Source organism: Odocoileus virginianus, chromosome 34, assembly GCF_023699985.2.
Source record: "Odocoileus virginianus isolate 20LAN1187 ecotype Illinois chromosome 34, Ovbor_1.2, whole genome shotgun sequence".
NCBI classification, from domain to species: Eukaryota; Metazoa; Chordata; class Mammalia; order Artiodactyla; family Cervidae; genus Odocoileus; species Odocoileus virginianus.
Window position 1 is genome coordinate 25199744 of NC_069707.1, and position 144179 is coordinate 25343922.

At 40.1% G+C, this 144179-nt stretch overlaps 1 protein-coding gene, 1 long non-coding RNA gene and 1 pseudogene across 2 annotated transcripts; 2 read left to right on the forward strand and 1 right to left on the reverse strand.

Annotated features, from left to right (window-relative positions):
- The first annotated feature begins 4007 nt into the window (after positions 1-4007).
- Positions 4008-4254, forward strand: LOC110150882 (cytochrome c oxidase subunit NDUFA4 pseudogene; annotated as a pseudogene).
- Positions 4255-22820: 18566 nt separating this feature from the next.
- LOC110150883 (uncharacterized) lies at positions 22821-102977 on the reverse strand. Its single transcript, XR_011485610.1, has 3 exons — positions 102885-102977; positions 45269-45387; positions 22821-22918 (listed from the first exon to the last, which is right to left on the reverse strand). It is a non-coding gene; the product is annotated as an uncharacterized lncRNA (long non-coding RNA).
- On the forward strand, positions 87593-89934 carry CITED2 (Cbp/p300 interacting transactivator with Glu/Asp rich carboxy-terminal domain 2). Its single transcript, XM_020913946.2, has 2 exons — positions 87593-87774; positions 88239-89934. Exon 2 carries the CDS (start codon positions 88247-88249, stop codon positions 89066-89068), a length of 822 nt encoding a protein of 273 aa, XP_020769605.1. The 5' UTR covers positions 87593-87774; positions 88239-88246; the 3' UTR covers positions 89069-89934.
- Positions 102978-144179: the final 41202 nt, after the last annotated feature.

Sequence of the window (144179 nt, forward strand, 5' to 3'; positions counted from 1 at the left end):
CTGTTTTGAGCTCTTGAATCATTCATTTAGAAGAATGGAATTTTCATGCTGCGGCCTAAATAAGACCTATACATCTATTCTTACAAAATATTAGGATCAATTAAGAACAGCTCTTATCACTGAAATCTTTTGAACAAGTAAGAAAGACAAGTTGCTTCTTCTTATTTCGCACTGAACACAATCCATTGGGGTTTATAAATACACTTTATCAAATCCCTCTGTGCAAGTAGTCCTGAGTATTTCCCCCACCAACCCTGCACCATGAGAGAATGAATAAATGAATATCTAAGAGGGCCCACACAATACCCACGAGATAATCGGCACGCTGCAAGTGGCTGAAGATATCGAGTATGATGGACACCAAGGAGTGACCCTGGGCGTTTTACTCCTGAATTACTGGTTGGCAGAAATGGCTGAGCAATACAAACAGATCCAAGGAGGATACAACAGCTAAACTCAGAAAACAGGTGGGCATGATTAGCAGATGTCAGAAATGTATTTCTGTCCCCTGCCACCCCCACAGATTTACGCAGGACACAGTTTCTGATTTCCTTTGTTTTTCAACCTCAGTGTATTCTAGCTCCAGTGACTGACTACAAATGGCCACACTGTTTACAGAAGGCTGGGGTGTCAGTTGAAGGAAGATGGAATCGAGCTAGTCCACCTCCCACTCCAGAAGCCTGGTTCCCAGCTCGGCGGAGGCTCTTGGGGTTCCAGCCTCCTAGGGAGTTAGTGAAGACCACCGGAGGTGATCTCTAAATCCAATCTCTGAGAGTCCAGCTTGCAGCAGCCCTGCAAGCGGAAGGAGACAGAGGGAGCTGTCCCCACAACAGCCACACTGAAAACAATTATTCTGATCCACGAACACCAACTAAACTATGAGAATGGTCTTGTAAGCAAGGCCTGCTTTAATAGAAACATAAGTATTATGCATTGCAGTCCATTATAAATTGGTTGTAATTTTCTCCTGACACTTTCTGAATTAGTTAGTATACAAAAATAATAATAATAATAATAACAAATGCCACAAAGCAAAAAAAAAGCAAACTCAATGTCTGAAGGTTAATGATTGCTCATGAAAGCCACAGAAATAAATTATCTGCCTAGGGACACTGTCACATGATCAGCACAAAAGCAGCAAGAGCCAAAAATGTTTATGTAGAGGAAAAAACACTGTCAGCGTCACAGAACCCTTCCCCCCACAGCTAAATTCGAGTCCTGAGCCAGCCAGCTGCTCCTGACTGCTTACATTAAACTAATTTGTGCTGCTACATTGCAGCTGCTTAATTTTTAGGCTGAACTTTATCACCAATAAGTGTTACAATAACAAGCGATATGATGGTATCTCTGAAGAAATATCCATCAACCTCCAAACAATGACAGCTTCAGGAGAGGAGACTGCAGAAAAACAAATTAAAAAAAAAAAAAAAGACAGAAAAGAAAATCACCCCCACACTGCCTCTTTAAAGGGGGGGAGGGGCGAACTTTTAGTGGGAAAGGCTTTAAAACGCTGCTTTGTTCCGAAGGCCATTCTGAAATGAAGAAGGGGGATGATTGAAAAGGTTAGCGAGCAGGGGAGGAGTTAACAAGTAAGATGTGCTTTTGCTAAGAGAGGGTGATTTGCAAGGTGAGAGCCTGAGACGGGAGAAGGCAATTTTGCTACAACAATGCATCCCAGCCCCTCTCTTTCTCTTGCTCACTGCCCCCCCACCCCCTACCCCAAACCTTATGCCAACGCAACCTGGAGCTTAAGCCGTGATTCCAGACTTGCTCTCAACATTCTCCTCTGGCCAGCCGGGCACTGAAGCTGACAGTATTACTTGTTGTTCCCCAGGTCTTCCTATGTTGTTTTCCTAGCCCGGTGTAAATGCAGAAACTCTTCTTTGGACAGAAACAGACACTGACCTGAACTGGTTTCAATTCCTGCCAAATATGCAGGCACTGTTTTTGCTACATTTTGGAATTCGGCTTACACCCTATGTCAGGCATTTATTTGTACTCACAACTAGAATAGAGACCTAACTACTTAAAACATAAAAGATTTTTTTTTAAAGCATTAGGAATGCACTGAAACTTTTCCACTATAAATTCATCTGAATATGATGAATGTTTTTGAGTTGAGCTATCTCACTACCCTCTCCTGTTTACTATGTGTGTTGGGGGGGAGGTGGGGGTGGAAGGGTAAAGGTTGTGGGGGACAATTCAGCTTCACCCTGCTCAGTAATTACAAAAACAATTCCTTTGAAAGCCGGGGAAGAACACTCATGTCAGCTATTTACAGCATTTTTTAAATTCTGTGGTTTTCAGAATTAAGGTTCAAAGTGAGTGTCACTAATGTTGAGTAATAAAGTAGTTTTCCTTGCACAAAGATACTCTAAAGAGAGATGTTTACGCTGGAATAATTTTCTCTGGCAGGAAAGGGGGGCCGGGGGAGGGGGGGAGATTTAGACCCGCCCCTGTTTTTTTCAACTCCAGGACACCTTTATACCTCATGGTCCCAGCCCAGTCCTAGCAGTATTTTCTTTTTTTAGGCGGCTGATAAATCACACTATGGAGCTGACTCAGAATGCCACAGGGCAGGGCCTTGTTTCCATGGGTTTCTGTTGATGTCCCCCGACTGTGGCTGGGTGAGTGTGTTTGTGAGAGTTCTCTAAGGGACCATCCCAGAGGACGTGGATAGGGAAGCAGTCCCTAGGGCCCGTCAGGATGGCTCAGCCCTGTGCCAAGTGGGTCACTGTTGTGCAACTCCAGGCTTTCTCTCCACCCAGGGCTCAGCGGGATGTCTCTGTCTGCTCTTGGCAAGGCTTTAAGACTGCTGGGAACTCAGACACAAGCATCCTGGGGCCTGGAGGTGTGGCAGGGTGTAACTTGAATGAGGGTAACTTTCTAAAAGGCGCCTAACCATAGGCAGGCTGGGAAGGCATCAAGATGGGAGGATAATGGAAGGGAGGATCTTGGAACAGCCACTCGATTTTCTTAATGCTGGAGTCATCTGCTTCCTTTGGTTGCCCTTGAACAGAGTACAAGGGCTTCTTACAGTTGGAGGCCAGCTATTGTTCAGTTGCTAAGCCTTGTCTGACCCGATGGACTGCAGTACACTAGGCTTCCTTGTTCTTCACTATGTCCCAGAGTTTGCTTAAACTCATGTCCATTGAGTCAATGATGCCATCCAACCATCTCATCCTCTGTCGTCCCCTTCTCCTCCTGCCCTCAATCTTTCCCAGCATCAGGGTCTTTTCCAATGAGTCAACTCTTCTCATGAGGTGGCCAAAGTATTGGAGTTTCAGTTTCAGCATCAGTCCTTCCAGTGAATGTTCAGGGTTGATTTCCTTAGCATTGAATGGTTTGGTTTCCTTGTTGTCCAAAGGATTCTCAAGATGGACATCCTGTCAAAACTTCAAGTGTGAAATGAGGAATTAATTTGATGGAATGTAAGGAGATCCAACCAGTCCATCCTAAAGGAGATCAGTCCTGGGTATTCATTGGAAGGACTGATGCTGAAACTGAAACTCCAATACTTTGGCCACCTCATGCAAAGAGTTGACTCATTGGAAAAGACCCTGATGCTGGGAGGGATTGAGGGCAGGAGGAGAAGGGGACGACAGAGGATGAGATGGTTGGATGGCATTACCGACTCGATGGACATGAGTTTGAGTAAACTCCGGGAGTTGGTGATGGACAGGGAGGCCTGGCGTGCTGCGATTCATGGGGTCGCAAAGAGTCAGACATGACTGAGCGACTGAACTGAACTGAACTGATCCATCTATCTTACCTGTTGCTCCAGAGCTGGACTGAACTGGTCTGACGAGGACACTGGAAGGCTTGTGAATAAGTTCATACATTTGGTGTGGAAGGCAGATCTAAAGATGTGGGTGCTGGTGTATATATGTGAATGTGCACATACACGTATGTGTGGGGAGCACATATGAACTCACAAACAGTATCTGAGTCTGTTTAATCCTGGACCTTGCAGATTAGTTTTTCTCTCTATTTGGACTTGAGGCCGCATGCCCCAGCAGATCATCGGTCAGGTCAAGAAGCATCGTAGCTTGATCCCCCTTCATATTTACTGGAGCACGGGGTACTGGAACAACACTGCATCTCTCGCCTCTGGCCTTGTTCAATCACAATGTCACGTGGGCCAGAAAGAATAACCCAGAACCCTGGAATCAGCTGGGTCCTAATGATCAGTACAAGTTCTACTCAGTGAATGTAGATTACAGAAAACTGAATAAAGAAGGTCCAGACTTCTAAATGAAGTATTTCACTATAAAGCTGCTTAGAATGAAGGTCTTCCAGAAGCTGTCCGCACAATTTTCCACTTAATCAGGAAATATTTCACCTCTAAATACATGAAATCATGTTGGTGTATTCTGTTGGGGTTTACACTGATTAATAAATAGTCTGAAATTTGAAAAAAAAAAAAGGAAACAGTCGGTATGAAGACATTCTTCTTCATTCTCAAGCCAACCCCATGATAACAGAAAGAACTTGCTACCAGCCAGAAATGATGTCACAGCATTGAGCAGTTTGAATTGGCTACTTTCCTGAAAATCTCTAGAAACAAATCTTTTTCCATGTAGCCTTTTCCAGAACAGTGACAAATTAGCATAGACTCTGCAGATCCTGAATTAGGATCATAACGCAGGAACGTGGCTACATTTACTCCTGTGAGCTCCATAAGCATTGAGGCCCTATAGCTGCAGATTGCCTCAGCCTGTCTCTGAACTTCCCTCAATCTAACTTTGCTTTTAAGCTAGAAATTATGCCTTTCTGGCTTCTAATTGTCAGAGAAGTGAAAACAGTTAATGAGGTAGGTTGTAATTTCCAATTCACAGCATTAATGCTTATCATCATCAGCTTGTGATGTATCATTTTTCACAAAGGGTGGGAAGCAATATATATGACTAAGGAGTACAAATGTTTTTCTGCATTTTTGCTTTCCTGTGAGCACAGAGGCCAAATTATAAAGTGACCAAAGTCAGATATCTAAGTATTCTTTCTTAGGATTATAAGTGATAAATAACTTATCTAAAAGGAAAACCGCTGTCACTATTAAAATTTTTTTAATGTTTATTCATTTATTTTTGCCTGCACTGGGTCTTCATTGCTATGCACAGGCTTTCCCAAGTTGTGGCAAGCGGGCACCACTCTCTCATGGTGCACAGGCTTCTCGTTGCGGTGACTTCTTTTGTTGCTGACATGGGCTCCAGGCACCTGGGCTTCAGTAATGTCAGCACTTAGGCTCAGCAGCTGTGACTCGCGGGCCCCAGAGCGCCGGTCCACAGGCTCAGCTGCCCTGTGGTATGTGGGATCTTCCTGGACCAGGGATTGAACTGGTGTCCCCTGCATTGCAAGGCAGATTCTTAACCACTGGACCACCAGGGAAGCCCAACATTTTTATATAAGTTCATGATAAAAATATTTTTGTCCTAAAATCATAAATTTCTTTACAGGTCATCAAAAGAGATGACGAACGTGAAAATGTCTTGCAAACAGTGGATGCTAATTAAACATAAAAGATACCCCCATCTGTTGTCAAATTTTAACCATAATCTCTTATTTGCAACAAAACTAAAGAAGGGTAAATTGATCAGGCAAAACATTCCAGGAAACAGGACTCAAAGACAAGTCTTGTCACAGTTCTTCACTCAACCAGTATTTGCTGTGTGTTTGCTGTGTGTACAGTGAGGGTATTGTGTGTTTATTGTGTATACTGATGTCATGGGACTTGAGAGGCACTTTGAATAACATTCTCCTGCTTGAAATACGTATCCTGGCCAATGGGAAACATCCCCTCATTCAAACACAAAGAGGTGAGAAAACAGAGCAAGAAGCCAGTATCTCTGAAATCCCTCAGTTGGCATGTACTTGGCTGTACTAAGTGGGTGAATGATGGGGAAGATTCGGATAGAGAGGCCTGATGTCTCAGACTGTAAAGAATCTGCCGGTAGTGAAGGAGACCCGGATCCAATCCCTGGATCAGGAAGATTCCCTGGAGAAGGGAATGGCTACCCACTCCAGTATTCTTGCCTGGAGAATATAACAGAGGAGGCTGGCAGGCTACAGTCCATGGGGTCACAAAGAGTCAGACATGACTGAGCATGCACACACACCTATAGTGAGAGCCCACCTGTCCCATAGGCACACTTGGCCCTATGCCCAGAGCCCAGGATGCTTTTAGGTACCTATGAAAATGTTCCAATTTCTTTTAAAATCAGGAGAGAAAGGAAACTGTTAAGACAAAGAATGTTTCGATTTCTAATATTAATACATTCATCTTTGTATTAACATAGTCATAAAATAATTTTTAACATTTCTTTTAAGGGAGGAAAAAGTCCATGAAGGCAAAATAGATTATACTAGTTTCCTGCTGCTGTTATAACAAATTAGGACAAACTTGATATCATTATCTTACTGTTCTAGTGGTCAGAAGAACAAAATGGGTTTCACAAGACTTGGACACATGAGGGCTTGTCTCCCATAGAGAGGAAAAATTGAGGGCCCTATATCAACTGAGAGCCTGGCAAAAGCCCCACTGAAGTGAGAGGCCAATCTTATTGTGAGCCTCTGGGACCACACCGTCTGATACAAGGGTATGGAGGATCCGTACCACCTTCTACTTGTGAATACATACTGATCCCACCAGCTCATTCCCTTTAGAATAAAGTTTCTAAAGCCAATGCTCATAGCCAGAGGCAAGCAGAACAAGATGGTTAAAATACCTCCACTCAATTCAATGGATGTTTTCTAGAGACAGACTTTCTTATCCAAACCTCGTTCTCTAAGTTCCCAGCAGTGTAATCTTAAGATGACCTTTAAGAATCTAAGGGACACATTTTCAGGACTGGAATTATAATTACAAGAAGAATGTGCAAGGCAGCTATTTCTGGTACCATGATGGATAGGATAGTGATGTTTATGAAAACAAACTCGAGTTGAGCAATGTTCCAGCAGACTTCATCGTGCCAGGGAAGACCATTGGGCCAACAGGACCCACGGTTTCCTTTACTAAGAGGGATTTTTCTCCCTATAATATTATGTAATTGACTCACATCTCTTCATTTTTCCTTTAACAAACCCAGACACAGCTCCAGAGATGCCAAGTCCCCACATATTTCATTTTTTTAAATCAGATATTTAACACAAGGAGACACATTTGCAGTCTACAGTTTAAACAATAGTCTAGGAAACTTTTGTGATTGTAGGATCTAATTTCAGCTTTCCTGTAATCCATTCCTCTATATTACCATCCATAAAATGGATATAGCAATAATAAACCAAGTCATGAAATTATTTATAGGAATAACCACTGATGGGGATTGTATAGCACTTTACACATATAAAATCCTAAATAGTCCAAGCAATAAAAAGTAACATTTCCCAGTGACATCTCTATGAAAGCTAGTTTCTTCTGAACAAGTACAAATTTTTCACAAAGATGCCTAAACTACAGTACTGCACACATAGATGTGAAATGTAAACCTGATAGAAAAACAGCTATGTAACTAAGTATGAATTTGAATGTTGGAATTTTATCACAATACCTCTAGCAATCTTTTTTTTTCCTTTTTGTTATTGCATATTGCATTTTTATTTTCTTCCCATCATGAGGGGAAAATAAAAATCACAGAAACTATTTTACAGACAGGCCTACAAAATACTTTCTGAGTCTCTTAGTGAAAGACCAGGTCTTCAGAAAACTTCTCCAAGGGAAAATTCTTTGAAGTGTTTTACAGCCATTTGATCATTGGAGATTTTGATTATATGCATTATTCTAAAATATCTTCATTCTCTAAAGCCTGGTAATAGTCAGTATTGTAGGAGACACTTTGATAAATAAGAGAAAACTAATAAGTAATAGTTAAAAAAAGAAAAAGACATATGGCATTCCTCATGAAGAGAACTGACATGGGGAAGGGATGGTTAAAATAAAAAATTGACAATAAAAATTTGGTGCTGCTTTATTTTTAAGAAAAGAAAATAATTCCCCACCACTGATACACAATTTTTATAAAAACAAGGGTTAAAAACAGTAAAAGAGCAAAATCATGAAGGTTGGAGCATTAAGTGGGATTTCTGCAGAGAAATTACCTAACAACACTTTGGAAGAAGATTTAGGTGAAACTAGAATAATGACATCCTGTATACTGTTTGGCCACAGACAGTAGAAATTTCTCCCTTTGTAGTGCCTTTCCCCTCATCTCTGCAGGAACAGAGTAAACTCTGAACAGCAGAAAACTATATCCAACTTGCAACAGGAAAAAAAGAAACCATGAGTGTTGTATCATTCCAAAATATTCTTGGACATTCCCTAGATTTTTTTTTTTTTTTTCCATTTTGCTGCTATACTTGCCCAACCATGCTGGGGTGTTATGCTATTTTAGACAAGAGTTAACAGGTCTTTTATATACACACATTTCCACATTCCAATGAGACCTATTATATCCTTTTCCTCCCCACCCCACCCCCCACCCCACCACCCACCACACACACACACACACACACACACACACACACACGCACACGCACACACTCACCACTCTCTCTACTCCTCCACTCACACACTACCCTCTCCATCCACTCATTTTTCCTTGTTGTTTAACACTTCCCAATGACTGAATGTTTCCAAAGCCACGCAAACCCACAGGACTGAAAAAGGTTTCCATCACATGACGTGGTTGATTCTGCAAAATGAAATGGCTGCAGTCAGACAGCAGATAAAACAGAGCAAATGGCAGGGAAAGAAAGGGCTTAGACTGGGCTGATAATTAAGTGAGGGGGTGGGAACAGGCCTCCAGGAATACTGTAGCACCTTTCTACTCACCCTGTTTCATGTAGACCAACAGCAGAATCTGGGATCTTGTCAGAAATGCAGAAACTTAGGGCTCACTTGGATTCAAATCTATTTAATCAGAATCTGCATTTTAACAAGACCCCCAGATGAGTCAGAGACAGTAAGGATAGAGAAACACTTCCTTGGGTCAGTCTCTTGCCACCAGAAAACTAAAGAGAGTAGTCAATAATTTAAACATTTATATCCAATAAGGGAAAAAATTATAATTTCCCTTGATATTTCAAGAACTATTAGGCTTTGCCGTCAAGATGCAGTTAAACTCCTTCTCCTGCTCTCATCTGCTACCCTTCTCATTATTCAGGATTTTCTGTGCTTGACATGCAGATTCCCTCAGTCAGTCCAGTGACTTCATGGCAATGCAAGGAAACTACAGTCTAAAATGTGGGCTTTGGAACAGAGACCTAAGGCCCCACACCATCTGCCCAGATAATTAATACTGTGAATGGGTACTCCAACCTCCACTTGCAGTGAAATCTGCTCCCCAAGGGGGGAATGTAGTGTTACCCCTCCCAGAGTCATTTTCATTCAACTCAAAAGAAATTACTGAATATAGAGTATTTGGTAAAGGAGATGCAAACATTTTTTCTTTTTAGGCTGAGAGGCACTGGAGAATGTTCAGGAACCCCTACACCACATCTGATTGTCATCAGCCCTCTTTATAAAACCAGTCCTGCTCTCACTACAGAGGAGAAGGTTGAGGGGAGAGGTTTAGAATTACTTGGGGTTCTATAGAAAAGTGCCTTCTAGACCTTTGAAGTTATGGGAAAAAAACAAGTGAAGAACAAGGGCTGAGTTATGCAGTCACCTAAATAAAAGAGAGAATTGCTCTAGGAAAGATGAGTCTGTCTGAAAAGGGGTTCATTGCATGGAAGCCTAGTAAAGGAAGAGTCCCAGAGAGCAGGTGGCAGAGTCCATCCAAGCAATCTGGGACAGGTATTGTCCATATATATATATCAATCTTAAAACCTGGGTTAACATGAGTCTTCCCGTAAGAAATGGACACCTTCCAACACCACGGCACACCACTAACAGGCATTCTTGGGAAACATGAATCATGTGTTTATGCACCTTCCCTGGTGGCTCAGCTAGTAAAGACTCTGTCTGCAATGCGGGAGACCCGGCTTCGATCCCTGGGTTGGGAAGATCCTCTGGAGAAGGGAATGGCAACCCACTCTAGTATTCCTGCCTAGAGAATTCCATGGACAGAAGAGCCTGGTGGGCTACAGTCCATGGGGCTGCAAAGAGTTGGACAGGACTAAGTGACAAATACACACTCTTACTACAGTGCTAAATAGAGAGCCAACAGCCACCCAACCCCCACCCCCAAGAAAAGACTTGTTAAAACCAGAGATGAAGAGACTTGATGTCTGGGGCTGTCTTTAAAATAATCCAATGCCATTCAAGTTGAGAGGAAAGGGAATATATAGACCAAGACTGGTCATGAGATAACAATTGTCAGAGCTGGCTGAATTGTACTTGGAGTTATTGCTCTGTTTCTAATTTCCACAAATAAAAAAGGGAATTTTTTCCAAATACCAGTAATGACAATTGAAGACTGAATATAATTTCTTGCTCTGAACCTGTATATTTGACCTAACTTCTTGCTCTGGACAAGTCAGATTTCTAAGGATGGGGCAGGACACAAAGTAAATACAGTTTTATCTTTGAATTTGCCAACAGTCTCAAACTACCATTCTTTGCTTAAGGCGTTTTTTGTCATTCCAATTAATCCAACATCATTCAACACATTCATTAACATTATATTTACTACATCTTCCAAATCATAATTAATAGAAATAAGACCACATATTTTATGATGGTATAAATCACTGGAAGAATCTTCTCAATTAAATAGTTGATGAAAAGCAATAAATGATAATAATTCTGCAAATTCACCTCAAGATGATCCTCAAAAGATCCATAAGGTGCATTCACTTAATTTAAATGCCTACATAGCACATTGAAATGTCTCCAATATTTCAAAAGCCAAAGTTAAAAAAAGAAAATATAATGGTAGTTATGTCTAATTTGGCTTTTAATTTATTGGTAGGGAAAAGGTTTTCATGAGAAATGCTTTTAAATATATCCTCCAAGTCTCTCTCTTAGTTTGCCATTTAGAAACAAATCAGAAAAAAAAATGCTTTTTTAAACATTGAAAAATTTAGTATAATGATAAAAATTCCTAATATCAAGTAAGAAATAATTAATCCTATTCTTCAATCCACACTGATATTCTTACCCAAATATACCTGAATAAATATCATATAAAGGAATTCACATGACTAAATGTCTAAAAATATTTCATATAAAACAACTATTGTATGAATACAATATATTTTTTTCCTTTATTATACCCTTTATTCAGGTTATTTGCCTGTTTGTCCTCAGAACCATTCCTGATTTTTCCTAATCGGCACTGTATTTCAAAGGACAAACTCTATAAACTACATTTCCCAGGACTCTCTCAGAAAGACTTCCTGTTAGGTTTGGCAGGGAGGCACTAGTGGGAGGTTGAGGGTTGGGAGAGAGAAGAGCCAGAGTATTTCTTCCCCTCTTTCTCTTTGGGGTAGTGACTATACTCCCTACACAGACCAGAGAGTCTCTTCCCTTTGTGGCCCTAGTCCCTGATGGGTAGTCCCGCCCTTTGCCTCTGAGCAGCCCCAGTTCCTACCCAAGTGGTGCTGGCCTCAGGCCCAGATGATGCTGTTTTCTGCCTTAGTTCCTCCAGCTCTAAAGCTGACAAGATTCCTGCTATTGCTAACCTCTGGTTGCCTTCCTTCCTTGTCTGACTTTTAAGCACTGCTAACACCTTTTGTAATTATTTCCCCATGATAAATGTGTTTACTGAAATAAATGTGGCTTAAATTCTGTTTTCCTGACTGCTTAACTAATATACTCTTCATCTTTAATTTTGCAATTTTATAGTCTTTTAAAAAAAGTTATTATGTGTATTGGCATAATTTTTATCCTTACAAAATGATTCTATTTATTGTTTATGATCAATTGCTTCTTAAGTGGTTGCAAGTATTCTTACCAGAAATCCTATTATTTTGCTAAATACTGAGGGAAGGCAGTTTCCAGACATTTGTAAGAGACTTTTATTTTTAAAATGGGTATTAATGTTGTCCTGTGTTACCCCAGAGGTTTGGTCAATAATTACATAATAATTTTTTACCACATGTGAAATACTAAAAATAAAAAATTTTTAACTATGAGCCCTCCCTGAAAAGGAACTTACCACCTCAGTACACAACATTGGACATACTCATTGAAAAAGGCTATAGAGGACATTAGTAAACATGTTTGCATTATAACATAATATCTACATATGCCTTTACTTGCTTGTGTAATAGATGCATTCCTAAAATGTTAAATGTAAATCAAGTCAAATATAATTTTGTTCAGAAATGCAAAATGTAAACAATATTGAGGTTTATAAAAGACCATCATTCTCCCTCTTTCCTCCTTCAGTTCTCTCCCAGCTTTGCTAACTGTATTCCCCAGAGATGGTTATTGTTAGCAATTTGGTGTCTATTCATCCAGACACATATATTAACTGTTTCATTTATTCAACAAATATTTATAAGCACCTACCATAGACCAGGCACTTTCTAAGCATAAGGAACAGAGGAAGAAAGAGATCAAGCTGCTCCATGAAGTTTCTATTCTGACAGGGAGACAACGACAAACAAATAAAGACATAAATACCTGTATGCAGGAAGTAATAGAAGCTAAGAAGGAAAATAAAGCAGGGTAATGGACAGAGACGATGGGGAAAAGAAGAGAGGTTTTCTGTTTTAGTACTTTCTCCGAAGTATGTTACCCTACAGATTTTAGGGAGTTTCATTTAGACACAAATGATTAAATGGTTGACAACTGCCTCTTTCGATCTGAATAGTAGGAAAATGATCTAGGTAATCTCTTGAGGTTCTTTTCTTCCCCATCACTTCACTATCAACAACTTCACAATTAAATACATAATTAACAACTCTATTTTTAGAATTTCTTTAAATTTTAATATTCATAATACCCTAACAATTTCATGATCCTTAGCCCCTCATTCTCTTTCTATTCTAACAAACAGATTCTTTCTCTGTTCCCCAGCCCACCAGCCTCACAAATTACTGACTTGGGTCACATAGGCATTTAATGTAGAAATAAATCAATAATATTTTTATACTGGGAAAGCTATGCAACTTGTCTGACAGTTTCACTACACCCTTCTCAGATTCTCAGAGTGCCTGATATGCCCAGAACTCCCTGCAGAAAGTTTCTTATATATCAAATGCTAGGTATCATCACAACCTGACCATAAATTAGTAGGCAGAAGTCAGTTCCTGAGTCAAGGGCAACTGGCTCCAGACTGACCATCAGCTCACACGGGACCAACACTGAACATCTGCCCTAACCAGGATCCCATTGGATACACTCTCATGGGGAATGTAAATCTGAGGCTTGCAACTATGTTAGCAAACACAGAGCACTATGGAAATAAACACACAGTAGATGTCATGAAGCAGTGGAAGCAGACTATAGTAAGAAGGTGTGCTATCAAGAATAAATGTGAACAGGAATAAGAAGAATAAACATGGAGAGGGAATTGAACTGTGGAGAAAAATCAGGCAGAGGAGAGTTGTTCCAAGGACAGCCTCCTCTAAGAGATGCTGTTGGGTCACCAGGTGTCCTGCCAGCCTCCCTGAAGGCTCACTGTATCCCAAGTGCCTGGAACTTTCTGGCCTGTGAGTGATAATCAGAGGGTCCTCCTTACTTTGCCAGGGTTTATTCTTATTTAAAAACCTGTTAACTGAAGTCACCTGATAATAGGTCTTGGGATTAAAGCAAAATTAAAACTGCATTGAAGGAAGTTGGCCAACATCATTTATGCACCCAGATGAACTTCTCTGCATGACTGGTGAGGTCAGTTACTAATAACACATTCCAAAGCTTCGTTGTATGCAGAGCATACAACAATGGAAAATATCGATGACATGGCCCACAGGGACATTATGACCCAATGAAAGGAAGAAGTGTAAGTAGTGATACTAATGCTCTGGACAGAGATTTATAGGAAGGTTAGCACAAGCAACTGCATCACTGCAATATATGTAGTCATAATGAAGACTATAGACTGGGTCGACACTGCGAGGGTTCAGTTCCCAGCTCCCCAACTTAGAAGCTGTTTTACCCTGGGTAAGTGACAGCCATTTTTTCTATGCCCAACTGTTTTCATTGGTAAAATGGAGATACCTAGACAGAGTGGTGTGGGGATTAAATGAATTATTATGTGTAAGATGCTTATTGCTACACCAGTATTTATAGCTCATGACAGTGGAAGAAATGGGCTGCACAAGTACAAATCTTGAGAGTAGTAAAAAGAAAAAACATTGTTTCAATTACATATTTATCTTTTACATGTGTTAGTGTTTAAATCTGCACAAAGGCTCCCCCACAAGACTATGAGCTCTGGGAAGGCAGGGACCCTGTTTAAGTTAACATTTCTCTCTCACAACTGTCACAGTTTCTAGCACAAAATGGGTAATTGATAATATTTGTTATATCCCATGGTCAGTACACTCAATTAATAGTATAGTGCTGCCCCATTTTTCCTTTTCATCTTTCTAATATAGGTTTTATCTGTTTAACTTGCTGCTTCATTTATCTGACATGTAAATTTCCTCAGCAATAGTACAATCTTGCTGTGACCATATTGCTACTTGAGAAAGCATTTCTCCCACTTAGAAGTCTTATCTATCTACTTTTTAAGAGCAAACAATTTACAACATCTATTCTCCATTCTAGATCCTGCCAGAGACAGAGTAGGAAAATTCTGGAACACCCAGTACCCATCGTGTACCTGGGTTCCCCACAGATGGCCTCTGTATCTGTTACAATTGATTTACCATGACTTGAGTGCAGAGTAGTGTGGGAATTCTGAGTGGCATCCTTAGATTTCTTTCTGCCACATCCTTTGTGCTGACTTTAAGAGGAAGCCAACCTTCTCTCCTCTGGCCTGTGCCACAGATGTCTTCCACATCAATACCATCTGTGATCCCAACGGAAATGATAGTTAAAATTTGTTGCATCTGTTATTGGACCTATCTTTGCAGTATGAGTAATGAAATTTGGCTTCCAAACTAATTCATTTTTATGCAGATAGCCCAAAATAACCTGTAATTAAAACACTAAAGGTAGACACAACTGGGAGATACATGATGAATGTCAGAAAAAGTTAGTTTTTTTTTTAAATAAAGAAATCTGATAATTTTTTTAAAATATCAACTCTAAGAGATATTTATCTAAGTTAGTACCTAAGGTATTTATTTTCTAAGTTAATAGAAAATAAAATTATGGAAAGATAGATTTTTATTGGTAGACCTGAAACAGTAGAAATGAATAGTGTTGATAACCTGAAATATTGCTCTTTCTAAAGCACTATTTTTATAATGGAATAGGGAGATGACTATTGTTTTACTATTATTTTAATTACTATGAACATATGGGGTAAAGAGAAGGAACATAAAAATGATTGCAGTTAAAGTATACCTATAAGAGCCAATTAAATTTATTTTCTAAGGGATCATAAAAGTGATAATTCTATCACTCAAAATTGAAGATTATTTAATTTCTATATTAAATTGGTAAGATTTTCAAATAATGTATTTCACATTAATTAAATCAGATGTTGAGAGATTGCAAACGGCAAAAGAAAAAGCTTAATGGGCTTGATGTTTTGTTATTCATCAAAAATATATTCTTGTAATTTCTAAGTTGATATTGGCAATAAATATCTATCAATAATAACTTCCAGCCCTAGAAGAAAACTTAATCATATTCTACTTAGTTTTGCATATTCTTTTCATGAATAAAAACCTGGTTTTCCAGTGGCCTCACATATAACCAGCGGCAAGCTGGACCAGAGTCTTATTTCCCCTCCATCCAGGCTCTGGAGAGTCCACCACCCTTCAACTAACAGAGTACAGAAAGTTTAACCAGTTAAAACTCTCTCAGAGTGAACTGTTCAAAAAAACACATGCGTCATCATGTTTTCATCATAATGACTTTCCTAATGATGACTATTTATTCTGCTGTAAGTGATAAAACAATCTTTGCTTTCAACAAAAATAATTTTGCAAAACAAAAATTTAAGAGATAACCAGTTATGCTTGCTAGCTAAAGCTATAAAGATTACTGAATAAAATATCCTTAGGGCCATTTCACATAGAAGAATCAAAAGTTCTATCCTGAGAAGTGAAAACAAAACCAAAAATCAATTGCTATTCCAGAAAAACACACTTCAAGTCCTACCCCATTCTATTGGTTGTACTAGGTTATAAAGTAGGACTGATATTTCATTTATGGAAGCTTACCAGCATGACTTATACAAGAATATGACCATATGTGGAAGGAAACATTGCTCTGGGATTAGGATGTCTGGATTTAATTCCAGGCTCTATCATTTCCTAAGTGTGTACCTAAAGCAACATGCTTAATCTCTCTCAGTCCCTCAGTTTCCTGAAAAAAGGGTATAATATCAACTTTAAAGGGTTGTTTGTATAGATTAAAAAGGTAGCATACAAAGTTCTTGGAGCTTCCTGGGCACATATGAAGTAGTCAATAAATAAATATTGGGTCACTATTATTGTTGTTATGATCAGTACTCTGTTTGTAGGTCACCAACAACAAATATCCATGGAATGTGAACACGTTAGAAGACACTGTGAGATGCTGCAAAGGAATGATGATTCCTTAAGAAGATACAATGCAGTAGATGGGGCAAATGCATATACAGGTGATAAAAACAAAAATATAAGTGGGTGATAAAGTCTAACTGGGCTTCCCCTGTGGCTCAGTGGTAAAGAACCTGCCTGCCAATGCAGGAGACACAGGTTCGATCCCTGATCTGGGAAGATCCCACATGTCACAGAGCAATTAAACCCATGTGCCACAACGATGGAACCTGTGCCCGAGAACGCGTACGCTGCAACAAGGGAAGCCACTGCAATGAGAAGCCCGCATGTAGCAACAAAGAGCAGCCCATCCTCACTGCAACTAGAGAAAAGACGGAGCAGCAGTGAAGACCCAGCATAGCCAAAAACAAATAAATAAAATTATTTTTTAAAAAATAAGACATGAAGTGGAAATAAGAGGTACAGCTATATCATTTGCAAGTAGTGCTGTGGTCTGCTAATAATTTTCAAGAAGTGTACTGAAAATTAATATGACTAATAAAATTTACTAATATAATTAAAAGTACCAAAAATCAGCAGTTTTCTTAAATAATACATTAATAGAAGTAAATGTAAGATAAAAAGTGTCTTTTCACAATTGCTGTTTAAAAAAATAGAAATAACTTAGAAAAGAGTAGAACTTCTACACAACCCCACCCACTGCCTACAGCAGTGGGGGCGGTTGGGGGAGGAACCTACAACATTTTATCAGGAGACAAAAGAGAACTTGAATAAAGGTTATATACCACAGTCTTAGATGAGAGATAGAATTTTATAAAAATAACTACTTTTCATGAATGGATTATAGTTTCCAGCCAATTATAATAAAGATATCAGTGAAATTTCCTCAAAGTTGGCAAGGTGATTATAATATCCTCTGGAAGGATGACTGAAGGATAAGGTCAGACTGCATTTGGATTAAAGAAAATAAGTCTTATACCTCTAAGCTAATGGACTGAGGCCCATGCATATATATATACATGGGAAAAGTATAGAAGGAAATTATCTTAAAAATATTATCTCTAGGTGATGAGACTCTGGATGGATTTAAAGTTTTTGTTGTTTTTCTGTATTTTCTGAAATCTTTATAATAACTACTTACTGATTTCAGAATCAAAGGAAATACACATTTTTAAAACAGGAAACAAAAAAATAAATAGCTTGGGTTCTGGAAGCAAAGATGAACTCCAACAAAAATCATAATTTTGCCAGACTCAATAAAAACTGAATTGATACACTAAGAAACCACTTACAAGGAAGTAAACACATATTTGCTATTAAATTCTATGAGATTAGACAACCACACAGGTATAGTTCTTATTCTGTTAATTTTGAGAAAAAAAAAAATTTAATGCCATATACTTAGACCTGGCACTCAAGAAGAAGAAAAGGGACTACAGATAGGAAAACCTTGCAATTTTCCCATAAAGAAGCTGGCTTTTGAGGAGAAGATTGTATGTGGATAGTTGATGCAGAAGACTACTTGGGCATGGAACTTGGCTGCCAGTGAGGATGAGTCGATTTTGTGGATTCTGGGTCAAGATTACCAAGACTACTTACTCAATTTGGTTCCACTTTACTAGGATTGACAGGTCTCCTGTGAATTCGGCATATTATTAGATGCTGTGATTGTCACAAAAGCAGTGTAAAACATGGCCCTTGATCCCCAAGACCTTTCAATCTGATTGTGGAGGCAAGATAACACATGAACAACTTGAATACAAGACAAAAGAATAAATAGATTAAGTGCACATATGAGAGGTTCCGAGAAGAGCCGTAATAGAAGGCCACTGAAGGATAAAATGCAGGGGCCAGAGGAGAGAGGAGAATGTTCATGCCCCAGAAAACATGTTGTGACTTGTAAATGTATCCTTATAGCCTCCATCCCCTCTTTGATGTTGCGTGAGAATCACAAATCCTATTGGCCAGCCACTCTGACTATAAGTCAGTCCTTAGAAATGTCGCCCATCTCTTAAACAATAGTTTTGTTTCAATCCACTTTTTAAAAACCATATCAAGGTTTAATCATACCACTTTTCTCTGACAAAACCCTTAGGTTTTCTAAATTCGTGAAGCTGACATGTCAAGATGTTTTCCACTAAAGTCAATTTATCCAAGCTGTGATGAGACTTTAAAGAAACCTTGTTTTAAACAGCTTTGAATCAGATACAAAGAACCAGTGTGGGCAAGGATCCAACAGGAGAGCATACTTTTCACATAGACTGCTCTGGAGATCCTTGTCAACATCGGATTGCATCAAAAATTTCAAAGGGATTTGGATTATTCAGTCTTCTTTGATTGGAATTCAGAAGCAACTGGAATTCAGGGTGAGATCTGAACAGATAAGGCCGTTGTTTTTGAAGGAATACTAAGGCCTTAAAAGTGGTCAGAGATCACTCTGATGGAGAGGGGTTCAAATTACAGAAGGAATTTAACCTAACACACACAGCGCTTTGGCTCCACAGATAAACATGACACAGAGCAGTCATAGTAGATGACTGAATAAATTCACAGTACAACTCACCACTGCAAGTTTTTCATTATGCTCTGTGGGAATGAGATATAAAGGAACTGGTGCCTTATTTTACAGGGAATTAATGGAATCATCCAGAATATCTCTAGCACATGATGAAACCTAACCTGGAGTTAGAATTTAAGCATTCCCCAGATGAAGATACTCGGTCTCACATTCTGTCCTTGTGTCAGGCAATAACGCTGAACATAAAACGCACTCAAAGTGCACTTCAGATTCTTTGGTAGAATTTCTTTGACACCTGTTAAATTTTAAAGAGCTCTGTGAAAAAGCATTTTCTTAACTATTCAACTGGCTCTTGATTCATTTATGTGCATAGAAATGCTCTGAAAGCTTAAAATTGAAAGTATTCTACTTACTAACATTTTTCCTCCAGTGGGCATTCTCACTCTTCCCTGATATAGGCCTGCTCATAAGTGGACAGCCTTATTTGAAATGTTTATGGGCCAGAATCATGCAGATTTGATACTGCTGTCCTGAACTTTACTGTCAGTTATTTTGATGAGCGAATATGATTGAACTATTGTGTGCTTTCATGATAAATTTCATCCAAAATCCATGATAATTTAATCCCCCATTCTGAATAGATGAAACCAAATCTTAGCACTATGTCTCATTTATATGACTGAAATTGATTGAAGCCAGATCTCCATCAACTCTGTTATTTCAACCACCTTTGCCACTTGATGTGAATTGCTGAGTGGACAATCATGTAGACATAACATGTTGATAAAATCCAAAGAATCAAATCAACCATGCCTCACAAAGGTTGATGGCCACAGAGAGATACTTACATCCACACCCAACAATATACAGTTCTTCCCAGTGAGCCACATTCTTCACTCCTGAGTGTCATTGTAAAAATTGTCTTTTGCTGAAACTTCCTTCTCTTCCTCACCCAGCCAGTCCCTTCAGACTCCACAGCCTCCGGAATGTCTTCTCTGGCTGGGAGGTGCCGAGATCAAGCTCTCTAATACTCTCCTTGCCACTGGGCACCTTCAGCAAACACTCCCAAGGACTCCGGCAACTTGAATTCAACTCTGGTCTTTGCTAATTTGCACATTTGTTAATTGTGTGACCCTGTGCAAGCTCTCCCAATTTTAGCTTCCTCCTTTGTAAAACTGAGATAGTGACAGTGTTTGCCTCATTGGCCTAATGTGAGAATTAAAGGAAGGATGCTTACAAAATAGTAGAGGGAAGCCTGGCACAGAGCCACATTCGATAAAGATTAGCCCACAGATATTCAGTCAGATATACTTTTTTCCTTTAATATATTTAAGCTATTTATCTAAGCTAGGGCATTCTTGTTGATATTTTGCAATGTTATGTTATATATTATTAATACATTTTTCAGGAATTCATACAATCTAAATATGTCATCTAAATTCACTTGTTAAATTGTTGAAAATGTTTTTATAATGAATGAGGCCAAATTAGCATTCAGGAGAAGCCCATCTTCAATTTTTATAAGAAAATGAGTGAGGTTTTGGGGCACAGAAAGCAAATTTTTCCCCACAGAAATAAATCAATTCTATAATCTAAATTTCTTGGATCTAGCTGTAAATAACTATACCCTTCATGAACAAAAATAATGATAGCATTATTTCTAGATACTTAAGTATATTTCAGTAGGGAAAAAAATTGTGAACATGATAAACTATGATTAATAAACATTAGAAGTTTGTTTTTTTTTAATTATGGACTAAAATGTTATTTCTCCTTCTCTATGTTGTTTTGGTGTTTCTCACAGCCTGTTTGTTTGTTTTAAGATAAAAAGCAAGAAATAACGATAAAGGAAAATTCAGAATTTTCTTGCTAGAAGAACTTTAGTATCCAGGAATCTGAATATTCTCCCTGAAAATGGCAAATAAAGTGCTGAGTCAGAAGACTTTAAAAGACAACAAATAAAAAATACAAACAGATTGTACTGAGATTAAATTCCAAGGACAAAGAAAAAACCCAAAATCTTCCAGGAAGAAAAAAAAAATGGGTTACCTAAAAAACAAAAATCACTTTGCCATCATATTTCATATCAATGATGAAGGACCAAAGGATAATAGAGAAATGCTTTCAAAAAGCTAGGAAAAAATTATCTTGATCTAGAATTTCATAACCTGATAAAATATCAATCCAGTATGAGGGGGAAAAAAAGATATTATTATGCACATAGTGATTTATAAAGTTTACCACCCAGGCATCTCTTTGGGAAAAAATATAAATGACAAAAAAGGAACCTAAAACAAAAGAAGAATTTTCACAAAGTATAACATGTTACAAGGAGATGAGATTAAAAGCCCACTAGCAATTATACTTAAGTCTAAATTATATTTGATAATGTGGCTGTGAGGCTCAGTATATTGATAGCTATCAGGAAATGTCATAAGAAATAGAAGAATAGTATTTTTAAATTTAGCAATTCAAGAAAATTCCAAATGATCTAGTCAAAATAAACAAAGATGGAGAAGGAAGGGAAAAGTAAAAGTATGTTACCAGTCTTGTCATGTTCAGGGGGAGAAAGAAGCTACAGATCCAGATTAATTCTCAATGTTAGTTAAAGTATATAGATCTAGCTATGTTTATTAAAATGGTAATGATAGGTTGTTGCTATTTAGTTGCTAAGTCATGTCCAACTTTCCTGCAACCCCATAGACTGTAGCCAGCCAGGCTCCTCTCTGTCCATGGGATTTCCCAGGCAAGAATACTGGAGCAAGTTGCCATTTCCTTCTCCAAAGGATCTTCCTGACCCAGGGATCAAACCTTCATTGGCTGGTGGATTCTTTACTGCTGAGCCACAAGTGAAGTCAAGGATAGGTAACTTAGATATAATGTGAGTTTTCAGCTAAGGATGTGAACATGGGAGGTTTGATTCAGTGGGGGTCATCACTGGATATCATATACCACAAAGAGACGCTATTAAAATAATAAGACATGCTTCCTGAGCCAGCAACTCTATTTCCAGGAACTTAGCTACAGAATCCCTACACCTGGGCACAAAGATATGTGTATATTTAGAATGTGGAGCCCAATTCACATTTTCTTCTAAGGGGAATTGGTTTATAAAATGTATACTCCTCAGCATGGAATATTACATTACCATTAAGAAGACTGAAGTAGATTTATTAACACAGACATGGAAAGTCATATTACATGAAAAATGTGCTGAAGGTAATAAGTATGATGTTAGCTCAGTTTAGGAAACTTAAAAACTCATTAAGTGTGTATTTTACACATTTAGATTTATAATGCACAGAAAAGGTATTGCAACCAATAGTAAGGGAGATTCATAGCAAAAAAGGATATTTAAATTTTACTACTTGTAAGTTTATATTCTGGATATTTTCTACAGTAACCATGTATTACAAGCATATCTCAGAGATACTGCAGCTTCAGTTCCAGACCACTGCAATAAAGCAAATATCTCAGTTAAGTGAGTCACAAGAATTTTAGGGTTTCCAAACGCATATAAAAGCCATGTTTACACTATACTGTAGTCTATTAAATGTCCAACAGCATAATATCTTAAAAAAAATAAGGTAAGTAACTCAACTAAAAATACTTTATTGCTAGAAAATGCTAACCATCATCTGAGCCTTCAGGAAGTTGTCATAGCAACATCAAAGATCACTGATCACAGATTACTAGAGCAAATATAATAATAATTGAAAAGTTTGAAATATTGCAAGAATTACCAAACTTACCAAACAGGGACACAAGTGAGCAAATGCTGTTGGAAAAGTCGTGCCGATAGACTTGCTCAACACAGGGTTGCCACAAACCTTCACTTTGTAAAAAATGCAATATCTGTGAAGGGCAATAAAGAGAAGTGCAATGAAAGAAGGTGCGGCAGTACTTCTGTAATTTTATAAACAAACAAAACAAGAAGAATGAATATACAGTGTACTTTATGGATGCAAAATATTGTATTTTACATTTCAAAAATTACAAAACCAGCCTGTCTTGGGGAAAGTGGAGAGATGGAATTTTACGTGACATTATCAGCATGCAGTAAAATTCAGCTGTAGGAGGGAAGGGAGAGAGGAAAGAAAGAGGGAACGAAGGGGCAGATAATGGAACTAGCAAGTACCTGAGATGGACAAATACTGCCACACTCAAAACAAAATGGCCTCTTTCAAACCATGACATGACTTAAATTTGTCTTAGGCTTATATTCTGTGAAATGTGGTATTTATCTCTGAATAGAGTAAGGGTCTCTTCAACTAAACCTTACATCTGGACACAACAGCTAAAAACTGCTAAAGGGAGAGGGAGGCAGATACAGACTGTCAGGGCAGCAATTATTTTACCTTTGGGAACTGAAACTATTTTTGCTCAAAAAGAAAGTTTGCAGAGACAGCATTTTCACATTTGGCTTCACAATGCTACACACACAGAAATGGCTGGCTATGGAAAACATAGAACAAAGTGGATGCATATCAATTGTCCTAAAAAAACGACCCAAAGCCAACAATAGCCAATCTGTTTATCAGTCTCTCTCTCCACATTTATTGAATTTCTATTTTGTGACTAGATATAGAGAATAAAAAATTGGAAAGTACATCATCAGAGCCCTCAGAGAGCTGACAGAAGGGTAAAAGACATCTTAAGTATTTAACTATAAAACTATCTGGGAAGTTCTGTAACAGAAGTAAACAAACGTACATTCTGACTTGGCTACTTTGGGGGCTAGGCAGTTTTAAGTGAGTTGCTTAATTTATTTATGCCTCAGTCTCCTCATTCATAAAATATATATAATAATAACTGCACCATGTAACACTTTGTAACAGTCTTCCAGGGACTAAATGAGGATGTGTGTTAAGTGTTTCAGTTGTGTACAACTATTTGCGATCCTATGGACTGTAGCCCACCAGGCTCTTCTGTCCATGGGATTCTCCAAGCAATAGTACTAGAGTGGATTGCCATTTCCTTCTCCAGGGGATCTTCGCAACCCAGAGATCAAACTCAAGTCTCCTGCACTGCAGGCAGATGGCTCTACCACTGAACCACAGGGAAGCTCCTAAATGAGGATAATACATAGAAATCCACACACAAAGTTAGTTGTCGGTAAAAGGTAGCTACTGTTATGGGGGGGTGGGGGGAAGGGACAGGGTAAGTACTCTGGACCCAGGCTGCCTGAGTTTGAAATTTTATTATGTAAACCTACAAGTTATTATGCTGAGTCGGTTGTCTCATGCAAAATCAGTGGATGATAAAAGCACCTGTGTCAGAGGCTTCGGTGCAGATTCAATGAGATCATCCATGAGGACTTAGATCAGAGACTGACATCTAAGAATTCCATTAAAGTTAGTCATTATCACTATCAAAATACTCTAAAAGAAAAAAGGAAATAACAAGAAACCCTTCTTCAGAGTGACAGAGAATGTTCTGAAGAGGAGGTGGCAGCAGGAGGGCTGGTCTTGAATAATCAGCAGGAGTGCTCGGAGCAGGGAAGGTGAAGGAAGGACCCAGAAAACAGCATGAGCAAAGGCAGAGAGAATTTAATCATGACCGTCATGAGAATAATAGTCCTCATCCATCACGTTCAGAGAAAACGGGTGAAAACGTCCTGTAGGCGCTAGGAAATATGAACGGGCGTTCAGCTGAGCAATTATAAGCCCGAGAACTTCATCAGAGGATACGGGGTCATTGAGAACAACACAGCGGAGTAAGGGTGTGCGGTGTGAGCAAACCGGAAACACATCCCCTGGAAAAACAACATCAAAAGGTGGGAGGAACCAGCGAAGGAAGTCCAAGAAGAAAGCTTAGAGAGGCAAGAGCCGAGGAAATAAAAGCGCCTGAGAAGGGAAAGAGTTTCAATCAGGAGTGGCTGGTCAACCGTGTCAAATGTTGCATAAATGTCAAGTAGGGTGACAAGGAAGAGTGGGGCCATTGAACTAGCCAGTGGGAGGATACTGGTGAGAGAGCAGTTTTAATTGCCCGGTGGTAGTGGAAGCCAGCCTGCAATGGGTTGAGGAATTAATGAGATGTGAAGACACTTCACTAAGTATTGACTAAGTACAGACCTCTTTCAAGAAGTGCAGTGCTTTAAAAAGAGAGAAACCAAGTCTCATAGAAACTGGAAGGCATTAATTTTTAAATGTCCAAAGAAGTAAAATTCACTTTTGTTTAAAAAAAAAAAAAGTAAACTTCTCAAGGTAGCCAGAAAACTACAGAGTAAAAATAACAAAGAAAAAAAGAACTCAGTACTATGCTAAATTGGGATTAGGGTATTAGAATAAGAGTGGAGATGAGGCAGAAAGTTGGAAAACCCAGGCAATTTTAAACGACTAGGACATTAAGATTCTAAAGAACAGGAAGGAGAGAAGAGTAAGAACAACCTTGGGGATATGTTGAAAGAGTAAGAGGCAAGCTTAAACTGTCCTTAAATAAAGTGATCAAAACCAAAAAGGACTCCTCTCTAGCCCTAAAAAGTGCTAAATAGCCCTCAGTTCTCAGTCTGGTATGTGTGTGCACGCTTAGCGACTCAGTAATGTCCAACTCTCTGCGACCTCATGGACTGCAGCCCGTCAAGCTCTTCTATCCATGAAATTTTCCAGGCAAGAATACTGGAGTGGGTTGCTATTTCCTACTCCAGGGTATCTTCCCGACCCAGGGATTGAAACCATGTTTCTTGCGTCTTCTGTTTTGGCAGGCGATTCTTTAACTTTTGTGCCACCTGGGCAAATGGCTAAAAATGAAGGCCCATGATGGCGACCACAGAAATTTGTCTCTGACCAGAGTCAGGGTCCCCTTTAACTCCAAGTCCTGTCTCAGAATATTTGACATCTAAGGCAGTTTGCCATAAATTAAACTTTTTTTGTCACAAATAAACATGAGAAATTTGAAAGAAATATAAGAAAGACTTCCGGGCAATGTGAATGATTGGATTTTGGAATAAAAGAGAATTTCGAATTTTTTTTTTCTGGAATATCTAGAAAAATTTGCCTTGAAATATTTCAGTCAGCTCTTGGATCATAGGACAAATGTTTTTAGAAAATGTGATCAGTCGCTTTGCTATGTGGTTCCCAGCCTCCACATCTGTAGAAGAAGGAGGATTAGATTAGCTGTAAGCCCCTCCAACTCTGAACATTATGAAATTTCATGATTCTCTCCTTTGCATTTCCTTCATTTTCACAGGAATACATGTTCCGAGCAAAAGGCTAATGCCCTATCTTCCTAACCATATTGTTAGCCCCAATTTTGTTTTGGTTTCCTTCTTTTGTCTAAAAGGAGTTAGAAAATGTGCTAAAAGATAAGACAGTTTTAGGACACCCTGGGTGAGGCCAGTTCTTATCCAACCACAAGGCTTTTATGTGGAAAACACCCCTTAACTAGGCTGAGCCCGGGTTTGAAATAAACATTTTGAAACATTCTGTAAAGAAGAACTGGTTCTTACATGAAGAAATTTATGCCTACACCCCAGCGCAATAGTGAATTCCTTCCCAAAACATTTTGCTTGGTGTTATGTAAACATAATCTAAGTGGGTCCATCAAAGATAATTGCTAATATGCTCCTAACCTGTGACTTGGAGGAGAAAAAAAGGGGACGGAAACTATTAAAAGGGAACGCAGAGGTAAGGGAGGAAGGACCAGTTTGCACGCAACAACCAAATGTATCTTTTGTAACTCAGAGACTCTTGGAAATTATTTTTATACCTGGTTTCTATTTCTGTTTCTATTCTGGTTACTAAGTGGACAGATGATTTCTCAGAGTCTCTTTGAGTGCCTCTTTCTTTGTGTGTGTGAGTATGTGTGTCAGAATACACTTTGCATCTTGAAGTAAATGTGGACAAAACTCATATCTAAGTCAAGATAACATTTAAATTGTGAATACAGAATTTTCAAAGAAGAGAACATTTTATTTTTAGTACCTTTTATTTTAGCCTATTCTCACCGTACTCTATTTTGCTAATTTATTTCATAGAAGAAGAACTAAAAACTTGGTTTTTAATCAACCTCAAGGCAAAGAAGTAGAAGGTCTTATCTAGGAACCCACGATTTGACAAATTATATCTCCCGGTTTATAGAAAGGCAGATACATAAATAGACCCCACAGGAGAACCAGTCTTCAACCAGAGGAGTGAGATGAATCTTGCAGGCTACAAAGGGTCTGGCAGGGTTTGCCATGATTCCGCTGCCCTTTATGTAATTCCCAGGTGACTCAGTTGTAAAGAACCCGCCTACCAATGCAGGAGACATAAGAGACCTGGGTTCCATCCCTGGGGAGGGAAGATCCTCTGGAGGAGGGCATGGCAACCCACACCAGTATTCTTGCCTGGAGAATCCCATGGACAGAGGAGCCTGGTGGGATACAAGTCCACAGGGACACAAAGAGTCAGAGACAACTGAAGTGACTTAGCACGCACGCATGATGTGAAAGTTGCTCAGTCGTGTCCGACTCTTTGTGACTCCGTGGACCCCATGGGAAAGGCTCCCAGCTATAAGATAGAGCCTTCCTCTGTAGAGCTGGCTCTTTTCAAACCATTTGAGCTACTCTGTCTGTGACTACCCTTTCAGAAAAAGTCCATGTTTAACAAGTACTGAAAATAAACAAACAAAAAACCCACCAGCCTGGAAGCGGATCATGCTGTAACACTAACCTGCAGAATTTTAAACTCTGGCCAAGATTCTGGTGTTTTGCCTCTGACTTGTCAGGAGACCGTAAAACACCAGCAAAACCTCTTGGTGACTTAGTTTACCTCCCTGTGAAACATTTGCCCAGTCCTTAGGGTTGTAAAAGAAAATCTGCTCAGACTGTTATAAACTTCTATATTTGCATAAACTTTTCTCTAGCATTTAAAGTTTGTTGAGCTAATCCAGATGGGGACACGCAGCAAAATCAGAATTCAAATGAACCCAGTGGAAACGAGTTACTATTATTGTGTTATGAATGAGGCTGTACCAAACTGAGTTATCTTAGTGAAGAAGAGCAGGCTGCACACCCCTCTGTGAGACGATACAGTTACTGGTGGGAGTTTTTGTTTGTTATTCCTGTTGAGTGACTCCTTAACAGAACACACATGGGAGACCAACGTGAGACAAGGAAGGTTTGGGCTATAACTTTTCTTATATTCTAATTGGGGGAAATAGTTTGAACCCAAAAGGATGCATTGAGTGCAAACACAAACCTGGAGCAGGGCCCATTGGACGTGCATCTCAGGAGCTATCAATCTACAACCTTCGATTTGTAAATATGTGGGAGACTGAGCCAATAGGAAAAAAAAAATAATTTTAAACATCTGTGGTATTCTTTCTGTTCCAGATTAATTACACTGCTTGTTTGCTGACGCTGACCAGAATTTTCAATCTTCCGATGTTATGCTAGGAACGCCACAAGTATTTTTCTATGTGTTTATCACTCATGTCTCATGAAACTTTATCTCTGCCACAGTCTGTTTTTTATCATATATTTTAGGTCCCAATTTTGTGTTTTGGCTCACCCGCCCTCAGCTTCTTGGTTTTCCTTTAATACTGAGAAATAGGCAACTCTTTTTTCCATGCAGTATTTATTATAACTTTGAAGAGATACCTTGTTAATACACAGTCCCACACACATACACATCATTCAATCAAAATGATGATATAAATGAAAATCTAAATATGCTGCTTAATCATTTGGAGAGGTTGATAATTATTTTCAATCAGCCAGGATTGCTCTGCCAGTTCAAAGAATTATTAATGAGAGCCAAATTCGTTAATAGATTGTACGCAACTCTCTTCTGGTGGGGGGGTGGGGATAAGATATTAGAAAGGTCGTTCTAGAAATTGCTATTCAACCTTCATAGCTGTGAAGCCCATACACTGAGTCAGTCAAGAGTCCAACTGCTAAAATCTCCATCCTACAATCTATGAAGATACATTTCCTGAGCTGAATCCTTGTAGCTTTAAACAGAGAAGAATCACAAAGGTTTATTTTTTTCCCTAAAATAGCCCAATTTCGACATGAAAATGGGCAAGTCCTTTGCAACATTAAACTGCCATAATCCCCATCTCCAAGTCGGGTTTGGCTTGAGAGTCTGTCTCCCTCCCCTTGCCCCTCCCCCACAACCAATTTCCCATGCGTGACTTTTGTGACCCCAAGGTGACCAAAGAGCTTCTGTTTGGGAAACTCAAACTCCCTTCCTCATTCTAGCCCCAAGAGCCTCTCCTCAGACCCAATTTGTCCCCCTGATCTTCTTTCCCTCTGTGCCAAACACTTGAGGTCTTAGCCAGCATTGGGTTTCTTTTTACCCTTGCTGCAATCTACTTAATTTCCTGCAGTTTTCTCTCTTCTGGCTGGGGCACAGTCTATGCAGCAGCTCACTTCCTTCCTCCTCCTAATGATAAGCCCACAAACCATTTTTGTTTTGTGGGTTTTACTGAGAATCACCAAGGAAAAAAGAGAAAATAACCAGAGAACCCACGTGGAAGAGATGTGACTATACAAGAACTCTGAAATAATCACTTGATTCAACAATAACCACTCATTGAGCTCTTCCTACATGTTGAGCCCTGCCCTCTAGAATCTAATAGTTATTGTTTATGGGATGATTTTGGAAGCCCTGTTGCCCACTTGCTTCCCTTGGCGAATAGCTGACGAACCTCTCTCTCAACAAGGAGGGCAAGATAAACAGTGAACAGTGCTCATTCCTTGAGTAATAAGGTTTCTCTACAGTTCTTCAGGTAGATGGTATATGTGTCCCTGACCTCCTACCCTATAGATAATAAGATCATAATATAAATTAAATTAAAATATACACACGATGCTATTCTAATAATATTAAAATTCTTTGGCATTGAGACTATTGTGAAAACTTCAGAATATCCTCTCATACTCATCCTCCTGTTCTCCTCTTACTGTTGTGTTTTGATCAATGAGGGTTTTTTTCCTAGAATCCAATTTTTTAGCATCTATCCAATGATGGGATCATAAACTGGCTTTCTGAAAAGGACAAACAAACAAACAAGATGCCCTGATTCACACAACATGTTTGCTGATTTCCGTGATGTAAATACTTGCACCAGCCAGCAGGCAAGAGCTCTTATAAGCCAGTTGGAGCCAGTTCTGAAATATCATTTATCCTTCCAGTCTTTTCTCTTATCACAACTTGTTCTGTGTCTCATCTCCCAAAGACTGTTTTGGAATTGCCTCTCATTTGGATAAGCAATAAAATAAGTAAATCCCAGCAGAATGTTAATGGCTGAATGAGAAAGGCTGGATTGGTAAACTCTGGAAATGGTGTCTGCCTTGTCAGGGGGTGCTCCTGGAAGCAGACCGCAACTCGATGGATGAAATCCACTCTCAGAAGCGGGAGGGGTCCCCAGGTTGAGGGTGTACTCTTTGTTGGCAGTGAAAGCAGGGACAGGGGAAACCCATTCTGAATGCCAGGAAGTGTACAAAGTAGCTGAGAGCACAAACTGAAGCCCGAATGCCAAGGTTTGTCATACTGGGCAAGTTACCTGACCTCTCTGTGCCCAAAGTTCTTTTTTTGTAAACTGAGGACAGTCATATTGTATTTCAGGAATCGAGGCTAGCCTATATCGTAAAACATACCACTATTTTATGTTCCATTAAGAAATTTTAAAATGCTACCAATTAAACTATGACATGCTATCAAAAGTAAGACACATTAAAATTTCGCAGATGCTAAAATGTGAGAGAAAATATGTTTTAAAATCAATGAATTATGGTTGTACTCTCCTCATAGGGCTGCAAAGATTAAATGAGTTGATGATACATATATAAAGTGCTTAGAACACAGCCTGACATCTTATAGGTGCCATGATTTTGCAGTTATAGGTTTTGCTAATACTGATCACTATTATTACAAAGAGATTAATGAAAATTTTAAAAAGATGCAAAATATCTGATTCAAACATGAAAACCTCAAATTTCCTCATAAGACCAAGTATGAACTAAAGTGGCTCCAAACCAGCAGTTTTCAAGCTATTTTTCTCATAACTATATGGGCCTCAAGGACTGCAATAAGAAGAAGTAATGATGAGGTAAAGCTGAGAAGAAGGCCAAGCAAGAGGAATTCTCAGTCACCTAATCTGAAACTCAAGTAAAGCAGCTCGATTTTTATCAACTGAATGTACTGAGTTCAAGGTAAGTTTTCATTTTAATTGTGTGTCTGTGCTTAAATAGACATACACAAATAGGTTGTACCCAGCTTATGGAACACTTGCCCCCAGTAGACAGGGATACTGGCAGAGGCATAGGAATGGTCTTTCCCACTATTACACTAACTCTCACTCAAATTCACAGATCCCTGCATCCAGAAAGTTTTCTCCCAGGTCAGCAGGCATGAACCCTTGCCTCTCCTCTCCAGCAGCCCTGCGGTGCCTTCTGACTGTGCCCTCTGCTAGACCACGCCCATCACCCCACGTCACTTCTGTCTTGACTCAGTTCATTCAGTCGCTCAGTCGTGTCCGACTCTCTACGACCCCATGAATCGCAGCACACCAGGCCGCCCTGTCCATCACCAACTCCTGGAGTTTACTCAAACTTATGCCCATCAAGTCGGTGATGCCATCCAGCCATCTCATCCTCTGTCTTGATTGGAGCTGCTTAAATGTTCAAGTCCAGTAAGCAAGGACCGTGGCAAGAAATTTAAGTACGATAGCAAAGTTTATACCCTAAACGTCTCTGTCGCGGTTTCCTTAGCAACAGCTCTTACTGTTTAGGACTCACCTTGGCTACACACTGCTTTAGCAATCGTCTGTCAGACTGATATCCAAAACAGCTCATAGACTTCTCAAAACCAAACATTCTAAGCAGGAGATGAAGGAGAAAACATAACACATTTTTGAACCAAGGTTTTAAAATCTCCTTAGAAGTATTCATAGTCTCCCTTGAGATCCAGGTCAATGAAAAAAAAAATATATATATATATATATATACACATATATATATGAAAAATAAGTGGGGGAAAACAAAGACAATACAATAAACAACCGGTGCACTGTGATTCCAACTATATAACAAATGTATATACATATGTAAAGTAATACCTGAAGATGAAAATAGTTGTTTTGAGGTATTGTAAAAGTAGATTAAAAAATATTTTTATATTTTTTGTTTGGTTTTTTGTTTGATTTTTAAATTAAAAATGTCAAAACACACCTTATACATTCATTAGACAACTGTTTATTGTGCAAATAACTTGTATTTACCCTAGTTTGCTCTACCACACCTTCATCTTTTTTTCACTTCTCTCATGTCTTCAGGTGTTTAAGTCCTTTAATATCTGTGCCTTAGGTGTCTATGGGCTTCCCTGGTAGCTCAGACGGTAAAGAATCTGCCTACAATGCAGGAGACCCGGGTTCAGTCCCTGGGTCGGGAAGATCCCCTGGAGAAGCGAATGGCAACCCACTCCAGTCTTCTTGCCTGGAGAATCCAATGGACAGAGGAGCCTGGTGGGCTACAGTCCATGGGGTCGCACAGAGTTGGACATGACAGAGAGACTAACACTTTCACTTTCAGGCATGTATACCTAAGAAATACATGCTTATATTTAGACATATATGCTTGACCTGTATATGATAGTAAACAACTGTCTGTTTGCCCTGTAAACCTTAGCAACTCCCCTCCTATGGACAGTATAATACTTGAGTTACAGAAAACAAGCTCAGCCAACATACCAGGTGAATTACAGAAGACTCTCATGCCTTCCCCCTTTTAGAGTTGGTGTTCCCCAAAACAGTACAAAGAATATTTGAACTCCAGAGCCACTGCTTTTTTCAGAAAAGGTTGGTATTTATTCAGGATAAGAACAGTGTTACCAATCAGGGTTCAATTAGAGAAGCAGAAGTGGTGTTGAATAGGGATTTTTATCAGAACTAAACTTGACACAAGAATGGGATTGGTGGAAAAGGAAGTCTATCGGAGTTGCATCTGTGATTGGCATTGGGCGTGAAGTTGCTGTGGACCCGTGCCAGTGGTCTGGAAGATGAGCTGGACAGAAAGGAGAGGAGAGCAAGGATAAGCAAGAACCTAAGACCCATGAGGACAAATTGGAACTCACAGCTGTCTTTCATCACCCCTTTCTCAATGATGAGGTGATCTCCATGGTAAAGTCAACACAATTTACTATGGGACTGCATATACCTCTGGCTCAGGACTCAGTCCATGGGGTTGCAAGAGTTGACATGACTTAGGGGCTAAACCACCACCACCACTGTTAGCTTTTGTGCTTCCCTCATAGCTCAGCCAGTAAAGAATCTGCCTGCAATGCAGGAGGCCTGGGTTCGATTCCTCGGTGGGGAAGATCCCCCAGGGGAGGGCATGGCAACCCACTCCAGTATTCTTGCCTGGAAAATCACATGGACAGAGGAGCCTGGCAGGCTACAATCCACGGGGTCACAAGAGTCAGATGTGATTTAGTGACTAAACCACCACCAGGATTCAGAGAGGCAGAGGTTGCCAGAGAAGCAGTGGCCTTGGGTGGTCCACAGGGTGGTTAGCAGATCAGCATCAAAAGTCACAACCCACCATAGCACCTGGAGTTCCACACCCAATTTCCAATGATAAACAACAGCTGCTGCTTCACTTTCAACTTCCAAATCTTGTTTAAATATATCTCATGCTTAGTATTAACCTGGACCCATACAGGGAATGAGACCATGGGAAACATTGTTCCAGTTTAGGGGACTGAAGGAAGCCACACAATAGACCTCTCCATTTCCCACCCTAGAAAGAGTCTGTAGAAACAACTGATATAATAATTCTAAATTCAGTTTAATCCTACACTTGGCACCCAATTTCAAGACCCCAGAATTTCTGAAAGATTCTCTTAAAGGGCTCACACTTATGCCCAAATGCAGGGGGCTAGAGAAGTCAACACAAAGAGATATCCTTATAGAAAGGGGATAGAGATGAAAGATTCAAACTGGGAGATATTTGAAATTGTGCTAATGGTCATGTCTTCTATTGCATAAGGAGCAACCACAAGTAATGTATTAAGGAATTTTCCAAATGCATTAATCTTCCCTGTTCCCCATCCATCCCTTGCCAGAACAACAACAACAACAAAAAAAAAAAAAAAACCACAGAAAATCAAGAGGAGAAGAAGCACGTTGCTCTTTGCATAAATAAGCCATTTGAGTATTCATTATAAGAAGCAGCAGCCAAACATTTACAGAGTACCTAACTAGCTCCTTTCATGGCCTAGACACTGTGCTGATACAGCATCCTACATGGGTGTCTTAAGGGAGGATAGGGACAAAGGTCAAATTAGTTCTCAACATGTTTGACTAGAGAAGCTGCTAGGCAACAGCCTTGCACCTAAGCAAAATGCTGGCCATTGGCCCTGAGCCTGGGCTTGGCCAAGGGCAGGTGTGGGCAACTGACACCAAGAGTCCTCTCTCAGAGGTAGACAGCCCCTTCCGGTGGCGCAGAAGCCCCACCACCAGAGTGCACCTGAGATCTTTAGACTGGAAATTATGTGCAGGTATCCACCACAAATTTAGAACACTCAACTACCAGCATCATCATCCACTGTCACCATCATTGCCATGACTACCGCAATAGCAGGACTTTTGTCCTTCTGCAGAGACATGGAGTCCAGCCAAATATCTCTGAGGGCTATGAAAACTGCAGGTCATAGACCTCTGCATGGTTGAGTGACTGGGTGAGGGCCAGAAAATTCTCCCCTGTTGTTGCTCCCAGCTGATAGAATAAGAACACTGGGTTGCATTGGTAAAGACCACTGCTGTGTCTCTTCCCCTTTCAAAAGGTAGGCTGAACGCCATTATTTTGGAAGCACAGTGGCATTTTTTACATTAGTGAGTTGGGTTGGGTTTTGTTTTGTTGGGGTGGAGTCCTGTATAATGATTATTCGCATACACTTGATTAGCCACCTGTCAAGTGAAAACTCAAGGGCCTCTCATCAGGAATTTTGAGGATTTATTTTTCTCCACCACAGAAGCCCCATCAGGAGATCCTGTTAGAACCAGCCGGATCGCTGGAGCTGACTGCATGCTCACCATTGCCTCACAGTCCTTTTCCCCACGCCTAAGAGTCCAGGCAGGCACCTGGGAAGTCTGACTCCACTGCTGGATACCTCGTCAAAGCTGAGAAAATGGCCTCGTCTCTCTCTTATTTGGATACAGTGTCATAATAACATCTATCCTATTAACCTCAATTGGGTTTATTTGACTATCTGCTTTTATTCAAAAACAGCTAGTCAGAAGCTTGACCTGCTGTGGATCCCACAGTGCCCTATAAAAGTTAACTGGTCTTGGCCTTCGTGCTATCTTTTGAGAAGCCTCGAGCCATGAGAGCGAAGTGGAGGAAGAAGTGAAGAAGAAAGATGAGGAAGAAGTCCAAGTAAACTTGTATATACATGGAAGCCACAGAAGCAGAAGCAAGGGAAGCCAGCAACCAGGGACACTGGTACAAATTGTTGGACTGCAGGCCTACTGTTTAGAACTTGTCTCAACAAATCTGGAACATCTATGGCCATTCTAATCACCTTGACCACTTTTGACACCCAGCTTGCTCATATCATAAGCCATCCAAATGTAATGCGTGTCAACATTAAGAAATTTGCTATATGCCAGGAACTGTGCCACACACATTACGTCAGTTATCTCTTTTAATCCTCATACCACTCCAATGTGTAAGTACTGCTGGTATTAGACCTGTTGCATGCATGAAAAATATAAGATGTAGAGGTTAAGCAAATACTTAAGCCTATCCAATGGTAAGTGATACAGATGAGATTTTAACTACAATTCTGATTCTAGAATCTGAGCTCTTTGCAACCCAGCTATGCTAGTGATAAACTAGTGACCCTTAACTTTTAGGGGGCTATGGGTCACTCTGAGAATCTGGTTAAAATTATGGAAACTCTCCTCAGAAAAATCCCCCTCCCCCCCCACACACACTTTCACCACTTACAATTTCAGAGGTTCTTTCACCTCCTTGAAGACCATCTAGAGTTTCCTTGGGGTTCATAAGCCCAAAATTATAGAACTCCAATATAAAATCTCCTTAAGGATCAATGTATGGGAATTTGATGCTGTCTAAGTAAGGAGCTGTGCAGTGCAAAGGAAAATATTACATAAACATGAAGAAAGAGGGACGTGGATCCTTGAATGCCGGGATGAGCTACCAACGCCAGAGGAGTTCAGGAGCCCTGACTTGAGCATGGCTGTGTTAGACTCTTCCAGTTACTCAAAAGAAATGAGGAAGGGGTAACAAAAATAAATGGAAAAAAAAAAAACAGAAATGAGGAAGGGGTTGTTGTAAGGATACACAATGGAGAACGAACCTCTCAGAAGTAAGAATAGGAACTGTGTTTAGGCTAGACCTTTCTGAGCACGAAATTAGACCCGAAGGTTGTGCAGGTCCGAGGCAGCCTTCCAGACCACAGCAGCTTGAGACCCGTGGTCTTTCTCTCCTTGCCCACTCTGCTCTTTTTTCTGACTTGCTTACTCTACTCCAGATCATCTAACATACCTCAAGGACTTCTCCATGTAAGTGGAAGTGTCAGTCACTCAGTTGAGTCCAACTCTTTGCGACCCCATGGACTGTAGCCTACCAGGCTCCTCTGTCCATGGGATTCTCCAGGCAAGAATACTAGAGTGGGTAGCCATTCCCTCCTCCAGCGGTTCTTCCCCACTCAGGGATCAAACCTGAGTCTCCTGCATTACAGGCAGATTCTTTACCATCTGAGCCACCAGGAAATATAACCTCTTAATTTTTGCAAAGTCCATTTTCTGCCTCCTCATCACTTCAGGCTGCCATGACCCCTCATGGTTCTAACCTCACCACATAGATTCTCCCTTTTCTGTTTTCAGTTAGTTTCCACCACTGGATTGAATGGGGTTAGGTGCCCCCTTCTTGCAGTACTTCCCAGTTCAAGAGCCTGATGGCAGCTAACATTTTTTGCTTGAGGTCACTGCAGGTTTTTAACCAGCCTACAGTTTGATTGTACCTGTGACAGATGCCACCCAATCCAAACAGTTGCAGTCGGTGGCACAGAGGGTAAGCGGTGTCTCTATGGGAACGAATATGCCCCCACCCAGGCAGGCTCTCCTAAAATATGTGGTTGGACAATTTTCTGGAGAAAGGTATCTAGTCCAGACCCTTGGGATAGGTTGGTTCTTGGAGACACCTTGAACTTCCCACACTTTGAACTAAGTCCTCCTACTATTGGGTCCTTCATACCTTTAGGTGGCTGTGTGTTCAGATAGGGATTAATGGCAATAGGAGTCCTCAATACCAATGAAAGGCAGGAGCTGGAGGAAGCCTCTGTGTCTGAGATCAGCCAGGCATGCTCCTTAGTTGCATGAGATCCAGGAGAACTGTGCCAAGAGATTTGTGTGCCAAGCTTTAGGACACGCAATGCTTCCCGGTATATCTCACTGGTTGCTCACTGAGCTTTTTAAGGCGGAAGTAACTTAAAGGGCACCGTGACACAGACAGTATAATAGAGTTACAGAGAATGTTAAACATCACCTATTCTACCTGCCTATCTGTGGAAAGGGAAGTTGAGCCTCAGAAGGGCTAAATGCTGAGAGAAAAGCACTTGGTGAGCTGGCAGTGGGGCCCCAATTTCTAGTCCACTTCTCCCTTGATTATTCCTGGATTGTGAGCCACAATCCTCTTCACCCTCTTGCTGCCACTGAGTGCTACCATTCTGCAGCAGACCAAAAAATCAGAAAAGCCGGTAAAACAATATCTCACACTATAAAGGTTCAATCCCAATTTGCCTATATCTACAGGGTGTCTCTAGCTGCAGATGGATGATTTATCGGAAATAATCCTGGACTAGAAGACTCACTGTGTCACTCTTAGACTTGTGAGTTAACCTCTGTTTCTTCTTCTGAGAAATTGCAATGCATTATGCACTCGTCATTTATCTAACAAACATTAACAATGTCTGCTACGTTCCAAACCCTGAGAGTAAATGAGATTGAACAATTGCCTTGTTTCTCAAAGAGCCTTTACCTCTGGTAGAAGGAAATGACAACCCACTCCAGTATTCTTGCCTGGAAAATCCCATGGACAGAGGAGCCTGGTGGGCTACAGTCCATGGGGTCACAAGAGTCAGACATGACTTAGCACCACCAGGGGAGTGGAAGAGAACTTACACCCAAGTGATACAGAAGTGAATGAGGAAGGGGGGGTCAGGAAAAACTTGCAGATGGACACTTGAAATTCAAAGGCGCAGGTGGAAGAGGAGTTAGCCAAGCAAGAACAAGAGCTGGGCAGGCAGATGAGGGAGGGTAGTGCCCATCTGGAAAAGACATGCAGTATGACTGAAGCACAGAATTCAAGGGGAAGACATGGTAGGAACGGCAAGAGATGAGGCTGGCCAGTAAGCAGGGTCCTGGTGTCAACTTCACATACCATCCTCTCGGTTCACCTACAGGCCATAAGTTATATAGCTAGGCTTTTATTTTAGAAAATTATTGTAATGGCTATAGGAGAACCAAAAGCTAAGACAGGAAGCATGCAAATAAGTTAGGAGCCTACTGCAATGGGTTTGGGTGAACTCTGGGAGTTGGTGATGGACAGGGAGGTCTGGCGTGCTGTGGTTCATGGGGTCACAAAGAGTCGGACACAACTGAGCGACTGAACTGAACTACTGCAATAATTTAAGAGTGATAGTAGTCTTCTGACTTATAGCAGTGACTATGGGACAAAAGACATACTCTAGACATTTGGGGGCATACTCTAGACACTTTTAAAAGTTATCATTCAAAGAGCTCGGACCATGACCGTTTAGCCATGTGGAATATGGGATGTGAGCGGAGAGTGAGGAACAGAGGCTGGAGCTGCATTGCTCCTGACTTGGGTGGGAAGCAGGCACCAGTAGGTTGGGTTTGGGACACTTGAGTAAAGTTCCGGTGAAACAGCCAAGCATAAAGTTTCTCTAGAAAACCAGACAGTAGATCCAGAGTTCAACAGAGAGTTTGGCTGGGAATATAACCATCAGCAGATATAGGTAAGTGGTATTCAAAACAGAATATATTTATAGCTTTCCTACATAAAAACTTTATTTCCCATAGAAAAAAATACATTAAGAAACTACTTCCTCCTCTTCCTACCTCCCTTTCTGCGCCTTGTATCTCTCCAGAGCCTGTGTTTGCTGTCTGATTTCCAGCATGTTCATATCCAAATCAATCTGAACTAATTTTGCAAGTAAAATGTTTTGAGAGCTCACCCTAAGTGGTTTCCTGAGCTCTAAACATTTAACATCTGCTTGGCTGGACTCAATGCCTAATCTTGTAAGTCTACTTAAATCCACCAATTTGACTTGTCATAATTTATCATTTCAAAATCTATATTATTTATTGCTCTTGATTACGTTATCACAGGTGTTCTGTACTATTGGTGCTTCCTTCCACTTTTCTTATATTCTCTTGTGAAATCATCATATCTAATTTACCAGGAGGTCATTTCTACTCTTTTTTTTTTTTCCTAGCTTTTGCAAAGTTTTTCCTAAATTCATTCCTAGCGCCAGTGCGCATTTTTAAGGTGATAAACTCAGGAAGTTTATCTTCCAGACTTGCAGATTTTCGGGGCATTTACATTTGGGAGACCTACTTTCTACAAGCAGATATTTTTACTAGGTGTTCCTAACGAATCATCTCTTCTTTATTCTCAGGTGCTAAATCAGCTTTCCATAGGTAGAGATGAGCTTTTCTATCCTTAGAGCTTGTCCCTGCCCCCACTACACTCCTTCTGGACATACTCTTTCCTGCAGTGTACTGTCCTTCCTCTTCCTCCTTTCACTCCCAACAAGGGGCAGTGAAGAGTACAGCCTCACCCTGCAACCTTTGGCCAGAGCCATCTATTGCTTTCAGTATCACCACCCACCCCTTTCAACCTCAGGCCTGGATAACAGCAGATAACAAAGGGGGAGCTTGTGGCTGCCCAGACAGTGTCATAGTAACAAGTTCAGAAGACTACAGCCTCTGGCTCCACCCCACAACCCACAAAGATGGAATGGATTTCTGCCTCTTCCTGCAGATTTTGAATTCAAGGAAGAAGAAAGATCAAAATAGCAGAGCCTTGCCCAGGTGACATATAGGATACCTGTTAGTGTATTCCCAGCCCAGTTAAGGATTTGTAAACACTGGAAGTACAAGCCAGCCACATAGGCAGAGAGACAGCTATCTACCTATTAAAGTCTCTGGAGCAAGTGGTTTAAAACCAACCCTCGGGACTTGCCTGGTTGTCCAGTGGCTGAGACTCCGTGCTCCTCATGCAAGGAATCCAAGGTTTTATCCCTAGTCAGGGAACTAGATCTCACATGCCATGACTAAGAGTTCGAATGCCACAGCGAAAGATCCTGCATGCTGCAGCTAAGACCTGGCGCAGGCAAATAAGCAATAAAATAAATATTTAAAAAATATTAATTATAAAAAATAAAACCAACCCTCTTACATGCTATGTAAGTTTACGCTATGAGTTTATTCAGCACTCATAAGAGAGAACTTGAATCAAGTGTTTCTGAACCAGCCAGCTAATGATCAAGAGAAAAGAGTTAATATAGATATGGACATTGGGAAAATTACTGTCAACCTAATTTGTATCTTTTGTATCCTAAAATATCAGCTTCTTAGAGAAAATATTTGTCACTCACCCTCCCACACCACCCTCCCAAACTGATATGTTTTTCTCCAGCAAACCTCTTAAACATCCTTGTTCTTGGTCAACAGGGGAAATAAAAACTGTCCATCTGCTTCATTTCTTCCAGTCTTTGAGAAAACAAAGAAAAAAGAACAACTTGGAAAAACAAGCAGCTAAAATTTTGATATGCACATAACATATGTAAGCTCCTTAGACCTCATTTTGGCTATTTATAAAGAGGAAGTAATTACACTTACAACCTAAGGGTTGTTGTGAAGACTGAATGGCATATCTAATATAAAGCACAAAGCATCTCACCTGGAAAGAGCTCAAAAACCATGAGCTGTAGTATGTATGTGGGTATATTTATTATCCTTAAGATGTACTGCTTTGCTAGGAAATACACCAACAAGATCAGCCTAACCTCAGCAGATTGACAGGTTTTCAATGAGCCCACATTCCTTCATATTATGAATTAGAACATTACTATGTGTGGTAACCCAAAGTCCCTGGGTGTTGCTTAAGTATCTTATTGGTTGGAACCCTGCTTCCATTCTATCTCTCTGGATTCTTCAGCTTTCTCAAGGTCTCTGAGTCACCCTGGGCACCCCCTCCTCTTCTATGGCTGGTACCTGAAGGTTCATAATGAGTAAACAATTTATTTACGCCTGAATCTTATCAGAAGGCATTCTACCAATCGAAGGGAAACTACCCGTCTGATAGAGACACTCTGACTGTGGAAAATTACTGATCCACTCTGAACTACACAAAAATCCATTCGTAAAAATCCTAAGAAGAGCAAACACTTCCCCTGGCAAGTTCTTCCAGCAGGGTCCGTGGCTGGCAGGGCCAACCACCCTCTCTAGGCGCCAACCAAAGGCTGGACCTGAGCAGTAACAAATCTGGAATCCTCTGGCAGATACTGATCCAGGACCTTCTGCACAAAGGGGGCCCTTCTTACCAGCTCAACACTGGATCTGAACACACTGAGGATTAGTTCTGGCTGTCAGGGAAAAGCCAATGAGGAAAGTAGAATCTGATAGACAGGATTTGAAATGAAAGACCCAATACTGCCCAAGCTTCCAGGGTCTAAATTCTTATGGGGCAAAAGAATAAACACTTTTCGGAAGCTAAAACCAGGACATGATAAGATACTTCAGCAAAAACTCAAGAATGGTCAGGAGTTTGAGCATTAAAAGACTAACTCCAGTTTTCACACTGTGAATCACCAAAATCTAAACAGAGAGGACAAGACGTATCAGCCAGCCTTTACCTTGCCGCACCTGTGCTAGAAAACTCCCCTGGTGCCTGCGGCATTCTCTAACAAAGATGAATAAGACAAGCCCTGGCCCTTGAGGAGTCTGTACTTCGTGGGGGAGGCTGGCGGGTTATGAAAATACAAGCCTTAGCACAGGAAGTGCCCAAAGCTGAATCCAAGCAAAGAGCAGCAGGAGCAGATAGCTCTAATAATCTCTAGGGCTGCCATGAATTTCCTGCCAGAAGAGGGGTCATCCCATGTGGGTCTTGGAAAGACTGCAGGCTTTTGAGAAGAGATGGGCTCTCCAGGCCCAGTGCAAAAAGAGGCAGCTCAGAGAGGGAAGAACAGGGTGTGGCAAGGAGCTGGGCTCAGCTTGGCCATGGCAGCAGCTGAGCCAAGTGAGGTGGGGGACTTAGGATGACTTGGACATCCAGGAAGATTGGCTTTGACTCTCTGGGCCTTTTGAACATGGCAGATGTGCTTTTCAAAGGAAAAGCTATAGAACAGGTTTCAAGAATGAACTAGAGAAAACTTCCCTGGTGGTCCAGTTGCTAAGACTCCTCGCTCCCAATGCTGGAGACCAAGGTTCAATCCCTAGTCGGGGAACTAGATCCCACGTGGTGCAACCAAGAGTTCACATGCCACAATTAAAGATCCTGAGTGCCACCACTAAGACCTGGCACAGCCAGATAAATAATTTTTCCTTTTTAAAGAATGAATTGGAGTCAGAGAGAAAGCTGAAATGGGTACCTTTGCATATGTACTTTTTTCTTTTCTTTTTTGCCACTTGAAGCATGCAATCACACATGCAAATCAACAATTTGTATCCAGGAAGGACTTAAACGTGAGCATATATTGACTCTCCACAGCAGTGCTTCTCCACTGTAGGGGATCCATCCAGCCCCGCTGGACATATTCCATTAGACTTAGAGGCCAAGGGTGAGACCCCTGTGCCCAAGGGCACTGGGATAACCTTATGGAGTTCTCTCACCTCCAGTCCAAACAAGTTTATGCTCTTCGCTCTGCCCAGCTCACTGTATGTGAAGTAGAGTAAGACCTTTGACGTGATGAAAAGAGATGGTGTGATGAAGGCGATGAAAACATACACAGTCTATGGCTTCATAGGGCCCTATTAGACCAGATCAGCTTTTGTCTTAGGGATTTTCTTTCACTTGTTCATGAGCCCTGGAAAGCTGACCTTCAATGTGAAAGGGTCATTATTCCCACTGCAAGTGCATGAGTCTTCACAATTATTTTTGATTTGGTTTCTGTTTGGTTTTTGTTTGGTTTACTGGGTTTCCTCCATGTATTTTTGATGCAAATGGAATTTAAAGAATAATTCTATAGGGATGTTATTAAGTACTTAGCTTTTTCTTCTATATCATAAAAACACAATCCCATGCCTTGTTGCTCAAATGGAAACTATTTTGGTGACAATTTAAACATGAAATATCCAGCAGAGACAAATCATGATTATTTACAAAAGCCTTTATCAAGGAATTATTTACTTCTTTGGGCAATTTCCACTTTGCTTGTGATTTCAGTCCTAAGAGTATATTCATCTAGTTCTTCACACCAAATTAATGGAGCTGTTTCTTATTATTGTTTTTGATAGTGCAGCATGTTGAATCCAACTCCCATCTTACTTTTCCTAATTATTTGTAAGCTCTCCTCACCTCTGTTTTTCTTTCACGGAGGCATTCTAACTTTCATTAAGGAGGCAATGTGTGGAGTACCAGATGCGGTTTTGGAATGTTCTCTAATGCTGGAGCCCTCGTTCTGGAGCAGGTGCTGACCACTCAGATTACAAGAATGAGAAGAGCAATTTGTACTTGTCACCTGGAGAAGCTCTTGTCCAGCAATACCGGCTACTGTCCTTTGCACCTGATTCAGAGCAAAGACATGGTATCTCTGTGTCTTGGTGGGACATTACACTGCCCCAAATTTCCCTTAGTTTTCCAAACTGTGGCTCTGTCTCCTTGTAAGGAAGTGCTCTTACCAGCCACCAGATTAAGAGAGAACCGCTTAACTATCACCGGGGTCATTGACCAGAAACTCACTCTGTGGTGGTGATGGCAAAGAAATTTCTGGCACGGCAGTCCATACAGAAGAACAGCTTTATGAGAGATGAAGCCAGAAGAGAATGCGCTGTTTATCCAGCACACTTGCAGGTTAGGTGAGAGGAGCTGATCACATAAGTCTCAAACCAGTGGGTTTTAAAGGGCAGTCACACCTCAAGACTGAAAGAGATCAGCCTCAAGGAAGGTTCTGTCACTTTCAGCCATCAGTTTAAATGAGTGTGTCTTGTAATCAACACAGCGGTAAAGAGAATACATTTCCCACCACACCGCACAAGGGGAGCCCACACCTGTAAAACGCACCGCAAACCCATTCATGTTGTATGAAGTCCTAATGGACAAATAAAACTGTCACATAAAAAAGTCATTCCCAGGAAAGCTTTATTACTGAACTAAGGGGGTGAGGGTAGAAAGATGGAAACTGACATTTTCCCTGAGTATGTTCTATCTCAATGCCAGGCACTTTGTTGTCCCAACCCTTTTAAAAAATAATAATAAATTGTAAGAGGAACTTTTCCTTCATTTTACAGGAAAAAAAAAATGAATTTAAAGAAACATAAACCAAATAGTTCAAAGCCAAACAACTAATAAAATATCATGTCAGTTTCCAAATCCAAGACTCCCTTTATAAGAAATCCCTCCAAAGACTCATAATCCCTAATGTTAACCTGTTGCATTGAATTAAACATATTGCATTGAATTAAACATATTAGATGCACATTCTAAAAAAGAAAAGAGGGTGGTGAAGACATGAAGGTAGAAATGCCCCAGTTTTTCACGTTACTGGTAAGAGTAGCCTTCCAGATTATTGAGGATATGGTATAAAACAAACGTCATGTGGTGTTAGAACACATCACATAACCGTACTTTTGGGAAAGCAGCAAAAGTAAGTGTACCTTCTTTAATATTTTTAATATGTTCTGGTTGTACTAGTACTGAAATCAGACCATGGAAGCTGAGCATGTAGCAATTCATGAATAGGCACCTAAAGAGCTTTCAATCTGGAAATGAAAACTTTGCAATAAATTCCTATGGAAGGAAGAAAAATGGCCTGGGAAGGAATGGGGGAGTTGATGAGTGGGGAGAGGGGAGCAAAGCAAAAGAATTCATAAATAAAATGTTCACCTTTATAGCCTGTCCAGTTATATCCTTTGAATGCACATGTACACAGGCAGATTTCCTGGGGACTACAGGAAACTGAATGTGTGTGTGTGTGCATGTATCCCACTTGTACTGTGAAGCAGTCTTACCTGGATGACATCCAATCGTGTGACCCATTTCCAGAAGATGCAGCTGATGTTAAATCTCAGAAGACAGGCAACAAGAGACTGGATCAGGGTTTGCTAATATTCTCTGGTATCACTAGAGCCTAGGGAAGAAGAAAAACAGATTTTGCACATCACCAATTTTAGGCTGTGAAAAAAGAAACAAAAAGTTGCCACCTCTCACCAGCTCTGTAAGGAAATCTTGTGACCTCTGGGATAACCCTGGTATCAGGAAGCATGGTGGAGACCGTCAAATGCGCGTGTATTTATCTACCTAAAGTAATCACCATATACCCAATGAATAACCAGGTTTGTTCCAAATATGTGCTTGAAGTCCATTGTTTGACATTTCTAACACTTTTTCCTACAGAGAAAATAACAAAAATATTTCCAACAAAAGTCTACAGAAGATTACCAAGAAAAAGTCAAGATGCCAAGCTCTGTAAAGTCTTTTAACCTCAGTTTCCTTATCTTTATAATGGGAATGAAAATATCCTCTCTGTCTCCCTCACAGAAGTCTTGAAACGAAATCTTAGAAACTGTGTCACTGAACAGGTACAAGGCATTAACATAAACTCAGAGCATTGTCCTGCTATATTATGAAGTTAGTCTCAAGTAATACTCCAGTCATATGTCTGCTTAGTTGCTTAGTCATGCCCAACTCTTTGCAACCCCATGGACTGTAGCCCACCAGGCTCCTCTGTCCATGGGGATTCTCCAGCAAGAATACTGGAGTGGGTTGCCATGCCCTCCTCCAGGGGATCATCCCAACTCAGGGATCGAACCCAGGTCTTCCGCACTGCAGGCAGATTCTTTACCATCTGAGCCAATTAGTCTCAATATTCTAGTAGTGCTGGTCGTGAAAAATACTGCAGAATAGAAAATTGCAGTGAGGAAACATATTGGAGGATATTCTCAATACTCAAGGGAGAGGAAAAGCACAGGAGGAAGATTAAATAAATGACATCTTTTCTTTTAGTTTCCTTTTGTTCCCTGGCTCCATCACCTTCTAACATGCTATTTAACTTCCATGTCTTTCCTGCATGTTGTCTGTCTCCCCCGCTAGACAGTATGTTCCCCGAGAGCGGAGATCTGAGGCAGTTGGTTTACTGATGTACCCCAAGCAGGTCGCTCGGGCTTCCCTGGTAGCTCAGAGGTTAAAGCGTCTGCCTGCAATGCGGGAGACCTGGGTTCGATCCCTGGGTTGGGAAGATCCCCTGGAGAAGGAAATGGCAACCCACTCCAGTATTCTTGCCTGGAGAATTCCATGTGCAGAGGAGCCCGGTGGGCTATTGTCCACAGGGTTGCAAAGAGTCAGACACGACTGAGAGACTTCACTTTCAAGCAGGTAGCTCAGTGCCTGGCATGTAATAATGACTCAGTGAATATTCTTTAATAAGTGAATATATCATGTGCTAATGTTGCAAGGCATCTAGTGTACCATTCAAGAAAGACTGATGGAACAAATTTCTCTTGGACATTTCCTTAACAAACATTCCTAGGAAAACCGAGTAGCTACAAGCCCTTCTGTCAAGGTTTTGTGATCAAGAGGAACTTGGAATCTCTGGGCTTAGGAACTCTGGGCTTAGGCCAATCTTCAGGCACTGGAATGTTGCCCTCTGAACAGGGCCACAACATGTTTCATTTTGAATCTTTATAGGAAGGGCACTTCAGTCACCGCTGGTTCACCCCATCTGCTCCTCCTCCCCCTCGGGTAGGGCAAGCTAACAGTGCGCTGATAACAGCCCCTCTTTGCCCCTTGATTAGAAGAACGTCCAGCACCCCCACGGGTCTTCCTCTTTCTCCCTCTGGGCCTGTTGATTCATTCCTCTCCGCAGGCTCCCACCCATTTTCTTAGAACTGCTACCTTTTATCAACAGGCGCTGTGCTGGGTGGGTGAGTGGAGAGGGGGCAGCAAGCAGGGAGCCGGTTGTTGGGTGCAGCCCTTTGGACACCTCAACAAAGGGAGTGAGCTGCTGCCCACCCTTCTCATGAGGGTGGGAAGAGTTCAGGGTCTGCCACCCTGGGGGAGCCAGTCTCACTGGCATCCTGCCTTCCAGCTCTGCTGAATGGGTTGTGTTCCAAAGCCTTGCTCCTAACCAGTGTTCCTGATAGAACTCTTTTGATTTCAGAGCCCTAAGGAAACTTGGAAATCAAATTCAACTCCCTCATTTCAGAAACCAACAGAAGCCCAGAAAGGAGAATGTGACTTGCCAAAGGTCACACAGCCAGCAAGTGGGAGGCAGGGAGGCCCTTCCCAGCTCAGCCCACCTTTCCCCGCAGTGCCAGGAATGTCTGGGGAAAGTCGGGCACCCTTCCTTCCCAAGAGTGAACACCAGCAGTGTCATCAGAGCAGCACCAAAAGGTTGCCTGCATTTGTAGGCATGAATCAAATTTTCATCATTGTTGAAATGCTGATATCCAGATGAATCCAGTAGTAGTTACTTGATTTATTTTTTAAGTATTCTTTTTTTTTTAAATGGGCTTTCCCAGCAGCTGGTTTTAAATAACCTGTTCTCCCTAATTTATGTGAAAAGTGGTTTTCATTCCCACACTCTGCTGCTATAATCTCAGTCCACAGTGTAGTCTTGTAAAATGTGATTGAACTCAAAACTTCTTGATGCAATCATTATAACAAATGAGTGTCTAAATTCTCAGTATAGGCTAATAAAGTTGGGGGGTGGGGAGTGGGCAGGGTAAGGGTAGAAATGAAATAAAGCAAGTAAACAACTCCAAACAAATATTTTTCAAAAATAGGTTTATAAGTTGGTGTCACTGAGGGGATTGGAGTCACTTCTAAAATCTGAATTGGCAGACTCAAAAAGCCAAGAAAAATTAAGACTGTTCAGATGATAATATTCTAGAGCTGAAAGGCCACGAAGATGTGTTACCTAACCCAACTATTTCAAAGCACGGTTGAGCAATCAACAACCCAGAATTGGGAGGGCTGTTTCACCCAAAGTCAGTGAGGTCTACAGCTTCCTAGTTGGGTTCTCGTTTAATCAGTTTTCATACTGAGTGGAAAAAGAGAGCAGTAATAGGGTAAATAATAGGGCAAGACCAGAGAGGAGCATGGAATTTTCAGGAAACATCATGAGTTCCACCCAACCAATAGGGAAGCTCTCAAAATGTTTTTGTCATCTCTAGCTGGTTTTGGCAAAAGAGTTCAGCAAATGGATCTTTTAGCATCACTGGGCAAAAAGTATAAGCAGAATCTTATACTTAAGAAGGCAGGCCTCATTGGAGGTAAATTTACTTTCAGGGAATAAGACCAGTTTATGTCTAGATAGGGAGAGACTGCCCATGGGAGGGAGAAGGAGGGAGGTTCACCAAAGCTCCTACCAGAGTCCTGAAATGCATTCCCAAGAACCGTGTCTCTAATCAGGAGACTCTGGACAATGTCTGGAGGCATTTTTTTTTTTTTGTCGTCACAGCTGGAAGGGGGCAAGGGTGCTACTAGCATTGAATGCATAGAGGCCAGAGATCCCATGAAACATCCTGCAATACACAACACTGCCCTCCACCTTAAAAATCAAAGTGTCCAGCCCCAAATGTCAATGGTGCCAAGGCTGAGAAACTTGTTCTTCTGCTGACTGTCAATCAGTGTTCTGCTCAGATTCAGTATCACTTCACCAAATGCTCCCTTCTAAACCCAAGAAATCAGAGGACACTTCTAAAGACTCACCTCCCTCTCTCTCTTCAGATCTTTAGATTTTTAAAGCCCCTTCCCATTCCCCACCCCCCAAAAAAAATCCAGATGAAGAGGAGGCAGAACAGGAAGCAACAATTTCAGTAAAAATACTTAGGGCTGAAAATATCTGCGTAGGAGAGACTATTTCCATGTACTTATATTTTTCTTGCTCTTTGTTGTCGTTCCACCATCCTCGGTAAATTTGTTTTCATTTTAAGTGTTACAAGCAGTTATTATGTATTCCAGGCAGGGCTCCCAAGCTGTGACAATTTAAATAAGGGAGACTTTTTTTTGTAGGAAGAAAAAAAATGATAAAAGTATAAATGGTTTGTTGAAACACTGAAGAAAAGCTTACCTCAGAGAGCAAAATGCTTTTTTATGTTGTCTTAATATTAATCCAAAATGAAAATGTCCTTCACTTCAAAAGGGTAAGATTTGGCAGGTATAAGATATAAGAGGGCAAGGATATATACCCTCCACATTTAGAACTGCATGACTCCTGAGAAGACTTTGAAATAAATAGTACATAAGGAAATACAAGTAATTTTTTAAATGGCTTAAATCTTTCATATATTCAACTCAAAAGAACAGAAGGGCTCACAATGGCAGGATAGAATGGGTTTTAGATGAAGGATCTGAAAACTTGGGTTCTGATCCAGGTTTGTGACCTACAACCTTGGGCAAATAATGTACCTCCTACATGTTAATTCCCTGATGCTGGGAAAGACTGAAGACAAGAGAAGATGGCAGCAGAAGATGGGATGGTTGGATGGCATCCCCAACTCATTGGACATGAACTTGGGCAAGCTCCAGGAGATAGTGAGGGAGAGGCAGGCCTTGCGTCACAAAGGGTCAGACAGGACTTTAGAGACAACAACAACAAAAATGTGTTAATTTGCTCTACAGTTTTATAATAATAATACTTGCCTTACAGACTTCAAGTGAGGCTGGAAAGACACGTAAATGTAAATGCCAATGTGTACCTTCCCCCCTACTCCCCCCACCTCACACCCTGAACCTTCTCATCAAGATGAGGAACAACAGCCACTGCTGGCAAACATCATCAGAGTCAGACTTCACTCTATAACAAAGGAGAGCTTTCAATGGATTGCTTATTACACACTTTCCAATTTCCTTTTTTTTAATTCCAAAAAAAAAAATTTGTGTAAGGTGAGGAATTATTGGAGTAGGGTCAGCATAGCCCAAATAAATATCTTTACAGAATAAAGTCCTGACAAGGGGTCATGCCCCTAAAACCAAAATATTGGAACGTTAACTACCAAAGAGAATACTTGCCTTCTTGAAATTTCTGACAAGTTCCGGAATGAGTTAGTAAGTCATGATTCTTACAGTTCTGAAGGGGTCAAGCAGTGGGACATATTTACTTTGTAAAGTAGCCCTAAATCTTATTGGTTGTGTCACAGCATTAATATGAGGTGGGGATGTCTTTGGTTTGCAGGGGTTCTGTAGAGATGATACAAAGAAAAAGTTATCATTAAGAACAAGGGAAAAATCAGCGCTAGAGGACAGGATAAAGGGACATATGCAAAAGGGGGGAAAGAGGCTATTAGAACACCTACAAGTTGTTGCTTTCCTTATGTGCCTTTGGTATGTTTAATGCAAAATTTTATGGAGGCAACAAAATAATGGGTAAAGGAAAACTAGTGATGTCATTTATTTAGGCTCTCAGAGAGCTTTTGATGAGGTCCTACACAAGAGACTATTAAGGAAACTTTCCAACCACGGGGCAAGAGGTAAAGAACTGTCAATCACGGGTTACGAGTGGGTTAAGAAATAGAAGTAGAATAAATGACCAGCTCTCGGCATGGAAAAGAGTTAATAGTGGGCTGTCGGCAATCAGAACAGGAGTAGTGTCCTCCAGGATATTCGTTAACACCCTCGAAGGGGGACTAAATAATGAGGTGCTGAAATTTGCTGACTAAACAAAACTATTTTGGTTCCTAAGTCTATACAGATGGATGTGAGAAACACAGAATCCAAACTCAGTAATTGGGCAAAACAGTGGCAGATGAAACTCAGAGCAAAGTAATACATGTTGGAAGTAGCAATTTAAATTACTCATCCACTCAGCTGAGTTCTGAATTAGTTCTAAACTTACAGGGAAAAGATTTAGGCTCATGGAAGACATCTTAATGAAGATGTATGCATGATGCTAAGTAGAGTTTTAAAAAGAGAGAGAAAGCAAATACACTGTTAAGCTGCTGTAAGAATGAAAGAGAATATATTCCAGCACCATTACAGAAATCAATGGTGCACTCCACTCTTGTTCTACATTTAGTTAAAATCACCTTATTTCCAAAGGAAGGCAGTAAAAATAGAAAGAAACATCCAGTAACATCCAGGAAACTCATTAGAAGCAGTGGGGAAAGACAGGCACAACAGAAGATGGGAAATTTTTAAAGTTAGCAACTAGATAATAAGTTGAATGAAAGAAAGATGAACATAAGTAGCATATATGTAAAAGCCTGTATTAATATTTTTGTAACTTAGATTGTAGGTAGACTAGAAACTGTCTGTAAATGTCATTAAAGGTAAACAGAATTTTCTTCTGATACAAGATGCTATGAGCTGATTGGAACTTCACTTCTGCCTCATGAGACCCAGCCCATTAGTTGCCATTTTTCATTTATTCTAAGATAGGAAAGAAGAAAATGAATGCATTAGAAACTTTTAGAAATATTTCTTTAAATACCATTTACAAGTCATATATCTTCTTTAAAGTTCAGAAAGATGCAAAAATATTCCATATTGATATTATGTGTCAACTCTAATAAAATAAAGGCAAGTGCCAGTTAAGCCAACAGTTAAATCACTGAGTTTAACCTGACCTTGTAAAGTTCCTGGATACACAAATCATTACACACTCTCTCCTTTTTTGTTTTTCCCTAGGAGGCAATTTATCCCTGGACCTGTGTACCAGGAGCAGTAAGACTGCCCACCTTCTGCCCTCTCCCTCTCCCCTAAACGTCTGAGACAGCCAACTGTGGTTACTAGGAGATAATCAGTCCTAAGGCTTCCAGAGATCAAGCATCTCCTGACAGAGGGGTCAGAAAGAAATTCTCTCCTACAAGGTCCAAGTACTTTATAACTGACCCAGTGCTTGTTGAGAAAATGACATCCTCACACTCAAGCTAAGGGTTGCATAACTGGGCAGGTATATGGAAAGCAGAGGATGATGGGGGCGACGGGGGGCGGGGGGTATTGGTTAATTCCCTTCCTGAAGCATTTAGACTTCACCAGAAAACTGGAGACTGAGCTATTGGCGTCTTGGTGTTTCTTAGCCTGTATTTACTGTACTGAGGCAATTGATGTGGTATGGAACTTCAGAAGTACTTTTCCTTGTTTGGTTTTCTTCCTGAAATCTAATCCCTGAGCACTGTGGTAAACAAAAATAAACTAAGAATGACTAGCAATAAAACATGAGCAAGAACAAACCAAATATTAATGTAAAAATAGCATTAATAGAAGCTGAAAGTCATAGCAGAGCATGTTTTTTTAATCTTGCAAGTGGAGTGTAAGTATTCTGTAAGGGATCAGCTTACCCTTAAGAAATGATATATATATTTTTTTTGCTACAGGCATTTGAATGCTTTAATAAAACATTGCAAGTTACGTAGACATTTTTCCTTTCAAATATGTAGATTCTTTATAAAAAGGGCATAAGGTAATACTTTCACAGCAATTCTGAAAGTATGAAAGAACATTTTGCTGGGTGTTGACATATCACAAGAGCATTCTATCAAGTGGAAAGTTACTGGCATGTCTGGGTGTTTACATAAGTATCTTCATCTCTACACTCTGCACCAAAAGATTATACAAGTCTCTTTTTGAAACATTCACACACACACACACACACACACACAGAGTTTTTAAAGAATTCACCATTTTTATCATCATTTGTCTTCATTCTATCATTCTTCTCCATTACTAGCAGATTTCTTCATTGTCATCCCCACTCCTCACTTTATTCTCCCTTCATCTCTACAGAAGCCAGAAACTAAATTAACATTTGTGAACTGCAACATCACTATGGTCATCCAAAAATATTGAACTTAAACATAAACACAAACTGAGAGAGAGAGATTTATTCGGTCCCCTCTTTATTTGTTAACTAAAAGGATAATTAAAATGCTTGTATGGTAAACAACTCATTCAAATGGATGGCATTATTTATCTAAGACAGTAACTCTCCAGAATACAGCCAAAAAGAATAAAGAGTTTCTTAACAGTCAAACAAATGTCAAAAATTCATGTACTTCCCTTTTTGATGAGCCCCTCAGGTGGTCTCTCAAAACCAATTTGCTTTTTCTTTTTAAGTTAATTAATGTATTAAAATATTTTCTTATGTTTAAATCAGGCTTCCAGTCTATGAATTAAACCTTACTTTGTGATAATGTATTTTTTAAAAATGTTAACAGCTTTATTGAGATATAATTCACATGTCACGCAATTCATCTATTTAAAGTATGCAATTCAATGTTTTTAGTACTTTCACAGATATGCATGACCATCACCACAATCCATTTTAGAAAATTTCCTCATTTCAAAAAGAAACTCCATAACATTTAGCATCATTCCCCTATTCCCCTGTCCCTACCCCTATCTTAGCCCTCAGTGAATAGGGCTAATATATTTTCTGCCTCTATAGCTTTCTTTTTCTGTGCTTTTATATCAATGGAGTCATATAAAATACAATCTTCATGACCGGCTTCTATCACTACGCATAATGTCTTCAAGGTTTATTCATATTGTAGCATATATCAGTATTTCATTCCTTTTTATGGCCCAATAATATTCTGTTGAATGGATACACCACATTTTACTTATCTATTGATATTTGTCAGTTGATAAATATATAGGTTATTTCTGCCCTTTGGCTATTATGAATCAATGCTACTCTAAACATTTTTGTACAAGCTTCTGTGTACAAAAGGCTTCTATAACTAGGAGAGGAGCTGCTGGGTCATATGATAGGGATCTATGGGTCTCTCTTTAATTGTATGAAAAACTGCCAGATTGTTTTCCAAAGCAGCTGTACCATTTTACATTCCTACCAAGTGTATGAGGGTTCCTATTTCTCCACATCCTCATCAACAGTTGTTATCACTGGATGGTTTGATTGTAGCCATTCCAATGCATATCAAGTAGTACTCATTTGCTACTCATGGATTTGATTTGCATTTCCCTCATGACTAATGTTGTCAAGTGTTTTTTCATGTGCTTTTTGGCCATTTGTATATCTTCCTCAGAAAAATATAAGTTCATATCTTTTGCCCATTTTTTAATTGGGAGCCAGTTTACTATTATATTACACAGTATTTTAACAGCTGATTTCTTCAATTAAGAAATCATAAGAAATAGCAAATAATAGACGGGAAGGAGCTATTAGATATGCTAACTAACATGCTAACTAACATGATATAATAAAAGAAAAAATATTCTAAAAAGCAAACATAAAACTTAAAAAAGCAGAACATTCAAAAAGCATCCAATCATACAGGGTGGAGATGAGTTTCAATGAGCTCCAACAGAATCTCTGTGTTATAATATGAAAACTGACTTAAGTTTACTGTGATTACCTTAAATTCTCTTTATAGGTTCATTTTTAATTCTATACAGACTGCTTACAAAAGACTGGGAGGTTTATAATATATTTTGGAACTGTGGCAAAGGAGGATTATGAATACTTGCCATCAGCTATGTTCTCTGAAATGTTTAACAACCAACTCTCCAGGGAGAAGCAAAGGTCTGACTTGCACTTCCACCATAATCACTTTCAAGCTACCAACACACACAAGAACTGGCTCAGGAGGCAGAAGTCAACTTGGACACAGCACAGCTTGCGCGTGTGACTGGTATAAACTAGGCACTGTGTTAGTCTTCATACATCCGTTATAACCTCATTTACTGCTTTCAACAACCTTTAAGAGGAAATAAAATGTTCATCTTCAAAGTAAACTGAGGCTTGGAAAGGCTTTATAAGCTTGCCCAGGGAGACACAGACGGGAAATGCCATTCTGGTCTTTCCAACAACTATTCTTCCTATTCAGGCTAAATTGATCCCTCATTTTAAAAAGTTAATCAAAAACAAATTTTAAATTGGGTTAAAAGGCACTTCTGAAGGAGAGTCACCCGTTATTTTGAAATTTTACTCATTAGGAACACCACAGGCCTTGACATTCATCCATAGGCAAGGGAAGTGTAATGCACAGGTCTTTAGATTCAGAAAAGGCTTCACCAGAGAAAAATCAGCGGAGGCCTGTTCAGTGATAAGTCCAAACTCAAGCAGGAATTTGCAAATAAATCTTCTCAACACCCCCAAGCAGTGTAGAAAGTGGCTCTGAGTAATCTAGAGATAGTCCCTTTCAGCTTGTTAAGTAGCAATAGCTCCCGCCAAGACCCACCCCGGCCTGGGCCGGGCATGGGACTCTTACCACACCAGTTCCACACGCCCCCAATTCATGCATTCACAGATGCAAAGTTAGCACGTGGACACACCTCAACAAACAGCCTTACAGCAAAGTGCAGGAAATTCCATTCCGGCACTTATCATATAATCTGTGTCATACCGTCATATAACAACATGCCCCCTGCTTGCACCGAGCATCAACAACCTAGGGAGCACCTAACCACACTCTGGAAGGAGAGTAGGGATATCTTGGGAGTGAACATTACCAGGATTCTATTTAAATCAAACACCAAACTCTCCACCCAGAAGCTAATGATCACTATACTTAAAAATTTCTAATTAGACAAACTGCATGGAAGGAACCACTTACGCAATCAGTGGCAAGTTTCAACTTCTGTTTCCAGCCAGAATCAAAGAGGTGGGTTGATCTTGCCACAGAATAACACATTCCCTTTGCCCTCCCTGGCACCCATTGTGGAATATATTACTCCATTATGGAAGCTGCTATTGTGTGCCTGTTAGGTAAGGAGGATTTATAATTCGGCAACCATGCTTTGGTAATTATTTCTATACCAGCCAAGGCTCAAACCTCACCATATACCAAAGTCCACAAGGCTTCAATATTACAAAAAGCAAACAAAGAGAGCTGTCAGTAAAGGCTTTGGAAGTCTACTTTTACCTTACAGCAACAACACTGAGCTATAATCTCTCAACATCTTCAAGAAACTGAGACTGTTAACGTACAATACTCTATTGTATTTTCAGTTCAGTTCAGTCGCTCAGTCGTGTCCAACTCTTTGCGACCCCATGGACTGCAGCACACCAGGCTTCCCTGTCCACCACCAACTCCCGGAGCTTGCTCAAACTCATGTCCATTGTATTTTGATCTTCCCTATGTTAAACCTGAATGCATTGAATTAAAAAAAAAAAAATACATGCACTTTTTCCCTAACCTTTCACCCAACAAAGAAGACAATCAACAGTAGCCTCATTCAGAGATCTTTGCTAAAAAGCAGAATGCTTTGACATGTAATATTGCCATCATTACAGATTAAGTAGTAGACACATAGGGGAATAAGGAGAGGAAAGACAAGAAGAAAGCAGCAACGGGCAAAGGTGGGATACTCCCAGCCTCCCCTTTCCATAGCCCACACTACCGGCAACCACATCCACCCTCTGTGGATGGTCCATTCATAACTAGAAGTACCTTCCTGGACATGCCAGCGTTCTACCCCACCTCCCTCATGCTGTGCTCTCTTCATCCTCCCTCCACTCCCCTCACGCTCTACTTCGCAAGTCTGCCATCTGGAATCGCATGTCCGTGGGGCCAGACTTTTGGTTGTTAGGAAATACAATAAACTAGCTTTACAAGCTAATGGGATAAGAGTAAAGTAGATGACACCACTCATCCTCCTGCTTCCTACAGGTACATTCAAACGGTTCCCTGGGCTCTCCCAGAGGTAACAGCTACTTTTTACTGACTCATCCCAAGAGCGATCCCAGGAATAAGGATTTCAGTCCAGGCCATAAGAAGAAATGACACCATGGCAGGCTTCATCCTTGGGACTGGGGTGGAGGTGGCTGGAATAAGGAATGGGTGCAGTGAGAACTGGCCTTATCAGAATGCATCTTCCTTAACAGTACGCAGATAGCCTAGCAGAAATCCAGCCAGCCTTCCCTGGGGACTTTTCCATTCTCACATCTGTGCAGATTAACCACAATCAACGTTTGAGTCACAACACCGGACAAAATAGACAGCTTGTAGAAAACAACCTTTAAGAATTCAAGCACCAGAAACACCAGTCTCCAGCAACAGTCCTTATCATAACCAAGATGTTGTGAGTTGTGCAACCAATTTCATATGACTGGAAGGTTCTTTTGTTTGGCAGCCAGGTAAAACAAGGGCTGACTCCTTTAAACAATCTCCCTTCCCCTACATACCCTTCATACACAGAATTCCTTTTGAAGCCACCGAAAATTCCTTTCACAGAACAGAGGGATAAGAGCAATCCATTTGTTTTTATATGAGCCTATGCTCTCTCTCCAACTGTCCAAGCTAGTTCCCTTTCCTTCTGCAGACCTCTTGTCAAAATTCTCACATTCCAGGAAGCTGTTTCCCACAATGGGTCTCCTCTAAATCAAAATGGCTGTGGTCCAAAGGTTGTGCCAAAATAAAATTCAATGCACTGCCAGCAACGTCTTAGCAAAATGAGTGACCTTTCCTTCTTCCATGTTTTTTACTTCTTAATTGCCATGTCTGTCCCAGTGAAGTGACAAACATCTGAGGTAGGAATTGCTTTTATCCTTGTTTTTTTTTTTCTTTTTAAGAGCTTCAGATGATGACTCTACTCAATAAATTGAAAATCATTATTATATACAAATGCATATGCTAATGATGACCTGCAAGCTCAGATGGCGGAATGAATAAACAATTACTGGCAAACACTATGGTATGGCATTTCAATGAAGTCATCACAGAATCACTAGCAATTATCCTCACAAACTTATGGTGAGGTGTCTATGGGCTGAGAGAAATGCATACTTCTGTCTTAAAAAGAGAAATAGGAAAAACTCAAAAAATTAGATTCAAAACCTTAACACTCAGATCCAGAAATAATATTGCAATCTTATAAACACAGAGAGAGAGAGAGAGAGAGAGAGTAGCATGCCAAATAAAATGAAGGCAGTTTTGTTTAAAAAAGAAATCCTGTCACATTAGTCAAATGCTATTCCTTAGAAGCACGACAAGTCTGATAAAACTAAGGCAAAGAGGGGCTTCCTCCGTGGCTCAGCAGTAAAAAATCCGTCTGCAATGCAGAAGATGCAGGTTTGATCCCTGAGTCAGGAAGATCCCCTGGAGAAGGGAATGGCTATGCTCCAGTCCATGAGGTCGCAAAAGAGTTAGATATGATTTAGCAACTGAACACCACCAATAAAGAAGGCAAAGACATGAAATAGTTTTGACTGTTGTACAGTTTTAAGCTTTGTCTTGCTTGACATTGGGCAATAAAAGTACTACATCCTGAAATCACCTTCTCATCAGGCAGATTCATAAATGACTAGAAGGCCTTTCCCAGTAAGTAATTATTAATGGTCCAGTGTCAGCCTAGAGAAGCACACCTTATGGGATTCCAAATAGGTTGGTCTCAACCTGGTGCTATTTTTAGTAGTGACTGAGAGGATGGTAGAGAATATGGTTATTAAGTTCAAGGATGACATCAAACCGGGTGTGGTACATTCCGCTTTGGAAAACTAGATAGAAGTGCAAATGATCTTGATGAGTTAGAGAAGTGGGTGGATGTAAACAGATTGAGGCTCTGTAGTGTAATTCACATGGGAAGAAAAACAAACCACACAATTGCAGGATTCATTCTGTGATGTCATAAAGAAAACAATCCAGAGGTCAAGAGTCAACACAAAATATTGGTGTTTGTGCTTTAAGCTTAAAAAGCATGATTTAGTCAAAGAAAACCAGGAGCCCTTTCCTTGATCCTCAGTACAGATAGAGGCTATTCTAGAATACTCTGCAATGTCTATAGCACCACATTTTAAAGCAGGATATGGATAATATGGGGGCTTTTAAGAGGAAATCAAATTTTCTTATTGATTGCAAGCTAGAGAAACAGCCCTTAGAGAAACAACTGTAATGATAAAGGTATAGACTTAGAAAAGATTGAGGAAAGTACTAAACCACTTTCAAGCCTAGAATGAGGGAAAAAGACAGAAATCAGTTTCAAAGCTATTAGAAAATCTTCCTATCAAAGAAAGCTGTGGGAAACCAGAGAGCACTGCAATGGACTCAGAGTTCCTCTCTGAAAACTTCAAAGAATTGGCCTTTCTCTGAATTTGGGAACATCTTTAAGTACAGACAAAAGAGTACACAGGTGAAAATAAAATCAAAAACTTTGTATTTCCTGTTTATCTGGGTTTTCCCCCCTTTTATTTAGTGGTGGGAGGGAAGAAAGGAGTAGGGCTGGTCACTGTGTTTCAGGACCTTCACCTCTCCGTTTGAGACCGTGTGACACCTCGAGCCCCGTCTCCCGCCTATGCTGCTCCAGGGCCAAACATTGCCTTGTTCAGTTTCTTTGCTCTCTTGTTTCAGGGACGGTTCCTTGCAGGTAATACTGTGTTTTGAAGAAACTACAAAGCCCAAGCTCTTTGCCATCTCTGAGTGGGATGCAGCCTGAATCCCTAAAATCAGGTTTTGCTCATTTCCCACCATTCGGTTTTTGCTCAAACCTTGCGCTCTGTCTAGAATTTGTAATACTTTTTTCATCAACTTCCAAGGAACTTCCTACCTTTTAAGGCCAGGTACTGTCCCACCTCTCATGGAGCTGGTCTAACCTCTTCTTGCACAGTGCTTTCTCCTTCCCAGGAACTCTGAGCATTCATGGCATTTGTTTGATACACAGTCACACACAGCCTTGTGACATCTCAGGGACTGTTGACTCACCACTTAACATTTACTGTGTGTCTACACAACATTCCCAACTAGACTGTAAGCTCTTTGAAGGTGAGGATTATCTGTTAAAAATTGTTTCTTATCTTCCAGCACCCAGTTCAGCCAGTACTGTGTTCATGGTAAGGATGGAGTTAATATTTGCTTAATGAATGAAGGAATGATTAAGAAGAATGTTTAAAGTAAATTTGACTCTTTACCCAGAAAAGTTGTTTCCTAGCTTGGAAAACTATTTCTAAGGAGAGACTATTTCACAAGAAAATAAAAACTGATAAAGGGAAAAAAAAACATTTCATACACTCTTAGTAGGAAAAGCCAGTGTTAATATTATAACCCCCCCCCAAAAAAAAAACACAATACCTTTATATATAGAAAATATTATATCACAGTCTTTAAATGGTGTAGATTATAAAAAGTATGCAACCATTGATGTTTTCATCTGAAAAGAACATTTCTTATCAGTACAAGCAATTATAAAAGCCAAAAAGAAGTCAACCTTGTAATCTTGTGTGTGTTTCATTTAATATGACTTAGTCTAATAAAATTTGGTCACTTTTCTTTTATTATTTTAAGATTAAAATGTTGTGTTCATTCTACTCCAGCTCACTAAGACTGGTCTTTCTGCTATGATAGCCAGTAAGGTGTCAGAGGTGGTGGCCAAATTTAATATGTATATTTCCACACCTTAGATTTCTAGTTAGAACACTGGTTCATTTTATAGAGATAAATATCCTATGATAGCCAGTAATCTAAGTTGCATTTGAACTCATGACCTGGAACTTAAAAGCACCATATCTACAGCACTTTTTCAAAAACCTCAGCATAGGCACTGTCTGAAAATGAGGAGATACAGCAATTGTGAGCACTGTTCAATTGTTTACAATCTCAATACGTAGGTTGGGAGATGTTCAGATACTAAGGAAGCAAGCGTGATGATGTGCACTGGTTGAGGAGGTTGCCTGACATCCAAGTAAAACTTGTTCTTCACTTGAGTTACACTTCAGAGTCATTTCCTGGGAACCTGTTACACATAGTAACATAGGATACCCCCCCAAATTTCTATAATAACTCACAAAGTCCAGAGTGCTTGTAAAAGCAAGTGGAGTAGGTTGGGGATTAAAGAAATGAATTTTGACCAAAACTGCAGGTTTGAGAATTAGTCAAAAATAATAATATCCTGCCAAAATCTACACTACCCTCTTTCCAGCTGAGGCTATCTAATGGAAATCTGTTTCTATACTAATTCTTACGGGATTTCCTTTGAAGACTGGCTACCACCCTCCATAATTCAGTCATGTGTGCTTGTTCAGTTGCCCTGGAGGAAGCTGTTTTTGACTCTTTAGGACAGTGAGCAGGATAGTCGGTACAAGGGAATGCCTGCATCAAGCCAACCACAGCCACACAGCAAAAGGGAGGATGTAAGGATCTAGAATAGAACAGGACCTGGGTGACAGTAATTCCCAAAGCCTTTGGCTGTTGATGCATCACCTACTCAGAAAAAAAGTCTTCACTCTTGAGTCCTCACTTGAGATTTCCAATAAGGGGCAAGGCTTAAGTCCAGGCACAGGCGTGGGGGAGGTTTTAAATACTTTCTGCCAGAGGCTAGAAGATGGGGATGCAAGCTGAGCGGGGTAATGGCTGAGAAACTGGCTTCACAGACTAGCCAACCCCCACTCTGCCCTCAGCACTGTTATTAACTTGCTAGCAACAACGTGAGTCAGTTAGCATCTCTCAACTTCAGTTTCTTCATCTAAAAACAATCCTTACCTCAGGTTGATATGAGAGTTAAATGGAAGAAGGTTTGTATTCTACTTCAGACAACACCTAGGATATACTAGTCTTTCGACTAACTGGGCGTACTGGGATTATCACTGTTACTGGGGATGAAGGAGCTCATAAAATATCCAGGGCAGCCCTGATCACCTGCACTGGAACCACTTACACTGAGGCAAGACCTGTCATGGAAAATGTCACTCACCATGTGACTGGATAAACACAATGCAGGCTTCCAAGCAGCAGAGGGCCGATCTTTTACCTGTTTTCCCAGAGCCTCTGGTGATGCCCTAGGCACAGTGAGCACTTTTCAAGTGTTTCCCAATAAACGGAACAAGAGAACAGGACGGTGCAAGAGGCCAGAGCAGAAGCAACATCTTGAAGAATCTAAGCGACTATATTAAAGCAATTACAAATTAAAAGTTTGGAAACGTAAAGCCAATATTCATTCTTTCTGGATGCATTATCCTGACTCAGTATTTCTTCTCTCTCCTACTCTCCTCACCTTTTTTATGGACTCCAAACACCTCAACCAGATGTAATTCATGACAAAAATTGCCAAGTATGCTTTTGTTCCTTTTTCACTCAGTATTTGTGGGCTGGTGCAGAGTATGACAAACACAGGGCTAGGTGCTCAAAGAGTGACTGATTTCAGTAATTCTTCTTATTCTCATAGGGTGAGAGAAACCACAGGCCTTGAGGATGAAATGGGACAAGTCATCAACCACTCTCTAACACCCATTTTCTGAGCCTGGTAACACATCAGATCTGTTTTCACTGTTTCTCTGTACCAAGGGTTTCACACTTCCTGTGCATGGATTGAAGTAAGAGAAAAGGAGGAAGCAGATGATTTGGGTGTCTTTTCCTAGGGAAAATTAAAAAAGGTGTATGAATGTGATTCATAATTGCTTCATATGAGATACTGGTCGTTTCACTTTTCACCTTACTTCAAGCAGTCTTTATGAAATTCAGTTACTCAAGCACTCAGGATTTAGGAAGACAGGCTGATATTTAGCCAAAAAGAGATACAGAATAATTATGAGGTAAGGATAAATTTCATTTTGTTTTCTAATTCAGTCACATATGAACACAGAATTTCTCCCCAAATTCTCAAGATATTTCATGTGTAATTGATACTCTTTTTTAAAGCAATCAATCTTGGACATACCCTCAAAACTTTTTAAAGCCAGAATGCTAGTCAGAGAATTATAGGTCCAGAAGCTATTTTTTAAATGGTGCAAAAGTACCAAAAATCAGTTATCTTTCAAATAAAATCATAATTCAGTATCAGATGTATATGTTTCAACAAACAATAATGTAACATTTATTAAAATGTAAAAACAATTTCAATCCCAGAAACATTTGCTAAATAAATAGTAAAGGGGAATGTTACAAAAGATTGAATGGATTTGACACCCAAAATCTATGGCAATTCCAAAGTTGTGCTTAATTCTGTTGACATTTATTAAAATAGTACCGATTGACTGGAAAGCGGAGATAAGATGCAATCATTGCCTCGTGAAGTTCCAACCTACCCCAGCTGCACAAAGCAATAAAGACGCAAATTGGTGTAACACAAAGTAGTGAATGCTTACTGCTGGCAAATGTCCCAGAATCAGCTTCTAGTCCAATCTGGGGAGAATCGAGGGACTCTTCTCTGAAGAATAATCCTGAAAGGGGAAGAGGAATTTTCCAGGTGGATGTGGCAGAAGGATAGTGATGGCAGAAACCATCTGAGAACACCAGATAGTTTGGTGGAGTTATGTGAAGCATCTACACTGGGTGGTGACAGCGAAGGAGGCTGGGTAAAGATAAAACCTGAAAGGAGGTGAAGGCAGGGACACTGAAAAGCTGGGAGTGATTGGTAGGGTAACAACATGTCTTGTAATACCCGGGTAAACCTGGTTTATACCTATGGTCCCAACACAGTTATTAACAGCCCTGCACCCTCAAAAGTGTCCCCAGTTGGTTGGTAAAGTTTTCAGGTCTTCTTACTGATTGGTAGTCATTGGCCCAAAGATCCAAACACAAGGAAAACCTGACTCCTGCCCTGAAAGGGGTTCATGAAAATCGAAGAGGCAGACAGGAAAACAGCTAATTACGGTACAAATCAAAAGGTGGTATATGCTGTAACATAAGAATGAGCGTTCATATCCAGAAGTGATGACATTCGAACAGAGTTTTGGAGGATGAGTGGGAATGGAACACTCTAGATACTAAAGGTCACATCATGTTGGAGGGAGGCCAGCATCCAAAGTGGTCGGACAGAAAAGAACCTCAGTGTCACACTTCATTCTGTATGAAAGACTCTGGGTCCACCCACATCTCTACAAATGATCCAATTTCATTCTTTTTCTATGGCTGAGTAATATTCCACTGTAGATATGTACCACATTTCTATAGATATGCACCCCATTTTCTTTATCCACTCATCTGTTGTTGAACATTTAGGTTGTATTTATAGATATATGTGGATTCTAGGAAAATGGTAGTGACAAAGCTACTTCCAGAGAAAGCATAGAAACGTGGACGCGGGGAACAGACATGTGGACACAGAGATATGAGGAAAGGGTGGGAGAACTGAGAGATTAGGACTGATGTATGTACACTGCCATGTGTGAAAGAGCTCGTGGGAGCATGGGGTAAAGCGCATCAGCTCGGTGCTCCGTGATGACCTTCATGGTTGGGACGGCTGGGGGGAGGGAAGACCCCAGACGGAGGGGATCTGTGTACACGTGCGGCTGACTCACTTCTTTGTACAGCAGAGACTAACACAACATTTACACTCTAGTAAAAATTTTAAAAAGAATTTCAGTGTCTCTGGTGGCAAAAGCTGAAAAGTTAGCCTTGAAGACGAATTATCAAGGGCCTAGAATATCACATCAAGGAATCTGGAGCTGAAAATGTCAGCATTGAGGAGTCCTGATGGGTTTCTAATCGGAGGATCCATGGGATCCAGTTTGGCTTTTGAATAGAAAACCCAGCTTCTCTGCGGAGGATGAACTAGAGCAAGGAGACAGATGACAGCTGCACTTCAAATGGAACAGAATTCGGTGCTGCAGGTATCAGAGCCTGACTGCTACCTTATATGAAGCTTGATTACTATAACTTTGGGAGTCCAGAAATAAAAAAGTAGTCTTATCTACAAATGATGTTCAAGAAAAGGAAGAATATTTACAACCCTAGGAAGCTGTGTCAGCCAAACAGTACAAGGGACTGAGGAGATATTACAAAAGGTTTGACGAGTTTATAACTCCAAAGGTTATGACAATGTTTATACACTATAAATTCTATAATAAATCGTAAGACCAAATGAGCCCATGGAAAGGTTTGTGACAGAGCCAGAAGTACTAATGAAGGACCTTTTGCCTTCACTGACAGGAATGAATAATTTATAATAATCATGTATTCCAGACCAAGTCAGTGAAAAACCTAACAAATTAAAGATTTGGATTTTATTTCAATAAAGTAGCCTGCTGGCATCTTTCATAACCAAAATAGGCTGACTAGAAAAAGGCTTTCATAGGAAAGAGAGGAAAACTAATTTCTCTGCTATGCTCTCTTATCCTTTTTTTTTCTTTATTCATTCCTTCTTCCCTCCTCTTTCTCCTTCTCTCTCTCTCCTCTTCTTGCAAAGCAGTAATGATAAAAATTTTGAAAATAACATCACTTCAATTGAATATTAATTCCAATGATCAATGGATCACACAAAGAAACTATATTATTCTAACATTCAATTGTCAACACAGAGGTTAAAAAAATGTTTAAAAAAGCCTTATTTACACAATCAGAGAGATAATTTGCTCAGCTTTCTGAAAGGGAGATTCTAGGCAGATAAGAAGATTGCAGGCTATATGTGTCCATTAATTAAGGCAGATTTCCCACTATTTCTGAAGGATGACAAATGATCACAGAGAATCACCATTAAGAGTCACTTTTATTAGTTTTCCCCCATATGACTTCAATTTTTGAGAAATTCTTTCACTAAACAAGCAGTATTTTAGTCACAGGTAACTTATTTTCTTATTGTTTTATTCATCACACATAAGACTTTCCTGCCAATCAAAGTTTCTGATCATTAGGAAAAAAAAATCTCTGTTATCATACCAAGTTGATATGACTTTAGCCAAAAGCAAAGAAACCTGACATTTTATTTAGCCCACAGGGACTTATCTCAGGTTAGCAAAATGATTTCTGTTAGCATTTTTGAAATATTGAAAATACCTCAAGAAGTTCATTAAAACCGTCAAGGATCCTGAGGGATGTAGAAACCTTTTGACCGGGAACTTGTGGGCCAGAGAATAGACTTTCAAGGGGTGATTGAGAAGATGCAAACCTGATAAGCATCATATTCCCCAATTCCTATAGATCCATTCTGTTTGACAAGAACCTGGTGCACACCAACTAGTCATGCGTCAGGCATCGAAGTAGACATTGACAATACAAAGACAAAATTTCTTGTCCCCCAAAAGCTCACGGTCTAGTCGGGGAAACAGAGATGCAACTGAACCCAGTACCATTTAATGAGGGTTCCACGGCACACACTAACTTGGTGCCATACTTGTAGAGGCATCGTTTCCCAACTCTGCCCTGGGGAGCCTGGGAAGGCTTCCAGAGGAGTCAGCAACTGAGCCCATGGGAACAAAAACAACCAGCAATTCAGCAGGAAAAACAATATGGTACACTGGCTACACAGTGTACGTCTGGTGTACTTTAGACCCTCAAGCTGTGACAACAGACCCCCTGGGACCCGCCTCCACCACTCAGGAGTTGATGACTTTCCCAAGTTACTTAACCTGCGTCTCTATTTTCTCCGTAAAGTAGGAACGTCTAATTTTTGAAGTCATTAAGAGCGTCAAAGTGCACACAAAGCATTTAGCTCCAAGCTTGGTACTTAATAATTACTGCTTATATGTGCTAGTTTTCGATTGCTTTTAGAAAGTATACTGGATTCTTCCTGGTTGGCCCAATGGCTAAGACTCCACGCTTCCAATGCAGGAGGCCCAGGTTTGATCCCCAGTCAGGGAACTAGATCCCACATTCCCCAGCTAAGTGTTGACATGCCGCAGCTAAAAGAAAGAAAGTATGCTGATCGTAGGAGAGTACACTTGGGCCGGATGGCAGGGGCTAGGTACTGAAGAATTTCTCTGCTGAACTAAAAAGGTAGCGTTGCCTTCTGTGGGTCCTTGAAGGATTTTAAGTGGGGAATAAGGAGTAACACAGAGAACCTGCCTGCAATGCAGGAGACTCGGGTTTGATCCCTGGGCCCAGAAGATCCCCTGGAGAAGGGAATGGGTACCCAGTCCAGTATGCCTGCATGGAGAATCACACGGACAGAGGAGCCTGAAGACCTACAGTCCACAGGGACGCGGAGTTGGACACTCCTTTTCCATTTCAAGGAGTAACATGACATGATTTTTGATAGAACAATCACTATAGCTGTAGTTTGTAGAATGTGTTGAAGAAATGGGAGACTTGGAGGCATAGGATTAACTAGGAGACTTATCACAATGGCAACAAATAAGCTTAGTGTCACTAAATGATAAGAGTTGTAACATGCGATTGCCACGATGAATCTGCTAAAGGAAGGAAAATGTTAGTTTCATTCACTCACACCAGATCTACAATATTCTGCGAAAACTTCCTCTTCCTGAAGTCTTTGCTTTTCTCCTTAGAGCAACAAAACATCTTTGAATTAGCACAGCAACCCATGTGGGAACTTCTTGTCAGCTCAACACAGGGAAATGTATAGAAAGTCTTTTCTAAGAGTTCCACACCTGTAAAAAGCCTCTTTGCCTCAACTGTGAGGACTTAACTCATGGGATAAATAAACCCTCTTTGAAATGCAGAAGAAGCATAGAGGGAGCCTCTAGGAAGTCGTATTTGATATGCACAAGCATCTTGAAAAACAGCTTCCCCATCCTGGTCCCCACGTGACAGTTTTGCAAGCCAGGGAAGAGCACAGGGTCTTCACAGCTTGACCTCGACCCCCACCCACACCCCACAGCCCACCGCAGCTGCAAATCCCCTTTTGCCAGAAATCTCCAACTTCAGGCTAACCCCAGATCACCAGGGAAGATGGGCAGCTTGAGAGCTATGAGTCAGTAAAAAGAGAGCACCAAATTGAGGGGATCTTGAAGCAGTGATGCGAAAGGAGTTCTGCCCACCAGGACTACAACTCTATCATCAGCGGTCCCCTTATTCTAAATGGGCGAACCACTGACAAAAATCGTTCTGGATAGATTAAGTAGAAAGGGAAACCCCAACAGTTTTAAACAAAAGTTCGTAGGCAAGGGGGTGGGGAAATGAGAGAGTATCTTGGAGGGAAGAAAAGGAACTTGGAGCTGAAAAAGTGCCATATTTGAAGGTACGATGTTTTACCCAAATGGCTTCTTCACAGCCTGTTAACCAATAGCTGAGGCTCTTTCGTATACCCAAGACCAGCCAGATGTGATAACTTGTGCTAGACTCATCTCAGTGGCATTTATAAAGGCAGCTAGCTGCTTGCACCCCAGGGAGTTAGAAGCAACCCACAGCAATTCCAGTCACGTGCAAGGTCAAGGTACACAACTCTGCAAGCAATACTGCTGGAAAGAGTCCTGTACTTTCTTTCACCCCAACTCCATCTGGAGTCCTTGGAAAAGCCTTCCGAAAAATTCTGTAAGAAAAATTTCTAAAATGTCAACTTTTGGAAAACTGGCAATTTTTGTGCCATTTTTTTAAAAAACATCTTTTTACATTTTCCACAAGAGTTACTTTTCTATAATGGAAAATTACCTTTTGCTATCATTTTACTCCTCTATATGCAATTGAATCAGTTGTTTTCATCACAATCATACATAATTTATTAGAAATCAGCTCTAAATGTATTGTGCTATTAAAATATAATTTCCCCCTTGGTCTGCCTCAAACTGTAGGAAAGCTTAGTCTACATGCGAAAGAAAAAAAAGTTATACACCTGTATAATGCAAGAAGTACACAAAATCTATAGATGCAGAATCAAAGGAAGAACGCATAGAAATGCAACTGAATAACTGCTAACACAGGGAAAAATTCGGAAAGTAAAAATTGTTATGATTCTAATGAACATGAGAAAGAAGAAATGGATTATTCAAGTTCAAAATTATCCATTGTACTCTGTAGAAAGTTTTGACTTCTGGCATGTGCAACAAGAAACAAAACAGAAAGAGCGAAGTACTTGTGAATGGCTCGATCTGGAAGTAAACATAGGAGCTTTTACAAGGGGAAAAACAAACACACCAGTGGGTCAGATGTAATAGATATGGTTTAATGAATAAAATTCAGATGTCTTGCCTGATTGCTAAGTTTCCCAAGTAGATATTGATAAGTAGGATTTTTTTTTAAGTATAAAGCATTATAAAAATCGAGCCCTTGTAGAATGACCCTTTACGTGCCGTATAGCATGTGTGTGTGTCTGTGTGTTTTACACACAGCACAAGGAGCCACCGTGGTCCTTCAAGGATTTTCAGTCCTAAATGTGACAGGAAAAGAATCAAGAGACTGACTCTAAAAAACTGGGAGAACTAGTCTGAGTGATATCATTGAAGGAAGCCATTGAAGATTTTCAAGGGAAAATTTTCTGTGATCAAAGACTGAAGGCAGGAGGAGAAGGGGATGACAGAGGATGAGATGGTCGGATGGCATCACCGACTCAATGGACTTGAGTTTGAGTAAACCCTGGGAGTCGGTGATGAACAGGGAGGCCTGGCGTGCTGCAGTCCATGGGGTCATAAAGAGTCGGACACAACTGAGCGACTGAACTGAGCTGAACTGAATAAACAACTAAGACATAAACGTTCACCTGTAGACATCTGTAGTGAACAAAAGGTTGTTAGTTTTATTTTTTTTAATAAAACTGTCCTCTAGTATTTTCTCTTATGTCATTCAATATCTCTTTTAGAATAACTCATGGGATTTATGATAAATTCCATTCAGGGCTAAGAGTAACAACAAGAAAAAAAATTATCATTCCTAATGAACAAGTAATCCTTTCCTTATTTAACAATGAAACCATCTAACCCAGGATATTTCTCCCTTTCCCTTGACTACCAGGAAGTTCTGAGAAAATTTGCTTCCCCCAGGATTTACCCATCCCATTATCCATCCTTTTCCCTCTTTTGATGTTTATCTGTTGCTGTTTTATTCTTGTGTAAAGGTCCTTGTATCTGATTATGTCTTTTGAAAAGCTTTTATCTCATTCAAAGTTGGGAGGGGAAGAGTAGGAGGAAAAAGAGGGGAAGAGGGGAAGTGCTCCAAGTGGTGAAAAGAGGGATGAATGGCCAATAATTTTGAAGCCATTTTTCTGGATTTGGAGAAACAATAAACACAACTCCTGCTTTGCAAAAGGTAATCCTGGCCCAGAGTCCTGTTATACCCCAGGGTCTTTTAAAGTTAATAGACAATATTAGAAAGCCTTTCACCTGTGAAGTCAGGGAGATTCATTCGAAACCCCAGCTCTGCCTCTTGGCAGCTGAGTGACTTATAGTCAAATCACTCTACTCTCTGGGCCTCAGATAATAATACCTTTTTAGCAGAGCTGATCTCGAAATTAAATGAAATTTATGAAAATTAAATTTAAGTGAAATTAAGTAAGACAATGGATACCAAAGCAAATAGTGTATTATATGGCACACAGCGTGCCCCTCCGGAAATGCAGTCTTCCTCCTTTCTTTCTTTATTTTCCCCAAGGGCACACTCTTTTTCTAAGACATTTGACATAGTGTTGTCTAAGGAGGAAAATTCAGTGAGGCAGTTGATGACAGCCAAAAGCCATCACCAAAGACTTCTTTTATTGTTTTTCTCCCTTAGAAACTGTGGCTCGGCTAGTAAAGAATCCGCCTGCAATGCGGGAGAACTGAGTTTGATTCCCTGGGTTGGGAAAATCCCCTGGCTACTCACTCCAGTATTCTGGCCTGGAGAATTCCATGGACTGTATAGTCCATTGGGTTGCAAAGAGTGGGACAGGACTGAACGACTTTCACTTTCGGCGGGGGGCGGGTAGGAGGGTAGGAGGGATCCCTAGCCAACTGGATCAGTTAATTATTAACTTTCTTATTTTGTTACATATAATAATATATAATTGCCAATTAGCGTTTCTGATCAACTTGAGGTTCTTATTGTTCCTGATATTATTTTAAATAATTCAAGTCAAAAGCAAAACCCACTTAACATTTTAAACAGCCTGAAACAACTTAAAGGCCTGCAGATTTCAGAAATATTGAAAGGCACTTGAATGCTTATTTTACTGCCTGGCTGACTTGTAGGAGTCTGGAAGCTTCCAGTGGGGCATCACTAGTATGGTGGCTGATGGGGCAGCTATTTCTGCTGAAATCTAGCAGGCATGAAATACACACACACCACAGGACATCAGAACCAAAAGACCTGGTCTTCATAGAGAATGAACTGTGTCTCCATGCCCTAGAGGGGGTACAGTCAGCCACTAGGTGACAATACTTGGTTGGAGGGGTCACTATATTGCAGAATGTGATTCTTAGCTTTCAGGTGCAGAAACTCAATTTTTTAAGTGCTTAGCAGACTCAATAGTCTGACATGTCCTAACAAAAATTAAAATAAAATATATACTCATTCCCAGACTTATTATGTTTTAATAGGAAAAGAACATGCTTTCTCGGTGGCTGAAATACTTAGGTCCACCAAGTAGAATATCTTCTTGCATGTATCATCCTATCCTGATTCTTTCCTTTTTAATATCTTATGATCTTATTTCTCAATTATCCTAAATAAAGCTGAAAGAAAAATAAGGCTTTTTGAGAATCATTTATGTAGAGTTACACAGACCTAGCTAGCTTACTTCTTCCAACTGCTCTACAGTATTCTATAGTAAGACTATAGTATATTTTATCCATTCCCTTCTCGTACATGTGTACAAGAGATTCTGTAAGTATACACCTGGAGGTAGAATTGCTGATTTATAGGCTATGGGCCTTCCAATATGATTACACCTGTTCATACTCCAGAAGCCATATTGGTTTGCTTCCCCATGTTCTGAACTACAAATAGTACTAGACTTTCTAATTTTTCCAAACTTACGAAACTAAAATTAAATCCCACTGGTATTTCATTTTTAGCTCCCCAGATTATTGTCAAATATATGAGCATCAACTCATACATTCATTAATCACTCGGTTCCCTATGGTTTGCTGTGAGTTACTTGTTCATTTTTTGGTCCACTTTCCTATCAGGTGGTGGGTTTTTAAAGTTCTTATTTATGTATTTATTTATTGTTGCCACGCACAGGCTTTCTTTAGTTGTGGTGAGCAGGGGCTACTCTCCAGTTGCTGGGTAGGAGATTCTCATTGGAGTGGCTTCTCTTATTGCAGAACACGGGCTCCACAGTTGTGGCACACAGGCTTAACTGCTCTGTGGCATGTGGGATCTTCCTGGAACAGGAATCAAACCCACGTCCCGTGCATTGGCAGAGGATTCTCAAACACTGGACCACCAAGAAATTCCTATTGGATGGTTTTGTCTTTTTTTTTTTTTTTTAATTACCTTGATAGCATTTTTAAACGTATTTTTACATACTTAACATGTTTTAAAACTCAACATTCAAAAAACTAAGATCATGGTATCCAGTCCCATCATGTCATGGCAAATAGATGGGGAAATAATGCAAATAGTGACAGACTTTATTTTCTGGGGCTCCAAAATCACTGCAGATGGTGACTGCAGCCATGAAATTAAAAAGACACTTGGTCCTTGGTAGAAAAGCTATGACCAACCTAGACAGCATATTAAAAAGCAGAGACATTACTTTGCCAACAAAGGTCCGTCTAGTCAAGGCTATGGTATTTCCAGTACTCTTGCATGGATGTGAGAGTTGGACCATAAAGAAAGCTGAGCACTGAAGAATTGATGCTTTTGAACTGTCATGTTGGAGAAGACTCTTGAGAGTCCCTTGGACTGCAAGGAGATCAAACCAGTCCATCCTAAAGGAAATCTGTCCTGAATATTCATTGGAAGGACTGATGCTGAAGCTGAAGCTCCAATACTCTGGCCACCTGATGCGAAGAGCTGACTCACTGGAAAAGACCCTGTTGCTGAGAAAGTTCTAAGGCAGGAGGAGAAGAGGGTGACAGAGGATGAGATGGTTGGATGGCATCACCGACTCGATGGACACGAGTTTGAGCAAGCTCTGGGCGTTGGTAATGGACAGGGAAGCCTGGCGTGCTGCAGTCCACGGGGTCAAAAAAGAGATGGACATGACTGAGCAACTGAATTGAATTGAACTGAACATTTGTTACACTTTTGGGGGTAATAATCCTTTTCCTATCATATATGTTACAAATATATTATTTTAGTCTCCTATTTGTCTTTTAACATTATTATCTCATTTGTCAAAAGAAGCAGTCTTTTTATGAATAATTTATGCTTTTTTGTATATTCTGTAAGAAGTTTTCCCCTACCATATATCTTAACAATATCCCCTATATCTTCCTCTGGTTCTGACAAGTTGAACTGATTTATCAGAAATTTCCTTGGTGGACATGGAATCAGAGTGAGAAAAATGATCATGGTGACAAAGGTCTAAAACCAGTGAGCAAACACTGCCATGTAGAAGAGGACACTTTTCAAGGAACCAAAACTTGTTTTTTTTTTTGTCCAGTGCAGATGAACACAGCCAAATCTCCCTTTTTAGACTCCATTTCATCCAAATGGTGCTGAGCAACTGCCTTCAGTTAACACCGCTTCCTTCAGACCACTCATTAGATTTTGGCTTTCATCAGCTCAGTTCAGTCGCTCAGTCATGGACATGTTTGTTCTTCTCTATTCCTTTGCACTGGTCACTGAGGAAGGCTTTCTTATCTCTCCTGGCTATTCTTTGGAACTCTGCATTCAAATGGGTGTATCTTTCCTTTTCTCCTTTGCCTTTAGCTTCTCTTCTTTACTCAGCTATTTGTAAGGCCTCCTCAGACAACCCATTTTGCCTTTTTACATTTTTTTTTTTCCTGGGGATGGTCTTGATCACTGCCTCCTGTACCATGTCATGAACCTCTGTCCATCGTTCTTCAGGCACTTGTCTATCAGATCTTGGCTTTCATAGATGATACTAATCATTTTTGTTGCTTTGGGGATTTTCCAAAGTGGTTTCATTGCTCTATTGTCATGAGAGTGCCTCTCTTAGATTCACAGGCTGGTCATCTTGCTTAAATAGTTTATCCCTGTTCTCCCCAACCAAACCCACATAGACAATCTCACTGAGTATGGCTAGTCTCACCCATTATGTATGGTCCTTTATAGTTTCCCTTACTTTCAAAGGACAAACTTCATGTCCATTTACATCTCAAAAGTCCAGTCATAACATCTCATCTTTGTGTTCTAAAAATTAAAAGAAACTTGTAATAAACAAGCGTGCTTGGAAAGAAAGGTGATCAAGTGGTCTCGCTGGCACTGATAAAGAGACACAATGAACTTGTCAGTAAAATCCATATTTTCAGATTCTATTTGTCTACTGAGCAGTCTTCAGGCAACTCAGAACTGTACCATGGCCTGCAGATGTTCCAGAATTCTAGATAATGATGCTGATTTCTATCATCTTTGCCCAAAAGGTTCTCGGGAAATAATCTGAAAACAGAACATGAAGATGTTATCAGTGAATTGGTTCTGCACCTTTGTCTGAACAGGGGTCCTTTATCTGCTTCAGAGCAAATGCCTGACCTCCAGCACAACCCACACATACTCCCCAGCAAGAGTTCTGATAGGGGCTTGCCCTTCGAGAGATTCTAGAAGCTAAAAACAACCCTGGCAACCTCATGATGACAGTCTTTGGCCTATACTGTGAGGGGAGCATTCAGCTACCTGTAGCTTCTCTGTAGCACCAGCTCATGCGCAGTTGATCCCCTCAAGTTTGTCAGAAACGCACAGGCAAATGAGCATGAACTCCACAGAATAGTTCATCTCTTTCTGATGTGCTCCTGATTCTCTCTGTGTCCTTGGGCAAGTCATTTCACCTCCTTTAGCCTGAACCTCTCTAATCTCCAAATGCAGTAGGTTGGACTAGATGACCTTAAGAGCCCTCCCAACTGTAACTTGCAATGATTCCATGATTCTTATGAGTTTACTTCAAAAACTCCATTTCATTCAGGGTGTGGTTAGAATCAGGCATATTCTTGCATATGGCTTATGAAACCTTCCCTACTATTTTATAGTCACAGTTTGTATACCAACCGGATTTTCTTTTATTGAGAAATACTTGACATATAACATTACCTTAGTTTCAGGTATACAACATAAGGATTCAATATTGGGAAATGATCACCATAACATCCATTGACACATAGTTACAAATTTTTTTTCTTTGTGATGAGAACTTTAAGATTTACTCTATTAGCAACTTTCCTTCTTTCTTCCTTTCTTCAACAGCTTTAAAATATGTAACACAGTGTTATTAACTAGGACTTCCCAGGTGGTATAGTGGTAAAGAATCTGTCCACTAATGCAGGAGAGGCAAGAGAGGCAGGTTCAATCCCCGGGTCAGGAAGATCCCCTGGAGTAGGAAATGTCAACCCACTCCAGTATTCTTGCCTGGGAAACTCCATGGCGAGAGGAGCCTGATGGGCTCCAGTCCCTGTGGTCCCAAAGAGTCAGACATGACTAAGTGACTCAGCACACACACACATATTATTAACTGGAGTTACCATGCTGCACATAGCATCCCCAGGACTTATTTTATTTTATAATTGGAAGTTTGTACCTTTTGATCACCTTCACCCATTTTCACTAGCACAACCACAATTACCACCACACCCTCACCTCTGCCAACCGCTAATCTGTTCTCTGTATCAATGAATCAGGGTTTGTTTTGTTTAGTGTTTTTAGGTCCACATACAAGTAAGATAATATGGTATTTGTCTTTCTCTGTCTGACTTATTTCACTTAGTGTGATATCCTCAAGGTCCATCCATGATGGCACAAATGGCAACATTTCCTTCTTTTTTATCCATTCATCCATCAATGGACACTCTGGTAAAGATTTTGATGATGTTAGTAATTTGACACATTTAAAGAAAACTGAAACTTTCTAGCTCTAGCTACCCAGGCCCGTTCATTTTTAGGAGCACAGCTCAGTTCAGTTCAGTTCAGTTCAGTCACTCAGTCGTGTCCGACTCTTTGCAACCCCAGCTTCCCTGTCCTTCATCATCTCCCAGAGCTTGCTCAAACTCATGTCCATCAAGTCAGTGACGCCATCCAAGCATCTCATCCTCTGTCATACCCTTCTCCTCCTGCCTTCAATCTTTCCCAGCATCAGGGTCTTTTCCAATGAGTCAGTTCTTCGCATCACGTGGCCAAAGTATTGGAGCTTCAGCTTCAGCGTCAGTCCTTCCAATGAATATTCAGGACTGATTTCCTTTAGGATGGACTGGTTTGATCTCCTTGCAGTCCAAGGGAACTCTCAAGAGTCTTCCCCAACACGACAGTTCAAAAGCATCAATTCTTCAGTGCTCAGCTTTCTTTATGGCCCAACTCTCACATCTACACATGACTACTGGGGCACAGCTACATCAAGCTAAGTAACTACCATCATGACAGTTGTACACTCTTGGTGACAAAGAGGAGCATTCAAAAGAGAACCACAAATATTGATGATCAGAGAGCAAAAGATCAAAACACAGACTCAAACCTCAGTGAATTTCTGTAGTATATGACTCCCCTGGTGGCTCAGATGGTAAAAGCGTCTGCCTACAATGCAGGAGACCCGGATTTGATCCCTGGGTCAGAAAGATCCCCTGGAGAAGGAAATGGCAACCCACTCCAGCACTCTTGCCTGGAAAATCCTACGGACGGGGCCTGGCAGGCTATAGTCCATGGGGTCACAAAGAGCGCCTGAGCAACTTCACTTTCACTTTTCACTTTCTAAGCATACTTACTAACTGTAACTTAGTCACCTCCTCCAAAAAATAAAATTCTTTAAGAGTTTTGTAAAGCCAATTAATCCAGTTTGTTGTTTACCAAATTAATATATATCAGAATATAGCTTCTGTTCTCCATTTAAGTGTATATTTAAATAGATAAAATGTTTCTGATCTATTTTAAAAGTGAAGTCGCTCAGTTGTGTCCGACTCTTTGCGACCCCATGGACTGTAGCCTATCAGGCTCCTCCGTCCATGGGATTTTCCAGGCAAGAGTACTGGAGTGGGTTGCCATTTCCTTCTGCAGGGAATCTTCCTGACTCCGGGATCAAACCCGGGTCTCCTTCTCTGTAGGCAGACTCTTTTACCGTCTGAGCCACCAGGGGAGATCTATTTGGAGCCTGTTTTTATTTCCTGAGAATAACTTTCCTTATCAAAATCTCTTCCCCCTGATTTAATAACTCTCTATCGGCAAAGTAAAATGAAAAGGGATCGGGTTACAGTTCTATACAAACCAAGTTATGAATTCACACTGTACTAGGTATCAGGGAACACAAAAATATAACTTACAGTCCCCAGCTTGGAAGAGCTTGTGGTAGTGGCAATGAGAGAAAGAGGGGTGACATATAGGAAAACCGTGCTGTGTTAGAGCTAACTGAATGAGTTTCACTTTGCAGGTTCCAGTCTTGCACCTTTTATCTAATCACCTAAGATCTCAGACAGCACAGTCCTCTTGCCTCATGAACTCTGGACTTTTTGCTTTATTATCTGCACTAACTCTTCCTGTCTCCTTTTCTCTTGTTGCTACCTGTTAAGCAACAAAGGGCTTCCTTGGTAGCTTAGCTGGTAAAGAATCTGCTTGCAATGCAGGAGACCCCAGTTGGATTCCTGGATCGGGAAGATCTGCTGGAAAAGGGATAGACTACCCACTCCAGTATTCTTGGGCTTCCCTGTTGGTTCAGCTGGTAAAGAATCCGCCTGCAGTGCGAGAGACCTGGGTTTGATCCCTGGGTTGGGAACAAAGCAACAAAGACCATTGAAAGGACTCCATGTGCATGTTATAATGCTCTGGAACTTACATCTAAATTAACATTCCATAAACTCATCCTTATGCACCACTATTACACCAGAAAATATGGGAACACATAAATGCATCGCATACAGGTTCATCTTCTGCTCAATCCACTTCAATAATATCCTCTTAAAGGTAGAAAGAAACAGGGATGAGGAGTCCCTACCTCCAGGCAGAGAACTGATTCTCAGAACCTCTTCTCCCTCATAATACATTATGAAGGATACTCAAAGCCGATTTTAAAAAAGATAGTGACCTAGAGAAGAGCTTAATTGCCAGGGAGCATTTCGAATCTTGACAAGGTGGGAAATGCGAGAAGAACTAAAGAAGTTTTGAAAACATGAACAAAAATTAATTTTATATTAATAAATGCTTTTTCTAAATTATCTAGCATAGATTAGCACTTATGGAGAAAGCTTTTATACAGTGTACAGAGAGGCAAACTAGAATATTGGAAAACTTTTAATTTTTTTAAAAGATTTTAAATTAGACCTCAGTTGCTTAACAGTGAGGGTCAGAGGAATGAGAATTTTTATTATACCTTCATGATCACTGCCTCTGAGCTGGATCCTGTTTTTGCACTGGGAATATGGTGCTGTGACACTGGGATGAGACTGAAGTGTGGTCCCTGCCATCGTGGGGACAGTAATTAAAGCTTCACAAAATAAATGTGTAACTACACATGTCAAGAAGGACTATGAAGGAAAATCACAAGGAATATATGATAGGAATAAGAATGGAGATTCTAACCAGCTGGAGCAAAATCACAGTAAAACTTCATAGGAGGGCAAGGAGGGCAAGGACAGAAATAAGTAGCATTCTGATTTTTCAATACTGCAAATTATTTCAACAGATCACTGTATTAAGATAACAGGAAGGGAGGGACATCAAAGGATCAGTCATTGTACCTATGTCTCCTTTGTTGAAGACACCACAGACCAAGGCCTCATCTTCAGCTTAGTCGATCATCCATCCAAAGATGAACTGGCTCACTCATCAAACCAAAAGAGATTGATGAATAGTAGTTTATTAACTTACAACAGGAGGTATGCCCTTCCGGTGCCTGGAATTCTGGTGGCTACTAACTCTCAAGGGACTCAGGAGGCCTAAGAAGCTTCGCTTTCCTGCTAAGAATGCCGATCTTATCTTGAACACATTTATGCTCCTTTCTTTCACTCCTAGAGGATAACCTTATCTCAAAGTTATTCTGAGGGTGCTTCTCAAATACCCCTACATACCCATTCTAGAAGCTAGGCTGCACATTAAATTAGTTTGGAAATCCCTTGCTCACTACAAATTGATGGTGTAAACAAGATTGTTTAAATTACTTAAAAGAACTAAAGCACTACAAGCACTTCAGAAAATACTAATTAAAATACAAATAATTCACACTCATACAAATTATTCTTATCTAGCTATTGCACAGGCGTTTGAATAAAAGGAAGACAGAACCAATGAATCAATGAGTGGAAGACGACTGAACTCACAGACAATTTTGGTGTCATATATTTATTTAATATTAGAAAGAAGCCTATATTTTAAAAAGAAATTGGTTAACATTCAGACTTTCCAGTAGCTTAACTCAGCTAAGTTAGATAAATATATTATTGGAATTTATTTAACCCGATTTTTAATAACACTAATTAAACAAAAAATATAAAAACAAATTCTTTTCTTCTTATGCAGTAGTCTTCTATTGTATGATTTCTTTTGAATCAATTATTAAGGAAAAGCATAATTTGTTGACAAATTTAAAACAGGCAACTTATTCTTTTTGGATTTTGTACTAAATGTGTATTTAAACTATATTGAAATATAACTACATACAATGATATTAAAATCAAAAATTGACACAAAATACTTTCATTTCTCCATGCTTTTAGTTTTTGTATTTTGTATTTAAAAACCAACTAGTTTTTTAAAAAACAATTTTGTGTTATTTATAACTAATTAGATAAAAGGATGTTGTTATGTTTTTGTATCTTTATAAAAGCCTGAAACTATATTTATAAGCATAACTCCACAATTATTTTATGTGGCAGTTGAATCTTTATTTCTAACAAATTGAAGGTCAACTTGGATGTAGTCATCACTATATTTTTCTCTTTCTAGCACTGGGTTTTGAGCTCTAGAGTTAGGTATTTGTGCTATATAAGAATTTTCATTATATGAAGGTAACCCTTCCTTGGGGTAAGCATCGTCATAAGTCATTTGCAAAATGATTATTAAAATGATTATACAGTGACATTTCTCATTAATTTGTTTCATTCAGGACCATTTGTTTTCTACCTTAAAAAGATTATATGTGCATGAGAATCAAAACAAATTCAAGTAGCAAAATGGTAAAAACCTCCCCTCTGGACAGGCATATCTAGCAAGAGAGAAAGTGAGTTAAGCGCCTGCTGGCTGGATGTTCAGTGTCTATTAGCGGCTTAGGAGGCTCACTCAGCACACTCTTAGAGACTCTCAAACTTCCATCTCGAACTGCAAAAATAGTTTTAAATGATCGTACTTCTTACTTTCTAAGAAGTAAAAATTGACACAGATTCTGTTACTGCCTTTTATAACCCTCCCACCTATAACACAGAAGGCCAGTTGGGAAAACTGATTTAAACCATTCACCACCTCTCTATCCTATTTCACTGAAATCTTCGTAAAGACTTAGTTCCCTCTGATAATCTGATCTGGTGTTTTAAAATCCTGATGTTTAGGAAGTCCTTTATTAACAAGTCACTTAACCTCTTAGGACCTCAGATTTCTCATCTAGAAAATGAGGGAGTTTGGATAAGACTTTTTTTAAAGTCTCACCCCGAATTAGAATTTTGTGATTTTTGTATTGTCCAAAGCACTAGTTTTTGTAACAGTTTAATATCAGAACAATGTTTTAAAACAAATTTGAACAAGAACTCCTTAATATATAATGCACATAAAAGTGAAGCTAAGAACACTCAAGGTCTATAGAACTCAATTTGAAAACCACTGATCTAAAGCTCTCTTTTAAGAAATGCTTTCCTTTTTTCTTTGTCTCAGTGGAAAAGGAAAACATCTGGAAAGGATCCACCATATTCACTTCCCCGTGCGTATACCAGAACATATGGATTAAGTCACCTGTCAGCTTTTTCTTCTTCAGATTAAACAGTCATTGTAAGTCCCACTTCCCATCCTTTAAAATACATTTCCTTTTTTTTTTTAAATGAACCTTCTTTAGTTTCTGTAACTCTTTATTAAAATGCAAAGTTAAAAATAAACCACAATCTCTGAGAAGAGCCAAGTGCAGCAAAAGAATTACTTCCAGTTCTATCATTCGATATTCTCACTCCTAACACACTCCGATTGTTTCCTTTTTAATAACAGAATTCCATTGCTGCCTCCCAACCAATAGCTCAGTTTGACTCACAATTTGTGTGTGTGTGTGTGTGTGTGTGTGTGTGTGTGTGTGTGGCTGAATATGTTATACCTAGTCAATAATTTCCTGTCCAATACCCATTCAATTTGTTACCGGGGCCTTCGAAGTTTTTCCTATTGAATGTAATCGTGTTTTCAATGACACATTTATCTAGTTAAGGTCACTCCATTTTCTTCTGCTTTCCAACATACCTCATCCAACTTTAAAACCCATGTAAGTATGGTCTACTTTATTGTTAAAAGAGAGTGCATGCATGCTCAGTTGTGTCCGACTCTTTGTGACCCATGGACTGCAGCCCACCAGGTTCCTCCATCCATGAGATTCTCCAGGCAAGAATACTGGAGAGGGCTGCCATTTCCTCCTCCAGGGGATCTTCCCGACCCAGGGATGGAAGCCACATCTACTGTATCTCCTGTATTGACAGGTGAATTCTTTACCACCGAGTCACCTGGGAAGTCTGAGTTTATTGTTAAAGTTGTAGAGGAATAAAATTTCAATTATCCAAACATACTTGAGGCATGTTATGGGCTAAATTGTGTCCTCTAAAATTCATACATTGAATTTTTAACTCCCAGCATCTCAGACTGTAACAGTATTTGGTTATAAGGTCTTCAAAGAGGTGATTAAATTAAAATGAGGCCATATGGGTGAGCCCTAATCCAATCTGACTGGTGACAGGCAAAGCTACACCCAGGACTTCAGCACAGAGGAAAGAAAGAAAAGCCCAGGTGAGGGCACAGCAGAAATCAGCCATCTGCAAGGCAAGGAGCGAGGCCTCGGGAGGAACCAGCCCTGCTGACACCTTGATGCTGGACTTCCAGCCTCCAAAATTGTGAGAAAGTAAAGCCTATCGTTTAAGCCACCCAGTCTGTGGTATTTTGTCAAGACGTGCCAGGCAGACTAAAACAAGCTACTCTATGAAAGGCACTGTGCAGTCCGTGGGGGCTCACCAAGGAAGCTTTGCCATTACACAGAAGGCTACCGCAGGGGCACAAACACACAAAACTCACGCCTGAGTAAGTCAGGAAGGAAGAGCTGAGCAAAATGCCCTGGGAGGCACCGAGGCCACCAGAACTTTTTCCATCTGGGGATCAGGGAGAGTTTGAAAGAGGAGATGTTATGTGAGCTAGACCTTCAAAGATGGACAAAACTCCAATTGAGGCGGGTGGGGGGAGAGGGCAGCAAGCCAGGGAAACAGGACTTCACGAGCATAAACCAGGCTTACTCTGTACCCACGATCACTTTCAGAACAACCCCAGTCATCACCTACCTGAGGACAAGATTGGTAGTTCTCAAACTGGACTAAACATCAGAACTAATTTAAAAGCTTTTTAAAAAACGTGTAGATCCTCAGGCCCCACTCCCAATCTACTGAATCAGAGATGATGTTCTGGAATCTTCAACCATCTTCTCAGGTGAGATAGCATCAACTCTGTCAAGTTTTAAGACCCCTGTTTAATAAAAACATTTCACTGTCCCCTGCTCCCACGGTAAAATAACTATCAAATGTGAAAGTACATGAAGACAGAAAAAATTCTTCCAAGTTTAGTCATGATTTCCAGTAATTTGTACTTATTAATTAGAACAAAATCCATAGGTTTAAAAATTTTATGAAGATCTTATTTTGACATAGACACATTTGTGTAAGGCATTATTAACTCAACTTGCAGATAATGCAAGGCTGCATACAGGGCTTCTTCCTAACCCCAGTTATTCCACAGACCAGCAAAATAGAATTTTCCATCCTGTGAATGAGGGAGAATAGCAGAGAGAAGGAGAAAGGCAGAAATAGGGATTGTTGTCACACTTGATGCTCAAACAGAGGCTCCTGCCTCATTATGGTGGCCAAGTGGATGGTGGGACGAGACAGCAGCAGTGTTTTTCTCTCCAGTTAAGACCTGGAGTCAAGGTCTTGGGAGGAGGGGAAGAGGAGAATGGGCCCAACCAGTGTCGGTCTCTGTCCACAGCAATCTTTAGCAAAAGGCAAAAGATTTATATGATCTGAAAGGAAACCAGAGTATCAGTGTCTGTCTCTGATTGAGTCCTTCTCTCCCCTTTTCCCTAATCCCTCTGAAAAGATAGATGTTGGGTAGGTTGGGGCGGGGGAAGGGTGATTGTTTTCTTAACTCTCAAAATCTTCCTTCCTGAAGTGATGAAAGTAATCTGTACTTGTTCATGTGAGGATTAGGTGAGATCCTTTAGAAAGTATAATAAAACCCAATATTGGAACCCATGCTGCCCCCGAGCCTCACCCTGGCCCCACCATACAAGTATAAACTGTTGTGTATATTTTCTGAAACTCGACCCCTCTGTCAGCCTTTCCTCAATTCAGTTTAGCTGAAGCCCAAGGCTCACCTCTAAAAGCTCTGTTTCAGTCAAAAGTTCACACCAACAGGGCCCTCCCTCCCTACTCAACAACCAGCAATCCTCGAAAACAGATGAGTTTTCCTCGAGTCCGTGACAGGCCACAGTGCAGACAGTGGTAAACTGCTGTTATCCTTTCTGCTAGATTTCTATGCTGCCAACCTGGAAAGTAACCTTCTCCAGAAAAATCTTCCCTGACCACGCCCTCCTTAAGCCCTTTATTTGGGTTCCCTTGGTACTTCTGCTATATTCATTCCGTCCATCCAGTCCCTCGTTAATCTAATCAGCAAAAGACTTGTTTTAGACACAGAATAAACAAACAGGTGAAGTCCCTGCTCTCTCCTGGAGCTTTCATTCCAGCGGGGGAAGACAGAGAAAACTGAATATGTGACAAGTCAGGTGGGGATGAATACCAAGAGGAAAAACAACAGTGTAGGCAAGCAAAGAGGGATATTGCTAGTTGTGGGAGATAGTCAGGAAGGCCTCAGACTGAGCGTTCACATGAAGGAATGTAAGTGCAGAGGGCTGGGAAGAGAGTTCCAGCCTACATCTTTCTTCCATGATGGTAGGGATCCCATGTTACTCAGTTTCTCTACCACTGCTATGGGTTGAATTATGGCCCTCCAAAAATGTTAGACTCTTAACCCCCAGGACCTTGCTGCTGCTGCTAAGTCACTTCAGTCGTGTCTGACTCTATGTGACCTCATAGACGGCAGCCCACCAGGCTCCCCCGTCCCTGGGATTCTCCAGGCAGGAACAGTGGAGTGGGTTGCCATTTCCTTCTCCAATGCATGAAAGTGAAAAGTGAAAGGGAAGTCGCTCAGTCACGTCCGACTCTTCGTGACCCCATGGACTGCAGCCTACCAGGCTCCTTCATCCATGGGATTTTCCAGGCAAGAGTACTGGAGTGGGATACCATTGCCTTCTCTGCCCCAGGACCTTAGGAAGAACTTTATTTAGAGATAGGGTCTTTACAGAGATAATCAAGTTAAAATGAGGTCATTAGGATAGATCCCAGTTCAATATGACTGGTGTCCTTATAAATTGGGGAAATTTGGACATACACACAAGGAAAAAATGCCATGTGAGAATTAAGACAGAGATTGGGGTGATACACATATAAGCCAAGAAACATCAAAGATGGCCAGCTAATCACCACATCTAGAAGAAGGGTATGGGACAGATTTTCCCTCACCGGCGCTCGAAACCAACTCTGCCAACACCTTGATCTTGGAATTCTAGACTCCAGAACTGTGAGACAATAATTTTCTGTTGTTTAAGCCTGAGCGCCCTAGGAAAAAAATACAACCAAAAGAAACACAAACATACAGCACCTTCAGGGCCACATAGAGCCCCACTGCCTCGCCCCAGTCCACAGGGTCAGCCCCTGCTTACACCGGGCTTTGCATACGCCTGGATGGCTGTACTAGCCCCCTAACTGGATTCCCCACTCCCAGTCTTATTTCTCAATCCATTCTCCATAGTATTGCCCTGACCTCTTTAAAATGAAAATTTGATCATCTCACTGGTTCACGAGCCTTCACTCACTTCTCTTTACCTTCAAGACATAATCCTAACTTCTCAGCTTGGGGACCAATGCCTGTAGGATCCAGCCTGTCTAGCTCTCCTCCACCCTTGTCTCTCTCACCTTTGTCTCCCTCCTGGGATGGCCTAACTTCTACTCATTGTCAGGCCTGCACTTATCACCACTCCCACTGGGAAGCCTTCCCAGGGCTGGAAGTCCAGACTGTCCCTCCTATGGGCTCCAGAAGTCCCTGCGCTTAGCGCTGCTGTGACACTTATCAACGTGTGTCCAAGCCTTGCTTGTCCATCTCCACTTTTGACCATGAGTTCTTGTCCTGGCTGTCTCTCCAGGAGCTAGAAGAAGTGCCCGGCACTTGGTAAATGTTCACTGGACGCATGAATAAACGAACGAAGCCCACCATGTTCTCACCAGCTGGTCCCAGAAGGAATTTCTTTTCCCTCTAAGGGGTGGGGGATGGGGAGGTGACCTTTCAAGGGATTTCTCAATAGTCTGTGGAACCACTGGAGCTGCACCTTTCCTTCATGGTTTCAAGGGGAATTCAGATTAGACATTCAAGAGCCCGTCCTTGTGTCGCAAGACACTGCAGTACAAGGAAGGGAAGTAAACAATCTATCTGGCAATTTTTGGTGAGGGGGGGTTGCGGGGGCGGGGAGGCTTGACCAGTATTTTTGAGTCTATTTTTTTGATAGGAAGTATCAAGTTTGTTGGTTTTTTGTTTTTTTTTTTCCCTCAAGCCTCTGATTCTGTAACTGCAAGCCCATGACCTACAGGTATAAGTCGGGGGTGGACAAGAGATCAGGGGATTCTTGCAACCCAAACTGCAATGTGCTCCTGTGAACAAGTCTCCAAAAACCAAACATTTTTGAGGTTTGAAAATTATTGCACGCACGGTTATAAATGATGGAGGGTGTGGAAAAGGAAAGAGAGGAAGACAGTAACAATGTTTAAATCCATATATTAGCTATTCTACTACACATATATAACTAAAGGAAGACAGAGGGGTAATAGATTCAAATAATCAGGATTTGCTCTTTTCTGCAAATTCCTAAAAGGGGAAATGTATCAGAATTTCCAGTCTTCAAGAAGGGCCTTAAAAAGTCCTATGAGCAAGATGGGAGGGAAAAAAAAGGGAGGGGGGGACTTGCTCTTCACAGCAGGAAGTCGTCAATGGATATCTAGTTATGAAGAAACAACTCTGAAGAGAAGTCCTTATTCGGAGCGCTAAACTCACTTTTACCACATAAAGAGCAATTTAAAAGCTCTGAGCAACCTCATCACGGTGTTGGGGAAACAATTCGGCTTCCCCATTCGAGAAAGCGAGAGAGCTCCGACTGGGTAGTGGCCCAGGCCCGCGTTAGGGCTTTTATTTGCAAGTCAATGAGCCAAATGGACGACCAGGCTAGTCGTGCCGCGTTCTGGGAAGCAAGGTTATTATTATCGCCTATTGGCCCCGCGAGCAATTTCACTGAAAAGGAAGAGACCGAGCGGTGTGTGCGCGCGGTGCCACGGGACGTGCAGCTACGTGCCCACCTCCAGAACGACTTTATTTACAAAGCGATTACCATGCTATCTATTTGTTTTCCTTCTCCAGCTTCAGCAGCCTTACTCAGCCCTCGAATTTCTTAATTACAAACCCGTTCGCTTCTAAATCAACCCCAAACCGTCAGGCAGAGCCCGGAGGGAGGCTGTGCAAGTTTGCACACACCCCCACCTCCCGGATCAAGGGCAACAGCAGAAGCAAGAAACTGTGTATGTGCAAAAAGGTGGATCTGGGGACGAGGATCGCTGAGTTTGTTTACAGAGCAGAGACGCCTCAGCTCGGATGCCAAAGCTACCAAGGGCTGCAAACGCAAACTTAGCAGAAGCACACGTACCCCGGGAGCGGCGAGCAGCCGCGAAAGCACGGACCGGATTGCCAGGCGCTGGAGCGCAGGCGGCCGAGCCCGCGAACGCGCTCGGTCCACCTGCAGTGGCCGCCGCTGCCGCTCCCCGCCCCCAGTTCCTGTCCTTGAAAGGAGTGGAGGAAATGCATCTACACGCAGAATGTCTAGAGCAGGTTTACCCACTGCTCCTATAAAAACACAAAGGCACAGTCCAGGAAAGCGCGCACAGGGGAGGGGGCATTATTTGCCCAGGTCTTAAAAACCCACTCGGGTAAACACAGCCCTTCTTTGCAAGCTGGGTAGGCTTTTGCAAAGCCGAGGAGGCAGAAAGGCACTAAACAGGGGGCGCTGTGTGAACCCTATTTTCCCAGAGAAAGCAGCCCAGGTCGCTAGGTGAGCTCGAGGTGGGGATTCGGCCAGAGGGGGGCGGTGAGTTTTCCTAGTTTCTCTCGCGGCGGGCGCTACCTTCGGGCTGAGCGTCCAGGGAGGACTTTCTGCGCCGGGGGCGGCCTGGCCTGGTATTTGTGGGCCGGGAAGAAACCAGAATCGGGGGGCAGCGGGGCGGCGCCTGGGCCCGCAGGCTCTGCGCACGTGCCTCCGGCCGCGGGGACGCGGCTGCCCAGCCCGGTCCCGCGTGCCTGATGTTCCGGAATCCGCGTTTGCCCGCCACCCGCCGGGGAGGCTCTCGCTCCGCCCTTCCTGAAATCCCTTATATTAACTGTGGCCAAAGCCCGAAGAAACACAGCTCATTGTTGGCAGCTGCCGGGCGGTCTTGCCGAGCTGTGAGTGCAGCAGAGGGGAAATAAAAGGGAACGGCTCCGATCCTGCCCCAGCGGCTGCTGCAAGACTTCGGCGCCGACTTCGCGACTGCGAGCGCCTTGCACGCCAGGAAGGCCCCCTCTATGTGCTGCTGAGCCGGTCCTGGACCCGACGATCCCGCCCTCGGTCTTCAGAGCAGAAATCGCAAGGACGGAAGGTAAGTGCGGCGGGCGAAGCTGGCTGGGGCTCCTGCCAGGCCAGTCCTCCGAGGGCTGGGTTTGCCCGGAGGAAGAGCGCGAGGCGGAGCTGGGGAATAACAACAGGATGTGCAACAACAGGATGAGGAGGGCTGATTTAATGCCTGAAGTTCGCGGCTGGGCTATGGGGCACTTCCTTTATTAGGCGACTTCGGGGAGCCAGAGGGGGGTGTGGGCTTGGGTCCCCCGCCGGATCGCAGGGGAAAGAGCTGTTTGTGCAGCGCGCAGATCTTCTGTTGTGGATGGCAGGTCTTCCTTGGTGGGCAGCCCGGGTGCACAGGCTCCTAGTGGGATCCTCGGGATGAGGATTCGCAGCTTAAGTGCGTCGGATGAACCTGGGAGCCAGAGGAGAGGAAAAGTGGGGTGCGCCGTGGTGGGCGACACGTGTGGCTCGGGTCTTACCGTCTGCCCTTTTCACTTGCAGGACTGGAAATGGCAGACCATATGATGGCCATGAACCACGGGCGCTTCCCCGACGGCACCAACGGGCTGCACCACCACCCTGCCCACCGCATGGGTATGGGGCAGTTCCCGAGCCCCCATCATCACCAGCAGCAGCAGCCCCAACACGCCTTCAACGCCCTGATGGGCGAGCACATACACTACGGCGCGAGCAACATGAATGCCTCGAGCGGCATCAGGCACGCGATGGGGCCGGGGACTGTAAACGGAGGGCACCCCCCGAGCGCGCTGGCCCCCGCGGCCAGGTTTAACAACTCCCAGTTCATGGGCCCCCCGGTGGCCAGCCAGGGAGGCTCCCTGCCAGCCAGCATGCAGCTGCAGAAGCTCAACAACCAGTATTTCAACCATCACCCCTACCCCCACAACCACTACATGCCGGATTTGCACCCTGCTGCGGGCCACCAGATGAACGGGACAAACCAGCACTTCCGAGATTGCAACCCCAAGCACAGCGGCGGCAGCAGCACCCCCGGCGGCTCGGGCGGCAGCAGCACCCCCGGCGGCTCCGCGGGCACTTCGGGCGGCGGCGCGGGCAGCAGCAATAGCGGCGGCGGCAGCGGCGGCGGCAGCAGCAGCAACATGCCCGCCTCCGTGGCCCACGTCCCTGCTGCAGTGCTGCCGCCCAATGTCATAGACACTGATTTCATCGACGAGGAAGTGCTCATGTCCTTAGTGATAGAAATGGGTTTGGACCGCATCAAGGAGCTGCCCGAACTCTGGCTGGGGCAAAACGAGTTTGATTTTATGACGGACTTCGTGTGCAAACAACAGCCCAGCAGAGTAAGCTGTTGACTCGATCGAAACCCCGGCGGAAAAAAAATCAAATCCCCCAACTTCTTCGGTGTGAATTAAAAAAACATTCCCTTTAGACACAGTATCTCACTTTTCAGAGCGTGAAAGGTTTGAGAACTTGGAAACAAAGTAAACTATAAACTTGTACAAATTGGTTTAAAAAATTGCTGCCACTTTTTTTTTTTCTGTTTTTGTTTCGTTTTTGTAGCCTGGACATTCACCTCCCTTATGTAGTTGAAATACCTAGCTAACTTGGGTCTTTTTTGTTGTTTGTTTTTACTCCTTATTTCCTCACTTTCTCCAGTGCTCAACTGTTAGATATTAATCTTGGCAAACTGCTTAATCTTGTGGATTTTGTAGATGGTTTCAAATGACTGAACTGCATTCAGATTTACAAGGAAAAGGAAAAATTGCATTAGTTGGTTGCATGAACTTTGAAGGGCAGATATTACTGCACAAACTCTGCCATCTCGCTTCATATTTTTAACTATGCATTTGAGTACAGACTAATTTTTAAAATATGCTTAACTGGAAGATTAAACAGATGTGGGCCAAACCATTCTGGATCAGGAAAAGTCATAACTGTTCACTTTCAAGGTGGCTGTCCCCCTCCCCCATATGTACAGACAATAATAGGGTGTGGAATGTCGTCAGTGGCAAACATTTCACAGATTTTTATTTTGTTTCTGTCTTCAACATTTTTGACACTGTGCTAATAGTTATATTCAGTACATGAAAAGATACTACTGTGTTGAAAGCTTTTTAGGAAATTTTGACAGTATTTTTGTACAAAACATTTTTTTGAAAAAATACTTGTTAATTTATTCTATTTTAATTTGCCAATGTCAATAAAAAGTTAAGAAATACTTGTTTCTAGAAGTCATTTGGGGGCGGTTATTCCCTTTGGTGGGTTTGTTTTTCCCTCTTGAACACTACTGAGGAGAGTCAGCATTCCAAAGGATAAATTACAGGACACTAAAACAGGTCACGATGAGCTTAAAGTGGAGAGCAGGATTTAACATAATTGGCATAATGCTTCATTGTTATCACTGTAACATGCCTCTTGGTGTGGTTTAATCAAAAGCTGCAAAGTTGTCAAAGAGCAATTTTTTTTTTTTCTTAATTGCCATCATCTTCAAGTGTACTCCAGAGTTAGAAAGGTTTGTAATACTAAACGTTACAAATATTATTTCACAGGGTGGGAGGGGGAAATCAAGTGTTTCTGGTTATACCTGATTCAACTACTTAAATGGAGGTAGACTGGAATAAAATACTGGGAGATTGATGAGGATGGCATTAAAATATAAATCTACCTTTATCTCTCGTGACGAATTTTATTTCTCAGCAAAAGTACTAAAGACAGGCACACATTTTCTGGCTTGATGGGGCTGGAATTCCACCTTGAGGTTTTCTATTTTTTTCTCTTACAATATTTAAAATTTACTCAGCAAGGTTGATGCAAAGGTCAAATTAAGAGTCTTCACAAGATGTTCCCTCTCAAGCATGCCCTGTTTTCCAGGATTCTGAGCTTTTACTGTTGCACGCATTGGGTGCAAAGGACATAATGATAAGGTCCTCTTTAATTTTACCTGCATATGTTATCAAGAAGACATAACTACAGTGAAGTAGGTGTCAAGTTTTGCCTTGTATAATCAAGCAAAGGAAAAAGTAATATTGTTAAAATTTCAAACAATCCCAAATGGCAGGAGAATGAATTTTGTTTTCCCTTTCATGTTTACCTTTATAAAATCAACATATCCACATTCATGAAAAAAAAAAAGTTATACATAACCTACTGGAGGAGTACAGAAATGTAGGTTGTGGAAAATCTCACAATCCTTTAAAAGAACATTTCATTTAGACTCAGATTCTAATCTTAAATCCCATATTTCATAATAAAAAAATCAGGAGACAAGGGTATAGAGACATGTTAAATTACAGGGAGTCTGACATAAAGGCTGATTTCAGTAAAATTCAGATCACCTATTCTATAATTCTATTTTCAAGACAGGCCATTAAGATGCATACTCCACTGGATTTTCTATGTCTATAATTGACACTTCTTTATTAAAAATTATTTTGCAAGTAAATAATTTCACTAAAAATATACCATCATTCAAAATTCTTCACTCCGTTTAAAGGCTAATCCAGATTTCCCACATTAACAGTTAAAGCTGAAGTTTTCTTCAGCGCAAACATGTCAATACTAAATCTGTGATCAGCAGTAAATCTTCCTGGCTAAGCATTTTCACAGTAAGTTTTTCTTTTTCCTTTTTTTTTCCAGAGGCTCAAGTGAAAAAAAAATGTTTGCATACATATTAATACAGCAATTGTAGTTGTTTTTCGCTTGTGCCAGGAAAAAAGACAAAAGGGGAGGCTATTGGAGGCATTGTTGTTGTTTTTTTACATAAAGAAAGAAGCAAGAGAATTGTCTTGCCACCACCCTTCACCATTTATTCTGCCAGGGAATAAGCCACAACACCTGCTCTGTCACTAAATTCTTCCTGCTGCTCTAAGGCCGGAACACATATGTGAAGATGCAGAGCCCAAGGAACTATTATTAGATCCATAGCCTATCTCTGCCAGAACAGAGGACTCAACCAGAAGGGCTGGGTGAAAAACTCAGTTTCTCTTCAGTACAAACACAAACTCCCCGGACCCCTTCATTTGAATGATCCCTATTTCATTAAAACTCTTTCATGATCAACAACTGAGTAGATTCTATGGGATTTCTGCAGGTCTCTTAAGCAAAGAAAAATAACTCCTTGTTTTAACAACCTGATTCATGAAACCTGTACAGTGACCTAGATCACCCGGCTACTGGCAGACATTTGCAAAACCTTTTGTGGTCTTGTTTCCTACCTACTAAGTTGCTTATAGCATATGGGGAAATTTGACCTCTGTACCTTGGCTGTCTTTCAAAAAGTTCTAATATGGTACAAGAGTTTCTGTTCTTTAAGTTTTGCCCACAAATACACTTTTGATTTTCAAGAAGAGATCATTGATAAGCCACAGCAAAATATCACAGAAACACATCAGAAAAATAAGAACACGTTAATAAAAAGCTTGTATCTCTGTTGTGGCTGCTAAAAATCCTGGTAGCAGTATCTTTGCTGGAGCTGATAAAGATGTTACAGCTATGGATGGGTCTTTGAAGAACAGTTACCTAATCACCACTGTTTATGGGGTGCTAGTCTAAAGCACTAGTACCAGAAGGCTGACATCTATTGTGAAGTTTATGGTCTCCGTGACTTTTACTACTGTAAACTGGGATAGCTATAAATTGATGTCAACATTAAAGGCCAGATCCTTTAGAGCAAAATATTAATCCACTAATCTATTATGGGTGGCTGGCTTTGAAATATAAACTTTGCAGTCCTGGACCATTAGGTGTTTTCGCCCCCTTGTGGAATTTATTTAGAAGGTCAAAGAAAAGCTAAGAGCTCAAGAGGGGTTTATTTGTTTTATTCTTGCTGTTGCTTTACCATTTCTGAAGACTTCATTTTCTTTCTTGAAGCAAACAGCATATATTTCAGAAAACAAATTTCCCATCGAAGAAGATTCCAAAATAAACACCCTTTATGAAAAGTATTTTACTTACCAAAGACCTTAACTTATGATTAAATGTACATACTTGAAATTTGCCTCATGTTTCAAAATGGACATTGGCTAAGGGATTTTCTTACTAAAAGGTAATGAGCAATGCTTTAGCCTGTCAGTTAAAGCTGACGCACTCTTTACCCTCAAAACAGAACTGCTGATTTGGAATCAGTGCAAATAATAATGCACTTGATGTACAGGGTTAGAAAGGTACAGGAGAATCTCCAGGAATTCACAATGCAATTATCTACATTGGAATGTGATCAAGCCATGGGCTCTAATCTTGTGAAAAGGGCCACAGGATATTTAATGAGACTGAGAGTTGCTGCCTAATTGATTCAGCAAAATTTACTTTAAAATAAACTTGGCAGATAACATTGTCTTCCCAAAATAAATAAATGTAGAATTCAAGGAATCTAGGACTCAAGCCATTGGCAATTTTCTCCTCTCCTCTATTGTTTTACTAGCACAAGAGAGACGGCACACAGCCTCAGAGATGGTGTTCATCATTTTGGTACTTATACCACTATCATCTGAATGAGAACTCCCAGGCAGGTTGAAGCAAGAGACCCGTAGGTAGTACATCAAGTAAGCTAGCCAGTGAACCCCTATTATCAAGTGTCTGTTTGTCTTTTCCCCTCAGAGTAGAAGGAACAATAGCAATGTCAGAACTTTAATAGCAATGGACGGGCTTAAATTACCTGACCTATTTTTATACAGCAAGGAGAAAAATGATGGGTTTTTTTCCCCCTGGTAGCCATTCTTATCATTTAAATTAGAAAAAGAAATATAAGGACATTTTCTATTAAATAGTGTATTGTCCATAAACAACTTTAGTTTGCCAATAAGACCCACCTATATTTTTGAAAAAATTTTACGCCTGAAGTGAAGAAATTTTTCTCTTCACAGGAAGATTTAAATTCATAAATAATGCTAAATAATGAACTGAAAATGTGCTAGGAGTTGAGGGTGTGAATTTCTATAGTATTTTCTATTTGTGAACATAATAAAGAGAAGTTAAGAGAAGTAGGGTTCTACTGTGTTGAGGAACTGAATCCAAGATCCCCAGAAAAAAAAGAATTTTCAACTAACCATTCTCATATTTTCAATGAAAAGATATTGATTTTTTGGAGGTTGAATCCTTATCAATTACTTCTTTCCCTAAGATGAGCACGAAAGTTGCCAGTCCCAAGGGCTTGGTTTGGGAGGGCTTCCGGAGAGTTCTGCTTGGGTAAACCAAGGCATGCAGAGTGAAACAAAGCAGGTGAAAGACAAACTATGAGTACCATTACTGGCTTTATATGTTGTTGATTTTCATTAGGTTGAACTAATCTGAAAGATTAGTGAGACAGGGCAGGACTTGGGGTGAGGACAGTATCTCACAGGATTCTTGGAATTTTCCCATGGCCTCACCATTGTACTCCACCCTGAAATCCTTCCTCTCCTTCCCACTCAAGTAGAGGGGTTCCTTGATTACATTTTGAGTTGCTGAACAAAGCAGACAAGGAATTCTGGCTCCAAAGTAGCCTGTGGCAAGACCAGGTTGGTATGCTGCGCCTTGCAGGAGATATGCAAATAGGTGAGTGGCTTTTAAAAGTTAATAGTGCTTAAAGAATCCTGTCAATCCATTCTGAAGGCTGGTTGGGAAGCCAGCTTTCAGGAGTGAGTTAAAGTCAAAGGAGCATAAAATCAGAAAAAGTTGTCAAAGGATGGCCAGCTCCAGGCTGTGATAGTAGTTTGTGAACACTTGTAGGAGACAGTACGCAGAGTAAAGGAAATGTGGTCAGGGCTGTTGAAGCCTTTTCCCTTTCTACCTCCAAATAGCATGAAAGCTGCATGCTCAGTTGCTTCAGCTGTGTCTGCCTCTTTGGGACCCCATGAACTGTACAGCCCTCCAGGTTCCTCTGTCCATGGGATTCTCCAGGCAAGAATACAGCCCTCCTCCAGGGGATCTTCCTGACCCAGGGACTGAACACGAATCTCCTGGATCTCCTGCATTGCAGGTGGATTCTTAACCACTGAGTCACCTGGGAAACCAGTATCTCCCTAGGGGGACCAGTATAAAATACGGTCCTGTGTCCCTCTATGCAGCTTGGCCCACAGAGATTTTTTAAATTTCTAGTAACCAACCTCTTAAAATAATTTTTCTCCCTTGGCTTTCTGACACTTAATATCTCCATGTTGACAAAACACATAGTGCTAAAATTGTGCATGAAAATCCATAGGTCACCTTGTAAATATTGTCCCATTACATTTACTTGGAATGACTCTTTGAAGGAACATAAGCAGGATGATGGCTAGTTCCACATTTCTTCTCTTTACCCAATGTGTTTAGCAACTATATGGATGATGAGGCCAGGAGGTAAGAAGTGACTGAATTGCTGTACTCCTAATATTTTAGGTAAAATAAATATACAAATCTTTCTTAGGTTCCTCTATCTGATCACATATTTTAGAGTAATGACTCTCAGCTGGATGGGGCCACCCCTCTAGGAGGCAGATCAGAATGGAAGAGGGTAAAAGAGGACAGTAATTTGGAAAAAAAGAGCATAGTCCATACTATTATATATTGGGGAACATGCTTAAATACATTATACTTCCAGTAAAACATAATGTAGAAGACTTTGAAAACTGTTCTTAACTATTGGGGCATGGATTATAATAATGGTGAGAAAGACTCTTTAAATTACATGGGACCAAATCAGAGAAATGCACCCTTCAGCCAGCATTACTTCAATCATTTTGTTGAGTCAAGTTTCCTGTGGCTGGGCTGACTTTGCTGAGGACCTGTGATGTAGTGGGTATTGTGGTAGTCTCTTTACATACATAATCTTATTAATCCTCACAATATTCTTGTAAGGTACAAGTCATTATTTCAATTTTAGATAAGGAAGCTGATATTTAGAGAGGAAGTAAATTGTTCAAGGGCGAAACAGCCAGTAGGAGGCTGAGTGGTTTTACAGATCTAGCTTCCAAGACAGTGTTCTGTAATGCGGCTGTTCTAACCCAAATTACTCCTATTCTTAGATGTCCCTGATTGCAAGCTGATCAGACAACTTAATAAGAGTGCTTCAGGGAAAAACCCACTGCACTATATGTACACAAATTGTAAGCTATACTAACACATCTATGACTATCTATTTATACAATTACATATGACTTCCTTCTAGGAGTCACAAGATTTCAGTCTATACTTTTTCAAACCCATTCCAAAGATTCTTCCAACTTAAGTGTGGCCCCTGACAGTGCAAGGATAGCATTTGTGATGAGTCAGCCGAATCCTTCCTAACACTTTCACCATGTTAGCACCTGAAGTTGAAAGAATACCAGTGATTTAAACTGTAATTTTGCTTTTTTTCTTCTTAGTTGAATTACATATACTAATAAATAGTATATAGTTAGACAGTAAATAGTTTCTTTCAGAAATTAAGCCAGCACCTTCAGCTTTGTCAATTCTGTAATCTATTAAATGAAAATGTCATTGGCTAAATTCTTCCATGTAAATACACCACATCACAACTTGACACACTGCCTGGAAGCAACTGTGACTTAACACTGATTATAAGATTCAGGCTGATTTCAGAATATTAATATGTTTAAAAAGCTGAACATCTTAGAATAAAGAAAATACAGTATTTAGTTACTTTACAGTTAATCTCCCTCAATCTATCTAAACTTTTTTGATGTAGGTATAAGCCCAATTCCTTCTGCTTTGGTCTTCTACTGAAATGGAGAACTCTTCCATTAATAGTTAGAATTAAAAAAATAACAGGTCAGGAGTAAAAACCACTGAGTTGTAGCCTTAGCTCTGCAACCAAAGAGCTGGGTAATTCAATCCGTATTGGCTCAAGTTTCTCCATCAGTGAAATGAAGGTGTATGTTTAATTAATACATCCTGTATTCAAATCCTCATGAAGGAAACATAAAGCCATTCCTATCATTTTTCTCCCTTTGGAAAGTAAAATATTGGAGTAAAATATTATATAAAACTCCTTCAAAATATCATTTCTTCCTGTTCTTTCTCCAAGCTAACTGTGAGTCTGGGGGTGTGCTATAGACCTGAGCCAGTTGAGTCAGTCCTCCATGGATTGCAATCATGTCAGTCAATGTTCCACTTCAATGTCAAAATGCCCATAAGTGTTGGCTGCTGAGATTTCCCTATCTGTAAGCAAATATCAAAAAATGACCACACACAACATATTTCTAGGACATGCACTTGCAAAGACATAGGTGACTATGTAACATTCTTGAAAATAATTTGATCGGGTCTACAATTTCAGGTTCTGTTCTATTTTCTTACAGATTAAGTTCATTCTTCCAACCTCATAAATAACACTCTCAAATATTTACACTCTCTCACCTTCAAATGACTCTTCCTGAACCACAATCATCATTATTAACCTCATCACTGTTATTGCTTATTTTCTCAGAGACAATCCTTTACACAATGCTAAAGCAGAGGAAGCCGGACAGTGTCAAACATTTTAAGTAGGTCCTTAAGGGCTGTCAAGGAGTAGGAGGCACGTGGCTGTCATTCTATTTCCCTCCCCTCAACTTCCCAACACACACAGTTTCTTTGTTTCACACCACAACAATTTGGAGAATTCTCCAATTTGGAGAATCAGTTGTTTAGCTAGATGACAAACTAACAGACTAGTCAAAAGTAATATATAGACGGAATCACAGAGCATAATTTGTAACTACCCAAGAAATAATTCGCAACTGACTGTAAAAGTAACGTAGCTAAAGAACCAGGACAAAATATTACAATAAAATAGTTGCTCCTTTCACTACTTGGCCACTAGGTGTAGCTGAAGGCCTGTAAGCCCATAATTGAGTTTTTCTCCTGAGCAACCAAGACTAGAGTGTCACATGCCTAAAGAAATTGCCCTCCACCACTGCTGTTCATTTTATTGAAACATACACTAGACCACATGACCTGTTATAACCTTCAACATTAAGGACAAGCCAAGGACACTTCTGTAACTCTCTGCCCGGGCACCATTGCTTATTACACTCTAATAAAAACTGCAAAGTGACAAAAGGTGTCTTTGAACAGTCCTCTACTTTTTTGCTCTAATTCTCCCCCACCCTTCCTGAAGTGCTCTCACCCATTCACTCGGGTGCCAGGGGCTCAGTTTTCTGCCCCACTAAGAACATTTATATCTTAAGAGAGAAGCTCTAGAGAGAGAACAGCATTTAAACTACAGGAATGTTTTGAATGATAAGACTGAGTACCTCAGGCAGAAATATACTTTCAGGTTGTTAATCCTTTCTCTGACCCATGGCTCTCGAGATCCTGTTTCTCCTCCTGCCTGTCAAGCCCATCCAGTTCAGTGCCTTTCACTGGCCCTTTGCTCTTACTTTAAATGTTGGTGGACTGGACTGTGGCTCAAACAGCTGCCTGAAAGCTATCGAGCACATTAGCTGACCAGGAAAGTTCCAACCAAGAAACAGAAACTATAGTCAGATTACAGTGGTGCTTAAACTGAGATTCTCTGGATTTGAGCCTGAGCTGGCCTTTGGGGGCCATATACTTATACTGAAGATGAGTGAAACTAGCTTGCTGAAGTCAAAAGGAGAATTGGTGTCCACTAGGCCTCTCACCTCACTGCACTAGCGAATTCCAAGAATCCAGGGGAATGGAGCACCTGGTCAGAACAAAGCAATACTAAGAGACCACATGATCCCAAATACAGATGGAGAGAGAAGGTACATCTGTCCTTGACAGCTTTTTAATTCCCTGATTCAGCACCCAGAACCCAGCCATCAGCTGGGCATAGTTCCTAGGAAACATCCCCAGACAAGTCTTCATACGCTCTAACATGAGTGGTTTTAAGTCAAACCCCAATTTAATGACTCTTTGGTTTGGCATATGCTGTTCCCTCTGCCTGGAAGGCCTTTTTCATCTTCCTCTTGACGAAGTATCCTTCAAAATCCATCTCAAGTGTCTTCCTCTCTGAGAGACCACCCTATATTGTGGCAGATTGGTTAACTGACTAATTTAATAATGTCAGCAAGGACTTGGTTTTTTTGTTTGTTTGTTTTTGTTTTTTTCATTTCTCTACTGTGCTGGCCTCACCTCAGACGGGTGACAGGTGACATTAGAAGAGTGTACATGATGTATGGGCCAACAATGTTCAAAAGAATGGCTGTCTCTTTCTGTGGCTTTTTTTTTTCCTTTAAGAGAAAAGAAAACTTCCCAGAAGCATTCCTTCCCTCTGTGTACTGTGTCACATTCCCCTTTCTGAACCAACCACTGGCTTAGGTTTTACCACAGGATGGAATTAACACAATTGGGGTGGGGTAGGTAGACAGAGGCCAACAACTCCATCACTAGAAGATTCAAAAGTAAAGTGAACTTTTCCCAAAATTCTTGTTTTAAGGCCTGGATTTTTTGCTGGAACTTAAAAGAACTATTTTTGAAGCTTTTATATTTTCAAATAAGTCTTCTTTATATAATAAAGATGTATTGCTAACAAAATTATATTATAAATCACTCAGAGCAGGTTTATTTGATAAAGGTTGAAATGTCTTCTATAAAGTGACATTTGCTAATATAAATAAATATCCTCTTAAAAAGAAATATATACTCATTATGTCTTCATTTCTGGCCCTTCAAAAATTCTCTTGTTAATATGATTAATCAACAATTTCGCTGAAGCAAGAAAATCATGTACATGTTGGCAGGTGATTAATCTTAGTACAAAATGAAGAGAACCTAATATTTATGAACAAATTATTGATAGCTATATGGTATTTCCATGATAAAACTCATTGGTCCCTATGCCAAAGCCAAAAAAGAATACAGAATTAGTCTGCTAAGACTGAAAAGGGGTGGGGGGTGTAAGAGAAATCTACCACAGGATATCTTTTATTCTATCTACTCATTGCTTGCTCTAGCCTTCCACAAAATGCCTTTCTCCGTTCCAGTAACGTATCCACATAAGAATACACATGATTTTACTTGATGACCATGCTTGGTTAGGTTTGCCCAGACAGACTGAATTGGTCTAATCATCATAACTTATCCACCTGGCTGCAGCTGACTGGTCCATGGATAAAACCAATACAAGCCTTTCCCACTGAGTTTAACAATAGAAAGTTCTAGTGATGAAATTATAAGTTTGGAAGCTGCTGTTAGCCACACAGCCAGCTGTACTGGATGAGCTAGTCTGAGACGTCAAGACAACATGAAGAGAGAAGCAGAGACAAAAATCTGAGTCCCTGAAGTCTAGTTGCAACGTTGTCTTTCCTGAAGTTAACTACATGGAACAATACATTTTCCTGTCCCTGAACTAATCTGAGTTAGATTCAATCACGTGACACAAAATCATCCTAACACATACTAACCAAAAATTTTTTGAATATTTCATTGAAATACATATGGGGGGGTTATTTTATACCTACATTAGTGAGTGAAGTAAAAATGATCTTTTCCACAAAAAATATGAGGTATGTAAAGTGTCTGTTTTAAAGTATCACGAGGAAATTTAAAATTTCCTCCTCAGGTAAAGCTTGTAACATACTCTTGCACTGATATTACAGTAAGCAATGGACACTGCTGTGCTGTGCAAATTTCCCTTCAGGACTGAAGGACTTTTTCCCTCAGTTGCTGGGAATGCAGCCAGCAGACAGCCCATGGCACTTCAGAATTCCTGGTCACACTGCTCAAGACCATTCCTTTTCCTCAGGTTCAGTTCAGTTCAGTCGCTCAGTCATGTCAGACTCTTTGTGACCCCATGGACTGCAGCACACCAGGCTTCCCTGTCCGTCACCAGCTCCCAGAGCTTACTCAAACTCATGTCCATTGAGTCGGTGATTCCTCAGGTAGCCTTCCTCCAATGACTGGGATAAAGGTCTGGTTCCCTCATCCCAACTTAGAACAACTCTGAAAGGCCATCCTAGCTTCAGAGATTCCAGGGGGTGAGTTGAGGACTTTATCCAGGCTGCAATGCACCCCATCATCTGCCCAATCTGCTTCCTGCCCCTTCCTTCCATAGGCAATGCTTCTAACAGTAACCCCCCAGCCCACCCACTGCCCAGTAGGAGATGCTAATACACATCTCAGAGGCCACCGACCAAGAAACCCAACCTGCAAGGCAGTGCTTTTCAAAAATTATCAAATATTATGTAGTTTTAAGAAAATTCTCCAAGCTATGCTTCAAAAGTATGTGAACTGAGAACTTCCAGACATTCAAGCTGGATTTACAACAGGCAGAGGAACCAGAGATTAAATTGCCAACATCCACTGGATCCTAGAAAAAGCAAGAAAGTTACAGAAAAACACTACTACTGCTTCATTGACTAAGCGGAAGCCTTTGACTGTGTGGATCACAACAAACTGCAGAAAATTCTTCAAAGACAGGAATACCAGACCACCTGAACTGCCTCCTGAGAAATCTGTATGCAGGTCAAGAAGAAACAGTTAGAACTGGACATGGAACAACAGACTGGTTCAAAATCGGGAAAGGAGTACATCAAGGCTGTATATTGTCACCCTGCTTATCTAACTTATATGCAGAGCACATCATGAGAAATGCTGGGCTGAATGAAGCACTAACTGGAATCAAGACTGCAGGGAGAAATATCAATAGCCTCAGATATGCAGATGACACCACCCTTATGGCAGAAAGTGAAGAACTTAAGAGCCTCTTGATGAAAGTAAAAGAGGAGAGTGAAAAAGTTGGCTTAAAACTCAACATTCAAAAAATGTAGATCATGGCATCCAGTCCCATCACTTCATGAAAAACAGATGGGGAAACAATGGAAACAGAGAGACTTCATTTTGCGAGGGGGGCTCCAAAATCACTGCAGATGGTAACTGCAGCCATGAAAATAAAAGATGCTTGTTCCTTGGAAGAAAAGCTATGACAAACCTAGACAGAATATTACAAAGCAGAGACATTACTTTACCAACAAAGTTTCGTCTAGTCAAAGCAATGGTTTTTCCAGTAGTCATGTATGGATGTGAGTAAGAGTTGGACCATAAAGAAGACTGAGCACCTTTGAACTGTAGTGTTGGAGAATATTCTTGAGAGTCCCTTGGACTGCAAGGAGATCCAACCAGTCAATCCTAAAGGAAATCAATCCTGAATACTCATTGGTAGGACTGATGCTGAAGCTCCAATACTTTGGCCACCTGATGCGTAGAGCTGACTCATTAGAAAAGACCCTGATGACAAGAAAGACTGAAAGCAGGAAGAGAAGGGGATGACAGAGGATGAGATGGTTGGATGGCATCACCAACTCAATGGACATGAGTTTGAGCAGGCTCCAGGAGATGGTGAAGGACAGAGAAGCCTGGCATGCTTCAGTCCATGGGATCACAAAGAGTCAGACGTGAGTGAGTGACTGAACAACAAGAAAGACTAAATAATATTTGAGCTTCCCTGGTGACTTGGTGGTAAAAAATACCTGCCAATGAGAAGATAAGGGTCCAGTCCCTGGATTGGGAAGATCCCCAGAGAAGAAAATGGCAACCCGTTTCAGTATTTCTGACTGGGAAATCCCATGGACAGAGGAGCCTGGCTAGCTACAGTCCATGGGGTCACAAAAGAGTCAGACACATTTTAGCAACTAAACAACAGCAAGAAAAACTCAGTAACTATTTAGTGGTTTCTTAAAATTTCCTAGCACTCTACTAAGCATTATAACAGAGAGCAGGATAAAAGCATAAGGCATATCTCCTACCTTTAAGGAACTCACAGTCTCATTGGAGACATGCAGTTTGAGCAGTCATCTTCATTTGGCACAACAATATGCTCAAATGAACACAAAATTGGCATATAGGGTATGATTTATAAATACTGAGTGAATGAATGAATAGAAAGAGATATATAAGCTGTAATAAGCCATGAAATTTATTTGAGGCCAAGCCACACTTACCCCTGTCACTTTTCTTTTATTCATTAACCCATTTTACCATTTGCCACTTTTGATATCAAAATATAGACTAATTGACTAAAACAAAAATATAAGATCTTAGAACAAATCTGCTTTGGTTTGGATAAGTTCTTATGGGAAAAAAAACTGTCCTGTTTCCATGTGCTAGAATCTAATCTATCAAACACTCTGAATAGCTGAAGTGGACCAACCACAGTCTCATCTCACAAATACAATCTGTGGAGAAAGAGAGCTCTTCTACAGTCAGTAACAATCACCTCAATGTTGACAATTTTACTTCACTATAGTATTCTACAGACATCAACCCTACCTTATCTTATTTGAGCCTCATGTCATCCTGGAAGGTTGGCGGGGTAAATATCATTGTGTCTCTATTTCACAGATGGAGAAACTGAAGTCCAGAAGTTCTAAATGTTAGAGGCGGGATTAAAATGAAATCCTCTGACTCCCATAGCAGCTCTACAAAGTCTTCAGTTTTACATAGACTATTTATGGGGCTCTGTCTCTTAAGATTGCTAAATTAAGAGCTATGATTTATGTTAGTAATAAGATAATTTATACTCTTAGTTCTAGCAGCACAATTAGCTTTGGACTCAGTAAAAGTCAGTCAAGCTTAATCAAGCAGAATCTGTATCATTGCATGTATTACTCAGAAATAATGTATTTGAATATAAGCCTTGAATTAGAAAAACAGAGAGAAGTTTTTCCAATTAATTTTAGCTGTGTTTGAGCAGATAAATGTGTATTACATTCTAGACAATAAGTATCTTTAACATCTATCTAGGATACTATTTACAGTTACACAATTCCTATTTACAATTTTATCTAGTGATAAAAACTAGGTTCTGTCAGAAACCTTTTTCCTTTTCCACTCAGCTGTACCACATAACATTCTATTCTTAACTGAGATATACTTATTTTGAATGTCTACTTTGGAAGATCTCTTGTGGAGTAGAAGTGGGGGTGGGGTGAAAACTGATGGGAGAAGAAATTGCGCTGCCAGCTCCTGCAATGTACCTTCAACTAATATCAGCTTGCTGTTTTCACCACATGTTTTCAGCCAGCATATGGCAAAAGTATCAGTTTGCTTTCTCTTCCCTTCATGAGTGAATTGAGGTCATCTCTTGTGCAGTCATTATTCTGTAAGGATTACTCTGTAGGATGATTTGATTTCCTATTCTCTTGTCCACTCCTATTTCCAACTATATTTACATCTCATTGATTCTCAGGAATAACGTCTTAGATCCATTCCATCTGCTCATGTACATAATGAAGATTCAGTTTCTAAAGTGTTCTGTTCCTGAATATCAGTCTCATCCCAGCAGCTTGATTTATGGACTATATGACCTTGGCCAAGACAGTTATGTCCTTGCTGGCTTTAGCCTCCTCCTTTAGACAAGAGATAATTATAACTGTCCTGCTTATTAATGTGTTTGGAAAGACCACAGGAGATCCCTGGAATGTATGGATTTAATGTTTGTGGTTATGTATTAAACCTGAAAGTCCCTGACACAAACAGTAGATTGTCATTTTGAATTAGCGGATGTTTAAGGACCACATCTGAGACAGTCATTCAGCTGGTGCTTGAGCTCCCGGACTGTCCAATAACTGTATCTTCTTCAGGCTTTCTGGTTCCCTTCTCATCAGTGAAAATTCACATTGAGCAATAAAACTTCACTTTTTGTTAATCAAGGATCACCCCCACCCCACAGCAACCCCCCCCCCACCACCCCGCAAAGCAAGCCATCTGCAAGTGTTGTTGGCAAAATTGAAAAGAATGTAAAGAGAGCTAAGAAAGTGATAATTACTAGTGAGAAAAATTAAGTTTTGAATATAGAGTGGAATGTGGAATTCAGCAGTGACTAGTGACTCTGTTTTGCAAATGATTCTGCCATATTTATGCAATGTGGAGGGAAGAAAAAGTGATTAAAGAAACTATTTCAGTAAAATGCTTTAGCCAATGCAAATATGGAAATTTCTGGGAAAAAAACTATATGTTAAAATAGTTTTGTAACTTGAAGGATTCCAGATGAGTTCGGATGTATCTCTCTCAAACTGTTAAGAACCTGCTATAAAAGGAAGTGTGGCGGGGGGGGAAAGGAAGTGTGGAAATGCTGGGCAGGTTACTATTGTCTCACCTAATGAGATATTGTTCCATGCAATGAGTGCTGATCAAATAAAAGTTTCAAATACTTTTTTGATTTCTACATTAAAAAACTAAGCATTTTTTAAATTTACTTAAAAAAAAAGTTTTTTATGGTTGAGTCACAATGCTGTGTGAGTTTCAGGTGTACAGCAAATCGAGTCTGTTATACATGTGTCTACTCTGTCTTACCTTTTTCCCCATGTAAGCCGTTGCAGAGCATTGAGTAGTGTTTTCAGAGCACTGAGTAGCGTTCACTCTGCTCGACAGCAGGTCCTTATGAGACTAAGCATTTTAAAGCCCCGAGAACTCACAGGAGAATATGAAGCCGGTTAGATGTTGCCTGTGTTTGCTCAAAACTATTGACTACTTTCAAGGTGTCCCTGTGTGTGGATGTGTGCTCGGTCATGTCAGTCGTGTCTGACTCTGTGACCCCATGGACTGTAGCCCGCCAGGCTCCTCTGTCCATGGGATTCTCCAGGCAACAATCCTGGAGTGGGTTGCCATGCCCTCCTCCAGGAGATCTTCCTGGCCCAGGGATTGAACCCACGGCACCTCCCGCGTTTGTGTGTGTCGCAGGCAGATTCTTTACTGCTGAGCCACCCAGGAAGACCAAAGGGGTCCCTATGACTGTATAAATGCTCCTACCTTTTAATTTATCTGTATTTCCTTTGAGATCCTAACTTCGCTCTGTGTGGGTCTCCAAGATATTATCTCCATTCTCAGGAATCTGATCCAAATGAATCCCGTTTTCCAATGGCTGAGTTATATAGCTACCATGGATGCTTATGTATCCACAGCCTTCCTATACCATTCATCTGTCTGATAACGGAGCTTCCATGTCAACTAAATATATACAACACAGTGCTGGTGAAATTGGGTCCAGCTTCCCCTTCCAAGAAATCAGTTTCTTTAGTTGATGCTATTAGCCAAAGCGAATTGCTGGTCATATGCAAGTTCTAATTTACAGCTTTTTAAGAAATCTCAAACACTGTTTCCATAGTGGCTGTACTAATTTGCATTCCCACCAACAGTGTAAGAGGGTTCCCTTTTCTCACACCCTCTCCAGCATTTATTGCTTGTAGACTTTTGGATAGCAGCCATCCTGACTGGCGTATAATGGTACCTCATTGTGGTTTTGATTTGCATTTCTCTGATAATGAGTGATGTTGAGCATCTTTTCATGTGTTTGTTAGCCATCTGTATGTCTTCCTTGGAGAAATGTCTGTTGAGTTCTTTGGCCCATTTTTTGATTGGGTCATTTATTTTTCTGGAGTTGAGCTGGAGGAGTACAAATCTACTCTTAAGAAAGTGGTGCAAAATATGGAGAAACACATGCATTACAATATTTGTTGCAGTGTTTTATCCAGAGAAAAGTTTCCATAAATAATCCACTTCTAAGGGGATGGTTCAGTAGTAGAGATATGAAAGGAATATTATGTAGTCACTGGAAATGATGTGTTAACAGACTTCAATGAAAAGTAGAAATGCTGTGACAAAATTTAAGAAATTCAGAAGAATCTATTTTACTGTTTGAGCTTAACCTTGTGAAGATGTGTATTGATAAAAGTCTGAATATAACTATGCCAAAGTACAGTGGTTTTTGAGCACTGGAATTATGAGTTCTTTATATCTAATGTACTTTCCAGTTTTTCTATAACGTACATATCTTACACGTATTTGTTGTTGTTCAGTTGCTCAGTCATGTCCGACTCTTTGCAACCCCATGGAATGCAGCACTCCAGGCCTCCCTGTCCTTCACTCTCTCCTGGAGCTTGCTCAAACTCATGTCCATTGAGTCAGTGATGCCATCCAACCACCTCATTCTCTGTCATCTTATATGTATAGAAGAAAGATAGCACTAAGTTGTGTCTGACTCTTGAGATCCCATGAACTGTAGCCCGCCAAGCTCCTCTGTCCGTGGGATTCTCCAGGCAAGAATACTGGAGTATGCTGCCATTTCCTTCTCCAGGGGAACTTCCTGACCCAGGAACTGAACCCAGGTATCCCGCATCGCAGGCAGATGCTTTACTGACTCAGCTACACAGGAAGCCCTTACGTGTATAGTCAGGGGAAAAAACAGAAAAATCTAAAATCTATCTTTCTAAAAATTAACAATATCATCTGTCATGAATAAAGGAGACACTACTCCAATGTCAAAAACTAAAATAGTCATTGACAATCCACAGGTCTGTAAATGTCTCTCAGCTTCCTGCCTGCCATTTATGAAATCAGACTTTCTATTAAATTTTGAATGCTACTATAGCCAATAAAACAGAAATTACTGACAATATCAAGAAAAAAATTCCAGATGCAAATTATTAGTCAAAATAGTTATTTATTTATAAATATCTGACTAGTAAATACTCAGCTTCCCAGGTGGTGCAGTGGTGAAGAATCTGCCTGCCAATTCAGGAGAGTCAAGAGATGTAGGTTGGATCCCTGGGTCAGGAAGATCCTCTGGAGGAGGAAATGGCTACCCACTCTGGTATTCTTGCCTGGGAAATTCCATGGACAGAGGAGCCTGGTGGACTATACAGTCCATGGGGTCGCAAAGAGTCAGACACGGCTGAGCACACACACACCAACTAAATACTAGCTACTGAGTGTGTCAGAAGCTAGGAGAATGAGAGAGAATGAGTAATGTCAAATTTGCAGTACTATGGGAGAGAGAAAGTGTGAAGATGTTGAAGTCAATCAGTCATGTAGGACTCTATGTGACCCCATGGATTGCAGCCATCAGGCTTCTCTGTTCATAGAATTCTCCAGGCAAGAATAGTGGAGTGGGTAGCCATTCCCTTCTCCAGAGGATCTTCCTGACCCAGGGAATGAACCTGAGTCTCCTGTATTACAGGCAGATTCTTTACTCTCTGAGCCACCAGGGAAGCCCTGGTGAGATAACGGGAGAGACAAGTGTGAAACAAATAATTAGTTAACCTGAAGCCAGAAAGATTAGCGGGTGTTGGTGAAACCAAGCTGAGGGCTGAATCAATACCCTAGTAATTGGGCAGAGTCGTGTGACTAACTCTGTCCTTTAAAAGGTGAGCAGGAGTGACATCAGCACTTCCAGACTAAAGCAGGTTCTCCTTCCCTGCCTTTTAACTGAGGAGGCCATATGTTTTAGGGTGACAGGTTCCAGGATCATGCCCCAGTCACTGAGTCACCACATGGATAGCAGTGCCCCTGGAGAGTCACCTGGGCCCACAGCAGATTTTGCATCAATAAGAAAGAAATCTTTATTGTATTCAACTGCAGAGAATGTGGGATTATTTCTAGCATAAGTCAACCTCTCCTGTCTTAAACAGGGAGTTTAAAGTAACTGATTTTTGACAACGATCAAAATTTAAACTTTAAACTGAGTTTAAAATAACTGATGATTGAATCAAGTAAATATACTTTGTTTAGAAGAAGGGATATGTATCTAGAAATGAGTGCTAATTACATCTACTGTGGCTGACATCATTATAACATGGCCCCCATGGAGCTGCACTTACTACTGTGTTGTAAGTTGGTGCTCACTCTCCATTTCTCAAGTCTCCCCATGACCTATGTATGGAACATGTTTTTTCCCAGCCAAATTTGTTTAATTTCTGGTCAGTTGAGGTTATGTTTGAAGTATACATCACAGTAGAGTGCCACCAATCTGTAACTGACTGGTTCCGCAACTCTTTCTTTGAAGATGCCTTAGCCAATGGAAGACTCACATTTTAATACTCAGCATGACGTTCCTTTGCTTCACTTTTCTCAAATCCAGATCTATTTTTCAAGCACAAAATAAACAACATAAAGAGAAGTCACAGAAGAGAAAACTACCATGTTGTAATACATGGACCATTCAACTCAGAATGGTACTCTGGGGAGCATATGGGGCATGCCACACAAATATGTGCTGCCATAAATGCAGTACAGCCTGCTGAGCTAGTCATCATTGTCTAAATATATAATAATAGGTAACCTTACACAGGGTTTGCCTGTGTTAACAGGTTAGAACCAGAATAACCACCTCCACCAATCACACAAAATTGAGATCTGGAAGAACAACCTCCAATTTCAACTTTACAATGTCTTAGGACTTGCATAACATTTCTTTCTTCATTCAGAACTTCATGTCACTTGCATCAACCTTCAGTTTAAGAAATCAGAGATCCACAGATTTTTCCCACTTGTAATATCCCCAAACCAAATAATGAGCAATAAAAACTGTGCAGTCATTTTCTGTAATGAGATGCCATTTCAGAATTGACATTTTCTCCCTTATTTCTATAAGTTTATAAAGTACAATTGTTTATATTGTAATAGGTTTCTTTATTTGAAGAGGAGGCTCTCCACAGTTTGGAGGACCTACTAAGATTCAGCTCTGACTTGCCTGCCACGGATCAGGACTCTTGAGCCCGACAACTCCTTTGTGCAATCCTCAAGGCCCTCTGTATCTGTTCTGGTATATGGTGGCAAAGTTATACTGGGTCTAAGACATGATTTTATTGAAATTTTCAACACTGAACTTCTGTTTCCTTTCCTGAGAAAATTATATTTTACTTATTTATGTATTGAACTTTCTGATTAAACTTGTTTTACTAAAAATTCTTGGTAGTATTGTGTTCTCTATTTAACCTCAAATTTACCTTATCTTGTCTTCTCATAAACATATGTCAGTAAAAGAGAAAACAACATAGGATGATCAACACAGTTCCAGCAAGTCCAAGTCCATGACAGAAACCAACTCTGAGAACTTCTGTTTATGACAAAGATGGGATAACAGGGGCTAGGTTTACCCTCTTGTCTGAACAACCAAAACAAAGGAACAAAATATATGAAACAATGGATTTCAAGACACTGGGTGTCAGAAAATGAAGAGCACTGAGCACTGAGAAATGAGAAACAAAGTGAATCCTGGGACTGGCTCAGCTTACAGCTTTGAGAGAGTTTTCAGGCCACAGACAACTTAGAAAAGGAGTCCTGGAGGAGCCTGGCTGACTCAAGGGGTTGAGAAGATGGAGCTAAGAGTCTGAGGAAAATAAGGAGACTAGAGTTCATAGGACAGAGCATTGGAGGCTGCTGCAGGCGAAGAACCACTCAAAATGATTAGACCTAATAGTTGGTGCTCACTCAGGACTGGAAACAGTGCCTGTTACCACTAGCCAGAGAAAAACATCATATTAAGTACAGAAAGATAAGGATGATGGCCAATTTCTTGTAAGAAATAATGCAAGTGAGAAACCAGTGAAACAATATCTTAAACTCCCAAAAATCTGCCAACCTAGAATTCTATACCAAGCAAAAATGTCTTTTAAGAGCTAGGGTAAAATAAAAAATCTTTCAAATGTACAAAGCCTGGGGGGAAAAAATCATCACCAACAGATCTGCTCTATAAAAAATATTTTTAAGGAAGTTTTTCAGGTAAACATGAGGAAAAGAGGGAAGGGGGAGAAAGAAGGAACAAATAGAAACCAAATGGCAAAGTGACAGACTTAAACCTAACTATATCAATAATCACTTAAATGTTAACTGTTAAATTGCAGTAAATTGAACCCAAAAATATATTAAAAGGCCATCACAACCAAGAGGGGGTGTATCCCATGAATGCAACAATGGCTTAACATTCAAAAATCAATCAAAGGGGCTTCCTTGGTGGTCCAGTGGTTAAAGAGTACACCTTGCAATGCAGGGGATATCAATTTGACCGCTGGTCCAGTAAGATCCCACTCGCCATGGAGCAATGAAGCCTGTGTGCCACGACTACTGAGCCAGCGTGCTGCAACTACTGAAGCCCTTGCACCCAGAGACCGTGCTCTGAAACGAGAAGCCACTACAATGAGAAAGCCTGTGCGCCACAATGAAGGGTAGCCCCTGCTCTCCACAACTAGAAAAAGACCCACCCACAGCCAAAAGTGAACAAATGAAACCTTCTAAAACATCAAGTCATGTCATTCATCATATCAATAAACTAAAAAGAAAAAACACAATAATCTAAACAAATGCAGAAAAACCATTTAACAAAAATCCCATCTTTATTCCTGAGAAAAATTCTCAGCAAGGTCACTTTCTCACCCTGAGAAAGGGGAAAAGTTCATCTAGGAAAATCTATGGCCAACATCATTCTACTTTTTTATTTTAAATTTATTTATTTTAAATGAAGGATAATTGCTTTACAGAACTGTGTTGGTTTCTGTATGGCTAACATCATTCTTAGTAATGAAAAACAAACGCTTTTTCCCTGACATCAGAAACAAGACAAGGGAATTCACCCTCATCATTTTTATCCACCACTTTACTGGAGGCTGTAAATAGTACAAAAGGTAAAGAGGAAAATAAATAAAGATACCCAGATTAGAGAGGAAGAAATAAAACTCTTATTTGAAGATAACATGATTATCTATACAGAAAATCCTATGGAATTGACTAAAAAGCTACTAGAAAAAACAGATGAGTTTAGCAAGGTTCAGGACACATAATCAATATACAAAAATCAACTGAAGTTCTATTTACTAGCTGCAGTAATCAGAAAATTTAAAAAGCAATACTATCAAAACAAGCAGTCAGAATTCATTATTACAGCTGAGCTTGTTTCTTCATTGTGGTTGTCATGTTCCAAGCCTCCAAGGGAACATTATATATGCTACAGTGACTTATAGATAAACACAGCCATGGTGGGTCTGTCCCTCAATTTTCTATATAAGTGGTTAACATACTTAAAAAGCTTTTATGTCTTATACAAGGTAAATGTTTCCTAAAAGTCACAAAAGTAATAGAAAATAGACTTGATGATATGGTCCTGCATTAGAGTTTCTAATCTTGAGGCCTAGCCGTATGTGTTCCATCTTTATATCCTGTCAAAATACATACTTAATCATGTGAATATGAGAAAGATGCAGTTTAATTTTATACCAGGTTTTTTAAAAAGTTTAAAATGTGTGTATATATATATATATATGTGTGTGTGTGTGTGTGTATATAGTAACTTAATGTTTAAAATCTTGTGTTATTTTTTTAAAAATAAATAAATAAATAAAAAGCAATACTACTTAACAATAGCTTTAAAAATGTGATATAGGTCTAAGTCTAGCAAAAGATATTAAAGACTTACACAATGAAAGGTATAAAACAATGCTGAGAGATAAATAATAGAACTCCTAAATACATGAAAGGATAATATCACATTCTTGGGTTGAAAGAATCAATATTGCCAAGATGCCAATTCAACTGATCTATAGAGTCAACACAACTACTATCAAAATCCCAGCAGGCATATTTTGTGGAAATTGACAAGATGATATTAAAGTTTAAATGCAAAGTTTAAAGGAAATATAAAGGAACCAGAATAGCCAAAACAAGTTTGAAGAAAACACATGAAGTTGGAGAACTCACCATATTTTAAGACCTAGCATAAAGCTACAGTAATCAAGATTGTATGTTTGATATAAAGATAACCAACTACATTAATGGAAAAGAATGAAGAGTCTAGACCTACAAAAATATAGAAAACTGATTTCAACACAGATACAAAGGAGAAAGTATAATCTTTTCAACAAATATGCTAAAATACTTGGATACTCATATGTAAAAATATGAACTCCATCTATATATGTCTCTATATACAAAAATTAACTCAAATGGGATCATAGGTCTAAATGCAAACCTGACAACTGTGTGACTTCTAGAAGAAAATACGGCAAAATATTTGCAAGTTTAGGTTTAGGCAAACATATCTTAGACATAGTCATAAAACTATAGTATTTTTTTAATAGTTAAGAAATTCTGCTCCTTGAAAGATACTAGGAAAATGAGAAGCCACAGACCAAGAAAAAATATTTGCAAATCATATATTTGAAGAAAATAGGCATTCAGATTATGTAAAGAGCTCTCATAACAATCCAATTTAAAAGGGGACAAAAGATTTGATTGAACAAGCACATCACCAAAAACACAAAGATGAAAAATATTAAAAAATCCAAACATACACAGATGTAAGCACAAAAGATGTTCAATATCATTAGTCATTAGGAAAATGCAAATTAAAACCACAATGTAATACCACCACACATCTAGTAAAGTGGCTAAAACTAAAAACATCGACCATACTAGTGTCGGTGAGCACACAGAGGTATTAGAACTCTCTTACAACTGCAGATGAAAACATGATGTGGTACAAACACTTTGGATAAGAGTTTGGCTGTTTCTTAAAAAGCTGAATATATACCTAACAGATGATGCAGCTATTTCACACTTAGATATTTACTCAGCAGAAAACAAAGCGTATGTCTGCATAAAGACTTGTATATGAATGGGCGCAACAGCTGTGTTTTTAATAACAAAAACCTGGAAAACACTTCAATGTCGAAGCATAGGTGAATGGATAAACAACTGATAGTATACTCAGGGCAGTATATACATCAGTGATCAGAAACAAAGGAACAGTTACATACACAACAACACAGATGAATCTCAAAATACTTATGTCAAATGAAATAATCCAGAAAGAAAAGAATACATATTTCACTTATATTAAGTTCTAGACAACTTTAACTGATCTATAATTAGAAGACACAGAAGTTGCCCACAGATGGAAGAGAGACCAGAAAAAAGCAGAAAGAAGGTATTACCAAGGGGCATGTGGAACTTTATGGAAATGATGGATGGTTTCGTTATCTTGATTGTGGATTGGTTTATGAGGGTATACAAGTGTCAAAACTTATCAAATTTTATATTTAATTATGAACACTTTATTGTATATTAGCTATACCTCAAAAAATTTTACAAGCTAATGTTCCCCACTGGATGAAATTTACTTTGGGTCATCATCAGAAAATCTTCAGTTCAGTTCAGTTCAGTGGCTCAGTTGTGTCCAACTCTTTGCAACCCCATGGACTGCAGCACGCCAGGCCTCCCTGTCTATCACCAACTCGGAGAGTTCACTCAAACTCATGTCCACTGAGTCAGTGATGCAATCCAACCATCTCATCCTCTGTTGTCCCCTTCTCCTCCTGCCTTCAATCTTTCCCAGCATCAAGGGTCTTTTCCAATGAGTCAGCTCTTCGCATCAGGTGGCCAAAGTATTGGAGTTTCAGTTTCAGCATCAGTCCTTCCAATGAACACCCAGGACTGATCTCCTTTAGGATGGACTGGTTTGAATCTCCTTGCAGTCCAAGGTACCCTCAAGAGTCTTCTCCAACACCACAGTTCAAAAACATCAATTCTTTGGCGCTCAGCTTTCTTTATAGTCCAACTCTCACATCCATACATGACTACTGGAAAAACCATAGCTTTGACTAGATAGACCTTTGTTGGCAAAGTAATATCTGTGCTTTTTTAATATGCTGTCTAGTCTTAAAAGGTCTATTTTAAATTTTTTCTGTGTTTACAACCCTGAGAGTTTAATTTGGAAACAAATCTCCACAAATTCTCTCTATTAGGGTCACAAATTATCGTCTGTTGTCAAAAGTAGCCAACCATTGTCTAGGGGCTCAAGATATGAGTTACAGAATCAATACATTAGACTAACTATGACCATTTCTCCAGAAGCAGTCTATTCAATCAAAATCTGCACTTCTGAGAAGCCAGACACCTATTTTTTATGTATAGTATCATTGCTACTCAAATTCTTACACACATCTCACAAAATGGCACTATTTCACCCAGGGTAATTTGGAGTCACAGTGGCTACTTTAGATGAACTCAAAAAATTTTTGAAAATTTTCAAAATTGTCTGTCTTAGAACAAATATGCAGTCAATTTCCTAATGTCAAATGTACCATCTTTTTTGATTGGTATAGAGATGCTTCTAAGCAAAATTCTGATTCTACAACAGCTTTAATTATAAGGAAAGCACCAAAAACATACAGCTTATTAGAGTCCCTCTTTTGATCTAGTGTCAAAGACCTCCTTTGCCTCACAGCTATAGCAGTCACTGCCAAATTCACAATGACTTCTATTGGCACTGTGTCAGGTTCTTTCTTGGAGGTAATTTGATACAGTTTTGGTACCTAACTGAAAATGCACAGCATTTCTGGGCAAGCTGGTTTACAACTTGTAAGATAGTAAAACTATTAGTATTTTACATTGTAAATCACTAGCTATTGTTCTAAATCTTTATACCTTGCTGCTTCCTTTCTCTGATAAAGGAAACATGCACACAATCTGTCGTTAACAATCCCCAGCACCTCCCTAAAGTTAGACGCCACTCAAGCAAAACTGAAATTCAAGGGAAGTCTAAACTGAAAGAATTTACTTTGAAGTAACATTTTTTAAATCCTGATTTGATGAGGTTTATTCTGAATTATTTAACTTGTATGCAGAGTACATCATGAGAAACGCTGGGCTAGAGGAAGCACAAGCTGGAATCAAGATTGCTGGGGGAAATATCAATAACCTCAGATATGCAGATGACATCACCCTTATGGCAGAAAGTGAAGAAGAACTAACGAGCCTCTTGATGAAAGTGAAAGAGGAGAGTGAAAAAGTTGGCTTAAACCCCAACATGCAGAAAACGAAGATCAAGGCATCCGGTCCCATCACTTCATGGCAAATAGATGGGGAAACAGTGGAAACAGTGGCTGACTTTATTTTTCTGGGCTCCAAAATCACTGCAGCCATGAAATTAAAAGACATTTACTCCTTGGAAGGAAAGTTATGACCAACTTAGATAGCACACTAAAAAAGCAGAGACATTACCTTGCCAAAAAAGGTCCATCTAGTCAAGGCTATGGTTTTTCCAGTGGTCATGTATGGATGCGAGAGTTGGACTATAAAGAAAGCTGAGCACCAAAGAATTGATGCTTTTGAACTGTGGTGTTGGAGAAGACTCTTGAGAGTCCCTTGGACTGCAAGGAGATTCAAACCAGTCCATCCTAAAGGAGATCAGTCCTGGGTGTTCATTGGAAGGACTGATGCTGAAACTGAAACTCCAATACTTTGGCCACCTGATGCGAAGAGCTGACTCATTGAAAAAGACCCTGATGCTGGGAAAGATTGAAGGCAGGAGGAGAAGGGGACAACAGAGGATGAGATGGTTGGATGGCATCGTTGACTCAATGGACATGGGTTTGGGTGGACTCTGGGAGTTGGTTGATAGGGAGGCCTGGCGTGCTGTGGTTCATGGGCTCGCAAAGAGTCGGACATGACTGAGCGACTGAACTAAACTGGACTGATTCTGAATTAATGGGCTTCACAGGTGGTGCTAGTGGTAAAGAACCCACTTCCTAATGCAGGAGATGCAGATTCTATCCCTGGATCAGGAAGATCACCTGGAGGACAGCATGGCAACCCACTGCAGTATCCTTGCCTGAAGAATCTCATAAACAGAGGAGCCTGGCAGGCTACAGTCCATAGGATTGCTAGCACTCATACTTCCATGCTGAACTAGCAAAATTAAAGTTTTCATTACCAGGTGGAAATTAACATTTACAATAGAAAGCAAATTTGGTTATGGAAAAAATTTACATTCAATTTTATGCACAGTTAGGTCACAGATACATTCAATTCAGTTCGGTTGCTCAGTCGTGTCCAACTCTTTGTGACCCCACGGAATGCAGCACGCAAGGCTCCCCTGTCCATCACCAACTTCTGAAGTCTACTCAAACTCATGTCCATTGAATCGGTGATGCCATTCAACCATCTCATCCTCTGTTTTCCCCTTTTCCTCCCACCTTCAATCTTTCCCAGCATCAGGGTCTTTTTCAAATGAGTCAGCTCTTCGCATCAGCTGGCCAAAGTATTGGAGTTTCAGGTTCAGCATCAGTCCTTCTAATGAATACTCAGGGCTGATCTCCTTTAGGATGGACTGGTTGGATCTCCTTGCAGTCCAAGGGACTCTCAAGAGTCTTCTCCAACACCACAGTTCAAAAGCATCGATTCTTTGGCGCTCAGCTTTCTTTAGAGTCCAACTCTCACATCCATAAATGACCACTGGAAAAACCATAGCCTTGACTAGATGGACCTTTGTTGCCCAAGTAATGTCTCTTCTTTTTTAATATGCTGTCTAGGTTGGTCATAACTTTCCTTTCAAGGAGCAAGGGTCTTTTAATTTCATGGCTGCAGTCACCATCTGCAGTGATTTTGGAGCCCAAAAAAATAAAGTCAGCCACTGTTTCCACTGTTTCTCCATCTATTTCCATGAAGTGATGGGACCAGATGCCATGACTTAGTTTTCTGAATGTTGAGCTTTAAGCCAACTTTTTCACTCTCCTCTTTCACTTCCATCAAGAGGCTCTTAAGTTCTTCTTCACTTTCTGCTGTAAGGATGGTGTCATCTGCATATCTAAGGTATTTATATTTCTCCCGGCAGTCTTGATTCCAGCCAGTGCTTCATCCAGCCCAGTGTTTCTCATGATATACTCTGCATATAAGTTAAATAAGCAGGGTGAAAATATATAGCCTTGACGTACTCCTTTCCCTATTTGGAACCAGTCTGTTGTTCCATGTCCAGTTCTAACTGTTGCTTCTTGACCTGCATACAGATTTCTCAAGAGGCAGGTCAGGTGGTCTGATAGTCCCATCTCCTTAAGAATTTTCCATAGTTTATTGTGATCCACACAGTCAAAGGCTTTGGCATAGTCAAAAAAGCAGAAACAGATGTTTTTTCTGGAACTGTCTTGCTTTTTCAATGATCCAGCAGATGTTGGCAACTTGATCTCTGGTTCCTCTGCCTTTTCTAAATCCAGCTTAAACATCTGGAAGTTCACAGTTCACACACTGTTGAAGCCTGGCTTGGAGAATTTTGAGCATTATTTTGCTAATGTGTGAGATGAGTGTAATTGTGCAGTAATTTGAGCATTCTTTGGCATTGCCTTTCTTTGGGATTGGAATGAAAACTGACCTTTTCCAGTCCTGCAGCCACTGTTGAGTTTTCCAAATTTTCTGTAATATTGAGTGCAACAATTTAACAGCATCATCTTTTAGGATTTGAAATAGCTCAACTGGAATTCCATCACCTCCACCAGCTTTGTTCGCAGTAATGCTTCCTAAAGCCCACTTCACATTCCAGGATGTCTGTCTCTAGGTGAGTGATCACACCATTGTGATTATCTGGGTCATGAAGATTACATCCACTAAAAAGCCTCAGTTCCTACTAGGAAGAGGAACCACACTCTGGATGGTCTCATTCAGACAATGATGGAGTGAATTGTGCAAACTGCTAGACAGAGTTGCAAATAAGAATTTCAAGTAATTCCACTGCAAGGATAAAGGAGGTTATGGTGCAAACTGGTGGAGGCTTTGGGAGAGTAAAGGGAATTTAAGCCTGATATCACACCTAAATTTATTTTCATCTAAACCCATGCTCTCTTTCTCTTTCTCTTTCTGAGGAGGTAGCCCAGGGTTAGAAATCCAACTCACCAGGCTGGTGTCTGAGCACCGTTTGCCTCTATGTAAGACAGGAGACTGCAGAGATCTTCAAGTATGAGATAGCGTCTGTAAACCTCTGACATTACACATTGCATTTAAAGTTATAACTATTTGCTGAGCAGAATGCCAGGTGATATGTGAAGAACTTGAGGAGCCAACAACAACAAAGAGGCTTTCATATCTAATGATCAGTTTTTTGGCCAAGGAGAATTTGCATCCAAGTTGGCAGGAACAAGGCAGCAGGATTTTTGAACTGCCTATACATGATGAGCTGGAAGTCAGAGGGTGTCAGTCTTTACACTTGCTTATTCAGCTCTTGTCTACAGTATTATTCCCTACCTAAAGCTGACAGGTGCCTTGTTCAAACCGGTTCTGAATGCCTGCAGAGTTAATGGCCCCACCTTTTGGAGACTATTACTTCACTGACTGCTGTTAGTAGACAAACTAATAGAACCTCCCATGAAGAGTATTTCTGGATACTAAATTTATGCATTTTGCCCCGTAGTCTGATTTAATTTCTTTTTTCATATTCACCAGTGTTCAATGACTTCCCTTTGATTTATTCTTTTTTTTTTTTTAACTTGACTCATGGTTTCAGGCCATTTCACTTATCATTCAGCTTCCCTTCCCTCAAGGTCCCCATAGTCAAAACAAACAAACAATAACAGGAAAAAAACCTCTTCAAAAACACTTTTGTGGAGGATGCTTCTAAATAACAGCCTCACTCGAATGTTATAACCTCTAAGATTATAAAATCAATACAAATATGTGTCTTTTGAGACAGACTTCATCATTGCATCTCTGAAAGATAACATGGGATGGTATTGGGTGTTGATTTTTTTGAAGGTGAAGATGCCTGTGGAGAAGTCTGTTTGATGGAAGATGAGTCATATTTGGCAAAGGTTTAAGTGAAACAGAGAGTTTGATAAATCTGTCCAAGATTGAAGAATATTCAGACACCTTTTCTTCCCAGGAAAATCCCCCACAGATCTCTTCAGGAACAAAAGCTCCTGTACAGTGGTTCCAAATGGTTCAGACACAACTTCCTGCACACGCCACCAAAGGGATTTCTTTACTTTTAGTAACACCATTAGCCAGCTTGCCAAATTCTTCAGCATAACAAAATTATAGGCCGTTTCCCTCTTGGGCATGCTGAAATGGTGAAAATTGCCTGGAGAAAATTGAAACCCCGATAATTGATTTTCTTACTGTTTTCGAAAGACCCAAACCTTTCTAAGATTAAATTGAAACTTTTCAGGACAAACACAATCAAAACCATAGGGAATACCACTATATTCTTAGAAGAGTTTCACAGCTAAAACCTATACAACATTTCTTCAGACACAGATTTAGAATTCAATAATTTTTCTAAAATAGAACTCTTCTTTCTGGCCTTATGCAGAATCGGCTGATTTAACTGTGTTATTCACTTTGTTCTTGGTATCTGGGGTCCGAGAATTAAAGACAGGAACAACAACAAGAAAAAAGAACAAGGTAAGCTCTGTCTATGAAACAAATACTTCATGTCGTAAACTTGATACCGAAAAACAAATCTCTCTCCACACCAGTGCACTGCTTCAGATACGGACTGTTGGCCAAAGTGGCCAAAATGTGAGACCTTCAGTTTCTCATAAAATACAATTCTAAGTGGATTAAATAGTGTTGTCAATGTAAATATGCGGTGTATATATAGTTCTAAATCAAGATGCTTTGTGGTTGTCCGCAAGTTACATATTCGGTTGCACAATACCATTGTCAGATGATATGTGAAAAGGCATGTTAAAACAGTGAAGAAAAGTTTACAAATGAAAGTTTTCACCATAGAAACACTGGATTATCTTTTCCAGGTAACTGTACTCCACAAGAACATTTGGGCTATTAAGAGAAGTTCTTTGACTCATTCCTTTCCTGAACATGATAAAACAATATTTTATATCTCAATGAATATTTATGCCCTTCATTCCTAAAGACCTAGATCAGAAGAAGGGGTTCAGAAAGAGGCTTTCCAGGTCACTGACGTCAAACTCTGACCAGCTCTGCCACTGAAACACCCATATTCTAACTCGAGTGGTTGTTCTTTTGCCCAGAGCATCCACTCCCTCTTATAATAGTAACAGTATCACAGTTTTCCTTTGAGTGAACAATCTCATCCCATCTCCATGTGTGTGGGGAAAGTCACTCCACTTTACTTCAGGAGTGGGGCCTAAGCCAATTTGCTTATTTAGCTACCATCCCCTCCTCCCCCTTACCACCCCTCATCAATAGTGATCAGCTAAAGGATGGACTATGTATAGCAACCTAGTTTGGGCCAGAGAGAGTATGTATGTGAATCCTTAATATTATGAGGAAGGTACTAGAAGCAATTATCTCTGCATAGAATTTAAAAGCAGAATAATATAAATCTCAATCTGCTGTGAGATTGAGAACAGAGCCTAGAAATGGACCCCAACGGCATTGCTTGAGCACAAAATCTAGCAGTACCTAAAATTACCTCCATTTCATCAAAAGGAACATCAAATATTAAGTCCGAGTTCAATCTTCAATATTTGCAATAAGAATCCTAATTGGTATTTGAGCTTCTCCACTAGTCAGGAAAAAAACATGTTTATTTTCTGTCTTATTAAATCATTATCTGAAACAACTTTTCAAAAGAAACTATCTAAGGGAAAACAAAACTTCAAAAAGTCCACAGCTATATATGTAATTATTGTTAGCTTGGAATGTATTAAATTCAAATGTTTAAACTACATTGTCCTTTAAAACAACTATAATGAAGGGTCCTGGACACAGCCAATAGGATCAATAAGCTTAGACTGAGGGTCATAGTTACCCTTCCTATGGCTTTCACAAGAGCATATTGAAAGAACAAATTCTAATTCTTACCACCTGAGCTATTTCACTCAGCTTTATAGGCTTCTTACAACCTCTCCTCATTCTATATCTCCCAAAACTCTTCTCAGTCAATACTTTATTTGAACAAACATTTACAGCTGGATGATGAGATCTACTCAGTCACCTCAAAAAGAATGGAGACTTAAAAGACAATCTTCTGTTTATAGAATCCTTTAGAAACTATCCTGAGTGACAAGACTCACTCTGTCAATTTTTTGTTCTCATTAATATCTCAGGTGTAGTTTCCTCAGAAGGGACTTTGTGTGGAATCAACCTCTATTCAGAAGATAATTCTGTTGTCATTCCAAGTTACAAATTCCTCAGAGCATTCTCTTCCTCTGAAAGTGTAGGACAGATTTCAGCTGTCAAATCTGGGTTTCTCAGTTTTTTTGCAAGGGGTAAAAATGACCACACGACCACAGAACACTGCTTTATGTTCCTTCCTGCCAGTTTCATGAAATAGTCAAATTACTGTCAGAATCAGGATGGCATTCATTCACAATTTTAACTAGTTTCCGTTCCATGTAAATGATTGCTCTTGGTGAAGAAACCAGGCTTTGAATTTTTTTCTAGCCAGTATCATAACATTCTGGCAGAATGAAAATGGACAAGAGAAACATCCTGAAAGACAAAGAGTTTTAATTTTAATGTTTTCAAATTTGAGTCTATTTTAGCCCTTTGCAATATAAATAAAAGCAAAAATAAACAAATGGAACCTAATCAAATTTACAAGCTTTTGTACAGCAAAGGAAACCAGGAACAAAATGAAATGAAAACACACAGAATGGGAGAAAATATTTGCAAATGATGCAACCAACAGTGGCTTAATTTCCAAAATATACAAACAGTTCATACAACTCAACAACAAAAAGCAAGCAATCCAATCACAAAATAGGCATACCTAATTGGACATTTCTCCAGAGAAGACATACAGATAACCAACAGCCACATGAAAAAGTGTTCAACATCACTAGTTATTAGAGAAATGCAAATCAAAACTATAATGAGGTTCTACCTCACACCAATCAGAATGGCCGTCATTGAAAAAAATCTGCAAATAACAAACCCTGGAGGGGGTCTAGAGTGTAGGGAATCCTCTTACACTGTTGGTGGGAATGTAAGTTGGTGCAGCCACTGTAGAATATGGTAGGAAGTTCCTCAAAAATCTAAAAACAGAGGTACCATATGACCCAGTGTATATCTGGGCATATATTTGGACAAAAGTATAATTCAAAAAGATAACATGCACCCCTATGTTCATAGCAGCACTATTCACAATAGCCAAGGCATGGAAACCAACTAAATGTCAGCCAACAGGTGAATGGATAAAAACGATGTGGTACATATATAGAGTAGACACTACTCAGTCAGAGAAGAGAATGAAACAATGCCATTTGCAGCAACATGGATGGACCGAGAGATTACATATATATAATAATATCACATATATTATTATAAGTGAAGTAAGTCAGAAAGAGAAGACAAATTCCACGTGATATCACTTTTATATGGAATCTAAAATGCGACACAACTGAACTTTTCTGTGAAACATATACAGATTCACAGACATAGAGAACTTCTGATTGAAAAGGGGGCGAGCAGGGAGAGGAAGGGATTAGTATTTGGAATTAGCAGATGTAAACTCTTATATATAGAATGAACAAACAACAGAGTCCTATTGTAAGCACAAGGAACTATATTTAATATCCTGTGATAAACCATAATGAAAAAGATCATGAAAAGGAAGAATACATAATGGAATCCCTTTGCTGTACAACAGAAATTAACACAACGTTGTAAATGAACTACATGTCGATAATTTTTGATGAATCTATTTTAGCCCTTTGAATTTGTGTGTGTGTGTGTGTGTGTGTGTGTAAAGGATATTAGTTAGATCTTAAACATAAGTTTTCTAACCTTCTGAATAGGAAGATATTTTAGTTAGATGTTCTCAGCTGCAAACAACAGAAAATTGGACTCAAATTGAGCTAAACAAAAAAGGTAAGGTATTTCTCCAAACTTGGCTGGATTTAGGGCTTAAAAGCTAACAGCCAGGCAATTCTCTCTCCAGCTTTACAATATGTCTTGGCTGTTCATGGTAGCAAGACAGAGGAAGTAGCTATTGGGCTTTCATCCCATGAGGCTTCTCCTCCAGCTGGGGAGAAGATTATCTCCCAGGAATCAGCAAATGTCATTACACTTCCTTAATTCTGACTGGGTGGCTGGGCAATCTCTGAATTAATCAAGAAATGTAATGTTCAGATTGGCTTCACAAATTCCTGTTACCATGAAATGTTCATTATAGAAGATAAAAATTATATTTCATTTTTGGAATAGTTGTATAAAAACCTATGAGGATAGTTCACAATTAAACCTATTATCTAACTATGGTCAGAAGATTCAACTTAGGATAAACTATACTAAAATACTCTGGAACATTTTCAAACCTGCATAGACTATAAGAAGGAAATTCCACATAACAAGTCAGTTTATCCTGCAGGTAATGATATGTTTTGCAAACCATTCTCAGAATGTAATTCTAACCAAAATAAGATTTAGAATAATGCCCTAACCAGGAACTCAGGTGGAAACTTGGGTAAAAGGCATAAAGGGGAATAACTTTTTCTGCTGTATTTTAGGGTTCTATTATCCTAAGTGATATTTAAGGACATATTGTCTGTTTTCTAAATAAGCTTTATCTTTTACAGTAGTTAATCAAAAAGCAACAAACATATTGACTTAACTCCTTACTGAAAAGCCTTTACAAAAGTTTAATATTATCAGCTCAGTATCTGCCAAAGGTTGATATAAAAAATGGTCATTCTTAGACCCTTTTGCATTGTGATTATCTGGGTCGTGAGGATATTTTTTATATAGTTCTTCTGTGTATTCTTGCCATCTCTTCTTAATATCTTCTGCTTCTGCTAGGTCCATACCATTTCTGTCCTTTATTGAGCCCATCTTTGCATGAAATGTTCCCTTGCTATTTCTCATTTTCTTGAAGAGATCTCTAATCTTTCTCATTCTATTGTTTTCCTCTATTTTTTTGCACTGATCCCTGAGGAAGGCTTTCTTCTCTCTCCTTGCTATTCTTTGGAACTCTGCATTCAAATGGGTATCTCTTTCCTTTTCTCCTTTGCTTTTTGCTTCTCTTCTTTTCACAGCTCTTTGTAAGGCCTCCTCAGACAGCCATTTTGCGTTTTTGCATTTCTTTTTCTTGGGGATGATCTTGATTTGTCTCCTGTACAATGTCACAAACCTCTGTCCATAGTTCATCAGGCACTCTGTCTATCAGATCTAGTCCCTTAAATATATTAGTCACTTCCACTGTATAATCATAAGGGATTTGATTTAGTGTCACACCTGAATGGTCTAGTGGTCTTCCCCACTTTCCTCAATTTAAGCCTGAATTTAGCAATAAGGAGTTCATGATCTGAGCCACAGTCAGCTCCGGTCTTGTTTTTGCTGACTGTATAGAGCTTCTCCATCTTTGGCTGCAAAGAATATAATCAATCTGATTTTGGTGTTGGCCATCTGGTGATGTCCACATGTAGTCTTCTCTTGTGTTGTTGGAAGAGGGTGTTTGCTGTGACCAGGGGAAACAGTGGAAACAGTGGCTAACTTTATTTTGGGGGGCTCCAAAATCACTGCAGATGGTGATTGCAGCCATGAAATTAAAAGATGTTTACTCCTTGGAAGGAAAGTTATGACCAACCTAGAGAGCATATTAAAAAGCAGAGACATTACTTTGTCAACAAAGGTCCATCTAGTCAAGGGTATGGTCTTTCCATTAGACATGCATGGATGTGAGAGTTGGACTATAAAGAAAGCTAAGTGCCGAAGAATCGGTGCTTTTGAACTGTGATGACTGAGAAGACTCTTGAAAGTCCCTTGGACTGCAAGGAGATCCAACCAGTCCATCCTAAAGGAGATCAGTTCTGGGTGTTCATTGGAAGGACTGATGCTGAAGCTGAAACTCCAATACTTTGGCCACCTGATGCGAAGAGCTGACTCATTTGATAAGACCCTGCTCCTGGGCAATATTGAGGGCAGGAGGAGAAGGGGACGATAGAGGATGAGATGGTTGGATGACATCACCGACACAATGGACATGGGTTTGGGTAAACTCCGGCAGTTGGTGATGGACAGGGAGTCCTGGTATGCTGCGGTTCATGGGCTTGCAAAGAGTCAGACACAACTGAGCAACTGAACTGAACTGAACTTTGCATCTTCTACAAAATAATATTTAAAGATACTGCCCACCCACTGTGTTATTAATTGTTCCTCTGTATGGATCTATGCAAGGAATTCCTCTTACCTAATTCCTGCCTGGAACACAATGTTGGGAATACTGTTTTGTTTTTTCCTAACTGAATACCTATATTTCTTTTATAATATCTAAAGGAATCTCTAGAACCCAATCTGCTTCCTTTCTTGTTTTGTCTATCAAGAAATTTAAAAAATATATTGCTAAATTTATGTTAAATTTTATCTCTATGTTAATGACACAATGTTAGATTTCTGTGGAAAAAGTTTTCTCTCCTTAAAAAATTTTGTCTATTCTTTTAATCTTCATAATAATTGCTTTGCCTGATGTCTGGAAAATGTCTTAATAATATGAAAGTGACCACAATTCCTATTTGGAAATAAGGGTAAAACATCATTATTTAAAATACATGTTACCTTCCTAATTTACATACAATGAAATTAAATTTGAAAGAAAGTTATGTATAAGGACTTTTTGATACTAAAGCCAAAAGAACTGCGGAGATGGGGACTACTATGAAGATTCATAAACCATAAAAAACACTGGTTTAAGCTTTTTTCTCAAAAAAAAAGAGAAAGAAACACAATTTTCAATTAAGTGTTGATTAACAGCAAGTGATATAACCTGAAATGAAACGCCATGTCTTTGATATCTAAATTTTGTTCTAATTTATTCATTGCTTGATTTATATTGCATATACACTGCCATCTGGGGGAGAAAAATGGTTTCCCCCTCTCTCTCTCAGAGAAGTTCCATTCTTTTAGTACACATAGAAGTGCAAGAGAGGAAGAGGATACTGTAACGATTCAGTCATTTATCCATTCTTTCAACAAACATTTACTGAGTACCCACTATGTACAAAGCATTACATTTTCAATCCTATTCTTTTGGAACCTACAGTCAAAAGAGACAGATATTAAACAGACAAAATGTTGGCTAAATATATCATAACAAAATGCTAAATGCTATGCAGAATTCAAAAACAAAGTGTGAGGAGAAAAAGTAAAGGGGAAATCAGGAGATTGGGGAAAACAACCTGTAGGAAATGACACTCATGCTAGATGCTGAAAGAACTCTAAGAGAGCCAAGTCAAAGAGGGCCAGAGTAAAAACATTCCTAACAGAGAAAAAAGTTCTCTAATAGAGCCAGAGACAAGAAAATGCCCAGCACATTTGAGGAACCGAAAGACCAGTATGACTTCTGCTTGAAGAGTGAGGGGGAAAGTGGCAGAAACATGGTACAGAAATGAACATCTGTTTAAACTGTTAGCTCAATCAAACACATCTAAAAATGGGACAGAGAGCAATAGATACAGTGGACCAATTGCCCTTGGACTCTCTCTCTCAACTAAATTAGATATTAATACATGTGCATATGGTAATGATTTTTAATAAAATGAATTTTTCAAAGAGAGACAAGAAGTACATGACTGCCTGAAGCACTGATGCTGATGTTCTCTCATTAGTCAACAAATATTTATCACACTAGGACTGCATACAGTTGTTAACACTATGGTGGCAGTGTATTCGATAAGTTGTGTCTGACTCTTGCAACCCCATGGACTGTAGACTGCCAGGCTTCTCTGACCATGGGATTCTCCAGGCAAGAATACTGGAGTGGACTGCCATTTCCTTTTCGAGGGGATCTTCCCAATCCAGGAATTGAACCCAGGTCTCCTGCATTGCATGTAAATTCTTTACCGACTGAGCTATGAGGGAGGTCCTGTGAAGGAAGGTACAAAGGTGAATATAATGGATACCTCTCTTGCCCTCAGGCAGCCTATAGTCTAGGAAAGATAGGAAAAAACCCAGCAAGCAAACACCTGGGACTTTTTCATAGATCAGCAGTGGGAGAGATGGCCATTCCTTGAAGGAGGGAGAGGAGTAAGCAGTGGTGACCACCTTCACAATCATGTGGATGAAGCAGTTGTGAACATTAGACAGGAGATCAAGGCTCCTGTGGGCAAAGGAAATATTCCCCAGCCAACAAACTTGGATTGACTAGTGTTGGGGAGGGACTTTTTTGGTACTACCAGGTCAGTAATGCCAAGAGCAAATCTCTCCCAGGTCTTGATTGTCCATACTGCTTCATTTTATTTCCTTCATCAAATGGAAATACTACTGACTTAGAGAATGATGTAGCTTAAAGTTTGGGTTTTGTTGTTGTTGTTTTTTTTTTAAAGAAAAATCTTTAACTATAATATAAAATAATTAACAATTATTTGTCAAATTGTTTGACTCTGTGTTTGTATTTGAGGGAAATTGTGGTTATAACCAGGCATAAAAATTAACACCCCCTGAAAGAAAGAGGAAGTAACTACTGAAGTCAGTACCTTGTTTCAGTCTCTGACCACAGAGGCAGAGGCTAGAAACAAATCTGATTTACAAATTAAAGTAAATATAATTTCTACAGTTGGGTTCAGGCTGCTGCTTTCTTAAAGGAAATATATTTTAGTTTGCACTGTGAAAAACACAAATTAGCATTTTTCAGAACATCAGGAATCAAACACAGTAACATAAAAGCATAGAAACAAAAAAGGAACTATTTTTATCTTCCAGTCACAGATGATGTTCAGAATCAAAATGACATGTGACTAACACTCAGATATCAAATTTTGAGGGCTCTTCTCTTACCCACATATCTCTCCATATCTGTTTATTTATTTCAGCAGGAGACAAGAGTCCAGCAATGGCTCATCTACATGATTAATATTATTAATATTATTAATATCTACATTATTAATATTCCAGAAATTTCCAGAATTTTCTCTGTGTCATCTTATCAAGAACAACTCTTAATGTTTCTTGACTTTGGAAGGTATGGGCACACATCTGAACTGAACTGAGGATTTTTTTTTCCCCCCAAAAAAAGCCCTAATCATTTTTTCAGTTTTATATTGAAATTTGAGCAACTTTTACAGAAATTTTCTTTTGAGAAACAACTATCAGGGGAATGGAAATTTCCCCTCTTTACCCTCTTACTTCTTTTAGCTGGCAACTGAAATGATATGAAGCAGACCGAAAGCAGGAGAAAACCAAATCTATTACATATCCATGTAAGTATGAAAAATTTCAAAGACAGAAAAGCAAGGTGAGGTATATATGTTCTAGACTCAGGAGGAGGAGGCAAGGGTCTGGGGCTTCAAGAGGAAGTAAAGTAATTCACAGTAAGATAAAAAGAGTTAATGTTTGGTAAACAAATGTTTGTTGGGCCATCCAAAGACAATGGGACAGGAGAAGACTTGGATCAGATGGGCTCTGCTAGGGTCCTCCCTACCACACCCAATATCAATACTTTACTGTGGTTATCCAAGGTGACTGCTCCATCCTGAGACAGTCTTCCTGTCTTCCATTCTTTTAGGCAACCAGGGGGAAGTTAAAAGATTCTTCCTGAGTCTCTTAGGCCTGGCTTGTTTTCAATTCAAAATAATCCACATGCCAGAGTGGCACATCTTGGGGTGGCCTGCCCTGAGCCCCATCACAATAATATAAAAAGCGTGGCATTTTATAACTGTAGTCCTGAACTAGTCACAATGCAAAAATAAAAAGTATACTCCTCAAAGCAGAGGCTATTCTCTGTCCCTTGAGCTTGGAAGGAAGCTGAAGCCCAACCTACAGAAAACTGGGTCAGGTTTTCCAAAAACAAAGCTAAACTCAAGCAGTAAGGCTGCATGTTTCACATTAGGTGCCACAATAAGGCAATCAAAGATGGGGGTTATAAATCAATGTCAGTGTCCTAGAGCACTTTGCAAGGTCAAAAGTGGGGTTGTAAGAGTTAAACAAACAGTTACCTGCATAGAACCCATTTGCATGGAGAGGACTGTGGAGGCAGGATGACATCTACCTTCTATGCTCCTGGGGGCATATTTTGGTTCATGGGATCCTTTCCGAACCCCAAAAGCACCAGATTGGATACAGGGTGGGCACCGGCCAGAGCAATCTATGCTTTGGCCCTTGCTGAAAACCAGAGGCAGATCAATTTTGAGAACCAGAGGCTGAATCATTAAGAAGAGGGGGATGGGAGCAGACAGAAAGGAAGCCCTGAGGTAGACTAAGGCCCTTGCAAACTGAAGAGGAAACAGAAGTTATCAGTAAGCAGCGGAAGTTGGTAAGTAAGCCTAGAGAGGAAGATGGAGCAGACCTGCAGAGAGAGGATGGTAAAAGACAAACTATGTGTCTGGTGATTCTCGGTGACTTTCCTGTTCATCCCCTGCTCAAGTGTACACATGTCTTTATTATCATATAAGGAGGTTAAAAGGTAAACAAACACCTTTTCCCGGGATCACTATAATAATCTCTAGGAGTTCCTTGCAAACAAAGAGGCTCTGATCACACACCAACCCAAATCCCTACTTCATCTTGTGCTGACCAAAAAGGTCAACACTAAGAAAAGATTTTCTGTGTGTTTAAGTGAAGGAAAATCATTGTCACTGACTCAAAATGAAGCTTCTTACAGAAAAGATGGTTGAAATCGCTGCCAATCTCTCACTGAAACCCTGGCTTAGTATTTGAAAATGAGGAAAGGTCCAGAGGAGATAAAGGGACTTAAAGAGATGAACATTAAAAAAAAATATTGATTGCCCTGAGTCTCTGTCCTGGGACACTCAATGTTCAGTGAGCAAATGTTTATGAAGGATTCAGCAGGGGAACACCTGACAAAAATTCCTGCCTCCACGGAGCACACAGACAAGAGGAGAAGATGTAGAAAAAGCAAGTTAAGTAAGACACACATTATGTTAGGTGAGTTCTAAAGAGTAAACCAAAGTGAACAATGGAGATATAAGCTGGGCATGGGAGACACTGATACACAAAAGTATGTGCAGAAAAAAATAAAACTTCTTTGTAATCCACCAACCATAAAGAAATGACTACTAGTTGTATAGTGACATATATCCTCAAATTTTTTCCTTTGCATGTCTGTATATATACACAAGCACCCACACATATACAAATCTTTTCCACTCATCTTTCCCCATGACCTTATATTATGAACATGTCCCATGCCATTAAATCATCTTTATGAACTTCAAAGTATTCCAATTCATAAATATGTAATAATTTTATTTTTATCCTGTGGGTATTTCAGTTGTTTTCAATTTTGGTATTATAGTAAGTCTGCAATGAACATTAGGTATAAATATCTGCATCCTCTGATTATTTACTCACAATAAAGTATAAAAAGCAAAAATACTAAGTACTGAGGAATAAATATCTTTAAAGCCTTTGCTTCATTTTTCCATACTGGCCTTCAGAAATCTTGATCAATTCTTCCTTAATTCATTAGGAGTGCATTATTAATAAATTTAATAATGGACATTTTCTGAAAAGAAACGTATTCCACTCAATATATAGCTCGTATAGAGTACATATGGTTCATACAGAATGTGTTTGTTAACTCGCTGTTGTTGTCTGACTCTGTGACGTCATGAACTGGAGCCCCCCAGGCCCCTCTGTCTATGAATTCTCCAGGCAAGAATACTGGAGTGGGTTGTCATTCCCTTCTCGAAGGGATCTTCCCGACCCAGGCATTGAACCTGGGTCTCTGGCATTGCAGGCAGATTCTTCACCATCTGAGCCACCACGGAAGCAGCTTTGGGCCACTATCTTTCCAGTATCTCTCGCTCCATTTTCCATTCTTACTGGGAGTGCTTCTGTATTACCCTGTCCTTGATCAATCATTGCCTTTGAGTAGGAGGCAGATACCTTGTCATTTAGTTCCTGGGTTTCCAGATTAAGAGCAGCCATGCTTGGACAAGACACAGAGAGCCCTGTGACCCATACCCGAACGAAGAGACAGTCCTATACCACCCAGACATACTGGAGTTTGAATTTGACATCACTGGCTAGTGGGACTTTGGGGATGTTACCCTTGGAAAGAAGCTGGGTGTTATTTGGCATGCAGGAAGGAAAGTGGCTTTAATTTAATTACCAGAGAGGTGGACTATAGGGCCCTCCTGGAAGGCTCAGTGGTAAAGAATCCACTTGCCAATGCAGGAGACACAGGAAATGCCGGTTCCATCCCTGGATCAGGAAGATCCCCTGGAGGAAGAAATGGCACCCTACTCCAGTATTCCTGCCTCCAAGGACAGAGAAGACTGGCGGGCTACGGTCTACAGGGCCACAAAGAATCAGACACCACTGAGCTACTGAGCACTCACACAGCACGAGGCAGACTACAGTGATTATTGTGCCTGTGGGAGTTTTGTACTTCCCCTGGAAGTTAAGTGCATATGACTGGTTTTGGTCAATGAAACGTAGGTAGAAGTGATGGTTGCTTCACTGGCTACAGTCACCCAGAGAAACAAACTCTTGTCTTTCTTTTTAGAAAGTGGTGCTGAGACCTGCCACTTCTGTCACCCATCTGTTTGGTCCACACATATTCACCATCTCCCTCAGTAGTTATTCCTATTTATTCTCAGTCCTGCTCACTCAGAGTAGAGCTTTCTTCTTCAGAAGTGGATGTTGGTGGCAATTTCTAATGTTTTCCACAACTGGCCTTCTTTACACTACTTATTCTTCCCTATAAACTCAACACGTCATCTAGGATTCCCATGAAGATTTTGCCGATCTCAATTGCTTTTGACCATACTTTCATATAATATGGAGTTTACAGCATTTCTTTGTTTCTTAAAGATTCATTTTCCTTGCTGAATATATAGCTATAATGTGTTTTAAAATTATTATTTAAAGATCGTGTGTGTGCATGCATTCTCAGTCATGTCCAACTCTTTGCAACCCCATGGATTGTAGCCTGCAAAGCTCCTCTGTTCATATTTTACAGTTAAACTGAACTTGGAGGGTACGTTAAATTCCATGTTCCACAAATATTTATGTAACCACCACCACAATAAAGATACAGAAAAATTCCATCACACCCAAATTTCCCCTGTGCTATCTTTTTATAGTCACACCCTCCCAACCCTTAACTTCTAGTCTGTTCTCTGTCATAATTTTGTCATTTAGAGACTGTCATATAACTGTAATCACATAATACATAAACTTTGAGACTGAATTACTTTGAGAATTACATCTTTGAGATTCATTTAAGTTATTGTATATTAAACAGTTGGTTCCTTTTTATTGCTGAGTAATATTCCATTATACAGATGTACCAGAGGTTGTTTATTCATTTATCCACTGAAAGGCACTTGAGTTGTTTCCAGTATTTTTCATTATGAAGAATTCTATAAATATTTATATCCAGATTTTTATTTTAAATGGGTACTATACTTAGTCAGAAGGTTATTTTTATCAATTGATACAATTATGTGTTTTTTTCTTTAGACTATTACTACTATGGATTATATTGACTGGCTTTCAAATATTGAGCCAGGCTTGTATTCACAGGCCTCATCGATGATGGTATTTTATTTTTTTATATTTAATTGGATTCAACTTGCTAATATTTTTTGGAGAATTTTTTAATCTCTATTCATGTGGGATACTGGTTTGTAGTTCTCTCCATTTCCCTTTTTGGGTGTTGGTAGCAGGGTAATGGTAATCTTATAAAATGCTTTGGGAGGTGTATTTTCCTCGATTTTTTTGAGATCACATAGCATTACATAGCATTCATCCTATTCCCTTAAATATTCAGTGAAATCTGCCAGTGAAATAATCTAAGTCCATAGATTTATTTCTCTGAAGGTTTTAAACATTAAGTTCAATATTTTTAACAGTTATAGAACTATTCAGGTTATCTATTTCATCTTGGGTAAGCTTTGGCAGCTTTTGAATTTCAAAGAACTCATTTATTTCATCAAAATTGTTAAATTTATGTGTGTGGAGGTTCTTCCCAGTGTTATATCTGTAGGTATTATAGTTTCTGTTTATAGTTTAATACCATTATGGTCAGATGTAGCATTTTTGCACTTTTGTTATTCCCCTGTATGATTTTCAGAAGTGGAAACATTGGAACTAAGTTTCTTTAATATTCTTACGAAAACTAAAATATGAGAAAATTTTTTCCTCAGATTTCCAGTGCTTCATCTCCAAACCAGATCCAAGAATTTGGATTTTAGGTGACAGAGAAAGTTATAGAAAGAAATTGAGTTCACTGACAAAAACGATATTTCTCTAGGACTGAAACTGGCAGGTCACAACAAGTTAGCAATAAAGGGGATAACCTCATTCATTGGTAAATATTCTTCATGGTTTCCAGAAATTATTTGGGAGCAGAATCCTAAAGGAAGAGTACATAAGTACAAAAGACCATGTTAGATTTTCAAAATTTTAAGGAAATTTAATCTAAAACAAAAGACATAAAGCACTGTATTTAATAATCACCACAAATTATACTTCAGTTCTCTATTATAGTCATAAAGTATATTTTTAAATTAATAATCTTTTGACTTCTTACTCAATTGCCATTTTAGCATGTTACATGTTGCTGAGCCCTACTAAATTTGCTCATTTCCTGTTTAAACTGTCACATTCTACAAATGGCCCATATTGTCATTCATCAGTTAATGTGAAGTATTCTTCCAAAGGATTTATTTCTTATATTATTTTTTAATAAAGGAGAAAAATAACCTAATAAATCCTAAACAAAGCTGTACTTTTTTAAACTCCCCAAGAATTAGCTACCTTTTGTAAATTCATTATTTTAGTCCATTAGTTTATATAAAGTAATATTTGAGAGTATTTCTACATCAATCAATTTTAATGTTCATTTACTGGCAACAAACACTCTCAAATTTTGTTTGAAAAAATGTCTTCATTGAACCTTGATTTTTGAAAGGCATTTTCACTGCTTGAAGAATTTTGAGTTGGCAGTTTTTTCTTAGAGTGTGTTAAAAATATCACTCCATTGTCTTCCAGCTTTCATCATTTTGACTGTTTCTCCTCAGAGGTGATGGGTTTTATCTTCTGGATGCTTTTATAATTTTCTCTTTGACTTTAAGTAGTGCTTATGTGATCTTGGATTTTATAGAAATTCTTGAATCTTTGGCCATGTCTTGCATCAGTTTTGGAAAATTATCGGATAATATCTCTTCAATTATTGTTTAGCCCCCAATTCTCTCTCCCTTCTCCTTCTGGGGCTCCAATTATACATATGTAAGAACTTCTCTCACCATTTGCCATACATATATCTTGTTCTCTTTTGTACTTTCTACTTAGCAGTTCAGTAAATACTCTGCTCTAATTTGCTATTAATGCTATTTATTAATTTATTAATACTCTGCTCTAATTGCTATTCATTTGATGAAATCTGATAATTGCCTTTATCAACACTTGAATTTCCATGGATCACATTTATAGGCTCCAGTTATCTGCCAAAATTCTTTTTATATATTTTCTTAACTCTATTAACTACAAACATTTAAAAGCATCAAATAATTCAATACATAGATCACCCAGGGCCCATTTTTATTGCTTTTTCCTTCATTTTTGGCCACACTGTCCTGTCTCTGGGGTTGCCTGATAATTTTTAATTGAATGCCAGGTATGAGTGATGAATTATAAGGGCTCTAAATGATATCTTTCTTTAGAGAGACTGTTGGGTTTTTTTACTGTTGCTGCTCATTTTTCCTGGAAGACAGACGAGTTATTGATCCAATAAGTTATAGATCCAATAAGAAATAAGATGATTTAAATCTAAGAGGTCTTTGGAAAACTCTGAATTCAGTTTTTCTATTTCTCAAATGTTGTGAAACTGCCTAAAGTTCTAGTTAGCATCTTAACTTCCACTCTCTGATGTGTTGCTTATATTCTAACTCTGTGACTTGTTAACAACCCTTATGCGGAAAAGAACTATAAAACATCAAACATACTTACCTGAATTCCCTTTCCTCCAAGGTCTTAGCTACTTTGGTCATACTGAGCTCCATCTTCTGCCCACCCAACTCTGTGAGCCAACCGAAAGTTCTGAGACTATTCTAATTATCTTCACACCTGTGTCACTCTCTTCTTGGAAAAACAACTTCAGAGGATAATCAATAAAGAACATCAGGTTTACATCAATGCATTGCTCGTTTCCTGGGTTTCATCCTATTCACCCTAACAGGTTGTTAGTTGCTCTCTAATGCTTCCAGTGCTATTTGGTTGTGTCTTTTTTAAAATAAATTTTACTATCTTTTTTTATTGTTCTTGTCAGGGGAGGGAGTTGATCTGATATAAACTACTCTGTCATAAATAGAAGTAGAAATTTTCTAATAACATTTCAATATATTCTTACTGAGAATATTTTCTCCCTGTCATTTTTCACTTAGTTTTTCAGCTGAGATTTTACTATTATCATTAATTATATAATGTAACTTTTTATTTCCATTTATTTAACCTATACATTGTTTTTAATCTGTAAACTTCATCTCATAATCCAAATTCTCTATAAATTTTCTATGTCTAAAATAGTATCCATTATTATGCACATGAGTAAATGGCTTATAAAGTCACAAGAAAGGTATTGTGATTTTTAAAAAATTGGCCCACATATATTTTATGTCAGTATAAATTCCCCTCTTCTACTGTTTTTTTTTTTTTTCACAAAGAATTTCCAACTTCCTTGCCTGGATATCCATTCTTGCATTTCACAGTTTTCTGTAATATATTCCACTTAAAGAGAATTTGATACTTGAATTTAGAAAAATGCTGGGTGCTGTAAATATTCTATTTGTATGATATTGGTATTCAAATATGTAATTGTTTCTTTATTACTTCATTCATGTGAGTAATAGTCTCAGTAAGAGGTATGACAAACACATAATTACATGGATGCAGACTTCATGCAAAAGATGCAAAGAAAACAAAACAAACAAAAAAAAAACCCTACTTTGTATTGTTCCAGATAAAGTTGAAAAGCTTTAAGTCCCATTTTGAAGGGAAAAAATTCTTATAAATGAATACTACACCTGCCTGCCACACAGCTGTCTTAACAAATGCTTGCAGCTCTGTTTCTATCAGAAATTTACCCTCCCAGCATAAGACTTCCCCATGTCAAACTCTCCTTGGTTGTTTCTAAAAGCCATGGCTGAGCTCCTTCTCACGTGTGCCCCACAGCTGATCCTGCATGTGGTTCTTTGGCCGAAAGCCCTGGTCAAGGCATGCTTTCCCTTTCTTCTCTCCTGACCCGTGTTCTGAGATGAACATGATACAGGAGCAGTTACACTCCTTGGATGATGGCTTTGCTAATAAGACTTGAGGATGTCTAGAGGTGAAACAGAATGACACTTTAGTTTCCAATGCAATGATATTAAAATTTATCAGAAAAGGACACATAAATGCCCCTTTTAATAATTAAAACTCTTCATTATATAGCTGGGTGGTCAGATCTTGGTCTGAAGGCTTCATAATTAGGTGAGATAGAATGGCCATTCTTAAACTGCCAGAAATTTATTATGGGAGAGACTGAATGGTGGGGATAGGAATTTGTAGTTGGGATGGACACCTTCCATTTGGGGAGGTATCACTCTAATAATCATTTCAAAGTCAAGAACCTAATCATTTCCCTTCAGATATCTCTGATTATGGCTGGAAGAACCCAGATGCTAGCGGTTTAGCCTGAGACAATGATATTCTGTTTAATAGTGTTAAATGTTGTCCCATGGGAAGTAACATATCTCTAAAGAAGGGTTTTTTACTCCAAATTGATTCTCTGTGTCCCTGTTAGACAAGAAACAAGGTGGGGGAGTACAGAGCCTGGGTGAGGAAGGGGAAGGGGAAGGCTGAGCGCAGCAGAGAGATACCAGAGGTGCATCCGCCCTTCCTCTGCCTGCACTCTCTGCCGTGGAGCTGGGAATGCCTAGTTCTGTCTGGTTATCGAGTCTCAGCTCAGATGCCACCTCCAGAAGGAAGGACTTCTTGAACTGTTCTGTAATGGCAGTTTCTAATATGGCTTCTCACTGTTTGGGCCATCAAGGAAGGAAAGGAAATTATTCTAAAACATATCACTAATGAAAAAAATTTACCATACCTTCAAAATGTCCCCCTTATCTTGTATGTAGGAACATCTTTTTTTCTGTCATTCTTGAAATGTATCGTGGTGGTTTAGTTACTAAGTTGTATCTGACTCTTTGAGACCCTGAACTTGACTGTAGCCTGCCAGGCCCCTCTGCCCTCAAGATTTCCCAGGCAAGAATACTGAAGTGGGTTACCATTTCCTTCTCCAGGGGATCCTCCTCACCTAGGAATTGACCCATGTCTCCTGCTTGAGAGGTGGATTATTTACCACTGAGCCTCCTGGGAAGCCCCAGAAATGTATCAGTTCAGTTCAGTTCATCACTCGGTCTTGTCTGACTCTTTACGACCCCATTGACTGCAGCACACAAGGTTTCCCTGTCCATCACCAACCGCCGGAGCTAACTCAAACATCTCCATCGTGTAGGTGATGCCATCCAGTGATTTCATCCTCTTGGTCCCTTTCTCGTCCCGCCTTCAATCTTTTCCAGCATCAGGGTCTTTTCCAATGAGTCAGTTCTTCGCATTGGGTGGCCAAAGTATTGGAGTTTCAGCCTCAGCATCAGTCCTTCCAGTGTATATTCAGGACAGATTTTGGACAGAGGATGGACTGATTGGCTCTCCTTGTAGTCGAAGGGCCTCTCAAGAATCTTCTCCAACACCACAGTTCAAAAGCATCAATTTTTCAGCGCTCAGCTTTCATTAGAGTCCAACTCTCACATTCATACCTGATTACTGGAAAAACCATAGCTTTGACTAGATGGACCTTTGTTGATAAAGTAATGTCTTTGCTTTTTAATATGCTATCTAGGTTGGTCATGCCTCTTCTTCCAAGGAGAAAGCGTCTTTTAATTTCATGGCTGCAGTCACTATCTGCAGTGATTCTGAGCCCCAAAAAATAAAGTCTGACACTGTTTCCATTGTTTCCCCTTCTATTTCCCATGAAGTAATGGGAACAAATGCCATGATCTTAGTTTTCTGAATTTAGGGCTTCAAGCCAACATTTTCACTCTCCTCTTTCACTTTCATCAAGAGCTCTTTAGTCTTCTTCACTTTCTGCCATAATGGTGGTGTCATCTGCATATCTAAGGTTATTGATATTTATCCCTGCAATCTTGATTACAGCTTGTGCCTCATCCAGCCCAGTTTTTGCATGATATACTCTGAATATAAGTTAAATAAGCAGGGTGACAACATATAGTCTTGACGTGCTCCTTTCCCTATTTGGAACCAGTCTGTTTTTCCATGTCCAGTTCTAACTGTTGCTTCTTCACCTGCATACAAATTTCTAAAGAGGCAGGTCAGGTGGTCTGGTATGCCCATCTCTTTAAGAATTTTCCAGTTTTTTTGTGATCCACACAATCAAGGGCTTTGGCATAGTCAATAAAGCAGAAGTAGATGTTTTTCTGGAACTCTCTTGCTTTTTCAATGATCCAGCAGATGTGGGCAATTTGATCTCTGGTTCCTCTGCCTTTTCTAAATCCAGGTTGAACATCTGGAAGTTCACAGTTCAAGTACTGTTGAAGCCTGGCTTGGAGAATTTTGAGTATTACTTTGCTAGCATGTGAGATGAGTGCAATTGTGCAGTAATTTGAGCATTCTTTGGCATTGCCTTTCTTTGGGATTGTAATGAAAACTGATGTTTTCCAGTCCTGTGCCCATTGCTGAGTTTTCCAAATTTTCTGGCATATTGAGTGCAGCAATTTCACAGTATCATCTTTCAGGATTTGCAATAGCTCAACACTAATTCCATCACCTCCACTAGCTTTGTTCATAGTGATGCTTTCTAAGGCCCACTTGACTTCACATTCCAGGATCTCTGGCTCTAGGTGAGTGATCACACCATCATGGTTATCTGGGTCATGAAGATCTTTTTTGTATAGTTCTTCTGTGTGTTCTTGCCACCTCTTCTTAATATCTTCTGCTTCTGTTAGGTCCAAACCATTTCTGTCCTTTATTGTACTCATCTTTGCATGAAGTGTTCCCTTGGTATCTCTAATTTTCTTGAAGAGATCTCTAGTCTTTCCCATTCGATTGTTTTAATCTATTTCTTTGCACTGATCGCTGAGGAAGGCTTTCTTATCTCTCCTTGCTATTCTTTGGAACTCTGTATTCAAATGGGTATATCTTTCCTTTTCTCCTTTGCCTTTAGCTTCTCTTCTTTTCTCAGCTATTTGTAAGGCCTCTTCAGACAACCATTTTGCCTTTTTGCATTTCTTTCTCTTGGGGAGTGATGGAATTCCAGTTGAGCTATTTCAAATCCTGAAAGATGATGCTGTGAAAGTGCTGCAATCAAAATGTCAGCAAATTAGGAAAACTCAGCAGTGGCCACAGGACTGTAAAAGGTCAGTTTTCATTCCAATCCCAAAGAAAGGCAATGCCAAAGAATGCTCAAGCTACCACACAGCTGCACTCATCTCATACACTAGCAAAGTAATGCTCAAAATTCTCCAAGCCAGAGTTCAACAGTACGTGAACTATGAACTTACAGAGGTTCAAACTGGATTTAGAAAGGCAGAGGAACCAGAGATCAAATTGCCCACATCTGCTGCATCATTGAAAAAGCAAGAGAGTTCCAGAAAAACATCTACTTCTGCTTTATTGACTATGCCAAAGCCTTTGACTGTGTGGATCACAAGAAACTGTGGAAAATTCTTAAAGAGAGGGGAAATACTCTCTAGAATACCAGAGAGATAGTGGTCAGGTCAGACCACCTGACCTTCCTCTTTAGAAATCTGTATGTAGGTCAGGAACCAATAGTTAGAACTGGACATGGAACAACAGACTGGTTCCAAATAAGGGAAAGGAGTACATCAAGGCTGTATATTGTCACCCTAATTATTTAACTTATATGCAGAGTACATCATGAGAAACGCTGGGCCGGATGAGGCACAAGCTGGAATCAAGATTGCCAAAAGAAATATCAATAACCTCAGATATGCTGATGACAGCACCCTTGTGGCAGAATGTGAAAAGGAACTAAAGAGCCTCTTGATGAAAGTGGAAGAGAAGAGTGGAAAAGTTGGCTTAAAACTCAACATTTAGAAAACTAACATCATGGTCCCATCCAGTCCCATCACTTCATGGCAAATAGATGGGGAAACAATGGAAACAGTGAAAGACTTTATTTTTTCAGGCTCCAAAATCACTGCAGATGGTGATTGCAGCCATGAAATTAAAAGACACTTACTCCTTGGAAGAAAAGGTATGACCAACCTAGACAGCATATTAAAAAGCAGAGACATTACTTTATCAACAAAGGTCCATCTAGTCAAAGCTATGGTTTTTCCAGTAGTCATGTATGGATATGAGAGTTGGACTATAAAGAAAGCTGAGTACCGAAAAATTGATGCTTTTGAGTGATGGTGTTGGAGAAGACTCTTGAAAGTCCATTGGAGTGCAAGGTGATCAGACCAGTCCATGCTAAAGGAAATCTGTCCTGAATATTCCCTGGAAGGACTGATGCTGAAGCTGAAGTTCCAACACTTTGGCCACCTGATGTGAAGAACTGACTCATTTGAAAAGATCCTGATACTGGGAAAGATTGAAGGTGGAATAGAAGGGCATGACAGAGGATGAAATGGTTGGATGGCATCACCAACTCAATGGACATGAGTTTGAGTATATTTCAGGAGTTGGTGATGAACAGGGAGGCCTGGCACACTGCAGTCTATGCAGTTGCAAAGAGTCCGACACAACTGAGCAACTGAACTGAACTCTTGGGGATGGTCTTGATCACTGCCTCCTGTATAGTCACAAACCTCCTTCCACAGTGCTTCAGGCACTCTGTCTATCAGATCTAATCCCTTCAATCTATTTGGCACTTCTACTGTATAATCATAAGGGATTTGATTTAGGTCATACCTGAATGGTCTAGTGGTTTTCCCTACTTTCTTCAATTTAAATCTGAATTTGGCAATAAGGAGTTCATGATATGAGCCACAGTCAGCTCCCAGTCTTGTTTTTGCTGACTGTATAGAAATGTATGGCTCCAAGTAAAATTTCAAGAAGGAATTCCCAAACTGGTTGTTAGGTCAACAACCACACCAAACAAACAAAACCCATCTAAGTCGTCCCACCTGCTTTATTTAAGTATTATAAATGTTGTAACCAAAGAAGCTAGCCAGAACTAGACCACCACTTCTGTTTTCAATTTGCTTGCCAGGGCATTTGTGTATTTTCACCCATGCTGTTTGCACTCTTGGAGGAATCGGTGATAAATTCCAATTCACTCCGTGTGTAATAGGGCAAAAAGCAGTATTGACTGCTTTCTTTGTACAAGGCAATACAACCAGCACCTTCTTAAAGGGGTTAGTGAAGAGAACTAGACCTTTAAAGGACTTATAACGCAACTGGAAGGGAACAAAGCGGTGAAAAGGAGGAAAAGGAATCACCGTTGATGAGCTTCCCCTGTGACGTGCACTGTGCGTACCGTACTGCTCTGGATCCTCTTGCAAGTGATGGAAACTGACCCCAGGACACTTAGGCAGAAAGGAAATTTATAGTCAGCCTACCAAATCTAAAAAATAATGGGGAACCAGGTTCAAGGAATGATAAGGAATCAAGGAAATCTAAGCAGGAGAGATCTGGCCCTGATTAAATACTCTGACTAAGGTTATACTGCTAAAACCTCCTGCTGTAATACTGGGGCTGTTAGAAACTCTTCATCCCACTGGACACTTATCACTGCCCACAGAAAGTAACCTTTGTTCCCAGCATCACTCAGCATATTCAAAGCTCCAGGTGATAGTGTGTTTGGACTAGTTTGGGTCGTGTACTCATTTCCAACAGTCGGGAAGGAAATGGTCCTCTCTACCTTACTACAGGAAAGCAGAACCCTGCCCTCAAACAAGACTGATGCATTGGTGAATGGGGTTTGAAATGGACAGAAGGTTTGGATGTTGCGCAGCCATCAGAATAGCAAGTGTTCACTGCTGTCTACCATTTTGGATTCCTAATATCGATATGTATCACTCATCCTTTACATTAAAACAAACATTTCTATATCAAAATAAATCCTCCTGCCTAATAGAAAACAGTGACTACCATTACCAATGCTATTCAGAGTAGCAAATGTGCTCATCTTCCCAAAGGGAAATGACTCAGCATCAATAGTTGCTGCATTCAACTCCAATACAAAGATCTCTTGATTATATTTATTCTTCCTCTAGTGATGATATAATCTTATCCTTCTATAGTGTAATGATGGACTAACTTCTGAAACAAGGTACCAACATATTCCATACATAACAGTGTCATAGAAAGGAAAGAAGAGGTGACAGTAGTACAAATGAGAAAAGCTTGGAATACAAAACATTTAATTATAGAACCACCATTCCAAAACATCAAAATAAGTTGGAATAATGAGCCAAAACTATCAGTTTATTTAATAGAGATATAAGTAAAATTTGAGATTCAAAATAGCAAGTCTAGATCAAAATACACAAATATAGAATAGAAAATCATATTTAAAACATATCACATCAGTTCAGTTCAGTCGCTCAGTTGTGTCTGACTCTTTGCAACTTCATGAATCACAGCACACCAGGCCTCCCTGTCCATCACCAACTCCTGGAGTCTATCCAAACCCATGTCCATCGAGTCGGTGATGCCATCCAGCCATCTCATCCTCTGTTGTCCCCTTCTCCTCCTGCCCCCAATCCCTCCCAGCATCAGGGTCTTTTCCAATAAGTCAGCTCTTCGCATAAGGTGGTCAAAGTATTGGGGTTTCAGCTTCAACATCAGTCCTTCCAGTGAACACCCAGGACTGATCTCCTTTAGGATAGACTGGTTGGATCTCCTTGCAATCCAAGGGACTCTCAAGAGTCTTCTCCAACACCACACTTCAAAAGCATCAATTCTTCGGTGCTCAGCTTTCTTCACCACCCAACTCTCAAATCCATACATGACCACTGGAAAAACCATAGCCTTGACTAGACAGACCTTTGTTGGCAAAGTAATATCTCTGCTTTTTAATATGCTGTCTAGGTTGGTCATAACTTTACTTCCAAGGAGTAAGTGTCCTTTAATTTCTTGGCTGCAATCACCATCTGCAGTGATTTTGGAGACCAAAAACATTAAGTCTGACACTGTTTCCACTGTTTCCCCTTCTATTTTCCATGAAGTGATGGGACCAGATGCCATGATCTTAGTTTTCTGAATGTTGTGCTTTAAGCCAACTTTTTCTCTCTCCTCCTTCACTTTCATCAAGAGGATCTTTAGTTCTTCTTCACTTTCTGCCATAAGGGTGCTGTCATCTGCATATCTGAGGTTATTGATATTTCTCCCAGCAATCTTGATTCCAGCTTGTGCTTCTTCCAGCCCAGCGTTTCTCATGATGTACTTTGCATATAAGTTAAATAAGCAGGGTGACAATAGACAGCCTTGACTTACTCCTTTTCCTATTTGGAACCAGTCTGTTGTTTCATGTGCAGTTCTGACTGTTGCTTCCTGACCTGCATACAGGTTTCTCAAGAGACAGGTCAGATGGTCTGGTATTCCCATCGCTTTAAGAATTTTCCACAGTTTATTGTGATCCACACAGTCAAAGGCTTTGGCATAGTCAAACAAAAACAACCAAAACAAAACAAGGGGATTTGAGTTGACTGCAAGTACAGTGAAAGTAGTTTTGTTTCCACTAGTCCTGTATGGATGTGAGAGTTGGACTCTAAAGCTGAACACCGAAGAATTGATGCTTGTGAACTGTGGAGTTGGAGAAAACTCTTGAGAGTCCATTGAAGTGCAAGGAGATCAAACCTGTCAATCCTAAAGGAAATCAGTCCTGACTATTCATTAGGACTGACGCTGAAGCTGAAACTCCAATACTCTGGCCACCTGATGTGAAGAACTGACTCATTTGAAAAGACCCTGAAGCTGGGAAAGATTGAAGGTGGAACAAGAAGGGGATGACAGAGGATGAGATGGCTGGATGCCATCACCGACTTGATGGACATGGGTTTGGGCAAGCTCCAGGGGTTGGCGATGGACAGGGAAGCCTGGCGTACTGCAGTCCATGGGATTGCAAAGAGCTGGATGCAACTGAGTGACTGAAATGACTGACTGGCTGATGGTGAG

Excerpts from the sequence above, each read along its gene's own strand:
- CITED2 (XM_020913946.2), top strand. The coding sequence starts at position 88,247 with ATGGCAGACCATATGATGGCCATGAACCACGGGCGCTTCCCCGACGGC.